General features: G+C 37.8%; 4 protein-coding genes across 7 annotated transcripts; 3 read left to right on the plus strand and 1 right to left on the minus strand.

Annotated features, from left to right (window-relative positions):
- Nucleotides 1-6,782: 6,782 nt before the first annotated feature.
- On the plus strand, nucleotides 6,783-86,131 carry LOC127788694 (DNA-directed RNA polymerase I subunit 1). 2 transcript variants are annotated; one of them, XM_052317266.1, is made up of 21 exons: nucleotides 6,783-6,963; nucleotides 7,475-7,644; nucleotides 27,330-27,489; nucleotides 27,639-27,953; nucleotides 29,019-29,279; nucleotides 29,408-29,587; nucleotides 31,779-31,941; nucleotides 50,495-50,685; nucleotides 54,151-54,414; nucleotides 57,076-57,164; nucleotides 57,250-57,397; nucleotides 57,512-57,724; nucleotides 58,253-58,561; nucleotides 58,665-58,803; nucleotides 72,201-72,406; nucleotides 72,780-72,982; nucleotides 80,978-81,176; nucleotides 81,255-81,514; nucleotides 82,690-82,830; nucleotides 84,451-85,246; nucleotides 85,342-86,131. In XM_052317266.1, exons 1-21 carry the CDS (start codon nucleotides 6,946-6,948, stop codon nucleotides 85,945-85,947), a joined length of 5,031 nt encoding a protein of 1,676 aa, XP_052173226.1. In that variant the 5' UTR covers nucleotides 6,783-6,945; the 3' UTR covers nucleotides 85,948-86,131. The 2 variants fall into 2 exon arrangements, with proteins under 2 accessions (XP_052173226.1, XP_052173227.1); XM_052317267.1 differs by lacking the exons at nucleotides 6,783-6,963; nucleotides 27,330-27,489 and having other exon boundaries at nucleotides 7,518-7,644.
- A 140-nt stretch (nucleotides 86,132-86,271) lies between these two features.
- On the minus strand, nucleotides 86,272-90,631 carry LOC127788695 (target of rapamycin complex subunit LST8). Of its 2 annotated transcripts, none has more exons than XM_052317270.1 (11): nucleotides 90,483-90,631; nucleotides 90,214-90,337; nucleotides 89,931-90,032; nucleotides 89,702-89,814; nucleotides 89,476-89,545; nucleotides 88,763-88,840; nucleotides 88,043-88,159; nucleotides 87,853-87,947; nucleotides 87,638-87,717; nucleotides 87,487-87,546; nucleotides 86,272-86,687 (listed from the first exon to the last, which is right to left on the minus strand). In XM_052317270.1, the coding sequence occupies exons 2-11, from the start codon at nucleotides 90,319-90,321 to the stop codon at nucleotides 86,560-86,562; spliced, it is 951 nt and encodes a 316-aa protein (XP_052173230.1). In that variant the 5' UTR covers nucleotides 90,322-90,337; nucleotides 90,483-90,631; the 3' UTR covers nucleotides 86,272-86,559. The 2 variants fall into 2 exon arrangements, with proteins under 2 accessions (XP_052173230.1, XP_052173229.1); XM_052317269.1 differs by having other exon boundaries at nucleotides 87,853-87,968.
- Nucleotides 90,632-103,212: 12,581 nt separating this feature from the next.
- On the plus strand, nucleotides 103,213-105,754 carry LOC127789024 (zinc finger protein WIP2-like). The gene is made up of 2 exons (XM_052317764.1): nucleotides 103,213-103,912; nucleotides 105,086-105,754. Exons 1-2 carry the CDS (start codon nucleotides 103,286-103,288, stop codon nucleotides 105,524-105,526), a joined length of 1,068 nt encoding a protein of 355 aa, XP_052173724.1. The 5' UTR covers nucleotides 103,213-103,285; the 3' UTR covers nucleotides 105,527-105,754.
- A 31,076-nt stretch (nucleotides 105,755-136,830) lies between these two features.
- Nucleotides 136,831-142,647, plus strand: LOC127789023 (carboxyl-terminal-processing peptidase 3, chloroplastic). Of its 2 annotated transcripts, XM_052317763.1 has the most exons (12): nucleotides 136,831-137,327; nucleotides 137,841-137,922; nucleotides 138,067-138,197; nucleotides 138,407-138,493; nucleotides 139,077-139,155; nucleotides 139,701-139,789; nucleotides 140,278-140,313; nucleotides 140,494-140,613; nucleotides 140,750-140,836; nucleotides 140,953-141,102; nucleotides 141,884-141,991; nucleotides 142,187-142,647. In XM_052317763.1, the coding sequence occupies exons 1-12, from the start codon at nucleotides 136,992-136,994 to the stop codon at nucleotides 142,418-142,420; spliced, it is 1,539 nt and encodes a 512-aa protein (XP_052173723.1). In that variant the 5' UTR covers nucleotides 136,831-136,991; the 3' UTR covers nucleotides 142,421-142,647. The 2 variants fall into 2 exon arrangements, with proteins under 2 accessions (XP_052173723.1, XP_052173722.1); XM_052317762.1 differs by lacking the exon at nucleotides 140,750-140,836 and having other exon boundaries at nucleotides 136,881-137,327.
- The last annotated feature ends 1,532 nt before the right edge of the window (nucleotides 142,648-144,179 follow it).

A 144,179-nucleotide genomic window follows, 5' to 3' on the forward strand; every position in this document is an offset into this window, starting at 1 on the left:
CCATACCACCGGACTGGAGGGTATGGAGCATTCAGAGCAAGGAAAAGCACACATAGTTGGATTAAGGAGATACGCGACAGGACGAGAGGAACAAGTCCCCCATGCAGTGCCCGCTAGTCAGGAGCAACACTAATTTGGACAACCTTCAATTCCAAACGGAAAACTCGTGGAAACTTCAAGAATAGCTCCACCCACGGTCTTACTTTCAGATTATGAACTATTGCTGAAGAATTTTGAGGTGCTGAAGAAACAGAATGACGAACTCAAAATGTCCAATGAGAAGAATATGAAAAGACTATAGGAAGTCACTGCTTTGTTACGTGAACTAATGTCGGACATTCACATTCCCTACATGGGACAAATCGATACAAGGGTAGAACATCGGAGATCCCAAGTCAACCCTTCAAGAGCCCCTCGATAGGGGATAAGAATCAGAACTCCAACGCTGAATAGTCAAGTCTCGGAAGTAACGGACTCGAGAAGAAAAAATAGCATGAGGGCAAGAAAAGCTCCCACGTATAGAGAGACAACAGAAAATACCTACTCGGGAGCGCCTTATAACCCATCTCTCGGCCAAAATGAAGGGAAGCAAGAAACACTCAGCATGTCCAACATTAAACGCCTCATAGAAGAGGTGCTAGAACATAAACAAGTAATGATGATACCAAAGGTAACTCCCTTGAAAGGGTTCCCTCTATCTGAGGAACTCCAAAGGCGACCAGTGCAACCAGGGTTTGAACTACCACAACTCTCGGTATACTCAGGAATGGAGGACCCCGAGAAACACTTACAACATTTTGTCGCACTGGTCGTGTTACATGGATGGAATGAGGTCACTAGGTGCAGGGCTTTCCCATTCTTCCTAGCAGGACAAGTTCAGCAGTGGTTCACTGAATTACTGGCAGGATATATATGATCATTCGAACAGTTGAAGAAAGAATTTCTAGATGCATTCTCCGTCTATCTCCCAAAGAAGAAAAGTGCAATATATCTAATGAGTTTACAGTAGAAGTCGGATGAATCCCTAAAGCAATACATCGAGCGGTTTAGAGTTGCGACGCATGAAGTAAGGGATCTCCCAATCGGATTGGCAGCGTCAGTCCTGCTAAACGAAACTACCTACGCCCCGCTTAGAAGATCCTTAGCCTTCTCCGAGCCAAATTCAGTGACTGAGTTGTTCGACCGAGCAGAACAGTTTGTCACCCAAATGGAAATTTTGGACGCAAGGAAAGGTAATCGAAGAGAAAGGGAAACCTAGCTCAAAGTGCGAAGGACCTTACAAAATCCAGAAGATGGTAGACACCAACAGGTGCACACTACTGACACCACAAAGCGAGCTGATAGGAAAAGCTTGGAACACTGTGCACCACGAGAGGTACCTCCCGGATTTAGCCCCAGGGGAAAGGACGAAGCACGAGACATAGAGTCAAGTTTATCGTCAGAAGCGTTCCTTGAACCGGTTAGAGGCCGGAATTGTCTTTAAATTTTCCATTGTAATAACATCCCCTAATAAATAAAAGAATATATCCCATATATTCCCGTGGAGTAGGCAAAATTATAAGCTGAACCACGTAAAATCTGCAGGAGCCCAGATTATTTGTATGTGTTTTGCAAGTATGGCGGCTCAAGCACAGCTCGCTTCCAATAGGTCAAGTCGCCTAGCAGCAATCTGGTGCCGATGACCACGAGTTGGCCCGGGATTACTAGAGCATCCAACGCCTGTGCCCGCAGACTTACCTGGATCCCTCGCTTGAGTTCGGTGCTATGCTTTTTTGGCTAAACCCGACTCCTTGGTTGATCTAGCGCTTAGGTCTCCCGGCAAACTCGGATGCCTGGTAGGAATCCCACGCTAGGCCGCTGGCCAAACCCAGATCCCCTGAGGTAGACTGGCCTTAGGAATGCGGAAAAAAAGTGAAGTGATCACCTGATAGCTCTAGCATAAGATCGCTCCCGAATGTCAAGTCGCCTAGTGGCAATCTGGTGCCGATGACCACGAGCTGGCCCGGGATCACTAGAGGATCCGATGCCTATGCCCGCAGACCCACCTGGATCCCTTGTTTGAGTTCGGTGCTATGCCTTTTTGGCTAAACCCGACTCCTTAGTTGATCTGGTGCCTAGGTCTCCCGGGAAACTCGGATGCCTGGTAGGAATCCCGCGACGGGCCACTGGCCAAACCCAGATCCCTTGAGGTAGACTGGCCCAAGAAAGGCATGAAAAGACAACAACCCTATGACAACTCTGCCGTGACCTCGCTTATCGGAGTTGAGTCATCCAGTTGCAATTTGGTGCCTATGACCACGAGTCGGCCCGGGATTACCAGAACATCCGATGCCTATGCCCGCAAACTCACTCGGATCCCTCGTTTGAGTTCGGTGCTATGCCTTTTTGGCTAGACCTGACTCCTTGGTTGATCTGGTGCCTAGGTCTCCAAGCAAACTCGAATGTTTGATAGAAATCATGTGCCGGATCACTGGCCAAACCCAGATTCCCTGAAATAGGCTAGCCCCGAAAGACGGACATGGAGAACATAATAGCCAGAGCGCTATAACCCATCATAGGATCACCGGATGCTCCGGAGACCGTGCCCGTAAGCTCGTCGGGATCCATTGACTGAGTCCAGTGCTATAATCTCGAGCTAGACCTGACTCCTTAGTTGATCCGGCGCCTAGACCTCCCGGTAAGCTCGGACACCCGGCAAGAATTCCACAGTGAAGTCTATCTATCAGGGATATGGTTGCCCAGAAATAATTTGGTACTTCAGCCCCTGGTGGAGGTAACATCTTTTTGGGCATTCTGAAACACTTGGTTGAGTCAAGGTGCTAGACCCGACTACTTGGCTAATATTTTACTATTCAAATTTCGTCTAAAGACAAAACAGAAAAGTAGGGGCAATTGTTGTGCCACAGAAAAAAGGGAAAAAAATTTGAGAAATGAAAGAACTTTTTGGCTCGCCGTGAAGTCGCGAGCCGTTAAGGCTAACCGTTGGGTTGCCTCGTGGCAAGCGTTGGCCGCAAGGCCGAGCTGGCTCTCGGTAGCCTTGCCATGAGGTTCGGGCTGCCTTGCGGTAGCATGTGCCGCGAAGTCGGCCGCAAGGCTGCCTCGCGGCAGGCAGCCACGAGCCTTCTCGAGGTAGCTCCATGGTAACCTCCCCCTTTTGGTTTTGACCCATTCGACAATCGCCACGTGTCGACACCCGCCACCCTTGAGAACCGTGCCCTATAAATACCCAGCTACATGACATTAATGAGAACCCCAACTTTGGTAAAATCTGGACACTTTCAATACACTTTCACTATTTTTTGTGAATATTCATCGGGATTCGGGACTTACTTTGGTATCTGAGGGTCTTTACGGGGAAGATTCCCGCGAGCCTTCTAATCCATTTTCTCAGCATTAACAGGGTTGAATCCTTGCGGCAAAAGAAAAGTCTTACGGCGAACCTAGCGGCGAGGGTAAGGTCTTGCGGCGAAGGCCAAGCCTTGTGGCGAATCTTGTGGCGAAACTTGCGGCAAAACTAGTGGCGAGACCTTATGGCAAGAGCTAGCGGCGAGAGCTAGTGGCAAGACCTTGTGGTGAGAGCTAGTGGCAAGACCTAGTGGCGAGACCTTGTGGCGAGACCTTGTGGCAAGAGCTAGTGGCAAGACCTTGTGGCAAGAGCTTGTGGCGAGAGCTAGTGGTAAGATCTAATGGCTAAAGCTAATGGCAAGACCTTGTGGCGAGACTTAGTGACAAAAGCTAGTGGCAAGACCTTGTGGCAAAAACTAGTGGCGAGACCTTGTGGCGAAAGCTAATGGCGAAAGCTTGTGGCGAGAGCTAGTGGCAAGACCTAGTGGCGAAAGCTAGTGGCAAGACCTTGTGGCAAGAGCTAACGGCGAGAGCTAGTGGCAAGACCTTGTGGCGAGAGCTAGTGGCAAGACCTAGTGGCTAAAGCTAGTGGCAAGACCTTGTGGCTAGAGCTAACGGCGATACCTAGTGGCAATACCTTGTGGCGAGAGCTAGCGGCGAAAGGTAGTGGCAAGACCTCATGACGAGAGCTAGTGGTAAGACCTCGTGGCAAGAACTAGCGGCCAATCCTTGCGGCGAGCATCCTGACTGCAATCTCCCTTGAAGCAACATCTCTTACGGTAACCTAACTTCACCTGACGCTGAGCTCGAGTGGACCCCATATCACAAATTTTAATTGTTGTATTTTGGCAACAACATATTTATAATGATTGCATATATAGTAAATTTGAACCTGAGAACACATAATACACATTTGTTGTTGTTAATATAAAAAATAAAAGATAATCAAAAAGGCAAAATAAAGTAAGTGGTTGACAACCTACATCAATGATTTGGGTTTGTCTTGCTTGAATCCATTGCACCTTAAATTCATTTGGATTCATTCAAACATAACGTATGTAGGTTTGAATCCATAACACAAAAGGAATGAGGTTTTCGTAATCAACTACATTTTATTATAAATCTCAACAATTGCAATAGGGGGTTTATGATGAAACTTCATTAGTCATGAAATTACATGCAATATATAAATAATTGAGAGAGTGAATAAACTTTTCAATTGAAACTCATTTGGTAACTAGAATGAATAGATGTTGGCAATTGGTGGTGAGGGGATATGGTGACAACGAAATGAGAAATGGTAGCAATTGATATTGAAATAAGATAAGAATCTAGTCAATGACGGTGAATGGAGAAATATTGGTGGGCAATAACAAATGGACATTGGTGGCGACAAAATAAGGTAATTTCATAGTCTATAAGAAGGGATGAGTCATTGAAATAAAATGAGAAAGATAAAGAAAAATAAGAAAATGTATGGTTTATAATGCATAAAAACTTATTGGGGGTGTTGTTTTGGCGTTTCCAAAACATTTAGGCTGCGTTCTCTTTGTTGTTTTCAAATCATTTTTAGTTTTCAATTTTCTAAAATAATGAAAATGCGTTCTCTTTACTGTTTTTTAAAATGCATTTTTGAAAACAAAAAAAAAAAAATTGTAAAGAAAACTCAAAACAACAAAAAGTTGTTTTGAGTGTTTTCATTCAAAACAAACTCAAAACTCAAAACACATTTATTTATTTATTCATTCATATATTTATTATTATAATAGAAAAAAATATTACAAAATTAATTAACTTTAAAATGTAGATATTTTTTTAATAATTTATAAACATTAAATATTTTTAATTTACTGAATAATCAAATTTATTGAATAAAATATCATTAAAAATTTATTTTCAAAATTTCAAAGAGAACACGTTTTCTAATTTTCTGTTTTGAGAAATAATTTTTCAAAATGACAAAGAGAATGCGTTTTCAATTTTCTAAAAATAGACTACCAAAACAGAAAACTGAAAATAAATTCAAAACTCAAAACTAAAAATTGAAAACCAAAGAGAACGCAACCTTATGTTTTCGAAATGCCAATAAATGTTTATGGGTTATTTTTGTAATTTTATAAAGTTTTTGTGGACATTTTGTAATATAAGAAAAATATCAAAAACACTTTTTCAATTTGAAAATTCATTTTCATCCATTAATAAAGATGATTTTTTTTCCATTTTTATCTCAATTTTTTTTTAATTTTTTTCTATAATTTGTTTCCAAAATTTATTTGAATGCATTATGAAATTTATGTTTATTTTTAGATTGAATAACTATTTTTATATATTTTTATATTAAAAATCATATTTATAAAAAAACCCTTATATTTTTTTCATTTAAGCTTTTCTCTAAGTTTATGTTTATTACTTTTTTTTAAAAAAATGACGTTTCTCAATTTTTGTTTTATATTGTATCTGTTTTTCATTTTCATTTTAGTGTAACCTAAGTTATAATATAGACTTTATATGTTTAAAAAATATATATATATAATAGAGACAAAGTCTAAGTTAAGAGTTTAAATAAATGATTAAAACGATCAAATTTTATGATTTTTTAACCTCAAGATAGTATACGTCATTTTTATAAATATAAGAGTATTTGATACAATTCAAGTAATCCATATAAGTGATATATGAAATTTATCCAAATGCATGCAGTGATTTTTAGTAAAAAAATAATTAAATTATTAATTTTTATAGCAATAAAAAAGAAAATTTGTTAATCGCACTTTTGAAATTTAGGGCGATAACTATCCCATATTTGAGAAAATACAAAGTACTCGCGAAGTTTGATACCATATTGTAATTTCTCTTATATCGATAGTTAGATTTAAATAAATATTAAAAAATAACTAAAATACCTTTATAATTTAAAGATATTTTATCTCCCTGTTTTCCATATATATATATATTTTTTATATTTCTTTATCTCCCACATCTCTCAAAGATCACTAGCAATGACAAAGGTTTTTATTTGATAACAGTACCGACATGATGAAAATCTGTCTAAGTCTATTTTGTCCCTTTTTTTTTATTTTTTTCAAAATTAAACTCAAATGCATTTAAATTTGACTTGGTTTATCTATCTAAAATAATATTCATTATTTATCAAAAATTATTATTTTTTATTTTTTTTATAAGATTAAGGAGGGAGAAAAAAATAGATAAAAAAAAGAGAATGAATGATAAAATATATTTTTATATTTTGTATTAATAAAATATTATTAATTTAAAAAACATAAACTGTAATTATTATAAATTTCTGTTAAAAAATAGCCTTAATCCTTGAGAGGAACCGAAGGATTATTTTTTTTGGACAAAATCCCCAAAAAGCCCCCAAATTAAAGTGGAATTCTCAATTAGAATTTAGAGCCGCTGGGTTTTTCCATTCGTTACGCTGAAAGGCCCTTCGTTTTGGAGAGAAAGAGTTGCCGCCGCCTCTCTTCCCTCTCTCCGTCTGGCCGCTCTCTCTCTCTCTCTCTCTCTCTCTCTCTCTCTCTCTCATTCGCAAGAACACAGAGATTTGTATTTTTGAGTATTCCAACTGGCGAGTGGAATATGGCGCATACAACTGAGGTACAGCTTTGTTCACTCTGTATGCGTGCATGTTTGTGTGTGTTGCTTGAAGGGTTGCTTTTAAAGATTGAGCTTCTTCTCCGTTAGGGCTTCAGTTACTTACACGTTTACTTGCGTATTATGTTCTATGATCTTTGGGTTATTGTATATGTGAATGGTTTAACTTCATCTTCCCATGAAAATTGATTAAATTCGAATAGTTTCATACTAACCCATCTCTTATGGGCTTCCGGAGAATGAACCAACTCTCTGCAAATATTTTTAAGAAAAAAAAGCTATCATTTACTTTTCTTGTGTTCGTGAGTTTGGGAGATTAAGGTGTGGTGTGTTTTTGATGTGTTTTTAAGGATAAATTGTAACATTTTTTGACATTCGTGAATTGCTTTGTTTACAAATTTACTTATGCTACCCTTCAGATGAAAATTGTTCCGGATTTTCTGTTTATGTGTGCTTGAGCTGACCCAATTGGGACTTTTGGTGTAGTTGTCTTAACTCTTTAGGTTTACTGCAGGGTGTATCTGAGACTATCGAGGCAGTTCGGTTCAGCTTCATGTCAGATGAGGAGGTCAGGAAGCAGAGTGTTGTAAAGATTACAAACCCTATTTTGCTTGACAGCATCGAGAGGCCTGTCCCCGGAGGGCTGTATGATCCAGCAATGGGACCACTAGACGACCACACGCCGTAAGACTCTATGTGCATGTAGCATTCCAGTAATTTGTCTTATACATTGTTATTTAACTTTCCAGCAACATCCTTCTTTGTATTTGTATGATAATCTCGCACTACCTATGAAACTTTATAACCGACATATGGTGGAATGAGGGTAAATAATTGTTTTAGTATTTGCGTTAGCTAGCCTGGTGCTTGAATGGCTTCATTCATTATCGTTATCATTATCATCACACAAGCCTTAAAGTAAAAATTGTTGTATATGTGGAAGAGATTGTGTTGACATAGTATAGTTGTCATTGCTATACAATACTCTTGTGTAATCTCTTATGTTGTTATTGGTTGGTTGTATTGCTAGTTTGTATTTGTAGCTGTAGAGGATTAAGTCTATTTAAATGATGATGTATAAGATGTGTAAGAGGTGGTTAGGGCTAGTATATAATCTAGCCTCGGTTGTGTTTGTTATTCAGGTTGAGATCATTCAGTAATACTTCTCAGAAATTCTCTCTTTGTTTTCGGCTTTTATCTTTACATTTAATGGTATTAGAGCCTTGACTAGCATCCATAACTTCTTGCGATACAACCTCATCTTTTTCTTCGTTGTCCTTTGCATCCTTGTTTGATTTTTCTTTTTCTTTAGTTGCTAAGAATCTTAGTTTCGTTCCTACAAAACTAGATTCGAGTAACTATTTGTATTGGAAGGCGCAAGTCCTAGCCACAATTAGGGCTTTTGATCTGTTGTTGTTTATCAATAAGACAGATGTTTCATTGAAATATATCTCTTCTGAAAATGACAAGCCTGTTGTTAATCCAGAATTTTTAAATTGGATCAAATCTGATCAGCTCTTATTAGGATGATTGTTTTCAACGATAGACAAAGAGGTTATTAGTTAGGTAATACATTGTGAGTCAGCAACTAAGGTATGGACTACTCTTGAAAGTCTTTATTCTCTACAAGCAGTTGCTAGATCTTTTCAGTTGAAACAACAACTTAGATCTATTAAGAAACATGATATGTCGGTGAACGATTATATTTTGAAGATCAAAACTATAAGTCATTCTCTAGCAGCAATTGGAGAACCTTTAAATGATAAGGACTTGTTGATGTCCATTTGCATGGATTAGATGAGGATTATGATGCTGTGGTCAGTTTAATTACATATCAAATGGATGATATAAACCTAGAAAATGGCCAATATCTGCTTTTGATGCATGAACAATGGTTAACTATGAAAAATGTAGCTAATCTGCCTTCTGTTCATAATTTTGATAATGCTGCTATGAATGTCAACTTTGCCTCACAAGTAAATAGAGGTAATAATGGTAACACTGGTTGGGGAGGTTTTCTTGGTAGGAATTGTGTCAATTCCTGAGGAAACGGTTCTAGAGGAAGTAGAGGTAGAGGTCGATCTTATGGTAGAAGAGTTTATTGTCAACTATGTGGGAAACCTGGACATCTTGTTGACAGATGCTACCATAGGTTTGACAAAAATTTTCAGAGAAATTCTTTTGGTAGAGGTGGAAGTGATTCTCAATCTTAGGCTTTGATGGCTTCTCATGAGGCTAATGGAGCTTTCTTGACAGACTTAGGGTTTGCACCAGAGACTCATTATGGTTTCTCCACCCAACCTTTGGACAATCAGTCACAACTTTCTTCATCATCCTATCAGCCTGGTGTGTAGACTCTGGCGCTATAAACTTGTTAGGACCTGGGGCATAATTGTAATAAAGGCTCGGGTAGTTAAATAACAAATGGGCAAGGAGTTGTAATTGGAGGGAAGGCACTAGGAGAGCTATGCCTAATAAGTAGGCTGTTGTAGAAGAAGTAATCTGTTTTTGGATTGAATAACAAACTCTCCCGCCTCTTCGTTCTCTCTCTCTTCCTCTTCCTCTCTCTCCCTTTCTCCTTATCTTTCTATTTTAGACGGAAATTCCTTTTGGAATTTCAGCCATTGTCAAACCCTACTACAAGGGCTTGACAAAACCATATGACCTCCAATCTAAATAATCTCTCTCTTCATACTCCCCATGGTGGTAATGATAAAGTGGCAGTAAGCGTAAGGTGCTTCCTCTTGCTAATGTTGGTCTCAGTAAAATGCTTACACAAACTGATCCTACCTTTGTAATTTCTTTACCTCGAGTTCTTCTTGTTCCTAACATGACAAAGAATTTAATTAGTGTATCTCAACTCACTCATGATCATAATGTCATTGCTGAGTTTCATTCTAATTTTTGCTTGATTAAGGACAAGGATTCAGGCAAAGTGCTACTACGAGGAACTCTTGAAAATGGCCTCTATCAGCTGACTCTAGCATTTGTGCATGCTGCATCATCAGCTATTCCTATTTCTTCTAATGTTGTTTCCTCACCAAAATTTCCTAAATCATTTTGTCGCTAGCCTGAACAATTGTAATAGACATATTTTGTCTTCTTCTAATAAACCTAGCATGTAGTTAGCTTGTATTGATAGGGTATGTCAACAATGGCATGTTAGATTGGGACATCCTTCATTTCGTGTGTTACAACATGTTCTAAATAAAATCAACATTCCATGTTCCTCTATTGATCTTTCTTTTTGTGATTCTTGTAAATTGGGAAAGATGCATCAGCTTCCTTTTGCAAATTGTCAAATCACAGCTAAACATCCATTGGAATTAGTATATTCAAATTTGCGGGGGCCTGCTCCTATTCTTTCTGTTGGGGGTTATAGATATTACATTGTGTTTATGGATGCTTTTACTAGATATACATGACTGTATCCAATGAAGCTTAAATTCGAAGCCCTATCCATTTTTCAGATTTTTCATAAGTTTGTTGAATTGGAATATCAGTTCAAACTTAAGGCCCCTCAAACTGACAATGGTGGAGAATTTAAAGCCTTTTTACCCTATTTAGACATTGTGGCATTCAACCTCGTTTTACTTGTTCCTATACACACCAACAAAATGGCGTTGTTGAAAGAAAACATGAACATATAGCTGAAGTGGGTCTAACTCTTTTGGCCCATGCTAATATGCCCTTAAAATTCTAGGTAGAGGCTTTTCAAACAGCTGTCTACACTATAAATTTGTTACCAGCCTCACCACTTAAATTTCTTTCTTCCTTTGAGAAGCTTTATAACAAACAACTAAGTTATATGCAGTTGCAGTTATTTGGTTGTGCTTGTTTTCCCTACCTCATACCCTACAACAAGCACAAGTTCAATTTTCATTCAACAAAATGTGTGTTTCTTGGTTACAACTGTTATATCTAGGGTTGTTGGAACTAATTTCTTGGACAAAAATTCTACCTCACTTACTCTCACACACTCACGGATTTGATCTAAGGAACAGATTTAATAGAATCAACAAAAAATAAAACAGAAAACAGAATTAAACCAAACAAGAAACACAAACCACACATCCACAAGAACATCAAGATTATCCTGGTTCATGTCATGTGAATGGCACTACATCCAGCCTCTAAGATCCTTCTGAGAGCAGTTTTTATTTCCAGAAATCGATCAGTATAGTAGCAGCCCTTCTCTCCCTTTTATTCTTGAGCTCCCCAATTGTTTTCCCCAAGATTACAAAGCTAACAACCCTAGCCTTTCTCTCAGAAACAATCAGCACTCGTTACAAACAGAAAAATGAGAACTCTCTCTATTTGCTACCCCTTCCCCTTTATTTATAATAGTGGGTGGATATCCTAATGAATATTATTAGATATTTACAGTTTAACTCCCAAACTATAACTAATTACAGTTTGGGTTACAACTTCTATCTAAAATCTTCAAAAGGAATTCTAGCGAACTGCCATCATTCACTGCTATTGCCATCATCTTCTTCTTATACCATATACTCGAGACAACCTTTAACAACAACCATATATAAGCTGGATACAAGTGTATGCATCTTTCGGATAGAGTCTATGTGTCAAGACATGTTCTTTTTAATCCTGAGAAGTGTCTTTTTCCACATTTATTTTCTAAATCTCATACTCCTCAGTCAGTGTCTAGCATGGGCTTGCCCACTGCTATTTTGAATTCATTTTCTTCTTCATCCAAATCTGGTCATTCACCTCAAGTAGCACCAACTGATTCTGTAGTCTCTTCTGCCACTAGTTCTAATTCTATTGTTCTTGAGCAGCCTTCACCTTCTTCCTCCTCTATTCCTGTTGCACCAGTTCCTGCATCACTTCTTGCATCTAATCCTACTTCAGCTAAGGCTGCTCTAGCATTATCTACTCATCCCATGCTTACTAGAGCTAAAGCACGACAACTTTCCCTTACTTCTCCTCATGCCTTAGTGAGTTCTCTAGAGCCCAATTCTGTTCAAGAAGCTTTCTTAGACTCCAATTGGATTAAGGGCTAGTTTGGCTGTGCATTTTAGTTTGAAGCTTAAAAGTTATTTAGCTTTTTAGCTGTTTAAAATTTAAAACTGGGTAGCGTTTAAGCTGATAATGTGTTTGAATAAATGTGTTTTAAATTATTAGTTAAAAGTTATGTGTTTGGTTTGTAAAACTTGATAAGCTGTTAGAACTTGATAAAAGACTAAAATGAACATGGTACTGAATAATATAAATAAAATTTATAAATTATAAATTTTTAATAAAAAAAAATTTAAATTGATATCCAATTGCTAAAATACTTACAATTACATGTTGATAAATTATACATAATTTTTAAAAATATATTAATACAATACTTTATTTATAAATTTAGATTTAATTCATAAAAATCTTCAATATATATGTTGAGACATTATATAAAATTCTTTATCTTTAAATTTAATCAATGCATATCAACTATTAATATTTAAATAAAAGTTCATATTTAAATAAATATTAATACTTAAATGTATATTTCTTTTGAACAACTAGAAATTTGATATATATTACAAAATTACAAAATAAATATTAATACTTAAATATATATTACAAAATTACAGCTAGAAGCAGGAGATGGCGATGGGCGGCAATGGAGGCTTGCGGGGTTGGGGGAAGATCGCCGGTGGGCGGTGATGGAGGCTTGCGGTGCTGGCGATGGCGACGGTCTGGTAGCAGGGCGGCGATGGAGGCTTGCGGCGTTGGGCCAAGATCGTAGCTGGGCGGCGATGGCAGCTTGCGGCATTGGGCGGCGATGGCGGCTTGAGGCGATGGCAGCGATAGGTGGTGATGGAGGCTTGTGGTGTTGGTGATGGCGACGATCTGCTAGCAGGGCGGCATTGGCGACTTGAGGCGATGGCAACAATAGGCGGTGATGGAGGCTTGTGGTGTTGGCGATGGTGACGATCTGCTAGTAGGGCGGCATTGGGCGGCGACAACGACCGTTTATGGAGGAGATCTAGCAATGACAGTAATGGAGGAGGCAATGAAGGAGAAGATGAGAGCAACGAGGCAGAGTGTCGGGAAGCCATAAGGATAGCAGGTGTAAATTTTGATATTGTTGGAGGGTGAAATAGTAATTCAATTGGTCAACTCAAAAAGCTCCAAAGAGCTTTTTTGCAAAAGTGGGTGGCTGATAGCTTTTTGAAAGCGCTGTTGGATTAGCATTTAAGCTGCATAGCTTTTAAGCTATTAGTATATCCAAACATATAAGAAAATAAGCTTGATATCTTATAAGCTAAACTAATAGCTTATAAGTGGTAAAATCGCATTGTCAAACTAGCTGTAAAGCCATGGAGGAGGAATATTCAGCTTTAAAAAGGAACAATACTTGGGATCTTGTTCCCTTTTCTTCAAGTATGAATCTTATTGATTGTAAGTGGGTGTTCCGAGTTAAGTATAAATCTGATGGTTCTATCCTAAAATACAAGGCTCGTCTAGTTGCCAAGGGATTTCTTCAAACACCAGGAATAGATTTTGCTGAAACTTTCAGTCTAGTAATCAAAGCTCCTACGATTTGGGTGTTATTTTCTTTAGCTGTCACATTTGGCTGTGATATTCAACAAGTTGATGTGAATAATGCCTTCTTAAATGGAGATCTCGACGAGGTAGTTTTTATGACGCTACCAAAGGGATTCATTGATTATTCTTTTCCTTCTCATGTATGTTGTTTAAAGAAATCTCTCTATGGCTTCAAGCAGGCTTCGAGGGCATGATATACTAAGTAGCGGTCAACCTTACAGGATTTGGATTTTGTGAGGGTAGTTTTTGATGCATCTTTATTCATCAAAAGGACTTCCAAGTTTGTGTTGTTTGTGTTGGTGTATGTTGATGATATTTTGATCACTGGATCAGATTTTGTTGCTTTACATGACTGTATTCATGAGTTAGATACTCAATTTTCTCTAAAAACACTTGGTGTAGTAAACTGTTTTCTAGGGTTTGATGCTTATCGGGATTCTACAGGCCTTTATTTGACTCAATCTAAATACACCCTAGATTTATTGAAAAAGGCCACAATGTAAGACTACAAGCTGTGTGCTACTCCTATGAGTGCAGCCACTTCTTTAATTGATGAAGGAAATCTGTTATCTAATCCTTCTCTTTATTGAACCATTGTAGGTTCTCTTCAATATCTAACATACACCAGACTTGATGTAGCATTTGTTGTGAACAAATTAAGTTAATTTTTGGCCTCTCCTAAGGATTAGCATTGGCTGGCTTGTAAGAGATTATTATGGTATGTTAAAGGAAACATTGGCCTAGGTCTGGTTTTTACTCCATCCTCATCTGATCTGCCACTACATGTGTATACTGATGCTGACCATGCAGCTTGTAAGATCACAAGACGTTCCACTAGTGGTCTATGTGTTTTTCTTGGAAATAATCTACTTGTTTGGAGCTCTAAGAAACAAACAATTGTTGCACGATTTGTTGGTGAGGCTGAATATCGTGCTGTAGCTCAAGGAGTGACATAAATTTTATGGTTGAAATCGCTCTTTTATGAGCTTGGGTTTTCATGTCTCCATACTCCTATTCTTTGGTGTGACAACTTGGCAGCAAAATGTATAGCTGAAAATCCTGTTTTCCACTCAAGAACCAAGCACATAGAAATTGATGTGCACTTTGTAAGAGAGAAGGTTGAAGGTTGTGATGTTGAGATTAGATATATTCCTTCCTTACATCAAGTTGCTGATATATTCACAAAAGGACTGCCTAAAGATAGGTTCTTATTCTTATGTGATAAACTTGGTCTTAAAGTTCCTCCCACTCATCAACAGTCAGTAGCTACAAATACTATCTCGGGGAAGTCCAAATTGAAGGGGCATGTGGAAGAGATCGTGTTGACATAATATAGTTGTTCTTGCCATACAATACTCTTGTGTAATCTCTTATATTGTTATTGGTTGGTTGTACTGCTAGTTTGTATTTGTAGCTGTAGAGGATTAAGTCTATTTAAATGCTAATGTATAAGATGTGTAAGAGGCGGTTAAGGCTAGTATATAATCTAGCCTCGGTTGTGTTTGTTATTGAGGTTGAATTCATCCAGTAATACTTCTCAGAAATTCTCTTTTTGTTTTTGACTTTTCTCTTTCTGTTTCAGTATAGAGGTATGTAGTAGTATGCACAGGATATCACGGCCTAGCAGTGGTTATAATAGGTGGCATGGCTGTGAGCAAAAGCATGGAGAAGTTATCATTAACTAAAAACTTGCCTACTCATATTTCATGCATTGAATTGTTTTGTGAATATGTGTTTCTTGCTGATACTCCCTTCTTCTAGTTAGACAAGTCAAATCATTCTTACTGGCCTTTTTTTTGGTAGACCCAACCCTTCCCCCCCCCCCCCTCCTTTTGATTTTTTAAGAATTAAAAATATAAAAATGTTGCATTGAGCAATACTTTGATCATTTTATTGAAAGACCACCTCAACTAACAAATTTTTATCCTTTAAAGAATAAATTTATAATGAATAATACCCCCAACTAACAAATAACAAATTATTTACTTTGTACAAATACAAATTTAACCATCCTCAGTCTTCAATTGTCAATTACTGTGTCTTCGTTCACTTGTATTTAATAGTTGATACATAGAATTCCATCTAGCTTTAATGTGTAATAATAGTCTTATATGTGAGATACCAACTGACCTTATTACTTTTTTAAAAGATTTTTTTACAGAAAAATGGAGTTACGGCACTTTGGGGCTGTTCAATTGTGGAAAACTGCTTAGTTTTCTGAAAAATTTACTTCACAGAAAATGGAAAATTAGAAAACTTGTTCAACTACAAAAGTTTTCTGAATAAAAAATGGAGATTTGGAAAATGCGGTTCTCCAAAATTGATGTGAACTTGGAAAACTCTTAAAATAAGCTTTCTAAATTTCCCATACTAATTTGGAGATTTGTGGAATGCAATGTCATGAACCTAGGGTTCATGATAGGTTAAGAGGTAATTGGGGAGGAATTGAGAGAGTTTGATCTGAACAAATGGGAGGAAAATTAAGGAAGAATAGAACAAAGAGGGAGATTAGGAAGAATCGAGAGAAAGAGAGGGAAATTAAGAAAGAGATTAGAGGGAATTTGGAGGGAGATTGAGAGGATTCAAGAGAGGGAAATGAAAGTATTCGATTATCAATTCAAACATGATTACCCTCCTACAACAGTGGCTTATTTATAGCCTCAACCCATGCACCCATGTGTTGTACAATTGTAATCCTAACAACTATTATATCCCTAGTATAATATTGCCCTTTTATTGCTACTAGGGACATGACAATTCCCCCCGCCTTGAAACATTTCTTGTCCTCAAGAAATGCTAAACTTCCACAGCTTTCAATATGTTTTTTCCTTCTCTTCCGTAGCTTGGATGGAGAAGTTTTGAAAAAACTCTATATGTATAACAAATTTGCAGTGGTTCTCATGTCCATCTTGACTGGAACACGGCCAAAATTGATCACTCTCCGTTGGTCAAAGAGAGCAGATGAAATTTGCTGGTTGTTGTCCTTACCAACCTTCCCCACCACAGTTTCTTTAATGTGGGCTAGTGCACATCCAAAAGATGGGCTAACTGTGACCCCAACTTCCCTTAATATTTCATCACCCTTTGCAACAATATTTGCAAACGCCTTTTAATGCAACAATGTAGAAATGTCAGGTCTAGGAGTTGTTGTAACATCAATTCCCGTCATCACTTCATCCTTCATTGTTGTAGGCAAAAATCCTAATCGGCCAGCTGTAGCACTAACGCACAAAGTTGCAACAGCTTTGTTCTCCACAGCCAAACTTTTGACAGCAACACGGTGACACCATTTAGGATCAACAAGACTTCCTCCTGCTGGTGCTGTTTGCCCCTTATCGTTAGCTAAGGAATCCTCAGCATTGTCTGAAACCATAGGCAATGGAACAATATCCTTACGAACTCCACCATCAATTCCATTTCTTATAGAATTCTGATTCGGGACACCATCCCATCCTTCAGTCCCTGCACTAGTCACCAGAGGTAATGAATTGGCCTTGGCTTCCTCGGTCACTTCATCAAATGTTGCCCCAGTTTACTCTTTTAGCCTTTCAGTAGTTGCATCTTGAGGTAGTACTTCTACTTTTAACTTCTCAATTATTGTAGCAAAATTCCTCTTCCCTTCTAGAAATTCCTTGTTGCCTCTTGTTATTTTTGCCAACTGATTGACTGCATCAATCATCCCTTATTTTGGACTTCTGCCATTATCACTCGGAACATTCTCATCAAGAACTTCTTTTCCAAAGGAATTAGATTCTTCCTTTGTACATGCTGTCCCAACCACTAGATCGTTATAGCTTCCCCTTAGGTAATACTGTTCATCGCTAAAACTACTCTTGATTTTGCAGTCATCCTTCTTGTCATTGTTGCCTAAATCTGAATACTTCTTCTTCTACCCAAAATCTAAAGTAGGCAGTGACTTGACCTTCCACAAGCTTGACTTCTCCTCAGACAGCTTCATTTTTAGAAAGTCATGAGGAGAATAAGGATTACTCATAGGATTTGACAGCTTCTCTATAATAATTGGATGAGAGTATTCTCTGGAAAGCAAACAAGCAGGTAGTCCAACCTAATTCCGTCCGGCGAACATTATCATGCACTGGTCCCTCATCTAATTCTTGAATTCATTAATAATTTCACGCCTGTGATTGATCTCCTCTCGCAGCAAACTGACAATATTGTCTAGCTTCCTATCCATTGCCGATTCTACAGATCCAACATGGATCTGCCTCTCTATCATCGTTGCTATTACTTGTTGCAATTGAGATCCTCTCGGTTTCACCTTGATGTCATCTGCCATCAGAATTCAAATCATTGATGGGTTCGTTGGCCGAGGAACAACTCTAGATGATTCTACTGAGGATTGAATGGCCGCTATTAACTGCCAAGATTGAGAAGTGATCGTTGCAAACGCCTATAAACTCACTTCCCAAACTTCCTCCATCAAAATCAGTGAAACTGAATTCACTTGAATTCAGCTCACTCCACTTGCAACTCGTTGCTTCCTGAAACTCCTATTGCAACTCGATCAGCCTCCTTCTGATTTGCAACTGATGTTTTCTCTTATCTATAATTGAATGTCGATTAGGACAAAAAGCAGCCGCAACTCACGATTTCCTAACCCAAGCCAATCTCTGGAGATCACTACAGTCGGTTACTACGGATCAACTGTCGCTTAAGATTTGCTTCACTATGGATCAACGATCTTCAATTTTCCTAGCAAAATGAACTGCTAGGCAATAGGTCCGACTCCACCTCCTGGATCTTCAATTCCGTTTCTTCGAATGGAATCCGCCTACAGCTTCGAGCCGACTACTTTGTAGCTATGGAATCGAGAATCAACAGCTTGAGCATTGTTGCAATAATTCCCTATATTTGCTGGAATCTTCATCAGACTCGCCTGGCTTGCTCATCTTTGACTAGAATTTCTGGCCAACTTCTCTGTTATCATCACTTCAAGTCGCCTCTCTGCAGGTCATCCTATGGAATTGCTTCACCGTTCAATTGAAAATCTCTATTGGAAATTAACAGCAGAGAAGTATCCTTCCATTGCCGGAATTCCGCCCGATCGTCGGAATTCACCAATTGGAATTGCTTGAGTTGCTCGCCTCCTTTGATCAATTCTGATTCAACCAACAGAATTTTCTGGAATTGAGAATCAATGGCTGCAGTAATCTATGAATTGGCTACCAAATTTGCCGAAACTGCTTCACCCTTCCACTTCGGGCAAGAATTACTGCAATTTGCGGCCAAACGTCACCTCTTGCTTCGCCTTCCAAGTTCGCTTAGCTTGTTGGAATTCACGGCTAGAATAGTTGGCCTGTTCTGCCAGTCTCTAGGAGTCGCCTCTGTATCCGCTTCACTAATTCATCATTATCACCTTCTAGGATCAGGTTGGATTCGTTGATCGCACTCGCCTAACAACACCGAGGCCTACGAAAATTGTCGAAGCTCTTGAATTCATTCGAATCTCCTGAAAGCATCGCTTAATCGGTTCTGCACCTAGTTGTCTTACTCTGCCTGTCCAAATGTGTTGCTGAGATCATCAGAATTACCTTTGGAACTGCTCATCTTCAATTCCAAACAAAGTTACCAACACTCTTAGCCGAGAGTCACTCCTCTGTGCGTTGGAATTAAATTCTGAGAATCAACTACATCGGACAACATCCCTAGATATCCGTTGAAAATTAATCAACAAAGAAAATTGTCGAGGAATGATGCTTTGATACCAATTGTCATGAACCTAGGTTCATGACAGGTTTAAGAGGTAATTGGGGAGGAATTGAGAGAGTTAGATTTGAAGAAATGGGAGGAAAATTAAGGAAGAACAGAACAGAGAGGGAGATTAGGAAGAACCGAGAGAAAGAGAAGGAAATTAAGAGAGAGATTAGAGGGAATTTGGAGGGAGATTGAGAGGATTCAAGAGAGGCAAATGAAAGTATTCAATTATCAATTCAAACATGATTACCCTCTTATAGCAGTGGCTTATTTATAGCCTCAGCCCATGCACCCATGTGCTGAACAACTGTAATTCTAACAACTATTATATTCTTATTACGAATTTACAATATTACCCCTCTATTGCTCCTAGGGACATGACATGCAGTTCCCACAAATTTTTTTCTAAACCATCTCCATCTCCTTATCTTGCACACGTTGCACTTACACAAAAGAAAACCCCTCTATTTCTCTCTTTTTTTTGAACATATCTTCCCATTTTTCTAGATTAAAAATTAGTTTTATGCACTTCTAACATTTGAACACAATTTTCAAATTCTTTATGGTAAATGAAAATTAGAGATTTTATAAAAAATTGGAGATAGAAACTGGAAAACATTTTCCACAACTAAACAGTCCCTTAACATCCCATATAAAAGATCATTATTAGATTAAAACTACGTGGAATTCTGTCAACCATTAAATGGTGGCTTGCTGGGAGCCTGGATGTTGATTCACCATGCTTTGGTCTTCGTTTGCCACTATTTTATAGTCGATGTGTATAGGGACTATAGTTCATCTAGTTTCAATGTCTAATATGATCTTTAGACATTAAAAATTTGAAACTAGATGGAATTATACATTCCAATTTTTAAATAGTTTTTGGAAGTATAAAACTGCTATAATATTGTTGAATGTTTACACTCCCAACAACTATTTAATAGTTGATGTTTAAAGTTGCTTCTAGTTGTAATGTTAAATAAAAATTTTTAATAGACCATACATCGAGGGATAAATGGCTTGGTATGTTATTGTTGTTGTTGACCATATTTGTTGGCCTTATATCATTTTAAAATTTTTAAAAATGGTAAAACATTAACAGGAATGCCCTATAAAAGATTATTATTAGATTTTAAATCTAGATGAACCTCAAGCTATGAACTATTAAATAGTTCTTGTGAGTTTAGAAATGCTATGAGTGGGAGGGAGGGAATCCTGAAGTGCAGCCTTGTGGAGGCACCCTAAAATGTGTGGGCTGCCCCTGGCCCAAGCATGATCCACACCTTGTGGACTGTTCTTGGCCTATTCCTCCACGGTCCATGACATGAGCTGTGCCAGAAATCCCTGACCCAGCATGGCTCAAGATGCCAGGCTGTGTGGGGAAGCAGAAAATTTGTTTTATTGATGTTATACTTGTTGTGGAATGAGATCTCAGAAATGCTAAAACAGAGTTGCACAAATGAAAATCCAATAGAAGGCTGGTCTGTTTGAGTCCAGGTTAAAGAAAGAGAAACGTAATCCATGATGAGTGTTATTAAAATTTTGTAAATCTAGTCAAAACCTACTTTGACACTTGTTATTGTCAAAAAATGATTTTGACAAGAGAGTTCGCTCGCAATTCAACGAGAATTGCGCGGGAACTGATAGATTAGAAGGAAAGAGAGAGATAGAGAGGAAGAAATAGAGAGAAAGAGAGAGAGAGATCGAGAAGCTGAGAGGGAAAATGGATCAATTGAATTCTCCAGAGATGCTTCTCCTGGTCGTGAGGGTTGGTTTATATTTACCAAGCCTTGGCGCCAATATTTGGATTACATTTGAATTGGACCCATGTGCTATAACTGCCAATCTATTCTATATTACACTGGTACCTTCTACCCTTCTACCTTAATAATCTCCTTATTTACATTATAATCCCGTGACAATTCCCCCTACTAGAAACATTACTTGTCCTCATGTAAGTTACAGAAGTCTTGTTGCTCTAGGAAACTGTTTAGGAGGTACTCCCAGGTGTTGTTTTCGGGGTGGAAATTGGACCAGCTGACTAACACCTCAGTGATAGGTGCTTGATGCTTGTAGACGATTCTCCTATCCACTATAGTCCATCTCTTGTTGTGTTGGTTGTATTGCTGAGGGTAGGATAGAATTGACTGGATTGTTGCCCGGGGAGGGTTTGAGGAGTGACACATGGAACACGGGGTGTATGTGAGACCCCTATGGAAGTTGGAGTCTGTAGGCCACCTGCCCCACCTTGGCTATCACTTCATAAGGCCTGTAATATTTGGGACTCAGCTTAGTAACTGACTTAGGGGATATAGTCTTTAGTTGGGCTTGCCTCAATTTTAGATACACCTTATCTCCCACCGAGAAGACTCGTTCACTCCTCTTCCTGTCTGCATATTGCTTCATTCGATTTTAGGCATTGGCTAGCTCCTTCTTTATGGTTTGCAACATTTGCTGCCTCTTAACCAAGTAATCGTCCATTGTAGCTACCTGATTATGGCTTCCTCTTAGTGGTAAGAGAGGAGGTTTGTATCTATATAGTGCTTCAAACAGTGTCATCTTCAGAGAGGAGTGTGGGGTGGTATTGTACCACCATTGAGCTAGGGAGAGCCATTTGTGCCACTCGGTAGAATGCACTATTAAGTATGTCTCAAGGCATTGATTAGTCCTTTCGGTTTGTCCATCTGTCTCCGGGTGATAGGATGAGGACATGTGTAGCTGTGTCCCTAGGGATTTCATTAGCTCTTTCCAAAGGAGGTTTGTGAAGACTTAGTCCCTATCTGAAACAATCACCTGAGGCAGCCCATGAGTTGCCCACCTGATCTAAGAAAGCCCTTGCCACCTTTTGTGCAATGAAGGGGTGGGATAGGCCCAAGAAGTGGGCATATTTGGTCAGACAATCCACCACCACTAGCACACAGTCCTTAACCTCTGACCTCGGCAAGCCTTTTACAAAATCCATGCTAATGTGGGTCCATGCTTGGTCAGAAATGGGTAGAGGTTGTAACAACTCTGGGGGGTGAATGTTTTCATGCTTACACTTGTTGCAAGTGTCACAACCCTTCACATACTCCGCCACTTCTCTTCTCAACCCTGGCCAGAAGAATAGTGTTGAAGTTTGCCTCGAGTTTTGTCCTAGAAGATAGCAGAACCAGAAGGAGTATAAAAGAGTAGTTTTGGCTGAAGAAATTAGGCAGCTAGGGGTTAAGTGTAATTAGTACATTTTGTTGGGGTTAATATGTAATTTTCCTAAGTTAGTTAGTTGCCTAAGTGTGTCTGCCTCCTCTATAAATAAGAGGGCAAGGCAGCAGTCTAATAACTTCTCTCTCTTGTCAAGTTCTCTATTTCTATTGTGAGTATTCTTTGTTCTAGAGAAAGTGAGGCATGTGTATTGTGTTCTTGAGTTTTCTTGGAGTGAACAAAGGTTGTACTTGAGCAATAGGGTTGAGAGAGGGCTTGGGCTTTGTACTGATCAGTTTTATCCTAATAAAAGGCTGCTCTTGGTGGGTGTTTGAAGGCTGGATGTAGGATTGCCAAAGGCATTCCGAACCAGGATAAATCTGCACCTAATGCTGTTTGGTTTGATCTTTTAAATTCAGTTATTTTCTTTTTTGTTGTTCAGTTTTATGTTCTTACATTTACATTGCATCCGAGAGTGTTTAAGAGGGTTTATGTGAGGGTTTTCTCGCCTAAGGTTGTAATCTAAGAGTCCTAAGGTTAACAAATAGTTGTTTAATCTTGCTGTAAGTATTCTGTATTCCATAATGGCCACCCACGAGGGAGTCATGTAATGCCTCTAAGACCTTTTGTCTGAGAGCCTCATCCTCACCAATTAACATTCTTTCCTTATATCTCAGCAGCCCATTCCTCAAAGGATAGCCTGGTTTGCTGTCTGGGTCTAGGATCATTTGCTCCATTAGCTCCTTGATCCACTCTCCTTTTGTATAGCTGCTGTTACTTCCCGAAACAAATCAGGAGTAATGGCAGTGATAGCAGTTGAGGCCCCTTCTTCCACTCAACCAAATAGAGCATCAGACGCTTTGTTCTCATGTCCTCTCTAGTATTGAATAACATAGTCAAGTCCCATTAACTTTGATGTGCCTTTTCTCTAAAGGTGAGTATGAAGTTTCTATTGTAACAAAAACTTAAGGCTTTCGTGATTTGTCCTTATGATGAACCTCTCTCCTTCAATGTAGTGTCGCCATTTTTCTATTGCTATTAGAACATTCGAAAGCTCTCCTTATCATATACACTAAGACCCAAGTGCTTAGGTGCCAATGTTTGTTTGATAAAAGCCAGAGGCCTTCTTCCTTACATCAAGACTACCCCCACCCCACCATCACTTGCATCGGTTTCTAGTACAAAAGGTTGATTAAAATTGGGTAAGCTTAGTGTAGGTACCTCACTCATGGCAACCTTCAACCTCCCAAAAGCTTCATTGGCCCTCTCATCCCATTGAAACCCCTCCTTCAACAATTCTATCAATGGCCTACTGATAGTGCCATAGTCTTTGACAAATCTGCGATAATAACCTGTGAGACCCAAGAATCCCCGTAGGGCTTTCACATTGACAGGTCTTGGCCATGCCGTCATGGCTGTCACCTTCTGGGGATTTGTGCTAACCCCTACACCTGAAATGATATGGCCGAGATACTCCACTTGGGATTGTGCAAATGCACATTTAGACTTCTTAATATACAACTTATTGAATCAGAGGACTTGTGGAGTGGTCTTTAAGTGTTCTAGATGTTTGGCAAATGTAGGGCTGTATACAAGAATGTCGTCAAAGAATGCCAAAATAAATTGGTGTTGGTAGGGTTCAAATATTTGCTTATAAGGGCTTAAAAAGTTACTGGAGCGTTGGTTAATCCAAAGGGCATTTCCAAGAATTCATAATGCCTTTGGTGGGTTCTGAAGGCAGTTTTGTGGATATCATTGGGGTGCATTTGAATTTGATGATATCCAGATCTGAGATCAAGCTTTGAGAAAACTTTAGCTCCATGCAATTCATCTAACAAGTCTTCGATAATGGGTATAGGGAATTTATTCTCTATGGTTAGGGAATTGAGTTGGCGGTAATCAATACAAAACTGCTAACTACTGTCTTTCTTTTTTTACCAATTGCATAGGAGAGGCATAGGGGCTGGTACTTGGCTGTATAACATAAGTATTTAGCATGTCTTTGATCATGCGTTCAATTTCAACCTTTATTTTGGTGGGTATCTATATGAGTGAATGTTAATTGGCTTAGCATTGGGTTTGAGGTTGATAGTGTGTTCTATTGGTCTTGGGGTTGGTAAAGACTTAGGTTCCTCAAACAAGTCTCCAAATTCATCTAACAGTAAACTAAGAGAATCTAATTGAGTTACCTCCCAAGGAGCTTGTGTGGTTTCCATCGAATTCAGCATGTAATGCCCTTCACCTTTTGCGTCCTCCTTCCCTTCCACGACATGTATAGAAAAGAGCTGGGCTACTTGCATCCACTTGCTCTTAAATAATTTGTGTAGTTGTTTGCCAAAAATCATCTTACATGTTCCTGTCTCCACATTGCTAGTTAGGGTCATCCTCTTTCCCCTTTTCTTAAATGTCACCTCCATCTTGTTAAAGTCAAAACAAATGGGGCTGGCTTCCCTCATCCAATCAACCCCTAGGACCATATCACATCCCCCAAACTTCAATAGGCATAGGTCAGCCTCAAAGTCTTCCCCTTGCATCTGCCAACAGAACCCAACACAAGCAGATTTGCACAAAACCTTCTGGTTGTTAGCTACAGTTACTGACATGTGACAGGGGCTGAGTCCTCGTGAGGCTACACTTCAATCTTCTTGCTATCCCCTTGTCTAGGAAGCTGTGAGTGCTTCCACTATCAATCAGAATCATTAAATGGCTATCTCTTGCCTTTCCCTCCACCTTAATAATTTTATTGGTCACCACCCCCCTTAGAGCATGTAGGGAGATCTCCACCTTCTCCTTTTCCGGAATGTATTCGTGCTCTTCTTCTCCCACTTCTTTTGTCCCCTCTAGCAGCAACAACTACCTTTTACATTGGTGGCCTGGTGTGTATTTCTTTCCACACCTAAAATAGAGACCTGCCAATTGCCTTTGCTCCACCAAGTTTCCTAGAATTGGTTGACAGGGTTCTGGTAGGGCTGCCAACCCTTTGCTGCCTGAACCTGTGGTTCCTCTATTCCTACCCCATCCTTTGCTATTCGGTTGCAAGGGCACCATCTGCCACTTTTTATTTACACCCTTCTGCTTCTTTACTAGTGCCTCCATCGTCAACTCCTAAAGTCTGGCACATTCAACAGCTTGTTTGACAGTCTTAGGTTGAAACATCTTGATTGTGAGACGGACCTCTTCGTTCAAGCCGCTAATGAAGCTTGACACGAAGTACCCCTCTATGAGGATAGGATTCGAGAGTAACATAAGGGCCTTCAACTCTTCGAATCTCTGTTGATATGCTTGCACCAATCCCCCTTGTCTCAACTTGTTGAACTCTTCAACCACATCCAGCATTCCCTTCTCCCCAAACCGCTCACATAATCCTTCCACAAATTCCCCCAGGTGCACTCTTCCTTCACCCCACTCCAGCCTTGATACCTTGCGTCTCCCTCGTCATTTAAATAAGTGGCTGCGAGTGTCACCTTCTGAGTTTCAGCCACATTGTGTAGGTTGAACACCCTCGCACAACGCCTCGTCCACCACCTCGGGTTTTGGTCATCAAAAAGAGGTATCTCCATCTTAGGCATAGGAAAGCCGGTTTGATGCGATTCGGTTTTGTGGCCTTGCCTCCTAACTCCTACATTCTCCTCCATCACCTGCGGTTCAACCTCCAATTTCGCCGATCCTTCTGAATGGGGGTTACTCCCCTGGCCATGTAAAATTGGCTTCGATCTATCTCTCTAGGGAAATTCAGGTGAAATCCATACCTGAGTCTGGCGAGTGAGCATTAGAACAAACTGTTGCATCTGATCTCTGAGGGCCTAACCCTGCACCCTCATTTGCTCTTCCAACCTCGCAGTTTGCGATTTGCTTTCCTCACACCACACATTCACTGTTCCTTTAATTCTCCGATCCACCGAATTCTCCAACGCCTCCAGCCTACTCTATATCTCCCTTATCGTCGTCGATACCTGATGGAATTGCGATTCCATATGCTTCATTTGGGTCCTGTCTGCCATCTCCTACTTGGATTGCCCAAGATGATGCTTTGATACCAAATTGTCGAAATATGATTCTGACAAGAGAGAGTTCGCTTGCAATTCAGTGAGAATTGCGCGGGAACTGATAGATTAGAAGGAAAGAGAGAGATAGAGAGGAAGAAATAGAGAGAAAGGAGAGAGAGATCGAGAAGCTGAGAGGGAAAATGAATCAATTGAATTCTCCAAAGATGCTTCTCCTGGCCATGAGGGTTGATTTATATTTACCAAGCCTTGGCGCCAATATTTGGATTACATTTGAATTGGACCCATGTGCTGTAACTTTTAATCTATTCTATATTACACTGGTACCCTCTACCTTTCTACTTTAGTAATCTCTTTATTTACATTATAGTCCCGTGACAGTTATCATTAGTTGCAGTTGATGTGATTTCTTGTACACAGTATTATTATTTGCTATAAGACCTACTGATCTTTCTGTTGCCTTTGTGCTTGAGGGACTGTCTTAGAAAATAAGTATGCCCAAAATCAAGAATGAGTAGCAGCAAAATAGATGAGTAATACGTATGCATATAGTTGTGGAAAAATGTGAAACTCCACTTAAGGTGTTATGGCCATCTTTGAAATGAATGGGATTAAGTGATTTGATTACGTTAAGAGCTGCAAAGGGACAAGGAGAAGGATGTGTTATAAACAATCTGTTATTAGGATTACATGTTTCATTTTTGGTGTGACTGTTCCACTTCTGCATTTCTTTTTCCTTTTCCATGCCTTAGCTGTGTTGTAAGGAAATTCTATTTTCTAATGTTTTTACCTGTTTCTACCATTAAAATGCTTATCCTTTACTAGTGGAGGCCATGAGACAAATAACTTACTTATTTGTTGAGAGGTTGTTTCTTTGATGTGTGATTGATGTAGTTTTTCTCTAATGTGCAGCTGTAAGTCTTGTGGCCAGCGGCCGTTTTATTGCCCGGGTCATTGCGGCCATATTGACCTCATTACACCAGTCTACAACCCATTGCTATTTGATATGCTTCATAATCTTTTACAAAGAACCTGTTTCTTTTGCCGACACTTTAGAGCACCCAGGGGAGAGGTAGTTTCACCTGTGGAGATTTTCGTTTCATGTGGCAGGCCTGTTTTCTAAGAGTGTTATCCTTTCCTTGCTTCAGAATGATTTTATTTTGTTTGTTTGATGACTGTTCTTGTTTATGCATTTGTTAAACTTTTTTTTACTCATTGAAGGTTGAAAAATGTGCTGCTCAATTGGAGCTCATAGCTGAGGGTGATATTATTGGTGCCAAAAGTTTGGGTTCAGACTCACCAATGGAGCCAGATAATGAGGGGAGTGATGGTAGCCATGTGTCCTGTTCTACTGTTTATTCTGGTCCACGGGCTGACCGCACTGGGCACCGGAGTCAAGCCTGGACCTCTGTTCAATTCACTGAAGCAATGGCTGTCTTGAATAATTTTCTGAAGCAACCAAGGTCTGCCACTTGCAAAAACTGCCATGCCAAAAATCCAAAGATCAGTAAACCTACTTTTGGATGGTTTCATCTGGTACATCAATTGATAACCTTTCGCTCAAGACCTGGCTAATAAGTTAAATTGCTTTAGTGTCTTGTTTTCTAATTATTCCTATTTTTGTGATGGATGCCTGGTGCTTATCCATGAGACTTTGGTCATTTGGTGTTAATGCCTGGATTGTTAAATTTTTGGCAATTTTAATTTAGAATATATGTTTTGTATCCTTATCTGTTCTGGTTGATGCCTTTTTTTTTATAGAAGAAAGGGGCTTTTTAATTCTTTTTTTTTTAAAATTATTTCTATGAGTTGATGACTAGGTTGAGTTCTAACTGGCTTTTCTTACTTAAAACAATATCAGAAAGTCAGTCCGGAAAAATTTCGCTGACTTCTTGGCTTGACATAGTCTAGAATTAATGCATAGCTTGATCACTCCGATATTAATGTTCTGCCAAGTTTTCCTTGGTGCAGGACAGTTTTTTTTTCTTAATTGGGAATACACAATGAACATTAGCCGAAATACTCATGCTATGCTTCTTACTGCAGTTAAACCTGTGGGTCGGTTATTGGAGACAAACATGTTTTTCCTCCTTGGTGAAACTTTACTATAAATAGAGGAAATTTGTTGCAAATGAGGGAGAGCAAGACCAAAGAAAACTTGGTGGGAAACTTTTTGGACATGACATAGGATATAATGGCCTCAATAAGACCATGGATGGAGATGCATGGAGGTCTGGAGTTCATGTAGCTGACCTCAGCTAGCGAATTAAGGCTTGGGATTGGATTGTTGTTGTTGGTCAAATTGTACTGTGTTTTTTTTTTTTTTCCTGTCTTGCACTTCCTCTATTAGCAGCATTTATATGTGTATTTATTCCAACTTCTATTATGAATCTGGGGCCTTCTCTTGGAAATGGTTTTCATTTCACTTTCTTGTTCTTTTCTCTTTATTTTTCCTCTTTATTTGTCCACTTTTACTTCTTATAGTCCTCATAAGTAGCATGTTCATGTTAGCTCACACTGAATTTCCTTACCCATAATGTTCACATCTTTCATGTACTTCTATGTGGATTAATATTCTTCCCCTTAAATGAACACATCTAGGGTGGTTCTGATGCCCATACTAGAGCAAACATCATTAGGGGCCAGAAGTTGGGAGTCCCATACAGTAGTGAAACTGAAGAGAAACCTTTGCCTGAAGTTGTGAATGAGGATGATTTTGACACGGCTGGAAGCGGTGTGTTTATGGATACCTCTGATGGGAAAGGTGCTCCAGCAAAACAAGGAAGAAATAAAAGGGAGCACGGGCCTCGTGAATTCTTCGAACAGAAGAAAATTTTGTCACAGCCTTTTTTACCAACTGAGGTGTGTTAAAGAAAGTGGGTCATTTGAGTTCAACATTTGTTTCTTTCAATGTGGTTCTCAGCTGAGACCCTTTGTTGTATGTGATTGCAACTGTAACTGTTTCCTTTTTTGTATATTGTAATTTACAGGCTAGAGACACTTTAAAGATTCTGTGGGAAAACGAGGCTCACCTCTGCTCTTTTATCAGTGACATTCAGCAAGAGCAATTCTGCACATCAGAAAATAGAATGGGTTACTCTATGTTCTTCTTAGAGACCATTCTTGTGCCCCCAATTAAGTTCCGTCCTGCAGCCAAGGGTGGTGATTCTGTAAGTGTTTGTCATAGAGTAGCATGTGATTATCCTGGCATCTCAGTGAACACAAGGCTATTATTTATCTTGTAACCACGCATGCTACTATTTCAAGATTTTTCTAGAAACTGATTGCAGAAGCTTTTGCCCTCAGTTTTTTGTTTTGGCAATTCCTACATTTTGTTATGTGTTTTTCTTCTGAATAAGCTGTTTCATCCTGTTATTAGAGAACTCCATACTATTTCGTGATACATTTATGTTTTGCAGAATTTAATATTTGTTTCTTATGAATAATTTCTCATCTGCTATAAAATAGAAAGTCATGATATATTTCACTGTTTGGTAGGTCTTCACATTGGCAATTTTAGCTGTACTTCCTCAACTTTGGAGGAAAGGATAAGGAAGGTGCTCTTTTTTTTTTTTGTTTATTGGTTAAATATCTCTAGACCCCTATAGTTAGCAATAAGATGGACCTTCTGCATTTCAAGAAGAGATGCTAACACCTCTTATGTTGTCAACTAAGGTGGACAATACTAGTTGGTTACTGACCCAATTAAAATTTCAAAAGCATCCTTCTATTGTGTTTAATTCCTTTGGTTTTTCACTTCACCATTGCTATAATATCTTAGAGGTCTTCCATAGATCATAATCACAATTTTGGCCTGCTTTCTTCTCTTAAATCGCTTTCTAAACAGGCGTATTTTCTGATGACTTTTCTTCCTGCTTCCCCTTTTATCTTATTTCCTTTCCTCGTAACCAAATGTACATCTTGAGTATCTTAATGTATCAATTTTGCTTGTATGGAGAATATATCTAATACATGCATAGCATAGCTATTTTATGTTCTGACTGTGCTCCTCAGGATGTATGGTAATAGCTACCCAGATCATGTATATATTCATGTAAATAGTGATAAAAACTTGGGTGGATTTGGGCCATGGATGTTAGAAGTGATTATGGGTGAGTTTGTGATGGTGGGCTGGATGTGTTTACAGTTGGCTTTCATAGTGGCAATGATCACAGTTTTGCCTAGGTGATGCATGACAATATATTGTATGCTCATATACATACATCACACACACAAGCATGGAGACAGAGAGGGGTACAGGTTATGTAAGTGGTTATTTGGGACTTCTTGATAATGGGCCTGTTTGGTGTAGCTTAAAAGCTGTAACTTTTAGCTTCTAGCTTCAAAAAAGTTGGGATGTTGTGTTTGTTTTAGCTTATAGAATTCTAACTTATAGCTTCTGCTAGCTTTTAGAAGGGATAGAAGCTGGCTTTTTCAAAGCTGGGGTATCCCAGCTTTTACAACTTTTGCTTAAATGATTACATTTTTATGACAATTTTGCTCTTATTTTTAACAAAGAATTACCCTCTTGTCTACGCAATCATGGGTTTTTCTTCTCCACCACCATCTCCATTTTTAGATCTCTTCCTCCCTCTTGCCATCTTCCTCTCTCTCTATACTTTAATTAATTTTTTTATAACACTTGAAACTTATACATATATACTAATTAATTTTTAAATTATCATTCTATAACTATTAAGGGTATTATGGACAATTATACAAAAATAAGTTATTTTACAGTTTATGGTATCAAACACCACAACTACTTAACTACAACTTCTAAGAAGCTGCAGCAAATAAGTTCACAACTTATTCTAAGTTTTAAAAGCTATAATTTAAGAAGTTAGAAGCTATAATTTCTTTAATTAAGCAGCAACAAACGGAGCCAATGTGTATATAGACAAAAGATACAGGTCTGTCTAAAAGTAGTGGTGGCATCAACATAAAGGCTGTGGTGTGAGCCATATGCTATGGGGGCTTCTTGTTGTTTAAAGTTGCCTTTCCATATTGGCAACATGACTGCTTCACCTAGGTGACACTTCAAAAAGATATATACCCATAATGATGATTTTGTACGACCACTTGAGTGGTGTGGTGGCATCATGGGAGGTGGTGGTGGCAGGCATGGGTGTGTTGGTAAGTGACTTCTTAGGGGGAAGCAAAATTAGTGAGGAAGAGTAGAACATGGAAAATAAATTTTCAGTAACAGCCCAGAAGTGCCTTCAACTTTTAAAAAGAATGCCAAATTGCATCATAGACATTGTTTTGTTTTGTTTTTTCCCTAGTTTAATGCCCATGCTCTTGCAAGTTTGCTTCAAGGAGTAGTGCTAGTAACACAACAGAGTTTTCTGGTTCTCTTAGGTTATGGAGCATCCTCAAACTGTTCTACTTGGCAAAGTGCTGCAGTCAAATATAGCTTTAGGAAATGCTTATGTTAACAACCCTGAGCATTCGAAGATTGTTAGCCGGTGGATGGATCTTCAACAATCTGTAAATGTTTTATTTGATAGCAAAACTGCTACAGGTGAGTTCATTTACTTCTTGCAAGTTACTTCTTTAGTTCTCCAAGTGCTGGGACTTCTTTACTTAAATGGATGATTGTAAGAAGTGTTTGCACAAGCTTTATGGGTTTTCATTTCTCTTACGTTTTGCTTGGTCTGGCTTATGTGTTTCTATAATTCTTATTTTTATTTACTGACAATTATCTTGTCTCCAATCTGGTAAGTGGTCTTCTTGTCAAGAAAGACGTGGGAAAAGGCTTTCAATCTTATTCCCCTTTGAAGGGGTAGATCAAAATATATACAAGACTTCCTACTAAATTAGGAAGTTTCTAAGAAACAAAATAAGAAAGTTTCCATATCTGATTTTGGAAACCTATACAATTTTAGGATATAACAAATAATAGAAAGACACAACAATCTATCTGTCAAGTCACTCGGTTGAGACTTGGATGGTTAACGAACTAGGAGAATCGAGAGATAGAGAGAGAGAAGAGTTTTGGAGGGGAAAGAGAGAAATAATTTTGAGAGGAAAGAGTTCTCATTCCAAGATAACTCCTGTCCTCCAAACAGTTGGCCTTTTATAGGCCCTTTCCTACGGGTTCATAACACACTCGTGGACACGTGTATACAACTCGTTACACAAGGGGCCATGTGGCTACAGTTATTACAAAGAAAATTTCAAAATTACACTCGGTGTCATAACACTATCTTCTTGAAGATACACTCTTGTTTTAGGAAACAAATATCAATTAATGCTGATTTGATCTTGCTCGAGAATAAGGACAAGATCAGCTCCTTCATTGTTGACACTCCCCCTCAAGATTAGAAGTGGATATCATACATCCCAATCTTGCTAATCAACTTGTGGAACACAGCTGCAGGTAGTCCTTTAGTCAGCACATTCGCTAGTTGGTCACTTGAGGAGATATAAGGGGCATAAGTTTGGCCACTGTCCAATTTCTCCTTGTCATGTACCTAGGGTTTAGCTTAGGATTGGAATGACAATCGGAAGGAGCTGATGGAGTAGAATCAAGAACATAATACTGAAGAGGAAGAAATTGACAGAAATGGGGAAAGAATGTAGAGAGAAATGAGGGAGAGCAGTAGAGAGAAATGAGAGGGAGATTGGAGAGAATTGTAGGGAGAGAATTAGAATTCATTCAATTCAATTCAAACATAATCTTCCATCCTCAGCTGTGGCTTATATATAGCCTAACAGCCTCCCACTTGCACCCATGTGCATTGTAACAAACAGCCCAACTGCCTATTAGCTAAAGACAAAGTCCTATAATAGAAAATACAAAAGGAAATTTAAACTCCGACTATTATATTTACCAATATATCCTTGGGTAATCCTTAGGGTCATGACAATTCCCCTCTCCTTGTGAGAGTTCTTGTCCCTAAGAACTTGCAGCAAGTAGCCATTGCTTCATCCAATTCTCGCATTCTCTATTTGATTTATCTATCTTTCTTTCTTTCTCCTTCTAGGCCTCTTCTTCTTTCTCGTTCTTAAGTGTCCAAGATCAAACCCAGTCATAATTTGGCCTAGAACTTCAATAGGAGCAATCTGGTAGAGTTCAAGTTCAATACCAACAACAATTGTTCCTGCACCTCCATGGTGCACCATAGCTGCACATTGAAAGATATCAATAGCATCCTCGAAATGCAGCAATGGAGGATTGTAGATTTGCCTTGGATACTCATACCAAGGCTGTTTGTGAGCATTAGCATTAGGAGCTGTTGCAACTTCGATTCCAACCAACGATTCATCCCTCCATGCAGTAGACAACTTGGATTTGCCAGTGGAAGTAATAAACAGCACAACAACGGAAGTTGTGTTCCCTTCAGCAAAACCTTTGGCTTCTTCTACTATATCCCTTTGCTTTCCTCCAGCTAGTGCTATCTTCACCTTCTCATTGCCTACTTTATCCCAAGTTAAGGACAGTTCATCATGCTTTGGAACCAAAATCCCATCGAAAGAATGCCTCTTCTCAACCTCCAGCTTCTTCCTTATTATCGGTCCAAGTTCATCAGTCTTAGGGTCAGTTTCCGTAGAGCCAATATAAGATTGTTCAGGTCCTTTAATCGGATTTGCCTGATCCCATGCTGTTCCATCAACATCTCTATCTCTCTATATCTTCTTCAGTACTTCCAATGTTAATTCTTGGAGCCTGGCACTATCAACAGCATGCTTGAGAGTCTTGGGCTAAAGCACCGTCACCATTGGCCTCAACTCTTCGTTCAAGCCAATTAAGAAGCTTGGAACAAAATAGGACTTTGTCAAATAGGAGTTATGATTGAGCATCAAGGCCAGCTCTTCAAACCTCAATTGGTACTCTATCACTGACCCTACTTGCTTGATTTTGTTGAACTCCTCCACCACATTAGACCAGCTCCAATCTCCAAGCCTCTTCTTAGTCTGCCCCATTTTAAGAGACTCCTCTTGGTTAGAACTTCCACAATAAGCATCAAAGAATTCCATGGGAAAGCTGTAATGATTCTTCTTAGTTAGTATTATTGCAAGCTCCTGTAATTGCTCATGTAACATATGGCCGAATTCCTTGCTCATATCATGCACCACACTGCTTGTTTCCTTGTTGTTCCCAGCTGAAAATGCAACCTTGTTTTGTTGCCCTTGAGACTCCATTTGTCTCATGCATGAACTACTCCCCACGGTTGACTTCTCACCAACAGAACACTGCAAAGACTAAGGAGTAAAAGTCCTGTACATTGAATCTCTCATCTCTCTTCGATATCTGCTTCACAGCAAGCACCTAGGATAAACGATTGCCTCTCAACACTCCATGACCTTCAATTTCTCAGCAAGATGAGCCACCTACCTTCCAATTGGATTCAGACTCAATACTAAGGTGGCTTATGTCAGCAGTCACTAGAGAGACTGTTGTAAACTCGCCTATGTCAGCCTCAATTCAGCATAACGATCGGACTCCAGACCCTCTTCACTTAATTTACCGGAATTCTGCCTTTGTCACTTTCGTAAATCAGCTGGTGTGGCTTCAACGGATCTAATAAGAGAGTTTGCCCAGCTTGTTGAAAATCGCGGCCAATAATCGTTGGCCTGTTCCACCAGTTTCTACAAGTCGCTTCTAAAGATTAAACAGAAATTCGGATTAGCTAACTTGCTTTGCCTTCCTTGTTCGAACAATACCTCCTAGATTTTCAAGTCGAGAGGCAATTCTCCATCGGAATTGCTGGAACTAAATTGGCATGAGTTCAATTTGTTCCAAGTTCTACAGCAATTGTCGATTGTTGGAGTTGCTTGCAACTGCCCGCGATTGCTACAGATGCACGATTGTCTTGGCCTTGCTTGTTCACTTTCGTCTCCAACCAATAGCTCTGAATTCACCTTCCAAATTCAGGCTGATCACTCCAATTTGTTTCTCGATTTGAATTCCGCTTCACCTCCAAAACTTGATTTAATATGTTCAGCCTCCAGATTCACCTCACTAAATCCACTTAGATTTGGATCTGCTTCAATTCACTCTTCTTGCCCAATCACCTACAATCTTCACAATTCGCTAGGAATCGTCAGTGCCGTTCCTTCTCGCCTTAGTCACCTCTACTTCAATTCCCCACCGAATTTTACTTGCCTGAAGAACTGACAATCACCAGGCCCGTAGGAATTAGATGCGCTGAATTGCCTTGGCTTTAGCAGCTTCGATCAAAATTGCTGCTCGATCAATCGAAGTCCAATTCCACCCTGTACTGATCGCCATCCAATCACCGTCCATAGGCTCCTAGCCCAATTGTGATTGCCTCTGGTTCCAAAATCACCAGAACTCACTGTTAGTTTAATAGCTACACCCATTCCCGAGTCCAAATCGCAACACCCACTATATCGAGACCACTTGAATCGCCTCAAGCCCCGCTGCCTCAATTGCATAACTCCTTGAGAATTGGTCGGATGTTGCTTCGCTACTAGATCACTCACAATCGCGGCCGATATCGTCAGAATTGCTTCGCCTTTCCCCTTCGAACCGACTCACCAGATTTCATCATCGAGAGTCCTAAGTTGGAAATTAACCGCGTCCAGAAGCGGTAGCCCCGACTCGATCGGAATTCGTCTGGCTAGCTCGTCGTCGAAATCCGCCTTATCGCAATCACCAAGGGAAATCGCTCACCTCACAGTAGTCGCCTTCAAGCTTCCTCGATGTGGACCTTAATCACCGAAATTGATTTCATTGGCCTTCAATTGGAATCAAAACTACAACCAAGTATTGATTGTTCTGATACCATTTGTCATGTACCTAGGGTTTAGCCTAGGATTGGAATGACAATTGGAAGGAGCTGATGGAGTAGAATCAAGAACATAATACTGGAGAGGAAGAAATGGATAGAAATGGGGAAAGAATGTAGAGAGAAATGAGGGAGAGTAGTAGAGAGAAATGAGAGCGAGATTGGAGAGAATTGTTGGGAGAGAATTAGAATTCATTCAATTCAATTCAAGCATAATCTTCCATCCTCAGCTATGGCTTATGTATAGCCTAACAGCCTCTCACTTGCACCCATGTGCATTGTAACAAACATCCCAACTGTTTATTAGCTAAAGACAAAGTCTTATAACAGAAAATACAAAAGGAAATTTAAACTCCTACTATTATATTTACTAATATATCCTTGGGTAATCCCTAGAGTCATGGCACTTCTTAATGAAATGTTTATCCACTTCAACATGCTTTGTTCTGTCATGTTGGACTGGATTATGAGCAATGCTTATTGCTGATTTGTTATCACAGTAAAGCCTCATAAGAGTTGTCCACTTAAGCTTAAGATCATTTAACAATGTTTTCAGCCATAGTAACTCACACATCCCTCGGGCCATATATCTAAATTTAGTTTTTGCACTTGACTGAGCCACTACACTTTATTTTTTGCTTCTCCACGTCACCAAATTGCCCCCTAGCAAGGTGCAATAACCTGATGTGGACCTCCTATCCACAATGGATCTTGTATAGTCAACATCCGTGTAAGCTTCAAGTGACGTAGCCTCTCCCTTCTTGAACAGAATACCTTTCCTGGGTGTTTCCTTCAAGTAGTGTAGTATCTTATACATTGCCCCTAGGTGGGCCTCTTTTGGATTGTGCATGAATTGGTTGACCACTCCTACTGCATAGGTAATGTTTGGTTGAGTATGAGCTAGATAAATCAACTTTTCAACCAACCTTTGATAGGATCCCTTATCAACCTCTTTGGAATGTGCCATTTTTATGCTCGAAAAATACTTTAACCTCCCCAAATCTTTAATTTCAAACTCACCGATTAAACATTTTTTTTAGCTTTTTTATGCCTTCCTCATCATTGTCTGTGACTACAATGTCATTCACATATATGTCACAACCCCGCTGCGGCGATAGCTGCGTTTACCACAATTCCGAGGGAATTGCGAAAGAGATAGCAAGGAATTAGAGAGAGAGAGATAGACAAGAGGGACAGAGGAAGAAAGAGAAAGAGAGAGAGAGAGTAGTTGGAAGAGAATATTCTTGATTGTTTTTGCATGCCTTTACACTGCACAGTAGGATTCTATATAGGGGCCTTTGGAGGAATTATTCCCCTGACAGATGGGGCCCTCTTCCTTAACCGTGTAACAACTTGATTCTAACCAACCTACTGGTCCCACTAGCACCTAAGGCTACAGCTGGAAGGAACTTACAATTAGAAGGTCTTAATTAGCAAAAATTTAAAATTACTCTTGGTAAATTGCCAGCGTGACATTGCTCCCCTCTTGAATGCTTCCTTGTCCTCAAGGAAGATTGAGTAGGGTCACCGCGCGGGGAAATTTCTGAAGTAGTTCAGGGAGATATTCCCATGTATTGCCCTCTGTAGTGTTCCCTTGCCATTTGACCAAGACTTGGACTAAGGGCACCCCTCTTTGCTAGATCACTCGTCTCCTGAGTATAGCCTTTGGCTCTACAGCTTGTTCACTTTTCTTAGGTAAAGATGGCAGTGTGGAACTTGCTGCCTGCCCCCCAATTGACTTCTTCAGTAGTGAAACATGAAATACAGGGTGGATGTCGGTGTCAGACGTTAATTGCAATCGGTACGCCACTTTGCCCACCTTGCTAGTTATAGGGAAAGGCCCGAAGTACCTGGGGCTACGCTTAGTAGCCTTCCCTTGTGTCAGTGATCTCAGGTGTGGTTGTTTCAATCTTAGATACACCTCCTCCCCGACCTCAAACTCCCTTTCCGTCCTCTTCTTGTCCGCGTATTGCTTCATGCGGTGCTGGGCAGAGGCCGGCTCTTGTTTCATTTGCCGAGTCGCTTCTCTCTTTTTCTGTAAATACTCTTCTACTGTGGCTGCGTCTGATCCTCCTCCTATTGCTGGTAGCACGGGTGGTTTGTATTCGAACAAAGCTTCGAAAGGGGTTACTCTAATAGCTGAATGTCGGGTGGTGTTATACCACCACTGTGCCAAGGACAACCACCTATGCCATTCCTTGGGTCACAATAAGCATATACACCTTAGATAGGTCTCGAGACATTGATTCACCCTCTCGGTATGGTCGTCTGTTTGGGGGTGGTATGCCGTGGACAACCTTAGGTCCATTCCCAGTGATTTCATCAACTCCTGCCAAAATAGGTTGGTGAAAATGCTATCCCTATCGGAGATTATATTCTGGGGAACCCCGTGCAGCTGAATCACACGATTTAGGAAAACTCTTGCAACCTCCTGAGCTGTATAAGGATGGGATAATCCGATGAAGTGGGCGAATTTAGTAAACCGATCCACCACTACCAAAACACTGTCCTTACCCTTTGATCTAGGTAAGCCGTCCATGAAATCCATTGACACACTTGACCAGGGTTGCTTTGGAATGGGGAGGGGTTGTAGCAGTCTGGGGTAGGGTACCCGCTCTGTTTTGCTCCTTTTGCAAACATCCCAACCCCTCACAAACTCCTCGACCTCCGCCTTCATTCTTGGTGAGTAGAATATCCCTTTAACCCTTACATATGTATTCTGCTTGCCGGAATGGCCTCCTAAGGGTGACTCATGCAAGGCTTGCATGATCTTTCTTTTTAGCTCGGCCCTGTCCTCGATCACTATTCGTCCCTGATACCTCAGCATTCCTTCCTTCAGAGTATACCCCTCCACCTCTTCTTGCCTCAAAGTTAGTTTTTCTAGCAAGGCCGTAATTCTTTGGTCTTCCCCATAGCTGCTGATCACTTCCTCGTACCACTGTGGAGTCACTACTGTGATTGCTGCAATGCTTCCCTCTTCATGGCACCGGGAGAGGGCATCCGTAGCTATGTTTTCTTTTCCTTTTCTATATTGTATCATGTAATCTAATCCCATGAGCTTGGCCATTCCCTTGCGCTGCAGCTGCGTCTGAAGTCTTTGCTGCAAAAGGTATTTTAGGCATTCGTGGTCCGTTTTGATGATGAATCGCTCCCCTTCCAAATAATATCTCCATCTATCCACTGCCATTAGGACTGTCAAAAATTCCTTCTGATAGATGCTTAACCCAAAATGTCTAGGGCCTAGCACTTGGCTTAGGAAGGCAATTGGCCTTCCTTCCTGTGCAATCACTGCCCCAATGCCAGTGCCACATGCATCAGTTTCCAAGGTAAAAGGCTTCTCAAAATCTGGCAGCTTCAACTCAGGCACCTTGCTCATGGCCTCCTTCACCTCGTTGAATGCCTTTTCTGCCTTGGAGCCCCAATTAAACTCTTTCTTTTTCAGCAACTCAGTTAGTGGTCGATTGATGACTCCACAGTTCTTAACAAACCGCCGATAATAGCCTGTTAACCCAAGAAATTCCCGTAGAGCCCTCATAGTTGTGGGCCTTGGCCAGGACACTATAGCCTCGATCTTCCTAGGATCAGTGCTCACCTTTCCCTTAGAGATTATGTGCCCCAAATACTCCACCTGCCCCTGACCAAACTCACATTTGGATTTCTTGATGAATAATTGGTGGGATCGGAGGATGTCTAGGGTGGTTTGCAAGTGCAACAAGTGTTGTTCGAAGGTGGAGCTATAGATAAGGATATCATCAAAGAAAACTAAGATGAACTTCTGCAAGTAGGGCTCAAAGATGCGGTTCATGAGTGATTGAAAGGTGGCTGGGGCGTTGGTAAGCCCAAACGGCATTACCAGAAATTCGAAGTGGCCATGGTGGGTCTTGAATAGGAGTATCCTCGGGTTTCATCCTAATTTGATGATAACCCGAGTGTAAATCAAGTTTGGAAAAGAACCTGTCAGTGTGGAGTTCGTCTAAAAGATCTTCCACCAAGGGTATGGGAAATTTATCCTTGATTGTGATGGAATTCAAGTGGATTGTCTACAAAAAATCGCCATGTTCCGTCCTTCTTTTTCACTAACAAAACAGGGGAAGTAAAGGGGCTTTGGCTTGGTTTAATAATGGATTTTTGGAGCATATCCCTAACCATCCTCTCAATCTCATTCTTTTGGATAGGTGGGTATCGGTAGGCTCTAATGTTAACTGGTTTTGTATTTGGCTTGAGGTTAATCGAATGGTTAAACAGTCGGTTAGGGGTAGGGATCTTGGTTCTACAGAGAGGTCCTCATATTTCACCAATAATTCATCAAGTAAAGCCAAATGTGTTACCTGATCAGGAGGCTCCTCCCGGTTGTTGACTGTTAGGTAATACTACCCCAGCTCTCCTTATTCCTCGAGTGTGTCTTCTATGGTCACTATTGAAAAGAGTTATGCCCATTGAACCCACTTCCCCTTCATGACTCTCCTCAGACCTTTCCCAGACATTAGCTTGCACACCCCAGCTTCTTTTCCGCCCATGATGGTCATTCTTTTGCCCTCCTTCTCGAAGGATACTTCCATGCGGTTAAAATCAAAACTAATAGGGCTTACTCCTTTCATCCAATCCACCCCCAAGACCATATCGCAGCCTCCCAACTGTAGCAACCTTAAATCGGTTACAAATTTCTCCCCTTGCATTTCCCGCGAGAACCCATTGCAGGCCGAAGTACTCAACACCTTCTGGCCATTGGCCACTGTCACGCTTAAGGGTGGCGTCCTGATCAACTGACAATTTAGCTTCCTTGCAGTGTTCTCATCAATAAAACTATGGGTACTCCCACTATCGATCAGAATCATCAGGGTACTCTCCTTGGCCTGCCCTCCTACCTTAATAATTTTGTTATTGGCCACCCCTTTCAGGGCATGAATGGATATTTCTTCGTTGTCTTCCATGCCCCCGTTACCCCCATCTATCTCTTCCTCCACCTTTTGGTCACCTCCTTCTAACAACAGAATCTGCCTCTTGCAAGACTGCCCAGGGTGGTACTTGTCTCCACACCGGAAGCATAGTCCTGCTAATCTTCTTTGCTCCCTCAATTGATCTCCTGAGGGTGCTGTGCTTTGACCCACAACTCCTCTTACCCCGCTGGTACCCTTGCCTGCTTCCCGATTAAAATACCTCCCTACCCTATTTTGGGTCCTTGCCACCATTCCCCTTGTCTGCTGCCTTTGCCTCTTTAACAAGGCTTCTACTGCTAGCTCCTGTAATCGAGCATCTTCCGATGCTTGAGCTACAGTTTGGGGTCTAAGCACTTTTACCATTGGCCTTAATTCGTCATTGAGGCCACTCAAGTAACTTGATACGAAAGAGGCTTCGGTGAGATAAGGGTTGTATTGGATTAGGTAAGACCTTAGCTCCTTGAAGCATTTATGATACATCTCCATACTTCCTGATTGTTTAAGCTTGTTGAACTTTTCCACAATGTCAGCCATACTTCTTTCTCCAAACCTTCCACATAGAGCCTTTGTGAACTGCCCCCACGTCAGGTTTCTCTTTAGCTGTATTACTCCTTGATACCAAGCATCGACCTCCTCATTGAAGTCGGCTGTTGCCAGCGACCTCTTGGTGATTTGTCAGAAGGATTAACTGAATTGTTAGTGCTGTCAGTAGCAGTATTAGGGTTTGCCTTGGATGCTGAGGCTTGCATGGGAGCAAACTCTAGCCTTTTTCTCCTTGAGTAAACCTGCACTGGTCGAGGAGTCTCTGGTGAAAGCTCATCTGATGTCATACCTAGTGAATCCTTAGAATAGTTGATGGGGTTGAGGAGGATGATAGATTAGGATTAGGAAGAATAGGAGACTGATCCTTATTAGTCAAAGATAGATTCTGTTCCTGTGAATTAGGATGGCTAAAATAAGGGTCATTCTCTGCAAAAGTTACATCAGCTGACGCAAAGCATTTTTTGGAAGAAGGGTGATAGCATTGGTAGCTTTTTTGAGTAGGGGAATATCTAATGAATATGCACTTTAGAGCACGAGGGTCTAATTTTCCTCTATTAGTAGTGGGGACATGAACAAAGGATTCACACCCAAATATTTTGGGTTTCCAATAGCTAGACACATGAACGTCAAGGAAGTGTTTGGTTAATAGTTGAATTGGACTATGGGACTCAAGAGATTGTGAGGGCAGTCTATTAATAAGAAAGGTAGCTGTTAGAGCTGTTTCTCCCCAATAATATTTAGGAATATTATGGTAGAATAGAAGAGCTCTGATAACAGCAAGTAGGTGGCTATTCTTCCTCTCGGTCACTCCATTCTGTTGAGGAGTGTAAGGACATGAAGACTCATAAATGACGCCCTTCTGTTGAAAGAAAACTGATAGGGATTGGTTGTAGAAATTCTTGGCATTATCAGGCCTAAATCTTTTAATTTCTACCCAAACTAATTCTTAATCATGTTGTAGAATATAGAAAAAACATTGCCTACCTCATACTTTGTTTTCAACAGATATAGCCATATGACCCTTGTGCAATCATCCACAAAAATAACAAACCATCGTGCCCTAGTAACAGTTGATGGGCTCAAACATTATTGTGGATTAAAGAGAAATGAAGTTTAGTTCTTTTATTAGATGGAGGAAAATACACTCTTTGTAAAAGATAAACCCTAGGGTATAGAAGATTAGAGATTGAGGCTAGAGAGAGAGAAATAAGTGCTGAAGTTTTATTCTCAGAATGATTTAATAGCTTAACCGAATACATTACATAGGCTTTATATATATACGGTTGTATATATATATAGCTTTATAACCGAAAGGAAGAGCTATCGCCTCAAACATAAACTAACACAACAACAATATAAAACAGAATGAAAACAGAAACAAACATAACGAAATGCTATCAGAATGTCACATTCTCTTCAATACTCCCCTTCAAACCATGCTCCTTTAGCGGCTCTTTAAGATAAACATTTCTGTGAAATGTTGTCATTGCTGTACACCATTGTTTACCAGTGCTAACGGGGGACCAAGCAAGCCTGAGTTTGTTGCATAACACCTAAAATTTGTCTCTAGGTAAACTCTTGGTTAGAATATCAGCTACCTATTTAGATGTAGGAATATAGCAAATTTCTACTTCACCACTTTCAACCTTTTCCCTAACAAAATGCACATCAACACCAACATGCTTCGTTCTTGAGTGGAAAACAGGATTTTCAGCCATGCTTTTGGCTACTAAATTGTCACACCAAAGAACTGGAGTAGAAATAATCGGATAATCCAATTCCACAAACAAAGATTTAAGCCATAGAAGTTCCATTACACCCAGAGCAACAGATCTATACTCAACTTCCCCTACAGATCGTGCAACAACCGATTGCTTTTTAGAGCCCCAAACAATAAGGTTTTGACCAAGATACACACAAAACTCACTAGTACTCCTTCTAGTGACTTTACACCTATCATGATCAGCATTAGTAAAAACTGTTAGACCCAAATTCCCAGGTGTGGATGAGAAAAACAAACCAAGACCATCTGTCCCCTTTATATACCGAAGCAATCTCTTGCAAGCCAACCAGTGTTGACTCTTAGGTTTGGAAGAAAACTGACTCAATTTATTAACATCAAATGCAATGTTTGGTCGTGTATATGTCAAGTATTGTAGTGAGCTTATAATATTTCGATAGAGAGCTGGATTAAGAAGATCTTCGCCTTCATCAGTTAAGGAAAGTCCAGCATTCATAGGTATGTCACATGGCTTACAATCTTCCATACCAGTCTTCTTCAATAAATCCACAACATATTTAGTTTGAGTAAGATAAAGACCACCTGTGTTTCTATAGGTTTCAAACCCTAAGAAATAGTTGACAGTTTCTAGAGTTTTCAAGGCAAATTGACAATCAAGATCATGAATGCAAGCCTGAAGAGTAGCAGAACTAGAGCCAGCAAGAAGTATATCATCAACATATACGAGCACAAACAACACATAGTTAGCTGTTCGTTTTATGAACAACGAAGCATCTACAACTGACCGAACAAAACCCCAACTAATTAAGGCTTCTTTTAGCTTATTATACCAAGCTTGAGGAGCTTGTTTCAACCCATACAAAGATTTTATCAACCGACAAACATGAGTAGGCTTTGAAGCATTCACAAACCCTTCCGGTTGTGCCATATACACTGTTTCTGCTAAATCACCATTTAAAAATGCATTGTTCACATCCATTTGCTGAATTTCCCAGCCAAAAGACACAGCTAGAGAAAACAAAACCTGAATTGTAGGTGTCTTAACCACTGAACTGAATGTTTCAACATAGTCGATACTTGGATTTTGTAGGAAACCTTTGGCAACTAGCCTAGCTTTATACTTTGAAACAGACCCATCAAGTTTAAACTTAACTCAGAAAATCTATTTGCTTCCAACCAGATTCATATCAGCAGTATAAGGAACCAACTCCCAAGTGTGATTCTTTTGTAGTACGTTATATTCTTCTTTCATGGCTTTAACCCATCGTGAGTCTAAAAGAGCCTCACTAACAGATGTTGGCTTAAGTGAGCTCACTAATGCATGAGGAGAGTTGTGAACAAGTTGTCTAGACTTAAACCGAGTAAGCATAGGGTGAATTGATGGGGCTGGAGGAGCTTTAGTTTTAGAAACCTTTGAGATAGGTGGAACAAAAGGTGTAGGAGGTGCAGAAGACAAAGAAGATGGTGTGGTGGCAGCAGGCAAATTGTCTAATGTGTGCAGAACTGGATGCGGAGAAGAAGCAACTACGGGGCACTGATCAGAAAAAGAAGAAGAAACAATAGGAGGAGAAACAATAGGATGAAGAAACTTTGTAGTAGGACTGTGAAACTTAAAATTTGGAGACAACTCAGCAGTATTAGGAGATGAAGAAAACATAGTCAAATAAGGAAAGTCTTGTTCATTAAACTGAACATGACGAGTAGTGTAGATGCGCCCTGATGGATGTAGACATTTGTAACCAGCTTGAATGGAACTATATCCAATAAAGATACACTTGGTGGAGTGAAACTCAAACTTATGTTTGTTATAAGGTCGAAGCAATGGAAAACATGCTCAGCCAAACGACTTGAGCAGATGATAGTTAGGAGGTTTTTGATACAATAATTCAAAAGGAACCTGAGATTGAATAGAGGTGGAAGGTAGAAGATTGATCACATGAACTGCAGTAAAAAAAAGCTTCTACCCAAAACTTTAGAGGCATTTTAGCATGGGCTAGTAGAGTCAATCCCATTTCAGCTATATGCCTATGCTTTCTTTTAGCAATCCCATTTTGTTGATGAGTGTGAGGGCATGTAAACCTAGGCTGAATGCCATTGTTATGAAGATAGGGTAGACAAGCACGATATTTCCCCCCATTATCTGTTTGCAAGGCTTGAGGTTTGGTTTGAAATTGATTTTCTGCCAGTTTATGAAAGGTACTAAACATTGACAAAACATCGGATTTGAGTTTTAAAGGATATAACCAAGTGTATCTAGTATAAGCATATACAAAAATGATGTAATATCGAAAACCTTCCATAGACAACATAGGTGATGGTCCCCAGAGATCAGAATAAACAAGCTGTAAGGGACGAACAACAGTAATTTCGTGAGAAGCAAAAGGAACTTGATGCAACTTACCTATTTTGCAAGAATCACAAAAAAACAAACCGGAAGATGAACAAGAAATTCCAATTTTATTCAATACTTTTGTAATACATTCAAAGAAGGATGACCTAATCTATTGTGCCAATCTTGGCAACTACTAGCGTTTTGAGCTACACAAACATCTTTTGACAGTTCATGAACAAATGAATCATGTCTTTTATATGTTCTGAAAGTATTACATGAATTAGACGAAGTAACAGCTGAAGGAATTGAAAATGGCTCTAGGGAGTGGGCTGGAGTGCTGGTTGCAGCGAAACAAGATGCTGGAACTAGTTGATATAGCCCATCCTTAAGTCGTCCCCGTAGAAGAACTGCCCCGGATCCTTTGTCCTTAATAAAACAGACATTAGAATGAAATTCAACCACCAGATTATGATCTCTAGTGAGTTGAGAAATACTAAGAAGATTTTTATGTATACTAGGAAGATGAAGAACATTAGGAATGCAAAGAAATGAAGTTGGAGTAGTATTTAATATGCCCGAACCAACATGAGTAATTGGTAACTGCTTACCATTGCCTATAGTGACTTTTTCTCCACCATGATAAGGTGAGTGAATAGACAAATTATTCAGGCTTGAAGTAATATGATTTGTGGCTCCTGAGTCCAGAAACCCGGATGGATTAGAAGGAGAGGATTGAGGAGAAATAAATTGAGAGGATTGAGAAGGAATAAACTAATTCGGAGAGCCATGAAGCTGTGAGCCTGTCACTGAACCACTATCATTAGTGTAGGCTCCATTAGAACCATTAAAGGTTGCCATGTAAGCACCTGAATCAAACTGATTTCCAGCATTAAAGTTTCTAGTAGGTCTACCAGCAATAAAATTTCCAGTAGATTGATTATTCACTCGAGTAAAATTACGGTCAAACCGGTAATAGCACTTGTCCACATAATGCCCTGGTTTAACCTACCTCGACCTCTACTTCCTCTAAATCCTGAACCTCCTCTGCGCTGTGTATATTCGCCTCGACTAAAACCGAAATTTCCGTTACTTTGGTGTGATGCCACAATAACATTCATATTGGATGACATTGACTCAAATTGCAGAGACGGTTGAGGCACATTCTTAGCAGCTAATCTTTGTTCATGCATAAGCAACAAATATTGAACATTTTCCAAATCTATATCGTCCATCTGATATGTTATTAAACTCACCACAATATCGTAATCTTAATCTAGACCGTTTAGAATAGCAAAAAGCAACTCATTATCACTTAAAGTCTCTCCTATAGCTGCTAAAGAATGACTTATAGTCTTAATTTTCAAGACATAGTCATTAATTGACAAACTCTCCTTTTTAACAGACCTCAGCTGCTGTTTTAATTGAAAGGACTTGGTAATAGTTTGTCTAGCATATAATTTTTCAAGATAAAACCATACCTCGACAGATGATTCGCATTGAATCACTTGCGCCAACACTTCTTCAATAATTGTAGAGGAGCCATTCGAGAAGCAGCTGATCAGATCTAAGCGAGCTCACATATTCTGGATTCATCTCAGAGTTCGCCGCTGAATCATCACTTGTGGAGTCAGTTATGTATTTTGAAGGAGGAGAAGCTTTATTCAGGAACAACACGAGATCGAAGGCTCGGACTGTGGCTAAGATCTAAGCCTTCCAAAAAATATAGTTCTTTGAATCAAGTTTAAGAGGAATGAAACTGAAGGCTTTAGATACTGTTGTGAAATCGAATTGAGACATGGACGAAACATTTGATGTAGATCGAACAGGAGGAGAGGTAGAGAAAGAATGATCCTCGTGAATAGACGCAATTAGCAGACTATTGGCTCTGATACCATGTAAAAGATAAACCCTAGGGTATAGAAGATTAGAGATCGAGGCTAGAGAGAGAAAGAAATAAGTGTTGAAGTTTTATTCTCAGAATGAATTAGCAGCTTAACCAAATACATTACATAGGCTGTATATATATATATATATATATAGCTTTATAACCGAAAGGAAGAGCTATCGCCTCAAACGTAAACTAACACAACATCAATATAAAACAGAATCAAACATAACGAAATGCTATCAGAATGTCACATTTCTTCAACACTCTCTTGTGTTTTGCAAACTCACATACAACACAATGAAAATTTCTAATGTCCAGACCCTTAGATAAATCTGGAAACATTACCCTAAGAATTAGAAAAGAAGGGTGACCAAGTCGATAATTGTGCAGCCACAACTAGTCTTTGTTGGACTGAGCCAGGCATGACACAAGAGGATTTTTCTCCTTTCTTGTCTTGCTCACCTGGTTCCTCAAGGTAGTAAAGTCCATCCCTAGCTCTAGCGAGCCCAATTATCCTCTTTGTGCCTTGTTCCTGTATCTCACAGAGAGTTGAATGAAAAATAGCATTGTAATTAGTGTGCAAGATTAGTTTTTGGATAGAGATGATGAGGTTGGTAAACAATTTAGGAACATGAAGAACATTTTTTAGGGTGACATGTTCATTAAGAAGGACATCTCCTTGGCCAACAACAGTGGTCAAAGAGCCATCTGCCATTGTAATCTTTCTGGAGCTAGAACAGGGACTATAAGTGATGAAAAAATGGGGAAAATGGGTTATGTCATCCGTAGCTCCAGAGTTTAGGATTCAAGAATTTTGGTGAACAATTTCTAAAGCATCTAGAGAAAAAGAAGGGAAAGAAATACATGTGAGAGCAAGAGAGCAAGTACCTTTCTCAGTCTTCTTGTCGAGGGATCCCAAAAAATTCCTCAATTTTTCAATCTTAGCCCTATTGAGCTCCAGGGCATCTCCTTGTTTTGTATCCTTTTGTTCAGGTGGTTGGTGGTTGCTAGCCATGTACACCTGTCCTTGCCCTCGTAGCTCTAGAGTTTAGGATTCAAGAATTTTGGTGAACAATTTCTAAAGCATCTAGAGAAAAAGAAGGGAAAGAAATACATGTGAGAGCAAGAGAGCAAGTACCTTTCTCAGCCTTCTTGTCGAGGGATCCCAAAAAATTCCTCAATTTTTCAATCTTAGCCCTGTTGAGCTCCAGGGCATATCCTTGTTTTGTATCCTTTTGTTCAGGTGGTTGGTGGTTGCTAGCCATGTACACCTGTCCTTGCCCTTGGCTCCTCGATGGTCCTCTTTTGAGTGGCTTTTCATGGAGCTTCCAACATTTCTCTATGGTGTGCCTAGGTTTGTTACAGTAGATACACCATAAAGAGTCTCTGTCCACAACTTTCTTCTCCTCTCTAGGCCCTTTGCTCTGATTATGAGCTTTCAAAGACACCAGGGTAGAGCATTCCACCGGGGAAGTTTCCAACATAACTCTCATTCTTCCTTCTTTTGCACGAACTATGAAAATAACTTCTTTCAAGGAAGGAAAATCTTCCTTACCTAGGATTTGTACCCTTATCGCATCAAATTCTATGTTGAGGCCAGCTAGGAAGTTGTACATCCTCTCATTTTCCAAAAACCTTTTTATGTAATGCAGCATCCTCACTGCGCTTCATCTTCAAGCATTGGTAATGGTCCAATTCCTTCCATAGGGTCTGTAACATGTTTGCATACTTTATAATGGACCTTGTACCTTGTTTGGTGGCTTCCACTTTAGTCCTTATCTCGTAGATTTGTGCTGCATCACGAACCTTGGAGTAGGTAAACTTTATTGCCTCCCAAATATCATTGGTTGTTGTCAGGAACATTACTGTATCGCTGATATGTGGAACTATGGAGTTCCATAGCCAGAACATCACTAGGGAATCCTCCTCATCCCATGCTGCAAACGCAGGATCTCCCTCCTCAGGACTAGTTCCCAATAGATGGCTTAGCTTCCCTTTTTCCCTTTAGGAACGTGCGGATCAGTTAGGACCACTTCAAGTAGTTCTTACCGTTCAATCAGTAAGCTGCTTGAAGGTCATGTAATTATTCCCCTGAGCCCCCACTATTGGTTCCAGCAAATGAAATTTCCATTGTATTGCCAAAATCAGTCGAGTTCGGTGTAGGGTTTTGGGTATTAGACATATTGTCCTATGAAGAAGATTGATGAAGGCCACAATAGTCCCAAAAAAAGGTGACTATAATCTTATGGCTCTGATATCATGTCAAGAAGGACGGAAAAGGCTTTCAATCTTATTCCTCTTTGAAGGGGTAGATCAAAATATATACAAGACTTCCTACTAAATTAGGAAGTTTCTAAGAAACAAAATAAGAAAGTTTCCAAATCTGATTTTGGAAACCTATACAATTTTAGGATACAACGAATAATAGAAAGATACATCAATCTATCTTCTAGAAGATACACTCTTGTTTTAGGAAACGAATATCGATCAATATGCTGATATGATCTTGCCCAAGAATAAGGACAAGATTAGCTCCTTCATCGTTGACAATTCTTGTGCATTTTTGTATGGCAACATGATAACTTGTGTTCAACGATAAATCTATGAGTTTAAAATGAATAATAACATATCTTGTATAGACAATGACATGGCAAGATTATACTAAGTTTAAAATAAAGTGAAAATCAAGAGTAAAGACATTGTAATCTTAAGTTGTGCTTTTGCTAGTGATTATGTGCAATATTTGTTGTCTTCAGCCACTGGCAGTAAGTTCTTTTTCTCATACACGATTAGGAGGCTCTAATATCATTTTGCTGGAAGTGTTGACCTAGTTAATTGAATTAGATACTAACAAGTTTCTTTCTATGCTTAAATGTAGGTCAAGGTCCACGAGAGCTTGCTTCCGGAATATGTCAATTGCTGGAGAAGAAGGAGGGAATCTTTCGCCAGAAGATGATGGGAAAGAGGGTTAATTTTGCATGCCGTTCTGTTATATCTCCAGATCCATATTTGGCAGTTAATGAAATTGGGATTCCTCCATATTTTGCATTAAGATTGACTTATCCAGAGGTGAGGATACAATTCATGTTGCATAACAACATATATGAGCTATCTTGCTTAAGTGATGAAATTGTAGGTATCAGGATCTATCCTTCAAATTGGTTCTATTAAATGTGAAATATTTCAATCTCCATTAAAAAGGTAAGATGGTTTTGTTGTCCTATCTGAAGACTTGTATCTTCCTATTAAAGACCATCCCTTAGGGTCTGTTCTTTTTGTGTTTCAATTTTTAATTTTGTGTTTTAAATTCATTTTCAATTTTCTGTTTTGGTAGTTTGTTTTCAGAAAACTGAAAATGCATTCTGTTTGGCATTTTGAGAATAATTTTTAAATGACATTTTATTTAATGAATTTGATTATTTAGTTGACAAATTATACATATATACCTTCTTATCGCTGCAGTATATATATATATATATATATAGTATATATACTCAGCAATCAGCCACAACTGTCGCCACTTGCAGTCGTCGTCAACCACCTCTTGTCGGAGATTCCCACGATCAGAGCTTATCATTAGAAACGCCAAGCCAAGGGAGTTAACATACCAAAAAACCAGCGAGATCCAACGGTTGAATCACCATAGATTTGATTTTTAATTTTCGACCATAATTGAAAAACGCATTGGTAGTCGCTACCAGCCACCATGGCCGGTGGTTTCCAATGATCAGAGACAACCACCCGACACCCTTATCCCCATCGACTAACATATCCAAAAACCAACAAGATCCAACGGTCGAATCTCCATAGATCTAAGCTTAAACTTTCGGCCAGACTTTAATCACGTGTACATACGTATATATCATAGATTTGTGCTGAAAATATTTACTGATCAGTCTAAAATACTTACCTCCTTATAGATTAGGGTCACTTTCACGGTAAAAATACGATTGGATTCAAGATCAGACAGTTGGATTTTACAAAATCAGTGATTTACAGAGGTGTTCTTGAGAGAGAGAGAGAGTTTGCCGCCATGGACTGTGTGTGAATGGGACGCTGGGTTGGAGAGGTTGTTGCCAACGTTGTTTTCTGTGTTTTCAATTTTTTGACTTGCTTTGACTGAAAACACTATAAATAACTTTTTGTTATTTTGAGTTTTCTTTATAATTTTTTTCCTTGTTTTCGAAAATATATTTTTGAAAATATAAAAGTAAACCCGTTTTCACCATTTTGGAAAACTGAAAACGGGATGAAAACAACAAAGAGAACATGCCCCATTATAATTAGTGTTTCTTTGCTGTTTATGATTCTAACATTTTGAATAGTAGCAAGGAGTTTATGCTTGGAAGCTTGTGCTTTATTACCACTGTACAATATAATAATCCCCATTATAATTAGATGTCTAATGTAAATATAAAGATAGTGATGTGTATTTCACTTTTCGCATAAGAGAACTAATTTAATGTTTTGGTCCTTTGTTGATAACATCAATTTCACAAAGAAACAATTTCAAGAAGGTATCATGTTATTGTCAAAAATCATTCTCTGACATCACAGCTTCTTCAAACTTATCTTCTTTTGTTAAAGTGCACACATAGCTGCTTCCTCACACTGGTGAAGAAATCTCCTAGCTCCTTGCATACTACAGGAGGAACTCCTGCAATTCCTCAAGCCCTTCGGGGCTCTCTCTCAAATTCCAGTGAACATGCAACAGTTGATCTTCAACCAATCCCTGCACATCTCACTTACCTTTACATCTGATAAGCTGCAGATAAGGAAACGTCTCCTTGTCAACCTTTTTGAAACAGCATCTCATTTTTCTTTTGCAGTACATAACACCTCTACCCTTGCAGCTGACCCTTCTATGGAAACTGCATCTCCTATAGGCAACCCATTTCATCCACCATTGAATTCAGACGAGAAACATAGCCTTCAGCCAACTACCTGTTTTCTGCTGGCTATACCCTTGTTTACCCATTACGCAGCTATATATATATATATATGTATGTATGTACGCTGTCAAACATCACACTAAAACTCTCAATTCCATATTGTATCAGAGCAAGTTAATTGCTTCAAACTCCAACTCATCCATGTTAGACTTAGGTCTGCAACCGACCTTTGATACTCAAATGCTCCAGCAACAAATTTTCAGGAGGAAGCCGGGAATCCCTTGATGATGCCATGTCCATCTTGAAACCAACACGTGCCAGCATACTTACATCCTTGTTGTTAAGCTCACATATGCTTCCCCTAGGTTCACCAGGTTGCTGCCAATAGGAGGTTGCTTAACATTCTCTATAAAACAGCAGCTAATGGCACTTCAACCTCACAGGTAGCTACCATCTGCATACTCAATATACAGTTGAATACATATAAAACTTTGTTCCAAAGTTGCAGTAGAAACAACCAAATTTTTTTTCTCTTAGTTTGGAACATGTGTCCATCACTTAGTGAAACATAAACGCATTCCTTGTTTGAATAAGCTAATTTAGGAGCCATTATTTTAACCAAAACATGGATGTATCCTTATTGGTCCCTCTTGTTTTCAACTTTCTAATTTCTGGAAGTTTAAAGAATACAAGTGTATGTGAATAGAGCTCTCTTGAAAATGTATTAGGGCTCCTTCATACTGCTTTTCAAATACTTATGATCTGGAAAAAAATTCTCATGCTGTGCAAAAATGCAAATTTATTTATTTGTTTCTGTGTTCTTGTTGTGTCAAGTCTTGGTTAGTTCAAACAGCTGGTTTGACTTATTCATGCTGTTTGTTTGATTTATCATGCGTGAATCTGTGTTGCTTAGCCATTGATTACGTATTCTTGTAATAAGTATCGAGAGCAACCATAATCTCACAGTCAGCTAATAAAACTGAAGCTGATTTTTATGTTAACCCTCCTACCTCTTACCTGTTTTTGTTCAAGTAATCTTGATAAACTTTTGACTATATCCCAAAAGAGTATCCTAAATGTCATTCAACTCTTCTACTAGCTTCTTTTAGTTTAGATAATAACAAACTTAACTTTAGTAAATTGTTCATATAACAATTACAAGGTCATTATAATTTTTGTCTTTAGAATGCTATTTGTTTTGTTCCGTTCTAGATGATAATTATTATTTTTTCCCCTCCTGTATTTTGACATTTGATCACTTAGTTCTTTTTTTTTTTTTTTTAACACTTATACTGTTTATGCAACATTAAATGTAAAATGATTTAAAGCCAATTACACACAGGATCCCACTTTTTACTCATAAAAGGAAAACAAGTGCAAGAACACAATTTTTGTTTGTTTTAAGTAAATGAAATGCAAGGGAAAACTTAACATTATATGGTTTATTTTTGGCCAACCTTGTCAATTAGTTAGGACGATATGTAATTTATTCTCCACATCTGCAAGGTTTAGATATTAGGATTTTGAGTTTGAGGTTTCTTCTGAGTTTGCAGCTTTGGTAGTTCAGCTTTTATTTAATATCTTTACTGCGAATATCATTGCTATGTTTGTGCATTGCTGACTTCAGTATTTACTTTTCTAGAAAGTGACACCTTGGAATGTTGTCAATTTAAGAGGTGCCATTATCAATGGCTCCGAAATACATCCTGGGGCTACCCATTATGTCGATAAATTGTCTACTGTGAAACTGCCATCAAGCAAGAAAGCGCGTATTACAATTTCAAGAAGATTACCTTCTTCCAGAGGGGTGGTTACGCAGTATGGGAAAGGTGGAGACTATGAATTTGAAGGTAAAATTGTATATCGACATTTGCGAGATGGAGATATTGTGCTCGTCAATCGGCAGGTACTTCAGATTGCCTTATGAAAAAAGGGAAATGTTACTTCATATTGTATCTTTATTTTGGTCTGAGTTGTAACTGTATTGGGTGATTTCATATGCATGTCATTTGTTTACTGGGTATCGAAGGTAATGCGTCATAGTTCTTTGCCTACTTAATGGAATGGATTGCTTCTGCTGCATGTTAACACACATTTCCCATTAGATTAATGAGAAGCTCTATCATGATGATGGGTGTCTTGAGTAATGTTGGAACGACCACATCTTAATCATGGTTGCTTTTCCATGAGATTACTATTCATGTTCCTTGTCAAGTTAATGGAGAAATGGTATCCTGTCAATGGATGCCTTGAGAAGCGCTGGGCCAGCCAGTAGTCTTACCATGTTTAAGCAACCACAAATGATAGAGGTTACTATTAGTTTTCCGTGTACAATGTTTTGATGGAACAAGGGGATAGGTCTGACTGAGGACCAATTGGTAGCAAGAGAGGGAACCACGTGTTCCTTGAATACTTCCCAGTCTCTGTTTCTTTCAGAACTTCTTTTTGTATACTTTACCAACAGCAGCTCTGAATGAGGAATGATTGAACTTCTGCTTCTGCAATTGTTTACTTATGTTTTCTCATATGATTCTTTTGTCTCCCCACTGGAACAAGTTTCCTCTGTTTGCTACCAACTGATCCTTTCTTCTCCTTTAAAAAAAAAAATTCCTTTTGTAGCCAATCATTTATTGAGAAAAATTTATAAGCTTAATACAGAAGCAGAAAAAAAAAAAAGAATAGTAACTTGACATTAAATGGAAAATGCCATTCTGCATGCTGTTTGTCTCCCAATGAGCATGGAGTCCATTTATTTGCCCCTAGTAAGAGTTAACTGGGAGTGGCAGATACTTTTGGTTAATGCTTCCCTGAAATCAAAGGAAGAGGAATTAGGAATGGGTCTTTATAGACTTTGTGGTCAAGCTAATAGGTCTGAAATTTTTAATTCAGCTCGTCCACCTTCCTGCATGCTAATGTGATAGAGCATCGATACACCACACATATCAGCCTAGGAGTAAGAAAGGAGGCAAGAGGGCAATTGAGGAAAAGGATACAGGGGTAGAATTGTTAGAGGAGGTTAGGAATAACAACCTCACATGGCTGTAACTGTTGGGGGATTCTATATAAAAGGGAGAGGAAAGAAGAGAGAGGGTGTGTAAGAAACTTGAAGAAGGTTCTAGGAGAGGAGGCCCTCTCAAATTGGCCCTTGTTTTCATTTTTCTGTTCTTCTTCCTTTTCTTCGTTAGTTTTCTGGAATTGAGCACTGTAAATCAGATTGTTATCTACTGATTGGGATAGGAAATTGGAGTTTGAGTGGGTTTTCTATCATAATGTAATAAAAGTGGAACCTGTGAGGAAGGGCTTTTCTGTTCCCAAGCTCCAAACTACATTCTATATGTTTGTTTTTATCATAGTTGTCTCAACTTTTAATCTTTTCCCTTTTATTTTATCAATTTGATTTCATCTTTGGTTACATAGTATTGGCTTTATCCTCTTGCAGATTAGGTCTAGAGATAATTATTATACCATTTCTAGAAATTTTAGCTGGCTGAGCATTCTAATGGAATATCTTATTTCTACCTATTCCTTTACTACTTTTGCCTCTCAATCTTGCCTAGAACCCAATTATCTAGTAGAATACTTGATGGTAGTTTACACGGACTCTTATTTGTTGTATTCATAATATTTGTCAATGATGTGGGATATATGTCTAAGTCTTACACCTAAATTGGGCATTTGGATCCACTGATTTCATCGTTGTTGGAAGCTCACATATAATAGTAAGGAAAATCTCCTGGCCTCACATGTATAAGGGATATAAATCTCCTTTTCCTGCTGACATTTCGTGTAATCTCAATAATAATATCTTATGATGGTATTATTCAGCATGCATAATATGTAAATATTCAAAATGTGCGAGCATTCTTGTACCCACACTTTGGGATGAATGTCCTATTACGAGAATAATGGTCCAAAGGGGTTTCTTACCTAAATTTGAACCTCTACTTGGTAATTTGTACTCAAGCCTATGTAATCTGGCTTGTTACTGTTGTATTATATACATAGAATTTCTTCCTTCACCCTATAGCTGGAAGGAAGAAATCACTAATTTCTTCCTTCACCCTATAGCTGGAAGGAAGAAATCACTTTCTCTATATTGCTCTATGGAAATGTTTGGTGGTGCAGAGAGCTGCTTTTTTTTTTTTTGTTCTCAGAAGTGTATAAATAAAATGCATTAGAAGTATTAGATATGAATGGGATATATGTATTCTTGGTTGGTCCTTGTTTGGTGCTTTTTCTGCTTACCCATGCGTTTCTCTCTTTTCTGCGATGATATGTGTGTCTTCTTTTTCTTTTTCTTTCTTTTGTACATGGTGGGATTAAGGCTTAGTATGTTGTTTTTGGTCCCTTTTTTGTGGGGTGGGGATGAATATTATGTTATATTCCACACCTCCTGTTTCAATTGTTGATGAATTACCAAAAGAATTATGATGAAACTGTTAGATTGCTTTCTATTGCTTTTGCTTTTAATCTTGCTAATTTGAGCCTAATGTAATATTTAATTTGGTTGATAGGGTGATGTTTATAGAGCTTTCATTCTTGACTTGTTTAAAGTTTTGTGTGGCAGCCTACGCTTCACAAGCCAAGTATTATGGCACATGTAGTTCGCGTGTTGCATGGGGAGAAAACCCTTCGTATGCATTATGCAAATTGCAGGTTGGTTCTGTTTTATTAGGTTTCTTATCCATACAAATTGCACTTAGTTGCTAAAGAGCTTTTCTTTTGATGTTTATGTTTGTAGTTCATATAATGCTGACTTTGATGGTGATGAAATGAACGTTCATCTACCTCAAGATGAAATTTCCCGCGCCGAAGCTTATAATATTGTGAATGCTAATCATCAGTACATTGTTCCAACTAGGGGTGATACTGTCAGAGGCTTGATCCAGGTGACAATCGTTCAATTAGTTCTCACTTCTGGATTTATTTTATTTGATAATGAATTTTTGCTGTTTTACCAAGGCTTTTTTATTGATAACCGCATTTCTTATTTAATTTTTCAGGATCATATTGTAAGTGGTGTGCTTCTTACGATGAAGGACACATTTCTAACATATGATCAATTCAATCAGCTTCTCTATGGTTCTGGTGTGTTTGCTGCTGGCTCATCTTTTGCCAAAACTTCCAAGAAAGTCTCTATGGTAGATTTTGAAGCTCTGATGCAGCCTGTTTTGCCTTCCATATGGAAACCAGAGCCACTTTGGACTGGGAAACAGGTAATGGGTTGAAGGCAGCTCACTTGTTCTGTATTGTATGCCACAAAGTGGACACAAGCTGAAGAGAAAAATGGTGTCTCTTGCTTTTGGAAAATATCCGTGCATACATTTCTTAGACCTTTACAAGTAATGCAGATGCTTATTTACTAACACCATTTAAGAACATCTAAACTATATTTGGAATGTGATTAAGACAGGGGAACTGCATGTGTCTGCTCAATATGGTATCAGAAATTCAATGCTTCAACTCTCTTTTACATTTATCTGCCCTGATTTAATATATGGATATTTTTTTAAAATTTTTTTTCACTCCATCATTGGTCATGGGTTAAAGGATTGGTAAGTGTTATGATGTTGTGCCATTGTACCTTTTCTCAATCCTTATCCTGCCATCAATCTGATCCTGGAGTATATATTGTGATCCTCCCTACATCCATTTCTTTTCTTAGTCTATAAAAAAATGTGTCTTTAATGTCAAAGTTAGATAGTTTGTAGCTTTATTCCTTCCCTTTTCTTTTTTTTTTGTAGGTCATTAGTACACTGCTAAGTTATTTGACTAGAGAGTACACACCGTTCACTGTTGAGAAACATGGAAAGATTCCATCGTCTTATTTTGGAAGCCAATCTGATCAATGTCAAACTAGCAAAGATGGCAAAAGTGAAGAACATGGAGAGCATATGCTGTTCATTTGGAAGAATGAGCTTGTGCATGGTGTGATTGACAAGGCTCAGTTTGGCAAGTATGGCTTGGTTCATACTGTGCAGGAGCTCTATGGATCTAAAACTGCAGGCATTTTGCTTTCTGCTCTCAGTCGCTTATTTACGGTGTTTTTGCAGGTTAGCTTACATTTTTCTCTGTTTTCATCTGTTTGCATTATTGCATTGAGACATGCCTTTCTATTTCCACCTCTCTGCTGCTTTTTTAACATATATGTTTCAGATTCATGGCTTCACATGTGGGGTGGATGACCTTATGATCCTGCCCCGTTATGATATCAAAAGGAAGAAGGAACTTCAGGATGAAGATGTTGGTGAAGAAGTTCATTGTGATTTCTTTATGTTCAACCCTGGTACAATTGGTATGCTTTTATTCATTTATTCATTTATTCATTTTGCTGATCCAATAGGTGTGCATTTATGCAATATTGCATGTACAAAATTATGTTCTTCTACATTCTACATGAAGATATTCACATGGTGGGCAAAATATTTAACAAAGATGATTTGTAAACCATTGCATCTTTAGAGATAAGGGTCTAAAGTGTTGGAATTCTTTGCTATAAAGTTTGTTGGATAATCAATCCCACAATCTATGAGGTTGATTATCAATCACAATTATCTCACAATCTATGAGATTGATTATAATCAATCTTATCCCACAATCTATGGGATTGATTATAATTAATTTTAATTGTTGGGATTGATTGATTGATGTAAATTAATAATTGATGTAATTAGGATTCATTCTTTTTTCCTTAGTTATAGGGATTTGATTGATTGATTTCTCTTATATATATTGTAATCAAGTGGAAGAGAAATGATATACCAAGTCTTCTCACAATTGTTCATGGTATCATAGACACCCTAGACGCCTCTTGTTCTTCTCAGAGCCGTCCTAGGTTAGTTTTTATCTATTGTTTTTTTCGGCAACATTCTACACTGCTTACTCCGACAGTATTCATCAGATGCCTGTCAGACCCTCGATCTGACCAAAGGTCTTTTCGTAATTAGGAGAAGACCGAATAGGCGGGAAAGTATGAAACGAAGAAATAAGGGAGGGGAAAGAGGGAATCGTAGAGGAAGAGAGGAATAAAGAGAGACAGAATTTGAGAGAGAAAATGAGGGAAAAGATCAGTGTAGTATTCTCACATGATCCCCATTCTCGTTGTAGTCTTCTTATTTATAAGGGAGGCGGCTAGTATATTTTCTAGAATAGCCAAAAGGCCAGCCAAGTGGCCATGTGCACTTAGCTGTAATTCTCTACATCCGCTAATCCATACACCCGAGTAACTACCTCAACTAACTGAATGACTAATTACAATATTACCCCCTTGGCTGTGACAACTCCCCCCTCCTTGAATTATTTCTTGTCCCCAAGAAATTAAAGGAGACTAGTGGCCCGGGGAAATCGTTGGAGAAGATTAGGGAGATACTCTCAAGTTGTGTGGTCGGGATGTAGGTGCGTCCATTGCACTAGAACTTGTGTGAGTGGCATAGAATGCTGGTAGGTCACCCTCCCCTCCAAGGTAGCTTTAGGCTCTGCTTCAACGATGGAATCTTCCTGGAGTTCTGACAGCTCTTGGCTGACTCCTACTACTGTGCCAGTAGCCTTCTTCAAGAGAGAGACATGGAACATTGGGTGTAACCCCACTCCATCAGGAAGCAGTAGCCGGTATGCCACTGGCCCCACCTTCTCGATAATCTTGAAGGGTCCATAGTACTTAGGGTTGATTTTAGATATAGGACCCTTAGCAAAAAGATGCTGTTGAAACCGTTTCACCTTCAGAAGAACTTCCTCACCGACCTCAAAAATGCGGTCTGTGCGGGGCTTGTCCGCCAACTGTTTCATACAATGCCGAGCTGAAGTAAGCTCCTGTTTAATAACCTGTAAGGCCTCTTGTCTGGCTTGTAAGTACTGGTCTGCTGTAGTTTCTGCAGGATTGTAGTGCATGATAGCCGGAATTATGGGAGGGGAATATCCGAATAGAGCTTCAAGGGGAGTTCTCTTATGGGCAGTGTGGTAATCGGTGTTGTACCACCATTGGACCAGTGCGATCCATCTATTCCAGCTCTGTGGTCAGGTAAAACATAGGCATCTTAGGTATGTTTCTTGGCACTAATTAACCCTTTTCGTTTGGCCGTCAGTTTCCGGCTGGTAAGCTGATGACAACCATAACCCAATCCCCTGGCCATGAAGTAGAGTTTTCCATAATTAACTGGTTAAGATCTTGTCCCTATCTGAGATGATGGCCCTTGGCACCTCATGTAGCTTGAATACATGATCAATTAGTTTTCGGGCTACCTCTGTAGCCGTAAAGGGATGTGCCAATGCAATGAAATGGCCAAATTTGGTTACCCGATCGACCACCACCAATATAGTGTGAAAGCTTTCAGACTTGGGCAGCCCTTCAATAAAGTCCATGGTTATCTGCTCCCACACTTGGGAGGGTATCCCTAAGGGTTGGAGGAGCCCAGGGTAAGGCACCTGCTCATGTTTGCATAGTTGGCAGGTGGTACATCTTAGGACATGCCGAGTCACATCCTTCTTGAGTCTCGGCCAGTAGAAGAGTTGCTTCACCCGGTGGTATGTAACATTTAGCCCTGAGTGACCCCCTATAGGAGAGTCATGTAGAGACTGTAGAATTTTCTTCTTCAATTGCTCATCCTCCCTAATAACCACCCTACCGTTGTATCTGAGCAATCCTCCCTTCAATGTATACCCCGAGTCATCTTAAGGTTGTACTTATAGTCGAGCTAGTAATTCTTGGATCCAATTAGTCTTCTCGTAGCTGGCAAATATGTCATGCACCCAGTCTGGTATCAAGGCTGAAATGGCATGTGCACTGCCCTCCATTTCCCTTCTGGACAAGGCGTCTGCCACCAAATTTTCTCGCCCCTTTCTATATTGGATTACATAGTCCAATCCCATGAGTTTTGAAATCCCTTTCCTTTGTAGTTGATTGTGAGCCCTTTGTTGGGACAAGAATTTAAGGCTCTTATGGTCGGTTCGGATGGTGAAAGCTCGACCTTCTAACTAATATCTCCATTTCTCCACTGCCATGAGGACAGCTAGTAGCTCTTTGTCATAGATACTTAGCCTTACATGTCTTGGAGCTAGAGCTTGACTCAAATAAGCTATCGATCGGCCTGCCTTCTTGGATTAGTACTACCCCTACCCTTGAGTCGTAGGCATCCGTCTCCAATATAAATTCTTTGGAGAAGTCCGGTAGTGCTAATATGGGTGCCTTGGTCATGGCCTCCTTAAGAGACGCAAATGGATTGTCAGCCTCGACTCCCCATTGGAAGTTGTTCTTTTTCAGCAAGCTGGTGAGGGGTTTACTGATCATGCCATACCCTTGTATGAACCTCTGGTAGTAGCTGGTGAGTCCTAGGAATCCCCTCAATTCTTTGAGGGTCTTGGGTTTGGGCCATTGTGACATAGCTCCAATTTTCTAGGGGTCAGTACTTACCCCTTACCCTGAGATGATGTGGCCAAAGTACTCCACTCTTGCTTCCGCAAAAGTACACTTGGACCTTTTCACATAGAGTTGATGGTGTTTGAGGATTTCAAAAGCCTTCCTTAGGTTGTTTAGGTGCTGGTTAAGGTTGGAACTATATACTAAAATGTCATCAAAGAAAACCAGCACAAATTTCCAGAGGTAGGGAGCGGAGATATGGTTCATAAGGTCTTGAAAGGTTGCAGGGGCATTTGTGAGGCCAAAGGGCATGACCAAGAACTCATAATGTCCTTGGTGGGTATGAAATGCTTTTTTGTGATAGTCTTTCGGGTTCATTCGGATTTGGTGGTATCCCGAAGTGAGGTCCAGTTTGGAAAAAACAGAGGCTCCCGATAATTCGTCAAGGAGATCCTCTATTATGGGAATGGGGAATTTATTTTTGACGGTGATGGAGTTAAGCTGCCAATAATCCACGCAGAACGTCCATGACCTATCTTTTTTCTTTACTAATAAGACCGAGGATGCAAATGGGCTCTGGCTTGTTTGTATCAAGGATTTGGATAGCATTTCTTTGATTAGTTTTTCTATTTCGGCTTTTTGTATAGGGGAGTATCGGTAGGCTCGGAGGTTTATGGGTTCATTGTTTGGTTTAAGGTGTATGGAATGGTCAAGGAATCTGGGAGGAGGAAGTGTGGTTGGTGTGGCAAATAAATCCTCTAACTCCATTAACAATGTGTGAATTGGGCCGTTAGAGTGTACCTGATTGATTGTTGATGGTAAGGACTTAGCCACGTTCTGTTTCCCGCTTCTCGGCCTTCCTGGTGCAATTTCCTAATCTTCCCCAACTTCCATTTCTCGGGCATATAGGGAGTGTAACTGCCCTATGGTTGTTCCCCCCTACTCTAATAATCTTTTTAGTCTTTTTCCGGTCATTGCTGTGCACTCCCTTGTTCCTTGGCATCCCACTAGAGTTATCTTCTGTCCTCCCCTGTTAAAGGTGACCTCCAAGGTATTGAAATCAAAGACCAAGGGACTTACCGTTCGCATCCAATCCACCCCTAGGACCACATGACATCCACCTAATCTTAGGATTCATAGATCAGCAGAGAACTCATGCCCATTCATCATCCATCTGAACCCCATACATTTTGATTGACTCACCATGCTGCTTCCGTTGGCTATCAAGACTGAGAGTGGAGCAGTCTCTTGTAAGGGGCATTGTAATGCAGTGGTTGTTTCCTTATCGAGGAAACTATGAGTGTTACCATTGTCAATGAGGACTACCAATGCCCTCTTTCCCACTAGACCCTTCACCTTAAGCACCTTGCCCGAAGCCTGGCCTTGCAACGCGTGCATAGACAATTCACCCCCTTCTTCATTCTCGATAGGTTCCCCTTGTTCCTCCTCCTCAACTTCCTCCCCTTCTCCTTCTCCCTACCCTTCCATTGTCAGCAACATCCTTTTACATTAGTGGCCCGCTCCATACTTCTCTCCATCTAAAGCAGAGTCCCAATTGTCTCTTTTGCTCTATAGGTAGAGCCTTGGCTGGTAATGGGCCCGATGGATTTCTTCTTGATGTCCCATTCCTTGGCCAGGATTGGTTGTTACTTCTATTCATCCCAGTGTAAGAGGTCTCCTCCCTCCTTTAGTTGATAGTCGATGTCTCTTGGCAAAGGTTTCTAATGACTATTCGTGGAGTCTGGCCTATTCCACGGCTTACCCTACTGACATTGGGTAAAGCATCTTGACCGTAGGTCGGATCAAGTCATCCAGCCCACTGATGAAGCTAGATACAAAATAACTTTCGTCCAAGGATGAGTGAGCTAGTGATAATAGGCATCGTAGCTCTTCGAAACGTACTTGATACTCTTCCACCGTTCCCCTCTGGTTTAGCTTATTGAATTCTTCAATAACATCCGTCCTAGTCTTCTCCCCAAACCGGTTGCAGAGTCCATTAACGAACTCTGGCCAACTCCATTCCGCCCTTTCCTGGCTCCAATTTTGGAACCAGACGTCCGCTACATCATCCAGGTAAGTGGTTGCAATGTTCACCTTCTCTCCCTTAGCCACCTGATATTGGTAAAAAACTCTTTCACATCGCCTGATCCACCACTGAGGCCTGTCCCTTTCAAACGGAGGGATGTCCATCCTTGGTCCTTGTATCGTGAAGTGATTTCCTCCCCCTCCACGGTTTGAATTGTGTTGATTAGCCTCCATTCCTTCTTCGGTCTCCCCTTGACCGTTATACCTCCGTCTCTCCCTGGGCGTCATCAAGATTGGCGCCGATGACACTCTGGGAGGAAAATCCGTGGGTAGACTGGCGTGCGGTTGTTGAGCAAAGAGGCTTAAGGCTGCACTTAATTGCTGGTTGAGCTGCTGGCTGAGCCCCGCAATCTCCTCTCGTAGCCCATTCACTGCTCGATCCATTGTCCGATCCAAATTGGTAGCATATTCCGATCGACTTCGATTAATCTCCTCATGCATGTTTCTGATGCCCAACTCCAACAGATCCAGACTGTCCTCCACCTGCTCTCGATACTATCACATTCCACCTTCCATAGCATCCAATCTAGATTCCGTCTATTTCGCCCTGGTTCCGTCAACCATCCTTAGCGCTCAGGTTGTTGTCTCTAATACCAATTATCAGACCCTCGATCTGACCAGAGGTCTTTCCGTAATTAGGAGAAGACCGAATAGGCGAGAAAGTATGAAATGAAGAAATAAGGGAGGGAAAAGAGGGAATCGTAGAGGAAGGGAGGAATAAAGAGAGACAGAATTTGAGAGAGAAAAGGAGGGAAAAGATCAGTGTAGTATTCTCACATGATCTCCATCCTCGTTGTAGTCTTCTTATTTATAAGGGGGGCGGTTAGTACATCTTCTAGAACAGCCAAATGGCCATGTGCACTTAGCTGTAATTCTCTACATCCGCTAATCCATACACTCGAGTAACTACCTCAACTAACTGAATGACTAATTACAATATTACCCCCTTGGTTGTGAGCTAACACTAATCAATCGGGGTGTGAGATACAATGACTTAACTAACTGACCGGCTAACCAAATTTAACTAACTAATTGAAATGGTCAACCACCATTCTAGAAACATACCTTCTAGAATTATACTTATTCTAACCGGAAAAATGCAAAGAGGAAGTATACAAATGCTAGCATACACAAACTATCTTCTAATCTAATACAAATGAAATGACATGTTCAATAGATTGAACTGATAGGTGGCAATGAAGGCCTAAGGGGAAAACCGAGAGGGAGACAGAGACGAGAATCGTAGAGGCGGCGTCAGGGTTATGGAGACGTGCAATGAAGGCACATTATAGGGTTTAGATGCAAGGATAGGCTTTTTTACTATGTAAAAAATACTACTTCCTCAATTGATAATGATACATGGATAGGCCTCTTTATAGAAGAGGTATGTACAGAAAATAGGAAACTAGAGCATCTATACAAAAAGGAAACAAAGCTATACACTAGGAAATCAAAGATATTTACACTCTTAGGAAAGTTTCCTAAGATGGGTTGAGGCAAGTTTCCTAAACTGAATATAGAAGCTTCCAATCTTGATGGACACAGTCACACACCACACAATTTTCATGAGCTAACACTAATCAATCGGCTTCCATCCAAAGTTTTAGACTTCTCCACTCCGCATCAAGTATTCTTACAACACTTCCCTCAAAGTCTTCTGATTTCCTCTCTTCCTCTAAAGATATTTGGGTGTACTGTGTTTGTTCATATCCATCAACATCGAACCAAACTTGACTCTCGATCCTCCAAATGTATCTTTGTAGGGTACTCTCCCAATTAAAAGGGTTATAAATGCTTTTGTCCTGACAACCAAATGTTTTATCACACCATGGATGTCACATTTTTTGAAACAAAATCCTATTACCCCAAAACTGATATTCAGGGGGAGAGTTATAGTCAGAGTCAACAAGAATATCAGTTTTTCTTGAATAGCATAGATTGCACACCACCTAAAATTGCACCTTCTCCAAATGTTCGAATTGAACCTGAACCAAAACTAATTGATTCTTTCAGTCCCAAAATAAGAGTCTATCACAAAAAAAGGGGAAAACCGAAGGAATCATAGACTAGCAGATTCACCATTACTATTGGCATCTGAACTTGAGGTAAAAATCCTTACATTTGGCTTACATACTATGGAGGAAAATTCTGCAGGTACTAGTTTAAGTGATTATGATAATTCTGATGAGAACCTACCCATTGCACTTAGGAAAGGGGTGAAAGAATGCAAAAGTAGGTCATTGTACCCTATTGGCAACTATGTGAGTTTTGAGGGTCTATCTTCATCTTACCAAGCATTCACCAGCAAAATCAATTCTATCTCCATTCCTAATTCAATCCAAGAAGCCATGGCTATCCCAGAATGGAAGAAGTCAGTTAATGAGGAAGTTAATGCTCTGGTGAAGAATGGTACTTGGGAAATTTTTGATTTGTTTCATGGAAAGAACTTGATTGGGTGCAAGTGGGTCTTCACGGTAAAAACAAAGGCAGATGGTAGTATTGAGAGATACAAGGCTCGGTTGATAGCTAAGGGGTTTACTCAAATCTATGGCATAGATTATGAGGAGACATTTGCTTCAGTTGCAAAATTCAACACTATTCAGATACTTCTATCTCTTGCAACAAATCTGGATTGGCCCCTCCATCAACTAGATGTCAAGAATGTGTTCTTCAATGGCAATCTAGAAGAGGTCTATATGGACATTCCACAGGGATTACAAAACTCATCAAACATCAATAATGTGCGTCGACTAAAGAAGTCACTTTATGATCTAAAACAATCACCCCGAGCTTGGTTTGAGAGATTTATCAAAGTTGTGAAGAGTAATGGGTATATATAGGGATAGTCTGATCACACAATGTTTGTAAGACATTCTTCAGATGGATTGATTTCCGTATTGATTGTCTATGTTGATGATATATTCTAACATGGGATTATGTTGTGGACTTTCCAAGAGTCGAAGATTTTCTAGCTAGAGAGTTTGAGATCAAGGATCTAGGGAGACTCACATATTTCTTGGGAATGGAAGTGGCTAGGTCTAAGAAGGGCATTACAATTTCTCAAGTATGTATTGGATCTTCTTAAAGAAACATGCATGCTTGGGTGTAAACCTAGATAGACACCTATGGACTACACTGCCAAACTTGGTTCAAATAAAGACAATGCTTCTATAGAGAAGGGAATATATCAAAGACTTGTAGGGAAGTTGATCTATCTCTCACATACTAGGCCTGACATAGCATTCTCAATAAGTGTTGTTAGCCAGTTCATGAACAACCCTACCGAAGAACACATGACAGCGGTGTACAGAATCTTAAAATACTTGAAAATGACTCCAGGAAAGGGACTGTTATTCAAAAAGAACTCAAGTAGGAAAGTGAAATTGTATTCTGATGTAGATTGGGTAGGCTCAATCTCAGGTGGACGATCCACTTCTGGTTCTTGTACCTATGTTTGGGAAAATCTGACAACATGTAGAAGTAAACAGCAAGCTGTGGTAGCTAGAAATAGTACAAAAGCGGAATTCCAAGCCATGGCTCATGGTATTTGTGAAGGAATTTGGGTGAAAAAAGTACTAGCCATTGTCAAGTACATATATATATATATATAGGAATTTTATTGATTTCCTTCTCCTGTATATATTGTAATAAAGTGGAAGTGAAATGATATACCAAGTTTTCTCGCAATTGTTCAAGGAGCATAACACGACATGCCACTGTCAGGACCCTCTACGGTAGTTAGAAGCATAACAAGAAGCTGTTAGCAATAGAAAATATAATTAGAAGGGGTTGTAACGGCTAACAAGATAACAATAAGAGCCAAGGGTGTTAGGCGAGTGAGATGGTTGTAACTGTAAATTGCTTATGAGGATGTCAGGGGCTTTCCCTCTCAATAAGAGCATCAATGAATTTTGTGAACAATTCTAGTCAATCTCTCCCAATTTCTCTTTGTTTTCCCTCTCCCTCCTATTTCTCACTCTCTCGTTCTTTCTTCCCTATCTCAAAACCAACCCTAATTCTCCTCACCAAGGAGAATCTCCCTCTTGTCAAGTCAAGACCCTGACAATTTGGTGTTAGAGCTTGAGACTTGGATCGACAGCTCTTTTGTTCAGGCAATGGTGGACGGCACAAGATTGAAGCAAATGGAGCTTCTAATTTAGCAAGTTAGCGCGACAATAGTGAACGTCCAAGGAAAGGTGGCAGCCATCGACGAGGCGGTTGAACGAAGGATCGAAGAAGCCATGGATTGCAAGCTGGAGCAAGCAGTGGAGAACATGCAGGATCAAGTTCCGGCCAAATTTGGGTGGTGCAAGATTAGGTATTTGACCAATTCCAAGAAGTGAAAGATCAACTCTAGAGCTTTATGCTCATGTTTGTGGGCCAAAACTCGATGAAATTATCGGCTGAATTCCCTCCAAGAGAGTGTTTGGAACTAGTTTTGTCTGCTAGGAATGGGACTAAGATCCGCAAAAATAGCGGAATTGGAGGCAGAAACGCCGACAATGTAAGAAATCAGAAACGACCGAGTGGGATGGAATGGGATAGGCACGCCAACCAGAACCACTGAAACAACAGGCTTGGAGGTGGAGGGGCTAGTTGCAGAGGAAGCCAACAACAGGCGAAGGGGACAACGATGAATCGGGCCATCGGTCTCATATGCTTCCCACTTTCCTATGCCCAAATTGGATGGGCCCATGTTCGAAGGGCAGAACCCGCGTTGGTGGGTTCGGAGGTGTGAAAATTTATTCACCCTTTATCAAACACCGGAAGAGTAGAAAATAACATTGGCCACAACATACTTGAACGATGTTACTGACTCTTGGTTCCAGGATTGGTACGAATCGCAAGAGGAAAACAATTGGTTGTGATTTGTGGAGGATTTTTGTACAAGATTCGGGGATTAAAACTTGGCAGATGTGGTAGAGGAATTTAACAAGTTGAAGCAAGTTGGATTAGTACAGCAATACCAAGAAAGGTTCGAAGAACTCAAGTCGGTAATGTGCATGTTAAATCCAAGATCAAGCGAAGCTTACTTCGTTTTGAGTTTGATAAGTGGGCTAAGTGACGAATTAAGGCCAGCAGTGAAGATGCAATGGCCCAAAACAGTCAAAGAGGCTGCAGAAGGAGCTAGGTGCTAGAACTATTGGTAGATGCCCTAATGAGGAAGCAAAGATCCTCCTTTTCGAGTAACTTGGTGGTTTTTAACCCCGGGGGGGGGGGGGGGGGGGTGTAAGGAGACAGTGAAGGTGGGTCCAGTGGGGAAAAATAAGATGGTGCCAATGGTTGGGGAAAATCAATCGTTTAGAGGCAGATCAGGAACTATGGGGTGGCGAAGGCAGGCTGGCTATGCTTCAAATGCGGAGAAAGATATGCACCAGGCCACCAATGCAAGAAACAATTGTTGATGTTGGAAGTGGAAGAAGAAATATTAACAGCTGAGGAAGTGGAAGAGGAGGAAGAAATGGTAGATGCTGAAGAAGGGGACGGGGAGATCTTCCTACATGCGTTAAGGGGTTGGGTGGACAGAAAAACAATTAAAGTAGAAGGCAAGGTGAGGAATCATAGGTTGATGATTTTGATCAATAGCGGAAACACTCATAGCTTCCTAGATGAGAAGACAACAAAGAGGTTGGCATGCACAGCTATGAATGTGCAGCCGTTGATGGTCACAGTAGTGAATGGGGAAAAGACGGTGAGCAAATTGGCCTGCATAAATTTCCGTTGGGAATTACAGGGTGAATCATTTTTGACAGACTTGAGGCTCTTAAAGTTGGGAGGATGCGATGTGGTATTAGGAGTTGATTGGATATGGACCATTAGTCCCATCAGCTTTGATTTTAATAAGCTGGAGGTGACTATCACAAAGGATGGAAGGGCAATGACCTTGAGTGAGAGTTTGGACAGTGGGACATGCAAACTCATCACTGGGAAAAAGTTGGGAAAGTTGTTGAAAAAAAGGATCCGCCAGGTGGCGCATCTGTTTTCAGTACATGCCACGGAGGAGGAGGAGATGCCAATGCAAGAGGGCCAGCTTTCGGTGACAGTCAGTAGCCCGGGCCAACCTCTATGATAGGTACATGAATCTGACTCTTTGCATAATTTGTTAGAAGAATTTAAGGATCTCTTTGTAGAACTCTCAACCCTATCTCCTAAACGAGCATTTGACCATGCTATTCCCCTCAAACCTAACTCAGAACCTGTTAATGTCCGTTCTTATAGATATCCACCCAAACAAAAGACTGAAATTGAAAATCTTGTCAAGGCCATGTTACAACAATCGATTATTCAGCCTAGCCACAGTCCATTTGCTTCTCCCGTCGTTCTCGTTAAAAAGAAAGACAGGTCATGGTGCTTTTGTATCAATTACCATTAATTGAATTCAATAACTGTTAAAAGACCAATTCCCTATACCAATAATAGAAGACCTCCTAGATGAAGTCAACATGCAGCCGTCTTTTCCAAATTAGACTTACGGGCTAGTTATCACCAAATCCGTATGAAACCCGAAGACATTCACAAAACTGCATTTCGGACACACCATGGGCATTATGAGTTCAATGTTATGCCTTTTGGTTTAACAAATGCCCTGGCCACTTTCCAATCCTTAAGAAACAGATTTTTTTGCCTTATCTCTGCAAGTTTATTCTGGTTTTTTTCCGATGATATACTGATTTACAGCCCGACATTCGACCTACATCTCAGCCATCTTCGTACTGCATTTGAGATCCTTAAGTTTAATCAACTTTATGTAAAGAAGTCGAAATGTGCTTTTGCCCAGCCGCAGGTGGAATATTTGGGTCACATTATTTCTGCCCAAGGGGTAAGCATGGATCCTAATGAGGTGGCAGCCATGCAGAATTGGCCTAAACCTACATTGGTTGCAGCGGTGTGAGGGTTTTCACTGTGTCAGTTAAGGTGCTTAATTAGGCCATCTGCAACTCATAAAAAATAATGTTACAATCAATGTTATGTACTGTTATAGGTGAAGTAAAAGCATGTTGTAAATTATTGATGGTTAGTGGTATGAATAAAGGTGATTGATAAATTATGTTAATTTGGAGATAAGGGTGAAAAAGGGAGCATGAGATAACATGTCAAAATAGGTCCTTAATTAGGCCATCTGAACTCAAGACCAGTTGATACCTCAATATGCAAATCATTTGATCACTACTAGGAGGAAGGAAGCATAAAAATGATTATGCTGACATAAAAGGAAGGATGGTTTGGAGTTTGATTGGTCTCATGGATTGGACTGGAGAAGGTTCCATATGGTCTATCCAATATTTTTGGAATGTAGTCGTGAACTCAGTTCATGTTTATTATATAAACAGAAAGCTGAAAATTCTTTGGTGGTTTGACTGGTCATGCCTTTTTCCGCTAATTAATAATTGTAATTGCCTCTACTCACGGATCTTGGGAAGTATGGTTTCCAAGTTTCAGACCAGCTAGTGCATTAAGGTTGATCTATGTATAGGGAGTTCATATGTAGTTTAATGACAGATTAACATTGACAAAAAGGGCAGACCAGTTATTAAAAAGTAAGAATTGTAAAAGGGCATTTAAACAGGCCGTGGAAATTAAGAATTTCTAGACTCTCCTTTGCCTTGGAAAACTTCTATCTATGGAAATTTGAGACTTTGTAGATACCCCTTTCTTTTGCCAAACTTCTATCTAAGAAATGCACTCTCTTTTGCCGAAGAAATTTATTGTTGTATCTTGCCAACAACAACAACAATAATTACTATTATAATGGTAAATTACATTGCACACCCTTGATTTTTGTTAAGAAGACAAAGATAATCCTCATATTTGAAAAATGACAGATTTCTCTCGATTGTATAACTCTTAACTACATCTTTCCACTGCCATTACTTTAGTAACTTCACGGATGTTAAAAGTTTTAGTACGACAAAAATACCCCTACATCTTCTCTTCCATTTTTCTCTTCTCCTCGTATGGCAAACTATCCGACTATCTAGCTTAATTAATCACAAGAAAATTAGTTGCTTTTTCACAAGCACCATGGTTGGACCTGTGAACCAGGCAAACCAAGCTGATTAAACTAGTCAAGATTTTTTTTTTAATTTTTATTTTTACCTGTTATTTTTATTTTATTTTCAAATATTTAAAAATATAATAATAATTTGAAATATTTGAAAGTAGTTGATGTATAAGTGTTTGTTTGTTCTTGGTAGTAATTATATATGCTTGTTTATATGAACTTTGGTTGTGTGAATATTTATTTGGTTCTGTAGGCCCGATGAAACTGCAACTGGAGATTGAGAAAGCTATACACAAAAGTGGAGAATCTGCCATAACATCCATGGATTTGAAGATGAAGAATAAGCTCCATGATAAGACTTCTAATATCAACAAAGATTTGTTGCTTAAAGGATTACTAAAACCGTTTCCAAAGAATTGCATTTCACTTATGACTATTAGTGGTGCTAAAGGTAGTACGGTAAGTTGATTGAAGTTACTTTGATGTCTGTTTGCTGTACTTGGTTGGATGATTTTATGTGTTTTACTTCCAACTACAAGTTCTCCAGCATTTGTCATTGAATAATTTTCTGTAGCAGGAATGATCCATATCAGTTTGATGTTGCTTTTAACATAAAATGAAAGTAGAATACTACTATGGAGTTATCGATTTTTTTTTCCATTCTATGTAGTACTTTCCGCCCATGTCAAGATGTGCAAAAAGTCTAATTACGAATATCTAAGGAGAAGTTTAAACCTGAAGTTATTAACTTTCAGATTTTTTGGTTTTAGGAACCTTCATCCTTGGTCACATACTGTTACAATTGTTACTGATAGCATTATATGTCAAACAGGTCAATTTCCAACAAATATCTTCATGTCTGGGCCAACAAGAGTTAGAAGGAAAACGAGTACCTCGAATGGTTTCAGGAAAAACCCTACCCTGCTTCCCTCCATGGGATTTTTCATCTCGAGCTGGAGGTTTTATTTCTGATCGCTTTCTTACGGGTCTGCGCCCTCAGGAGTACTACTTCCATTGCATGGCTGGTCGTGAAGGGTATGTAGAACTTCTGTTGCCAATCTTGTTTCAAGTACATCTATCTTGACATGCCATGTTAAAGTTCTATCTCCATTTGCACAGACAACTAAAAGTTGGCATGACATGTTATGCTTCTGTGCCAATTCGCATAGATGATGCTATGCTATCCAAGATTGTGAAAGATAGCCTTTTTTTGCCGTATACTTATTTCCACTAGGTAGTATGAGGTACATATATGGGATATGGGTGTAACGCCCATACCCATATAATACCCATATTAGATACTTCATTTCTCTCTAAAGACCCACCATTAGGTGATTATATGCCAGTTGCAACCAATCGTCCAGAAATATCTGTATTGTAAGTATTATTGTCTATATTTCAAGTACCCTCCTAATGAATATGACAATATCTTATGTCAGAATATCACACTATATTCATTATATTTCATTGTCCATAACATGCCCTCCTGTTCCCATTATGGCTTTTGAATACATAAAATTAAATGGGGAACAGCTTCTTCTGTCTGTCTCTCCTCTTCCTTCTTGTTTGCTTTCTATAGTCTACTTCCCTTTTCGTTGTTTCTATATATTTTTATGTCTCCTATATCTTCTGTCTATGTTCTCTTCTATTTATTTTACTAACTATGAAGCAAACGAGTTTTACCATCAAGCGTCTGAAGGGTCTCCTGAATGGGAGAGTCTATTTTGAATTTTGAGTCATGTTTCTGTTTCATTTTTCTGCAAATGGGGACTTTGGATTGCATGTGGTTAACCTGACCAATTTCATTTGTCTTACCGAAAGGAAGGCGCATGATTACATGTTCTCAGGATTTGGCATATTATCCTGTCAAAATAAATAAATTCATCAGCATCATCGTTATCATCAACACACTTTATCCTAATCAAGTTAGGGTCAGTGGCACAACATTCATAATGTCAGTTGATTTCTAAAAGTCACATTGATTATACAAATCCATGCAAAAGAACAATGTGACAATTTTACATTGGAGGCCCTTCCTAATGCAACCCCCTATAGGGGGAAGCAATTACTTTTGATTGATATGACAAGGAAAATATGGTAGAAGAGGATTATTTTTAATTAATTATTTAAACCTTCATAATCCAATAACTTAAACTAACTGATTGTTCTGCTCATTTGCACAAGTGAGATTAAGTTTCAACTAGTATGTGAAATCGTCAATAATATCTACTTCTATGGTTATTTACTGTAGTAATGGCAGCGATGAGGATATGATTTGAAAAGATGGATGACTCTGAATCTGAGATATGATTTTCATGACCAAATTAGTAGATATGTTTATAATGATGTAGCTAGTTTTAATAGATGATACTGTTAACTCAGATAAGTAGACCTTCTTTGAGTTTTACAAGTAAACCTTTCTTGCTACCTTAGGGCACATTTGGTATGGCTTTCGGTTTTTAGTTTTCTTTTTGCTGAATTAGTTTTTTTAGTTTTGCTTTTCATATTTTGACAATAGAAAAATAGCATTTGATTACGTGTTTTTGTTATAAAAGTTTTGGAAACTTGCCAAAATTTTTAAAATAGAGGAAGGAATTTTCACGTTTTCTTTTCATTTTCATTTCTTCTCCCTCTTGTGTGTGACGACCCTAGGGGTATTAGAGAGGCAAAGCTGTAATTGAGTTACAATTGTTGTTAGGAGATATGTTGTAATTCTGTTAGCAGTACATGGGAGCTGTTATTCCAGAATATGCTTTCAAATTAGTTGTTAGTTTATGCCTATAAAAGGCTACTTGTTGGAGGATGGAGGTTATGTTGATGAATGAATGAATTTGAATTCCATTTCTCTCTCTTAATTCTCCTAACTCTCCCTCAATTTGCCTCTCTTCTCCCTCAATTCTCTCTATTTCTGTTATTTCTCTCCCTCCCTTTTTGCTCTTTCTTTCCCGCGTTCTTACCAAATTCCTTTCTAAATCCTAGCCAAACCCTTGGGTTGTAACATTTGGTATTAGAGTCTACAATTCTTAGCTGTGATTCTGACAAAAGTAGTTAGTTGATCATTGTAAAATTGGCCACTAGAAGCAAATTGTGATTGTTTCTGATCTGATTCAGAAGATATCAAAGATCCATAGCAACTGAGAGAGAGAAAAGCAGTCTCGGCTTGGAATTGAAGGTTAGCAGAGCCAATCATTTCTTGGCTGTGAATTCTGGCTTCCTTCAACGATTGAAGCAAATTAGGAAGTCAACGACGGGAAACACTTTCTTGCAAGACTGTTGGAACATAAGCAAGTTGTTGATCACAGGCATGTCTAGCGAACCAGGCAATCTAAGCGATAATTCATTGGCCAACACTTCTTGGCGCAATTCTGAGCAGAGTCAGGTGAGGTTCAAGAAGCAAAGCTAGATGCAATTCTCTCAATTATGACTAGACAGGGGTGCAAAGCTAGGCCAGACAGTTGATCGAGCAAAGATGTTGAGTAATGAATCACTTATCTCACTCCACAATCTCACACTCTCGCACCAAGAACAAAATTAATAACAAGAAAATGATAAAACAAAAAGTACGAGAGGCCAAGAACTTATCCTGGTTCAGATCATCAATGACTTGATGATCCTACATCCAGACTGAAGAAGCCGACATAATCCACTAACTCAAGAACACAATCGGTACACACATTCATAGCTCTATTCATACAAGCTGTTTACTCTCTGAGATTACAAAGACTGATTCTAGACTTTTCTCTCTCTATACACGATAAAGCGAAGATGTAAAATAACATAAGCCAACCCTCTATTTATAGAGGTTAGGGGCGGCTTTTACAAGGAATATAACAAAAATAGAAAAATCTAATAGAACTAACCGTTACATGGTAGTTACCTGTTACAACTGTTACAGATTTATAAAACATAAAAACAATTACAAACTTTCTGTTTCTTCAATGCCTATTAGCACCACTTGATGACTTAACAAAATGCAAACTCTAACAAAAGATTTAGGCAGAGATTAAGGGATCGAAGAGAAGCAGATTGGAGCGATCGGAGCCTACAACGATTGCGATTGGATCCCGAGGACTTGTCGATCAAGGCAAACTTAAGGAGTGCGATGGTCCTCCAGCCAGTGGTCGATGATTGGGTAAGAAGTGGACGCAAGCTTGGGGCGGATTGAAGCAGAGTTGATCTAACTAATCGAGGTCCTTCGCCGATTCAGTTAATCGGAATTGAATCGGATTTGAAAGACGAAGCTGAGCATAGCCAACTTTGTCTCAAGATTGAAGACGACACAAGCCAAAAGAGTTCTAACAGGATACCGAGTTGAATTCGAAGGCAAATCAGAGGGTGCAGTGGAAGTTGATATTAAGCAATTGCTGAACAACCGACAATGCAATCCAGGAAGAGGACTTGGATCAGAGGCGCTGAAATTCATATCTAGGTTGTTGCAGGTGACTAAGGTGATTCAGTGGAGCTCATTCCGGCAATCATCAGTTCTAGAATTGGATTGAAGGCTTGTTGATTTGTGGCCATGGCAGAGGGAATGAGGATGGAATGATTGGAAACCAGGACGAACAATCTGGTAAGTGGTGTCAAGCAGCTCCAAGTGGAAGCAAGTTGCTATCAAGCAGAATGTACCGCAACAAGAAAAGCAATCACGGAAGAATGCGCTGCGACAGTAAAAGGAATCAAGGACCTTACGAGACAGCTAGATGACCTTAAGAGATAGTTGGATGATTCTATTTTCACATAAATTTCAGGTCAGTATTCAAGCTGAATGTTTTTCTAAGGAATATTCTGCTTCCTTAATTTAGATTGGATATGAGAATTGCAATAAAAAGCATAGGCTACAGCCTAAATGTTATACTAAGAGTGGACAACAAATTGGAGGTATTCTTAAGGCTGTTGTGTCCCTAAGATTAGGATGGGATGATGCAGTGGAGGAAAACTTGGGACGAGGAGATGGGGGAACTCACTCCACACCCCTAGGCCCATTGATGGACATTCTTGCATTTGAGAGGGATAGGCCTAGATGGTGGATTAGGAAGTGCGAGCAAGTGTTCTATCAATATCGGGTGGCAGAAAGAGAGAAGGTTAATATGGCTACAACCTATTTAGATGATGTAGCTGATGCTTGGTTCCAAAATTGGTGCAGAGGGAGGGTGGAATGGAGTTGGCCAGAGTTTGTAAGTGACTTGTGTACCCGGTTTGGAGAAAGGACCAAAACTGAGGTTATCAAAGGAGCTTCTAAGGCTGCTAATCAAGTAGTGTAGGAAGCTGATGAAGTAGCAGTGGAAGAGGAAGATAGTATTCATGCAGTTGATGAGAAGTATGAGGTTGATGAGGTCCTGATAATGGGAATGGTAGCTGCAAGAAAGGAGGAAAAATGGATCAGGCAATTGAAAATGACAAGAAAAGAATGGTAATTACTGAAGAAGATATTGAGGTTCCACTGGTGGGGAAACCTGCTGAAAGTGAGCTTTTGGTATACACCAGCAATTAGAAAGTAAAAGTCTCTCCACTTGAGGAGGTCTCTACTAAAGATGAGAAAGGAGAAGGGGTTGTGAAGCGGGGAGAGGATACGACTACACCAACCTTGGAGTTCAAAGATTGTAAGTCGGTTTTTTGTGAAGGCATGGACCCTAAAAAATCAGACATGGTGAGGGAATTGGTGCTTTAATCAAAGTGGATGACCAACGGAGTACAGTTCAAGGTTGGTTAGAGATTGATAGAGGATGCCCGCATTTGGAAGAAATTGATCACATTGAAACCTTCCAGCAATATATTATTGATCGAGAGCATAGGAAAATACAGAAGGAAAAAGGGAAACGAGATGAAAGGAAGATGGTGGAAGAAATTTTTGTTGAGGGGAATGAGACTCCTGTTGTTTTGTTTGTTCCTATTTTAGTTGGAGAGCTGCAATGTCAAATCAAATTTTGGCCTGCAAAGACGTTTGAATTTTTTTCTATGATTGGAAATGATATGGTTGCAGGAATGACATATCAATTGGAACCATTTTCAATGGCAATAGAGAAGATGGGGACGGCTGGGTGTTGTAGCAAGTCATAGTAATATTATTGTTTAGGAAAAAGAAAAGAGAAAGCAAAAGAAAAGAGAAATACGAGATAAGAACAAGAAAAGGCAAAGAAGAAATCAATTGGTGAACATGGGCATTGGATGAAGAAACAACGGCTCGGTTATAATAAGTTTCTTGGGGACAAGAAACCTTTCAAGGAAGGGGAAGTGTCACAACCCTTGGGGTATTAGAGAGGCAAAGCTGTAATTGAGTTACAATTGTTATTAGGAGATATTTTGTAATTTTGTTAGCAGTACATGGGAGCTGTTATTCCAGAATATGCTTTCAAATTAGTTGTTAGTTGATGCCTATAAAAGGCTACTTGTAGAAGGATGGAGGTTATGTTGATGAATGAATGAATTTGAATTTCATTTCTCTCTCTTAATTCTCCTAACTCTCCCTCGGTTTGCCTCTCTTCTCCCTCAATTCTGTTTCTGTTCTTTCTCTCCCTCCCTTTCTGCTTTTTCTTTCCCGCGTTTTTACTAAATTCCTTTCTTTCTAAACCCTAGCCATACCCTAGGGTTGTAACACTGTGCTCCTCACTGCTGGCAACTCGATGTCACAGGAAAGTTTCCAGTGATATCCTCACTCACTGGTGAGTTGCTGGTGACTGAAAGAAGGCCAGAGGAGTCATGACAACCTCCGTATCCTCCAGTCGCTAGTAAAGTTAGGGACAAGATAGAATATTAAAAATAAAATACAAAACTGAAACTGAACACAAAGTTGTCAAACAACAGGCTAAGTTTATTTTCTGCTACTCTGCCTATTCCATAAAGTATTCAACTGGGTTTAGCAACGGTTAAGATTTTTTTTTTTTTTTAAATATTTAAGAAAAGCAAAAATTGAAAATGAAACCTGGAAAATACTTGGTCCTTAGTGATATATTGAGTTTTATGTATTAAGTAAGCTTTCTTGCTAGCTCAAATGGTATTTTGACTTTTATTGCAACTCTTGGTTATTTAATTGTCAACCACTTCTAAGTGGAATGCCATATTTCAGTATCTTCCTGTTCCTGTCGAAACCTTCTTGAACGTGGGGTTTCACTCACAGTGGACAAACCATTTTCATTAGTCTAAGAAGCCTCATAGTGGCCTTTGATAATGTTAATGAGCCTTCTGTGAGGGAAGGATAGTGGAGATAGATTATTTCTTTCTTTCCTGAATCAGTTAGGTTTGATGGTAAGGACTGTGGATCTTATCTTATGCAGCACCACATTTCTTAAAAGATGGATTTTTTTATCTATTGGAAAGAAAAAGATATTCTCTCTCTCTCTCTCTCTCTCTCATACCAGTTTACAGAAGTTTCTAATAGCTTAGTGTGACTTGGGTGAAACACACTTAGATCAACTTGTCTTTCTAATGTAGAAATTTTCCTATCCATTCGTAGAAAAGATCGTTACTGCGGCTTACATTCTGAATGTTCCGGTTCTATTGAGTTGCTTTCAGATAACTTGCACATCACCTGGCTTAATAGACAACCTCGGGCACTAGCAACAACTGATGATCTGTACTCAAGATAGCAGCATTTCTCTTGTTATGCTATCCTGGTTCTGTATTATAGATTGTCTTAAATATTACATACATGACTGAAATCCTAATTATTTTAAATAATTTCATCTGCAAAACTGAAGTTGGAGGCCCCGTGTCCTCAAAATATCTGGTTTTGACTAAGTGAATAGGTCTCCAGAAAACATTAGCTTTAGATTAATAGAAAAGGATATTGGTTCTCATGAAGCCCCTTGCACAAATTAAAGACACTGCTGTCTTTCCAGTGTAGATAACATGATCACAAGAGAGGACCCTTAACCCTTCTCCCATGAAGGCACAGGCCTTTACCTCTGGAATATGTTCAAGAACTTCCAGTGGTGGTTGGGAGTAGGAAATATTGTGAACATTTGATTTTTATGGCAGTGCTCAGAAACTACCAGGAATTATGTTACTCTTTGTTTTTTCTTTTATTTATTTTTGTTTTTTTCCCTTTGACGGGGAGCCTTGGTAACCATGGTAGGGTTGCTTCTTTGTGCCTAGCAGGTCATGGGTTTGAGTTGTGGAAACAGACTTTTTTCAAGGCAAAGGTAAGGTTGTGTACAAAAAAGACTCCGCTGTCTTTCGCAAAGTGGAAACCTTCATGCATTAGAGCCAATTGCCAAAAGGCAGCAAATCCATACAACAAAAATGTAAAAGGAGAAAAGCTAAAAAAACGGCTATTCACTACAGTACATCAAGAAATGAATTTAAGAAGAAAAGGGAAAAGGAACAGACCCAACACAGCAAAACCAACCTGCGAAGTATAGAACTCTTAAGGGTGTGTAGAGAATGCTCAACACCCTCAAAGGCTGCATTATACTCTTCTGGAAGATATGTTACATCACAAAAAAAAAAAAAGGAACAATGTGCTACAATGCAGAGATGATATATTCAAATGTATTCACCTAGATTACCTGTCTAATATCACTGATTGATCTTTGAAATTGAGAATACATGGGTGGTCGCAGATCATGCCGCAGGTCACATAGATAAATTAGATGAGATGATAGACAAAAATAAAAACCTAAATAGGGACCTTTGTAATTGACTCTGGGTTCTAAATAGGAATATGAGTGATGGTGTAATGATATTCATGATATCTGATGCCAAAGGTTTATTAATGTAGATGAGTAGTTAATGTTCATTTTTGACCTTCCAGTCTTCAAGATCTCATATGGTATGTTCATAATCCGTCCCAATCAAAAAGCCAAAGGTCCTTTAATTAGTAACTACATTTTCTGTTCTTAGACTTCAGCTGCTTTATACTTTCATTATTAAACCCCAAATTTTTTTGGTGCCTTTGGTTCAGTACAATTATTTATGAATGGAATATGTTCAGTTTTCTTCTCTAAATAGAGACCAACTCATATTTTTCTTTCTTTTTTTGTTAATTCTCCTTATATTAGACCTTTTTCTAAATGTTAATTTCCTCTTGTACAGATTAGTTGATACTGCAGTCAAAACATCTCGAAGTGGGTACCTGCAGAGGTGCCTGGTAAAAAACCTAGAGTGCTTGAAAGTTTGTTATGATTATACAGTCCGAGATGCAGATGGATCGATTATCCAATTTACCTACGGAGAAGATGGTGTTGATGTACACCAAACGAGCTTTATTGCACAATTTAAAGCCCTGGCACTGGTGAGAATTGTTTTCTTGCTTTACTTAATCTGCATGCTGAGAACAAGTAATCATTTCTGTCTTCATACTTATTTCCAGAACCAAGAAACAGTGAGCCAAAAGTTTCAGCATGAGCTTGAATTCAATGATTACATTAAGGAGTTGCCAGAAGGTATTGCCAAAAAAGCGCAAAATTATATACATGACCTCAAGAGGAAAAAGGTATCATTGGAACTGAAGAAACCAGAGGACTTAATGAAGCTAGTCAGGCAAAAATATATATCTAGTCTTGCACATGCAGGGGAACCAGTTGGTGTTATTGCTGCACAATCCGTTGGTGAACCATCAACTCAGATGACGTAAGATTTTTTGCCCCTTTTTTTGTCAAAAAGATTCATTGAAGTTTCCATTTCATATATTGGGCCTTTTGCCCCCATTTTTGTCAAAAAGATTCATTGAAGTTTCAATTTCTTTGTTTTGATTTTGGAAATTTGTGAAACCAATGGGAGTTTGTAGAACTCTGGCTTTTACTTAATGGTTTTCTGCCCCTATCTCAGACAGGGTCACATGATAACTTTAGTTAATGAAGTGAAACCAAAACTTGTTATATCTTCTTTAAGTATGCCCGTAATTAGGGGTTGTTGAATGTCCTTCCCGAGTAGCAAGTTGACTCTAGTATACTATTCACTGAAGCCAGGCTGTTGGAGGATCAGGTAGAGGGAGACTGAAGCAATCCAAATGATGTAGAGAGAATTCGGGCAGTGCAACAGTACAAATGAGTCTCACAACACAAAACTATCTATTCATAAGGTTTCTTAGATTAAGTCAGTTCCATTAAGGTGGCGTGTTCTTGAGGTTGGTACCACTATTACCCGCAAAATATTTCCCTTGGACCAGTCAAAACAATGATAGCTTGCTGTAATACTTTACATACACATTGCAAGTGAAGGAGAACGTGAGGTATATTTTCACCAAAAGAAATTAAAGAAGGCAATTAGCGAAGCAAAGTCAAAAACTTGTGAGATTTTTTATAAACAACTTGACATAAATGATGAGGAAAGATGTGTATATATCAACTAGCTAAGGCAAGAGACAGAAAAATGTGGGGAAAGTAATTGTTATTTTGGGGCATCTTAGTAAATGTTAAGTACTAAATTTAGGAATAGGAGTATCATACACACATTCGAGTTTTAAATTCTACTATCAGGTTTCTGCTGCAGATCTATTTTCTTTTTTTTTTTTTCCTATGCTGTGTTAAATCTGCACCATCTAAGTCCCCCTTCCTGCCATTGCTGCACGGAAAAAAATCTAGAGTTATGTGGTTGAAAGTTAAACCCTGGATAAACCTAATAAATTCCTCAATTGTGTCTCTTATTTTGCATGATATTTGACTGATATTTTTCCATTTTTGGCTCATGTTCTTTTATTTTCCATTTTGCCTCAAATTCCTCAGGATTTTGGTGTCTCCATGGTTTTTCCATTTCTCATAACTGAATTTGAACTCTATTTTTTTTTTTAACCTTTTGTTTTCCAGGCTAAACACCTTCCATCATGCTGGGCGGGGAGAAATGAATGTGACACTAGGCATTCCCCGGTTACAGGAAATTTTGATGACTGCTTCAAATGATATTAAGACCCCTATAATGACATGCCCACTGGTGGCAGGAAAGCTGAAGTGAGTTGCTTGCACCCTTGCTTTTATTGTATATACACCCTTGTTAAACTAGTTTCAGAAACAGGACTAGTTCCTGGTTGATAACAATTTGGATGTTGCCTACAAGATGCATATGTTGCTGTTTGTGTTTATTAGTTGCCAGAAAATACTGATGCCCCACTGAATTACAAAATTGGTACACACATTTCATAACTTGATGATGATGCACTTTCTCCTCAGAACAGTTAATTTGGTGATCCTTTTTTTGAAATATGTGAGCGCAGATGTGTTATTAAAAAACAAAAATAGATATACAACAATTCTCAGGAAACACTTGACCCACCCACCAATGACCCAGAACAAGAGAAATCCATACAATCCATCAGCACACCTCCCCCACCCCCCCCCCACCCCCACCCCCCCCCCCCCCCCCCCCCCCCCCCCCCCCAAAAAAAAAAAAAAAAAAAATCCGCCATTAGGGAGACCATGCCAACCCAAAAACTGACTTCATAACCAAACCAACCTAGAAGAGAGAGAGGAACTTATCAGCCAACAGCAGAAGCAGACATGATGACCTGGTCCACAGAGTAGGGGAAAGATGGCTCCACAGCCCTAGTGATCTCAGTTCTGTTTCCTTTTCATATTTATTATATTAAATGTTCTTTAGTAGAAAAAAATCAAATGCGAAACACTAAAATTTACAGATAACATATTTTGGCCTTGTTAAATTGTAAAAATTTTGGTTGTCGTGCTCCAAGAGTTGTGTTTTTATATTATTAATTTGAGGAAATAATAGGTAGGATTTTTCTATTTCATTCCACTTCCTGGAGTAAGTTGCATTCCATGTAGCATAATGTTGTATGCACTCAATAATATTAACTTAATACTGAAGAAAGGTGAAATGAAACTGAAATAATATTGACTTCACATTCTGGACTTCGTTTGCTGCATGTCGTGAAATTGCCTCTAAACATATAGTGATGTATTTGAATTTGAAACTTTTATACTAGTTGTAAGTGAAATTATGTGGAAACTAAGGAAAGAGGTGCCAAGAGGAATCTTTATTTTTTATTTTTTTTCTAGGTGTCAGGGGAACCCTTAATGGAGATGTACCTGTTGTAGCTCTCCTTTTTGTCATTTTCTAACAATCATCTTCTTGAGGATCCTCGTTTTGTCACTTGTGATTTGGTTCCTGGCTTCTTGTAGCTCTCCATTTCTTTCTTCTTCTTTTTTTTTCCTTGCCTCTGTTACTGGATATCCTCGTGGCTCAAGCTGCATTCACAAAACAAAGGCTCACATTTGGGTCCTGTGATATTGCCTACCAAAATGAAAATAAATAAGTCAAAGTGAGCTCAGAAATCAATATTAAGTCTTAAAAAAACAAGTTATAGGTTGGGATTTGCTTTGTCACTAACCTCTCTTGTGCTTCAATCACACATTTACGACTTGTATGTGCTGCATATATTTCCTAGTCATGGCTTTGTAGATAGTTTGCAATCACAATGTACTTGCATCACTCTAGCCTCCGACGCCCCCCTTCTCTTCCCCTCCCCAACTCCCCTTCCATCTTTCTTTCTATTATGCATGTGTGTTACACTTGCATTGACACGTGAAACTGATTAATGTACTCATTATTTACAGGAAGGATGCTGAAGGCCTTGTGAGAAAAGTGAAGAAGGTCACTGTTGCATACTTAATAGAGAGCATGGAAGTTGGTGTTTTTCCGGAAAACATTGATGATGATGACCAGATATCCAATGATAATGACCAGATATCTTGGATCTACAAACTTAAGATGAAGCTTGTTGAATGTCAACAATTTTCATTTGAAGACTATGAGGAAACTCTGGGAGTTGTGTTTTTGAGGGAATTGGAAGACGCAATACAAAATCATTTATTTCTGCTCTCGAGAATTAGTGGAATAAAAAACTTCATTCCAGAATCACGGCCAATGGCGTCCCATGATACTGATGAGGATGCTGCTAGCAGCCGTAAACAAGGGGAAGAAAATGATGATGAGGATGATATCAATGAAGATGAAAGGGCTGATGATCTTGGTCTGGATACGGAAAAAAGAAAACAACAAGCAACGGATGAGATGGATTATGAGGATGGCTCTGAAGATGAACCCCATGAAGAAGAACCATTAGCTGGATCCGCATCAGAAAATGATGATGAAGTTATAGAGGATGGCGAAGTTGGGGAGGATAATAGTGCAGATGAAGCATCCAAAATGACACATAAGCATGCAGTTCTGTCTGAGCCTGAGCCTGAGCCTGAGCCTAAATCAAATGATAAGAAAAGCAAATCAAAATTGAAAGGAAAGAAGAGGGTCAAAACCAAGGACCATGATAGGGCAGTCTTTGTTCATGCTAATGGATTGGAATTTGAGGTCCATTTCAGGTTTACAACTGAGCCTCATATTTTGCTGGGCCAGGTATGCTGTCCTTGTCTTTTGATCCCGTCTTTTCTATTCCTCTTCTGTATGCATATTTCGCTAACCTCAAGCCCACTTCTTGTGATATTCTGTAGATTGCTCAGAAGACAGCCAACAAGGTCCATCTCAAGAACTCTGGGAAGATCGATATGTGTCAAGCGATCAAGTCTGGCAAAAACGATCAAGTTCTTTGGAAAGAAGATGGCAAAGCCAGTAACCATTCAGTGAAGAAAGATGGCGAGGATGACCCGGGTCCTTGGGCTCTGAAGACGGCTGGTGTGGATTTCCGCACACTCTGGGAAATGCAAGACGACCTTGATGTTACTCGCATATATTCCAACAACATTCATGCCATTCTCAGTACGTATGGAGTAGAAGCTGCCCGGGAAACCATCATACGCGAGGTGACGCACGTTTTCCAGAGCTACGGTGTGGAGATCGACTATCGACACCTGAGTCTCATCGCCGACTATATGACACACTCGGGTGGATACCGTCCAATGAGCAGACATGGCGGCATAGCAGACTCAATATCACCTTTCCTTAAAATGTCTTTTGAAACTGCTTCCAAGTTCATTGTTGAAGCAGCCTCTCATAGAATGACGGATAACTTGGAGACCCCATCATCAAGGATTTGTCTTGGCTTGCCAGTGAAGATGGGAACTGGCTCTTTTGACTTGATGCAGAAACTAGAGCTCTGAAGTAAATTGTGTCAAAAACCAACTTTTTTCTTTTCGTCCAGTCATTGGGTTTTGATATTTTTACAGCCAGGGAATGTTTTCTGATCATGATGAGTGTAAAATCTATATCATTTTTTGGGTCTTTCATTGCCTCTTGTTACATCTTTCATTCTCATATATTGATAAGGGAGTTTATTAGTTCAAACCATCTTAATCACGATCATACGCCTGCCAGATATTCTTGTTTTCAATTTGTTTTTTTCACTTCTTGAATGACTTCATATCACTTCAGAAAACAAGCAAAAAAGGTGCAACGGTTTCCATCAGAAATTGCAATTCACAGGATGCGTAGAACAGCCAATTGGAAGCAGACTTCTATATTGCATTCTGGGTTTCAGAAACAACACAAACAAGGTACTAACAAATGTTAAATCTTAAACTGCCATCATTTCTAAAACCCGAAAAACATGTACAAATTTGAACATGAAAACAGAACGGAGAAAAACAGCATCAGATAAACCAAACTTTTGTCGTTGGTTGCATCAGCAAACAAGCGATGAACAAGCAGCAGAACCCCAAAATGGCACCCGATCGATCCAGGAAAGCCATGGGTATAGATGCCCAATTCCATAATCAGTTGGGAGAATGTTCAGCTCCGTCATGAAGAGCACAGCAAATGGTTGCCTTGTGATGGCCTTGATACACTTTAATATCTTCCCCACTGGACATGGACCAAAGTCTTGCTGTTGTATCAGAAGAAGCTGTAGAAAAGGGACATGTAAACACACTAGGCGTGAAGAAGTCGACACACCTCTTACACTGCATTAAAGTGAGCTTGAAACTGAAACAAAAGTTGGTGTTTGCCAAGCCCATAAAGGATCGATGCTCATTAAAGACAGAGAGATCATGTGGAATACTGGAGTCTTTGAACTATGATTTGAGTAGGCAGTGGATACCTAGAAATCCCATGGGGCTCAGAGACAGAGAAATCCATAGGAATTACTCGGCAGAAGTTTTGTAAAAGATAAAGAACAATATAATGTTGTACCTGTAGAAGTACTTTATCTTGCAAAATTAATATTTATGAAAATATGGTGCTTATACAAATCGCAGAGACGTCACGGGGTGCAGTAGTAGTAACAGGGGAAGGTGAAGGGGGGAAATGAACAAAATTTAAGGAACAAAATATCAGTACAATAGTAACATCAGTTGGTTCAATATCACTGAATTGCATAGGCAGGAGGTGCAAGGCTACATGTAGCTAACATTAGCGAGTCCAAGTTTGTTTTGGCATCCGAAATTATAGACCAAGTAGATGAACAAAAGTTAGGAAGGAGCATGTATCCCTTAAATGGTTAAATATAGCCAAAAGGATACACTTGATAAGTGAATTTGGAAAGAAATTGCAGTAATTTAGTCAATTTTTAAGAAGCTTTCTTTCAGTTCAACTGTAATAAACTCTAGGTTAATTGGATGCTTTCTTCGCAACGTCATGAGGAATGAGATGCTGGTTAGGGACACTATTTTGACAAGGATTTTCTGCAAGTTGTAATTAAGTACCTGTGATGAGATAAGCACCATCCACTGAGAAAACACAGTCCCACACCCAGCGTTGGTGCCCTGGAAAGATACACCAATAAGATCAATATTACACCTAACTGCCAGTTGTAAGGAAACAAAATGAGTATTTTGACGAGGCTCCGGCACGCACCTACTAGAGTTTTATCCAAGGAAAAATCACCTACGTTCCATATCTTGACTGTGTGGTCTGAAGATGCAGTAGCAAGATACCTAGAAACATAGTTTTTAAGGAGCTTTGGAATTCTATAACCAGTCATTTGTAAGAAAAAAGTGAAACACTAATCTGCAGAAAATGAAGAGAAACAATCTCTGTTGAAAAGAAAACGTTAGTAGAACAATGCTAACCGGCTGGGCTCAGAAAATTCGGGAGACAGGAGACATTTCAGGATGTAGCCATCATGTGCATGTAGCTTATGAAGCGGCTCAAAGTTGGTCATAGTCTGCAGTTCAATAAACATTTTCTTTTCTTTTTTTTTTAATATAAACAATTGAGTTGGCAGCAAAATTAATCGAAGAATATCATTTTGGTCATTACCTGTGTTCCTTGTAATAAACGCCAAACATAACACGTTCCACGGTTGTTGGCAGCAACAACTAAGCTCCCATCCCACATCACTGTTAATGACCTTACAGCTGTATCCACCTCTGGCACCTATGTGCATTTGATAGACAATAATAAAGATTTTCCTATATTGACACATGCACAGATGCAGGTACAAACATACTAAACATATAGATAAAGAAGGTAGGAACATAACCATATAGATAAAGAGGTCTTTGTTTAACATTCATATATTTACTTAAATATGAAGATAAGAAGCATGATATACAATTAAGATGGATTGGTCATGTGAGAAGAAGACTAATAAAGGCTCCTTTGAGGAGAGTGGATGGAATGAAATGTCTTTACTAAAAGAGAGAGGAAGACTAAGAAAAACTTGATGAGAGACTAAGGTTTGATATGAGTTACACTAGCCTTAGAGAAAAGAAGGCTATAGAAGGAAATGATTGGCAAGCTAGAATTCATGTAGCCAATCCCACAGTGAGATTAAGGCTTGAATGTTGTTTATAATTACTTAAATACTTCAACCTATTCAGTTCATAAGTATCAACATATTAAAGTTTTGTTTTCTGAGTTCATCGAAACACATAAGCCTCCATGTGAAAATTAACTGAAGCCACACTTGAGCATGCCATGCTAACTATATCCACAAGAACTTTTTTCAAATATAAAATATAACTATATGAGACATACCAGCTCACAGCTGCAAGAGTTTGCAGTCAAATCCCATACGCGAATATTACCATTCTGATCCCCTGATATCAGCTCAGTCTGGAAAACCACAAGTGAAGCAAGGAAAGCTCATTTGTCACAGAAACAAACTCAGCATATTATGAAAATGAATCATGTATGGGGAAAGTAAAACAATTAGAAAAGCACTTCAATTGTTTTAGGAAGTCACAACAGATAATTGACCCAAGGAATTATATTGAGATAGGCACTGAGTACAGGTCATAATGCAATAACAAAAATGGAAAAAGCAAAAAAAAAAAAAAAAAATCATTTTCATAAGGCTGATCATGATGATCATATGTAACTAATTAAAAAAATACATGATTCAGGACAGTAAAGTCAATAATCTTTCATGTATGGCCAAGTTTCAGTCACCAAATGAATAGTCCCTGAGAGAAACTTTTAAACCCACGCCATCATCCTATTTACTTGACATTTTCTGGGGCTCATACTAATGCCATCATAGAGTGCCAGTTTTTAAAGGTTTGCAGAAAGCCCTAAACCTACAAATACTCAAGTAACTGAAAACCCCACCAAAGGAAAGAAATGGAATATGTAACCTACTGTCCAATCTGCAATGGCACTGCAGTTGATTTCCTTCAACTTTTAGGATCAAACAAATTCTTCTGAATATTGGGACAATATAAAAAGGGTAGAAGCAATTAGTATATAACCTGATTTGGATGTAAAACAACAGTGTTGACAGCTGCTCGACTTTCATATTCCCTCATACAACCTGGAGCTCTGTTCTCGCAGAAAATGAGAAAGTTCTAAGTTTTCTTTTTGGTTGGCGGGATGGATTATAAGAAAATTCTAAGCTTCTGCCAATATAAAAGCAAACCCGACTAAATATAAGGGAAAATATGAGCTGATATTTGCATTATGATGTTCTTAGGCTACCTCAAGTCCCAGATCCTTACTGTGCCATCTTCAGAACCAGAATACATCCACTTTCCATCACATTGAAACCCCACCGCCATTACATTATTAGTATGTGCATCATAGCTTATCACCTGCCAAAATCATTTTAATCGGCCAACAGACACCCTAGTAGTAATAAAGAAAAGTTGCAGAAGCACACATGTTACATATAGGCACAAACAAAATCTAGAAAGTGATAGGAATATACCGGCTGATTACTGTTTGAATTAATGTCAAACAATCGAATGTGGGGATTTCCAGCTGCAGCCAGGAACCTTTTGTCTGGCGTTATTTCGAGACGATTAACTTGCTGATACAGATCAAATGTGAATTCACACATATTCCAAATTTCCAAAATTAGCGCACAAAACCTTGAGTACTTGTAATCTTAGAAGAAAGAGAAAAACTTCATTAACAATTCCACTTCCAGGTTTCAAACTGATTCCAGAAACGAACAACAAAAGTAAAAATCAAAGGATTGAAGGGCTTACAGATTCTGGGTACTGAATAGTACGGTAGCATCGGCCGCTTTTGGCTTCCCAGAATCGAATAGTGTGATCATAGCTAGCCGTTGCGAGGATCACCGATGGTTGGGTCATCTTCAATATCAATCAACTGGACATTGAACACATAATTTATTCAAAAACCGTAACAAATACAGACCCGCAAACAAACTAAAGAGTACAGTGAATAGACTGTTCTAGAGACTCATCGGTATGTTGATTGAAGACTATAAAAGGAAAATCCAACATTTATTTACCTCGGAAAACATCAACAGGAATTGGGTTTTCTGATTAGGGGTTCGAGGCTGTTGTAAAGACGGTAGCTTTGGGTTTTGCTTGGAAACCGTCGGGGGAATGAAAGAAGAGAGAGAAACAGAAGAACCGAGAAGCGAAAATGGGAGAATTAAGAGTTAATTACTTAATACCCCTTAACTATGATTTATTTTCATTTATCATATCCTAGTTTCGAAATATTAAAAGTTGGATAAATTACACTTCGCACCCGTCGCAAATTTACTGTTATCACTAACACGTGGCAACAAGTTATTAATAAAAGATTTTTTTTTATTGATATGGTGTTTCAAAGCACAAAATAAGTTTTTCTTTGATGTGTCAGTCACAAATTTTTGAATAATGATAAGAGTCATGTTTCATGATATGTGATGTCTCCTTATCAAAAAAGCTAAAGAAATCATGTATCATTGTTTCTTGTTGTCTATCACTTCTTTCAATAAGAATGTGACACATGACTGATGACACCGTCATCAATTATGACTCTTAACATTACTTTAAATTTTTAAATAGAAAAATTAATAATGTTTATGTTAAATCTTTTGATTTTATTGAATATTTTGAATAATTAGAATCTTACTAGCATATCCAACGTCAGTTTTTGTCATTACCATAGTTGCCAAACCCAACATAAATTCGATACCACCACTTATTTTTGTTATAGAATTACTATTAATATCGCAAAGTCTATAACTCGAAAACTACTAAACTAAATAATGACAAATCATTGTCAATATCACTATAAATTGCTATCATTAGTTTTCAAGATAACATGTCACTTTAGAAACCATTATCCAACCTGTAATTATAAACCACTATTGCCTTGTCAAAACTATTATCCATCTTAACAATTGACATTTGTGTTTCTAGTTATCTTTTGAACATTATAAATTGTCATACTTTATTGTCACCCTTCCTTTTACCATTTCAATATTCGCTAAAATATGGTCGAAAGCCATAACTTATCTTTGAAGTTGAATAGAAACGAGCTAGCATTTTTCTTGTCAATATTTATTAAAAATCATTGGCTTTTTTTCCTTCAACCAGTATTAGAGCTTCCTTAACCATGGCCAAAAACAACATGGGCCTCATGTTTAGCCATAACAACAACTAGTATAATTCCTTATATCATGCACTTGAAGTTAAATTGATAGTTATGAGGTACTTGAAGTTGTAGGTATGGGTAGCCAAAGAAAAAATAAAAAATAGAAAGTCTTTTTCTAGAAACCCTGGGGTTGAATGCATCATTGACAAATTGTCGATCATCTTCATTTCTTGTTCATTAGGATTTTCTAGGGTAGGATACAGTGTCATCATGGCTTCTCCTTTGCTCGACTAGATCTAGTCTCATTTCCCTATCTTTTTTTGTTTCTCGTTTTTTTTTTCTATAAATAATAATCTTATAGAACAAAAGATCTCATGGCAATAGCGACTAAGAACACAACAGGGGAATACCCTGAGCAAAGAACAGAGCAACAACACCAACTAACCGAAGGAAAAAAGAAGGACGGGACACACCGCTACAAACATATGCGGCAAGATAAAAGCCACAAAAGACAAACACTTTGAAAACAAAAGTACCATAGACATATCATTCTTTCTCGTTGCCTCCTCATATTTTGCATTTAAGTTTACTATCCTTTATTTTTCTCCCTTGTTTGCCTCAACTGACTTCTCATAGTCTCAATTCCTCATTCTTCTTTGTCTCTAAGCTTTTTTTCCTTCACATCCATTAATACCACTTGACCTAATTAATAACCCTATTTAAGCATTTATATGTTGTGTTTAATTAATCCATTAACCTTAAACCTTGATTTATCGTTAGAAAAATGGTTTTTTTTTTTTTAAACACGAAAATTGAGGAAGCTCTGAAACACACTGAACTGTCACATTCTCTCTATAAATCGTGGTCCCCACCTCGGGCTAAATAGGTGGATGAGTAAGATTAGGTCAGAACCCAAGCCCTAGCCCTTAAATAAACGTAGATACTAGACTTGAACTCACAACTTTACATTCCTGAACGTATGCAGAGAACTGTCTATGCTACCTACGCAAGGGTTCAAAAAAAGGTTAGGGTAGAAAAAAAAGGATTAACAGAATGAAGAAAGAAAAATGACAACAGGGAAGAAGGGAAGTGGTTGAAATAAAAGAAATGGATAAGTTTGTTTTTTCCAAAATAGAAATTGATATTTAAAAAAATTAAATATTAGTTTCTGTATTTGTCTATAAAATTAAAAAAAACTAAAAAAAGAAAAAATAAATTAATCTCTACAATATAGGATTTTAAGTTTTAAACTAACTAGAAAATCAAATAATTCCTTATCTATACCTAACTCTTATACCTAACTATAATATTCTCTCTCACCCTTAACAAAATATTATCATCTTATACCTAACTCTTCTCCGCCTTGACAAAATATTATTATCTTATACCTAACTCTTCTCCTTCTATGGTGGCTTGAGATAAAAGGGATTTTTCTTTTCTTTTTTTATTTAGAACGAACGAGGGGATGGCTAGACCCATATATATGACCAAAGGCCAACAAGAAAATAAGCAAGAAGGGATCGAAGCTAACCATAGGAGAGACAACCTCAAAAGCATGAAACCAAATGTTTAGGGGATAACAATTGTGAGAAAAAAGCGAAAGGCTTATAGATATAAAAGATTTAGCTATCATAGATAATTTTTTTTTCTTGATCAACAAAGTATAAAATTGTTATCCTTATGTTATTATGAATATTTTGTTTAAGTCACCTAGAATATGTTCCAATATTTTTCTACCACATCTTCATTAAATCTTACAATATTGAATTTTAACAAAACATGGTAAGAATTAAATGCTAAAGTGTTCATTATCTAAACTTTAAACCAAAGTATATACTTTTTTTCTTTTAATTTTTTTAGTGAAGGCACTAAATCATATTGGTATGGAGAAAATATGTGATCTTTTCCACATTCACACTTGTTATGCGACATATGTCACTACACTTAGGAAAACACCAAAGTCTTTTCAATTAAGGATCTTGATAATTATCAACCTAAGTGAATAAAGGTCCTGATTCATATTCCTAGAAAACATTTTAGTTGATGTTATTAATTGTCCATGTCATGAACTAAAGAACATGTAGAAGCCATGCATATGAATTAATGGTGTTAACATAGGTTTTTATTTTTATATTTGAATAATGTTATGAGTTATGACTGACAATACTATTACAAGTTTTGTGTCGCATCTTCATTGAAAAAGGCTAAAGAGATTATGTAACGCCCTATTTTTCCAGAACGTGCATTATCTCGAGATTTCGGGAATATATATATATATATATTCAACATCATACACACAATATAAGCCTCTTGATATACATACTCTCATCATAATCATTTCCCGACAATCCCGATTGTACCTTCTCGGCATATCAAAATTTAAAAAATTAATAGATTAAGACAGGTATTATCAATCAAATCAGCGGAAGCAAGATCGAAACTTCAATGATATATAACCGACAATTCCTTTTACAGTAACCAAATCGATGTTTTACATGAAAATATCAAAATATTACATAATCTCTGAATATCATAATCATAGACAAAGACCTACGAAAACTAAACATAACAGCTACATCTCGACGACATCCTTTCCCTTGGCGCCACTGCTTTCACCTAGAACGTTTGAATATTACAGGGACATAGTCTAAATTAGATGCTGAATCATCTAAGTGAGAGTTCAAAAACATTTTCATGCAGATATGCAAAATCATATATAAAACCGACAAATCCTGACATGCCCCAGCCTAAGAGAATCCCACATAACACTTAGCCCTAACCGGGAAAAATGCAATCTCTCTAAAGGCGACACAATCACGTCAACCTATTAGCAATCACAATCCTGCTTAAGAGGGACAACCTTGACATATGAACCCGAGAATCACCCCATTGTCATTGTTAGGCATTACGCTCCTACTCAAAAGCATTCTAAAACCTAACACAACCCTAGCCCTAAGAGTATCACATCAGCACTATCCCCGAAATCAACGACACCTCAGTATTAATGCTATTGCTCAAAGGAACCTAGGGTGGTGTCCACTCTCAACCCCGCCACTTGAGCCAACAACCGGGATGGTGTCCACTCTCAGCCCCACCACTTGAGTACGGTAAAGTGAAATCTGTCTCAGCCCCGTCCCAAGTGGGTCACATAGCATTAATCCTTGACACGCATCCCGAGTGTTGTCACTCGAGGGCCGCGTCACAGGATTACAACCCACGCCCCACATGGACAACACACAACATGCCAATGCCGAAAATCATAACATGTATAACATAAAATCAACATCTCAATGTATGCAATTTACCGTACGAAATTTAATGTGGATTGAACAACTCACAGTATGAACAAGTTTTTCCGGTAGAACCACTCACAATAAACCAAACCATAGGGATGAACACTCACCTTTAGACGCAACTCAAATTTTCTCGAAAAGCATGATAGGTCCCGACTTGCGTGCCTACCTCGAACTTCGCACGATTCACTTCATCTTAAGCCACAAGACACCATATTTATCATACTTATCCATCAATTATCAAGATATAATTTTCTTCTTAATTTTCTCATATTTTCTTTCTTTTTTTTCCACTAATAATTCAAAATAATTATCTACACAACTATTTTGTCATATATAATAAAATAATTTTCTGAAAATAATAAAAAAAATTCCAAAAATACCTGAGCCCTCACGCGCGGGCGAGTGGCATGTGCGTGTGAAGCCGCGCGTGTACTGCACACGCTCTTTCTTCTCCGATGAGCTGGTCGCCGGCCGACGACCGGAATCCGACCTCGATGACACCTCCTGGAAGCCCTCTTCCAGTCGATCACGATGGCACCAACCCCCAGCCGAAACCACACCGAAAAACCCCCCAATCGAGCTGTTTCAAGCGCGGCACGGCGATCTGCCTCGCTTTTCCAATCAGCCCTCGAAACACCCTCAAAACACCTCGAAAACTCACGAAACTTACCAGAAATGCTCATCTCGCCTCAAGGATCAAAAGCCCCTTATTGACTTCCTTCGATTCTGTAACGCCCCGCTTTCCCGGGCACGTTATGACTTGGGACAATTCCGGGACAATAATTTTTTTTTTCTTTCAAACATTAAAGCTAAACCACATCATACCTCAAATTCATCTCAAAATTTCCATACATTTTATCTTGAAAGAGAATCATCAAATTGCGGAAGCAAAGATCAAAACCCGATATCTTAACATTAATCATAAATAAATTCTTACATCTTCAACATTCCTCAAAACGTTCAAAATCTAAAGTAGCAGAACTTAAATACAGGAGCTACGTTACATACATTTCATTTTTCATACACTCTGCTAAGTGCTATTTCATGCCTCATTTATCCTCGTATCTGCTACAATCTCCATCTGGAATGTTTGAATATTTCAAGGGCAAAATCCAAATTAGATGATGAATCATCTAAGTAAGGGTACATAATGTCATGTCATGTGTGCATGCAATGTCTTTCCTCGTAGGTGTCAACTATACCCCTCATGCTACATACCATTTTTGCGGCCACCTCTTTCGAAGCTGGGGCGTATGGGTGCACCCTTGGTAAAACAGCGGTGCCAGTTCGTACTCCCTACGACCACAAATGCACATGATCAATGATATCAACGTGTATTTATGTATTTCATAGTCATGTCATGTATGCAGTCTATGTGATGGATACATATCAAGGCATGTCAATATGATGAAAATATTCCCGAGGATCGGGTTTCTTAAAAATAAATCACTTACAACCAAACATTTTTCGTAAAACTAACTTTAATTGGGGAGTACCACTTACCTTCTCAAGCTTATCGGGCTACCTCGATATTCGTGCCTTGCCTCGTGTATCACCTCGATTTGCGTGCCAACCTCAAAAATTTCACAAGTCTCTTCAACTTTAACCTTAAAGCATCCTAATCACCATAATTGTTTAAATAAATATTAAAACCTATTTTTTCATAATTTTTTGCATTTTCTTTAATTTTCTCTTTATTTCTTCCTATTTTTCCTCAATAAATCCAAACTAAATATTTCTAAAATATTTTCTCAAATATTTCACTACGATAATAATATTTCTAAATTTCTAAAATTTTCTAGAAAATTTTACTTACCTTAACCTAGCTTCCTCGACTTCCTCGATATGCGTGTCATATCCTCGAAACGCGTGACCAAACCATTTTCTCGCCCAAAATCTTCGGAATATTAGTAAATATTAAAATCCTAATTTTTGAGACTTTTCGGAGATTTTTCGACATTTATTCTTTATTTTCTTCCCATTTTTTTCTTTTCTTTTTCTTTTCTTTTCTTTTCTTCTTTTTTTTTCTTCTTCTTCTTCTTCTTCTTCCCTTTCGCCTACAACTTCCGCGACAACTGCCGCCCACCGCCCGCTGCACCAGCCAGCCTTGTCGCCGCCTTATCCACTGCTGGCGTCTCCCACAGGCCTCCAGCCTCGCTGGAGGCTGCTCGCGCAGCACCCGCAGTCGCCCCTACCTCGCACCCGGCTTGGTAAGCTCGCGGCCATGGCTGCCATGGCTGCAGGTTTGCTGCTTCCAACTGCCTCTCGGCCGTTGTCGGCTACCTCCGACGCCACTGGCCGCTTCCCGTCCTGCCGTTGCTGCCGCACCGGCCTCCTCAACGCGTCGACCTCCTCTGCTCTGCTCGAGCTCGCGGCCATGGCCGTTTGGAACTTGCAGCTACATCGAGCACCAGCAAGCCATCTCTCGCCCTCTCTGATCTCTCTCCTTTGGCCCATCTCTCTCTCGCACTCTCAAGTTGCTCTCGGCCATTCCTCACGCTGTAACTCTCGGCCATAGCTCTCATTTTCTCTCACTGCAACTCTCTGTTGCTTGCCCTACTCAAATCCCTCAAACTCTCCTCTATTTATAACTAAGGAAGCTTGGCCACCACTCCAGCCAACTTTGGCGTATGAAACACTCAAATTGTTGCCATTCCTTTCTGCAACTTAGCCACCAAGCACATCAGAAAAATCTCCACAATTTTCCCTCAAATCTCGCTGACATTCTCTCCCAATTGCAGCAAACTCTCGGCCAAGAAAATGGCCTCACATGCACATGCGCACAGCCATTTATATTTATATATACTATATATATAATATATTATATATTACATTTAATATATATATATATATATTATGCATTAACCCCAAATTTTATCTTAAATTCATTAGAATAATTATCTAATTACAATAATATCCTCAAACACTGAATTAATTGACATTACGATACCGAAAACACAAAATTAATAACTTGAAGCCTAGTTAAAAAGGACGATTTCGCCCTAGTATCCTTACCAGGTTATCGTTTCATCTCGAAACCACTGAAGGGTTGATCCTTACGCAAAATCGGAGCTCCCCTAGGGTTCCATTGATTTTTCGGGAGTTCCTTACGACAATTCGATTTTACAGTCTAAATAATAGTTGTATTTTAACTATACCGAAAACCATTCCCGATTCGATTTCTTTTGACACCAAAAATCCTATCTCGAAACGCTTATCGAGACCGTGTTATTTTCTTTAGACAATTTCACTCTGAGGCATTCCCTACAGTTGATTCGGTACTGATAACTACTATTAAGCCAATTTTTCAGTATTCTAAACTTACCGAAATTACGTGGCAACGTCATATGAACATAGGGTATTACAGATTCGCCCTCAAACTCGAGCGATTTGCTACTCCAAATTCAGCCAAGAACCCTCACTATTTATAAGCCAAAACTGACCCCCCACGTGGCCAATCTCCGGCCATATTTTCTCTCACACGCCTCCTAGACCACCCTTGGCCATGCCCTGACGAAGCTAGGCTTCCAAATCTCCGAATTTTTCGGCCAAATCCGTGGCCAGATCTGCCATGCATGTGCAGATTTTTTGAAAATTGTATTTTGGCCCCTTTGAAACTTTCTTTTGCATTTTGGCCTTTATCCTCAAGCCCCTGATTTTCCCAGCACCATCACTAAGACCCACAAGATTAGTTCTTCTCATTTCTCCCTTGAAACTTCTGAAAAATTACCATTTTGACCTCTCTCGGACAAATTTAGAAAATTGCACTTAGGCCCGACTGATCGTTTTGACCCTAAATCCACTTGATTCAACCCGAAATCACTTAAGGGCTGTTTTATACATAAAATATTAGTCCTTGACATATTCCGTTAACTTTTCGGATGTCTCGTACGTCGATTCGATTTTCTCAACCCGATCGATAGCTATACCGAAAGTTGTTTCCGATCCAATTTCTTTCATCACCAAAAATCATAACTTATATTTCTTGGTGATGCTATACCATTTTTCTTAATTATCTAGGGTCCGAGGTACTCCCTTCGGTCGATTCGGTGATCTATTTTACTATCAAACCCACTTTTCGGTATTTTAAAGTCATCTAAATTACGTGGTGACCTCACATAGATATAGGATATTACAGATTATATGCTATATAACAGTGCCATCAGTCATATAGTGCCTCTTCATTGGAGGAGGCTAAGGAAATCACATGCCATTGTCTCTCCTGCCTAACACCTCATTCAATTAAGGATGCGACACAAAACTGATGACTCCTATTATTACTCTTAGATTTTGGTTGAATAAGTTGATAAAAAAATGTTAATCAAAGTTTTATTAATTTACTTATGTTCTACTTAATTAACATAATGTGTTATTTATTTATTTTTTAGTTGATGATAAACAACATACAAGACTAGTTTCGAAAGATGAGGGACTTAGGTAACTAGGCTTAGAAGAGTATAATAAGATAATCTAATGATAGCTTGATTAAAGAGCTATGAATACCAGGGCACACACAAAACCCAAGTAAGACACAATAAGAACAAAAATAAGCTAAGGTAAAAGAAGAAGAAACCATCATAACTGTAACATCCCGCATCGAATGATAGGAAGGATCAGATCAACTTATCCTGATGCGCCTACACGAATTTCTCAGAGGTCACCCATTCTTGAGCTACCCTAGTTCAAGCACGTTCAACCCGATAGTTTCTTATCCATATTTAGTTCAAAAGTTATTCACCTGGTATTATTTTCTTTATGAATATTTTTGATATATATTTATTTCTCTAAAGTCTATTTTTAGACTTGACCTTGAGCTCTCGAGATATTAGTACAATAACTCATGACTAAAACCCAACCATACAAAAGTAAAGTAGTTTACAAAGCCAAGCAAAAACAAAACAAATAGTCTCTTGCACACACAAAAGAAGCCTTAAAGAACTAACATTATGAAGGGATAAATGATGATAACCTCATGAACAGAAGAAACCCAAAGCTTGCAGCTACCTCACAAGGTACCAAGGATAAGCCACCAATCAAAAACCCACTATATGTTGAGAACAATATTAGAGATAAAATTTTATCCATCTCAGAAGCTCTTATCACTAACACTAAATTTCGTCTCTACTTAGATAATAATTCAAGTATAAGTCTCTTATAATTGGTTTTTAATTCCTTCGTGATTTTACATTAGAGACGAAATTTTATCCATCTCTAAATATTTTTGAACTTAAAGATTGATTATATTTTCCTTTTCTATCGTCATTCGGTATTTAGAGACATATTTTATTCCACATCTAAAGATAGAGATGGACTTTAGAGATGAAAAAAATTCATCTCTAAATGTGTTTTTGGCGCTAGAGACTTTTTTTTGCCTCTATAGGTTGAAATGGCCTTAAAGGCCTGAATTCTTGGATAAATTCAAAAAATATCCGAATATCACAAATTCAAAACCTATTAATAAGTAATATCTGCAATTTCAACAATCACACCAATAATCCATAAAGGAAGAATTAACAAATTTCTCTAAATATAAAAAGTTCTGAATATTTAAAAGCATTATTCAAAGTTCTCAAAATATACATGGAAACAAATAACTAACAAATCCCATAGAAATGTCATAACATCAAAGCTCACCATACCCATGAGTGTCGACTGCTAGGTCACGATGAGTATAAATGGGTGGATCAGTTGGAGCAACAGACTAAGGTGAAACCTCTAAAAGGGTGGGAGTTGATGAAGGATAAGTTGGGGGCATCATATGGGCAATCCCCAAGTGCTAGAAAAGGGTGTATATTATTTCTTGTTGCTCGTACACCTCAATGGTCAAGCTAGCTAGATTGTTTGGCACATAATATCAAGCTCAAATTGAGACACAACTGCACTAAATGAAGTAACCATGTAATCAAGATAGGTTGTCCCTAGCCAAAATATGTGTCCCTTCATATTCCTTCTTACAATCACGTCTATATAAAAGTTGTTGTTAAAGGTAGCTGACAATTGACCATGAAAACTCCTATATGCAGATATGCATGATGAGTCTCTTTCTTTTCGTACATAAAAGGGGCATATGAAAGTAATGGCATAAGAGATTGTGAAGATCTAGAGACTAGAGAATTAGTCAATTGGTAGTAGATTGATTGGGTAGGAGAAAGGTTAAACCTTAAGTTTGAGAGGATTAGCTCGTAATTTTTTAATTTTTAATCTTAATATTTGATAAGTCCCGGTTCATTGGACTTATCAAATAAGGTCCAAGAGGTAGGGGTAGGATGGTAAATTGGCTGGCTAGCATAACAACCAGCAATGTGCATAAGAGATAGAGTGGAAAAATTGTTAGGTTGTTGTTACACAACAAGTGTGCATAACAGAATGTGGTTGAGGAGGAGAGATGGATATATGTAAAGGGTGAAGATATTAGGAGGGGGAGAAGATTTTGGTATTGGTTTCTTGAGAGAGTTAAAGATCTCTCGAATGCCGAGTTTTCTTCTTGTAATTGGATTAAGTTAGTGAATTGAATAGAAATTTCAGTGTTTTTTTTTTTTTTTCTGGTTCCTATCAATATTTTGGTAAAAAAAAATTTACACAAGCTTGACAAAATAAGTCTTTTTAAAATTTTTTTACTGTAATGTCAAAAATTGATAATAAAAAAAAAAAAAAAAAAAAAGCACACAAGTTGCTCAAACACAAGCATGCACAAGCAAACATGTATGTGTGACAACTAGCTCTGAGAATTGAGACACAATGGAGAACAAACCATTCCTCACCAGCCAAACTGCTGAAACCAACATAACCCTATAGAAACAACACATAAGTAATAAGAACAAACAATCCCAACCCAAAGGGCAATTTGGCAAGATTACTACAAGCACAATAGCCTACGACCTCTATTAGCAACAAAAGAAATACTTGAACACCACCTAAATCAAACAACAAAAGCTTGGGAAACCAAGAAAACTGAGCCCTACAAGAGAAAATAATGCTATTGAGGTCCCTCATAACCACACGCTTATGATGAGCATCGCTTGGATTTTTTGGGCTCACTAAGGTAGATTCCATCTAGGCATATGGATTTCACCATTGCAACTTCCGGTTGGAGATGTCCTACGAATGTCACATTTTGATCATAGCATAGAGTTGAACTAGCAATGGTTGCCCAAATTTGAAATGGTGACGCTTCATATATATATATAGCCTTATTTCACTAGAAGTACTGCATAGCTCAAGGCGTGGTAGTAGACTGTGCTTCAACAATTGAGCCAGTGCTTCAGCAATTAAGCTTAGGGACTCACAATCACAAGAACCATATGCTCTCCCTTGTGTGTGTGAGCATCACCTCGCTTCTCTTCTTCTTATCTACCAATGGAAGCCCATTCATCTTTAATCCAATATAAGAATTGGCGATGATCATTCTTTGCTGTCTAGATTTATAGTAATTGTTACATTACCCTTCTTGTTCAGAAGGGGATTCCCTTTGTAAGTTCTTGCTTTTCCAGTTTCTGATCGAACCACCACATTCTGTTCATAACTTATGGAGAATGTCCTTTTTGTGAGAGCAACCTTTGTAGGCAAACATTTATGAGCCCTTTTGTCATGGCTGTTATGAGTTTCCTCCTTGAGTCTTGATTCATGCTCCACAGATTGGATTTTTTTTTGGATAAAAAAGATCGAATTTTTCCCGAGCATAAAGTTTAGAGCTTCCAAATTTGAATCAAAGCACTATTTGTATCTCTTGAAATCTAAAGAGGACCCTTAAAATGAATGTAAGATGGATTTTCGCATCTGAATTTGCTTCTGAAAGATGTTGAGAAGATCAGAAAAAATTGAGTCTCTACTCCTAGAGAAAGAGAGAAGCATTAATTATATAATCCACATTTCATATAATTATTTCATTGACAAATAAATTATTGATATGAAAATTAACATATACTTAATCAAAGAAAATATACGAAAATTATATATGAGTAATTTAGCATAACATGATCAAAACTATGCTCATGGCCAAGCAATACATTTGATGACTCAATTTTACATCAAAACTACGCTCTTCCTCCCTGATTAATGAATTTGATTTTAATGCAAAAGATATTTTGTTTTACATAAGTAGATTAACAAATTAAACACAGCAAATTAAAATAGGGGAATTACCTTTCACATTATTTTCTCTTTTAGTTTTGGCAAGGTACATTAGATTTTGGTACAAAGCTCATCATAGAATGAAGTGTGTGAAAACAAAATAGAAATTAAATTGGAGGTGCAACACTGAAATAATATTAAATTAATTAACTTTCACTGGCACCTTTATCTTTTCCTTCACTTGCCTTTTCTTCTTTTAATTAATTTGTTGAGGGCAATCACTTCCCCACATCACTGTCCATTACCACTCCTCCTGTCCATCCATCTTCTCTCTCTCTCTCTCTCTCTCTCTCTCCCCATGGCTGATCCCTACTCAAATTTCTACTCTCACTGGTTCAGATTCAACCCTCTTCACCAGTACTTCTCTTCTTCAAACCCACCTCAACATCATCATCACCGCCACCATGGCTTTTCCAGCAGCAACAGTTCCACTGAACAGTACTGGCAACAAACCCCACCCCTCTCCCCTCCTCTCAGAGAAGCTTTGCCCCTTCTAAGCTTGAGCCCAACAAGACATGATGATGATGATGACGAAGAGCCAGCTGCTCAACCCTCCTGCTGCAGCACCATGGATGTGGACAAGAACAAATCCACAGAAGAAAGCCAATGCCAAGGCCACAGTAGTGATAATCTTTTCTTCAGTACTTCTACTGATAATGATGATGAAACTGCAGTTACTGTAGCACTGCACATAGGGCTTCCAAACCCTAGTGCTGCTGATCTGGCCTCGGTGCTCTCTTCTTCTTCCTCTTCCACTTATGCTGATCATAAAAGTGGAGATCATGATGATGTTTCCGGGTACCCCTTCAATAGGCTCAACAAGGGCCAGTATTGGATCCCTACCCCTTCCCAGATTCTCCTTGGTCCTACTCAGTTCTGCTGTCCTGTTTGCTACAAGACCTTCAACAGATACAACAACATGCAGGCAAGTCTCTAATCATCTCCTTATCTTGATCCATTCACCTTCGACGTCTCATGATTTGGAACTCTTTTTTTTTTTTTTTTTTTTTTTTATCTCAAGAAACCATCAAAGAGCGCAGAAAGCTTAATCCTTTTTACCATTTCCTTTTTAAAGATATGTTCTCAACTCGATCTCTTTTTCAGCTCAACATATAGTTAATCTTCCCAGACTGATCTCAATCTTCTGATCGAATTTTAAGGAAATTTGGGTTCTCTCTCTCTCTCTCTCTCTCTCTCTCTCTCTCTCTCTCTAGTTTCCAATTAATATTCCAAATTGATTTTTTGCATGGTTAATGGGTTGTGAAAATATCCATCTGATCCGAGCCTGAGATCGGTCCTTCATTGATGTGATTGAACACAGAAACAATGTTCCATATGCTTTTTCTAGACCTAAAAGTAACTGAGAATTTTGCAGTGTTTCAACTTGGCTCAGTTGATCTCCATAAAGGAACAGAATTTCCTCTTTCTAAAACTTCAGTCTGAAACACAGACATGAAGAGTCCATACATAATATTATTTTCCCACATATATATATATGTATATATAACTTCTTCCAGCAGACATCTTTGTCACTCAACTTCTACTTTGTTTTACAAGAACATTTCCGTATAGTTATAGACCACCTCTTTGTCTTCCTAAACTACAACCTATATTAACCCATTAGACCATATCTGACGAATGAAATAAATATTCAATGTTTCCCCCAACCGGAAGAACAATTAATTACACAAATAGTTGACTCTAACAACAGAAATACAGAAATCATGTAAGAAATTGAACAGTCCACAATTAGCCTTTCCTTAATTTCCTTGAGAATAACTTTCTGAGAGAAACTGCACAACTTTAATTCCTCCTTTTTTTTTGTAGTTTGGCTTAATTTTCATATGACAGGCATATGAAGTTGCAAACTTTATGGAAATGATTGGGTTAATTTTCTAAATTTTTTGGATAAATGGTTGCTTGTATATTAAGGGTACTAAATTGGATTACATTTATCTCTAAGTTTAGTTATCTTTGTTTAGGATATCTTGAGCTCAAACTCTTGATTATACGAGTTTATCACTTGTAGGAGCAGTACGAGTTTCATTATTTTGAATCTGATATTTTTCTAACAAATTAAATGTACATGCTCGTGCAGATGCATATGTGGGGGCACGGATCGCAGTATAGGAAAGGGCCAGAATCTTTAAAAGGGACTCAACCAACAGGCATGCTGAGGCTTCCATGCTATTGCTGTGCACCAGGTTGCAGGAACAACATAGATCACCCAAGGTCCAAGCCACTCAAAGATTTCAGAACCCTTCAAACCCACTACAAGAGGAAGCATGGAACCAAGCCCTTCATGTGCAGGAAATGTGGGAAGGCCTTTGCTGTGAGGGGAGATTGGAGGACCCATGAGAAGAACTGTGGCAAGCTTTGGTACTGCATTTGTGGCTCTGATTTCAAGCACAAGAGGTCCCTCAAAGACCACATTAAGGCCTTTGGCTACGGCCATGCAGCTTTCGGCATCGAAGAGGATCGGGATGATGATCATGAACCAGCATCAGAACTTGAGCAAGATGATGAATCCATGGGGTAGTGAATTAATTAACTAATTCCCTCATATGGGAATGATTTTTATATAACTATGAACATACAGGTAAGAGGCCACTTTTGATCCCAATGTAGAATCCAAAATTGAAACACATTATTCATCTCAGGCCTTCTTCACCTAAATCCTATTCTCTTTGCTTTCGTCAGCTTATCATGATTATTTCCTTAATTATCTTTGTTTATCATAAACTTTTTGATGAAATAATTGAAAAGAAAAAAGACAACTTTTTGTACATGGGAAGATTTATTTATATATATTTTTAAATTTTTTACCCCAATTACTAACTCCAAACACAGCATTAAAGTTTCCATTTTCAATGAGAGACCTTGTTCCAATCCATTGTTGGCCACCTCGGAACCAGAGGGGAGACAATGTGGGCAATAGAAATTGGTGACAAAGCCCCATAAATTGAGGCAAAGTTTGGCCAAGGTGACCTAGAATTTAGATATACAGAACACCTGAGGAATGCCTACTGAGAGATCATCTTTTATTTCAAATGCTTTATAGAGGAAAAGTATTTCCATTATGAATTTAAGAGTGTACCTCTAGTTATGATTTTTTGAAGTTCATGAGTATGGTAGGTTTTCAAATAGAGGGTTTTATATTATTTCTGAAAATATAAACAAAAAAAGCCCATTCTCAAGGGGGAGGAGGAGTTCCAACGCTTTTCATTTGCTAATCAGACTTGTACAGTTTTTTCTTCTCCTTTTTCGATGCTTTCTCCTGTTAGGATTGATCATACACCTATCGAACTTTATGCTAATTATATTCACAATTAAGTAACAAGTCGTAGATAAATAAGAAGAAGCAAATAGTCGTAGAGTGCATGTTTTTAAGCTAGGTGCATAAACATGGGGAAATCTTTTCTCCTGACAAATTATATAGATTCTTTTGTGTAGACAATATGATTTATAATTAATGAAAATGTGTACTTAAATCGTCTCTATGTAACAATATTTTTGTAATATATATCTTTAATTTTTCTAACTTATTATGTCTACGATACTTAAATATGTGGATCTAATTAAAAAATTCTCATCTTCTCGATTATCTCTTTTTACCTTCTTTTTTCAAGAAAAACTTAAAATTATGCATTTAACTATTTTTTTCCCTTTTAAGGAAACAACTTTGATTTAACTGAGGGAGAAAAGGCTGAATTAATGATTTCATGTGACGACAAGGAGACATATTAAAGCAAAATCTTGATTACTTTTGAGGAAATATATGATAGTACATATTCATGGATAATCCAACTGTCATTTGTGGTTAATGATTAATTTATCTTTTCATGATTAATAAAATGTTAAAATTTATTAAAAAAATTTAAATTTTATAATTTGGGATATTTAATTTTTTTCATAATTTTATTTTTTATCAGTAACACCTATTGACCTAATTTTTTTCAAAAAATGATCTCGATGCTCTAATTAATCTTAAAGAATTATACACAATTTTATTATTATAAATTAATTAAAAATAAAAATTCCAAACTTACCCCTGGAGGAAAGTCGTGTCAATTGATGATTTGAGACAAAAAGATTAAAAAAAAAAAGTGAAAAAATGAAACCACCAACCCAAAAAGAAATTAAGAAAATTTCATCAATTTTTAAAATTAAAAGTACAAACATAGTGTTTAAAAATTCAATCAAATATTTTATTTTCTAAGAAAAACAAGAAAATTCATAGAATGGTGTGTTTGAGAATTTAATCAAAAATTGTATTTATTGAGGGGAAAAACATGAATATTCGATCAAAATTTAATTCTTTGGAGATTGCTTAGCTTCTACAATTAAAAGATAAATTAAAAACTAATTTGAATTGGATTTTACTTAGGCTATGGACTTATTAGCCTTTTGATCTTTTTTAGAGATAAATTGAGATTTTGCTTAAATTTAGGGATTAATTAAGGTTAATAATTATATTTTTTTGCTAATTTTTCTTATTACTTATTGATGATGGGTATTGTTATAAAGTTTAGAATGACCCAACCCTAAGAGTTGGGCCTTTCCTAAGATCATGATGACTCTTTTTTTGGGCCCACTTGACAAGTCTCATCTCTATTGACCATGTAATCTTATCTAGACCACTCCTTCAATACGAATCACCTATATAAAAGTACAATATCCAATGAGTGAATTACGTTATTTATCACATTTTTATTATATCACTATTGCATCATTCTCTAGTATGATGACTGACTTGAGTGTCAAAAAACTTATCGAGAAATAGATCTTACATGTTCTCCTTTTTTTTTTTTTTCTTCTCACAGAAGTACTTGACACATGCTTGGGTCTAGAGATTACTAGGACAATCTCAAATTTGAAGACTATATACACAAGGAGGATACAAACAAATCATAAATGGGGTAGTGATTGGCTCTTCAACCCTTATCACTTCGCAAATCATGAATTGATACCATTTTTCTCCACTTTAGGGTAAGTTTAGTATTTTTATTTTTAATTATTTATAATAATAGAATTGTGTATAATTCTTTAAGATTAATTGGAGTATTGTGATCATTTTCTATTTTTAACATGTAAATATAGTTTTTTGGTCGGAAACAATGTCAAATGGAGTTATCGATCAAAAATAAAATTATAAGAGGTTAAGCGCCCAAATTATAAACTTTTAGGAGATTTAGTAGATTTTAGCTAATAATAAAATTTTATTTTTATGTCTAAACATTTTTTGTTAATTGCATTTATGCTGATATATAATTTCATCTATTTTAACACTAACAAATGAAAACTATTTAGGTAGAGAAAAAAAAAGTGCATCTAAAGCACCTTGGCAGATAAAAGGACCATAAATATTTCCTCTTATCTTAGAAGAAGTAGATTATTTTAGCAAAAAAAAAAAAGGATTAGAGATGTGATGATGAAGGGAAAGATCATCAAGTATGCTCGAGTTTGAATTCTCTTGCAAGGGTATAGAGTTTTGTTTATCAATATAATCTCCGACAATCAACTTAGTATTCAAAAATGAGTGAAATAAATAACATTCAACTCAAATATGTTTTTTTTATTGAGCTTTTATCTCTTATATAAGCTAAACTTATAATAATCAAGCGAGATTCTCGACAAGATCTCTAATTGATATCTTCAATCTTCAGGAGAGATTTTTTAATAGTGAGTTTTTTTGTCGAAATATCTAATAAAATATTCGTCACTTTCTATTCAGCAAAATATATATCCGACTTTAATAATTAACAAGACATATAACAAATCACATCAAACTCTTTTAAAAAGAGTCTCGAGGGTAAATTGTAAAAAAATCATAATTCAGGAGGCACATCAGGATGCAAATTAAATCAAAATTATGGGACGATTCCTGGCTTGAACATGATAGGGTGGGAGTAAATCCCAATAATAATTCAAATTAAATGTTGTCGATGAGATGGTCTTTCCATGCTGCAAATACATCAGCTTTTTGGGGGGTGCTTATGATCCCTTTTGCTTTGGTCAGTGGAGAGATGTGCTCTCTTTAGTTTGATGGATGGAACACATACCATTTGAGATTCACTGTTTCTCGGAAAATTCATAGCAAATGATTAGCTTTCCCGGGAAACAAACAGGGAGTGAAGGAGAATAATTTGCATAACAATATAATATAATTGGATTAGATTAGAAAGATGGGAAGGTACGAGCAATGTTTAATGATGGTACTAATGATATGACATGTTGATAAAGTTTGGATATACTAATGATAATGAATTAACCAAAATGTTATTTAATATAATATTTTGTGGTATTTGTGAAAAATGTAGGAAAGAGCAAGAGGATGGATGAAAATAACAATATAAATATATAACATATTAATATATGAGTGTTGTAAAAAAGTATAATAATTGAATGTATAAATAATATTTTTGATGAACTAATAGATCTTCTTGGCAAGTTTGCATGGATGGATACGAGGGGGTGGAAATCGACGCAGTGTCACTAGGGTTGCAAATGAACCCAATCGTTTGCTAGCTACTCAACATTTGTCTCAATAAAACTTTGTTCAAGTCTGTTCATTAAAGTAAATGAGTATAGATTAAGTTTATTTTTGAATTTCAATTTGTAATTAAGTTAAGTCTGATCTCAATAAAAATCGAGTCATTAAATTTTGTGAACAGATTCGATTAGAGGATTGTGGGCATATTCAATTAGAAGTTTACGAATAAATTCGTGAATAGGTTTATTATAGATATATTAGTAAATTTATTTATAATTTTATAAAATATATTAATTTCATCTCTAATCTAAAAGTTTATCTCTAAGATAGACATAAAGACGAAATAATTTCTCTCTACACAAGATTGGGGTTTATTCCTCTATCTCTTCTTTCCTTCTCCATTTTTCTTGAATCTCACCTCAGTTTTTTTTCTCGAATCTCAACAATATCCCTCGCATTCGTTGTTGTCGTCATTATTTGTCTCCCTCAACTTCGTCTTCGCTACCTCTAGACTCTGCCATCCTTCTTCGTTACCTCTACCATTTGCAATCACCTTCATCGCATTCGTTACTGTTGTTGCAATTGCTACCTTCGCCATTTGACACTGTCACTATTGCCCCATTATCTCGTTATTGTTCCCTTTTCTTGGCCATTGGAACCTCATCAGGATCTCAAGCTCAAGCTTAGCTCCCCATAAGCTAAATGAGCTACTTGCAAGCTAAGCTCGAGCTTAATATTTTATTTTATTTTTTACAAAATTGACTTTGAGTTCAATAAAACTCAGCACGATTGCACCCTTAAATGTCCATAGAAATTTGGTTACAATGGTGGTTGGGCTAATTCAAATATAATTAAACTAATAGTTGTCCTTTAGAATATGACCAATGAAAGTATGACATGAGGATTCCTTGGAGATTTAAAGGTTGAAATGTCAAAAAATTGTCATAAAAATAACTTGATTGTAGTAGCCAACATTAATAACAACTTCTTTTTGATTATTTATTGGCTCTCCATAACACTAATGTAATGCACATAGTCAAGTCCTACATCATCGCTCATTTTAGTATTATAAATCTAAATCTAAGGGTGTTCATTCGATCCTTATTGAACTAAAAACAAATTTTTTTAAAAAGTCGAACCAAAGACCAAACTAATTGGGGTTAGGATCGAAGTCATTCAATCTGGTCCAATTTAATCTCATTTTTTTCTTGTTTTCACTCGATCTCAAACCACAATTTAAACACTTCTAAAGAAGTCATTTTAAAGATAAAATAAATTTATAATAAAATTAAAAGACCCAAAAAAAAAACACAAAAAATATATTAACAAGGAATGTAAGAAGTACCTAACATGGACTCCACGCTCTGATCATCAATGCAACTGTAGAATGAAATGACATCTCAGTAACACTTAATTTGACCAGTCATTGATGATTGATTCATCCATTCACTCTCTCTCTCTCTCTCTCTCTCTCTCACTCTATGAGTGGACTCTATCTTTGGATTGATATAGAGCCTGCAATTCCTCCCTTTGGTGATCACAGTATGCTGCTGGTCTTTGAGACCAATAATGGCAATGGGGGAATGCATTAATATATTATATTTTATTAAAAATATCACAATTAAATATTTAAGTAATATTTTATTTAATATATATGTTGTCACTTGAATATAAAATTAAATTTATTGATTGAAAATATCGTTGTTGTCTTCGTCATAATCTAACCGGTTAGATTTTGTAAGAAAGAGAATGATCAGAAGATGTAAGAAAGTTTTTGTGTAAATATTCTGATATTTAAGTCAAATATTAAAAACTCGAATATTGTAGTGAAATCAGTATCAGATGTTATTTTAAGGCTTCATACTCATTCAGTGAGACATTTTGAGGAATTGTTTCGAAGGCTCCAGGGACTTCATACGAAGCAATCTCTAATAGTCTAGGATTAGGAGGGCTATTGACATGAAGATCCTCTTCGTCGTCTCTATTACTTGTGACTTGAGATCGTGTAAAAACCATTTTAATATCCTTAGGCTTTTTGAATATTTTTCACAAATGGCACCAATTTTTGTGTTCGAGCAACAACAATATATATTTTAAAATATTATTTATATATATATATATTTGATAAGAGTTGAGTCTTAACGACAAAGATCTAGTGAAGAAAACTGGTGAGGCTGCCATAAGATTGACTTTAACTACTAGTCATTGTTAGTTCATGTCCATGATGAGGCTCCGAGCCAATTTATAAACTCGAGCTTGAGCTCACCTCTTTTTGACAAGGCTAGCCTAGACTCGAGCTAGACAAGAGGTTGAGCATTTGTCTATGATCGACAACAACAGTAAGAAGTGGTGGTGAGTAGCAAGCAATGAGTGGCGGTAAGTGACGACAAGTGAAGACAAAGGGTGTGCAGTGACGACAAGCAAAAATCAATAGCACACAACAGGCAACGACAAAGCAGCAGAAGGCGATAACTAGCAGTGATTCAACCTCAAATGGAGGCTTGCAGCAGTGTCTGGGATGAGAGTTAGTTAGTCGAAGAAGAGAGAAAGCACTACCAGATGAGAGAAAGAGAAGGCAAGCCAATGGACAATAGCTATTAGTCGGAGAAGAAGAGGAGACGCAAGCCATAGAAAAATAGGAGACGAAGATGCAAGCGAGAAAGAGAGAGAGAGAGAAAGGAACATGTAAAGGCGAATGCTAGGGTTTTCTAATTAACGGAGAGAAGAACAAACAAAGATTGGATTACCTTTGATTAAAAGCCTTTTCTTATTTTCTACCATTTTTCAGTCCTTTAGAACACAAGTCTTGAGAGAAAACAAACCTATTTTGTAATATTTAATAACAACCTTTGTTATATTTAATAGAATTTTTTAAACATAAATAATTTATTAGTGATATTTTTAATTATTATTAATCTCATATTATTTTTATTTTTATTTTTATTATTTAACTCTGAACATTGAGACATGGGGCAATGACCCAAACAAGATCTACCTCGATCCAACCCAACTCTTCACTCATCCAAACTAACTCATGCAGTAATAACTCTTCACGTATGTTATATAGAAGTAGAAATTCTAAAAGATGAATACATTATTTATTTCATATTATATATTATTTTGCTCTATTTTTAACATTGAGATTGACTTAATCATCAAGAAAATATATATGAAAACATCGAGCTCCGACTATACAATTCGAACAAATTTGAAAGGAAATAGCTCAAACCCAAAAATAACTACCAAACACAGCCAACCTTAGACAAATTAAATGTGGATCTACTTCAAGTATCATCTGTGTTGTAATTAATTAAACTACTAAAACATGGGTATCTGTGGATGAGACTTAACCGCATGCATGGCAGAGTTACAGGAAGAATGCTCACATGCATCCATGCAGATTGACAAGACTATCTTTCTTTTTGTTCTGTTTGTCCGTTTTCTTGCCTGCCAAACAGTTGAGCTCAGCTTTTTCTTCTACTTAAAATCCCAAGAACCTTTTCCTTTTCCTTTTCCTTTTCCTCCCCCCACCCCCACCTACATATATTACTCAATGCATGTTTTATGTAAATTAATATAAATATATAATATATTAATACACAAATATTATTAAAAGTGTCACTAAATGAATGTCTAAATAATATTTTCGTATATGGCGCTTAGATCTATGAAGCGCATTTAATATACTTTATTTTTAACACTAAATATTTTTATTAATTGATAATAATGTATCATATTTAAGATTGATTTAAAAGTTTATGGGGCCCTAAGTGATAAGTGGCCAGCGGTAGGTGGTAGCGACACAGCCGACCATATCTTACTCTCACTCTTTCTCACTCTCTTGTCGTCCAACGCGAGCATTGAGCAACATCATTACCGCCTAATCGACGACAACACGTCTGCCATCTCTTACTCTTGGTCTTTTTTCTTCAACCGGGGACCACGTCTCTTGTTCTTGTTGGTGTTCATTGTCTCTTTTCGTCGACGTTCGTTGTTTCCTTTCTCCATCATCTCTCTCATTCTCCGACATTTTTTTTGACGTCTTTTGTCCTTCTTCTTGTGTACCATATTCTTAGGACCCTTTCTTTTTTGGGATTCTAAGCATAGGCCTTATAGTAACCTATATCTTAAGTTAATCTTGATCGTATTTTGAAATATTTTACTAACTAATAAAAATATTTAAATATTAAAAATAAAATACATTAAATACATCTTAACAAATACTCTTAAAACACTTGTCGGCAAAACCCATGTATACACAAAAGAACATATTTATCCTCTCTTTTGTATTCAGATTATTATGATACAAAGGAGACAACTTTATCTCCCTTAGCTCGAATCACAAGCTTGTCTATACATCCATGTTTTATTAAGAGCTTTATTAAAAGCAACCCTTATTTTATCATCCCAAGACATAGGTATATTATAACAGAGATTTCATTTTCTTTTTCAATAAAATGAACTTTATGAGGCAATGAAGACCAATAAAATCAAAACTTTGTTTTGGTTTGTATACATGTTATATATATTCTATGTAACATCATTCCGAGGTTGATTCTCGACCAAATCCATATTTTTGTTTTTATATTTTTATTTTTTTTTTTTATAATCATTCGACCTTCTCATTATTTTAATTACACTTCTAAATCTAATTTTTTAGTCAATTTAATATTTATACTTTTGAGTTTTTTTTTTTTTTGTATGACAACTAATTTTTTTGTTATTTTAATTATAGTTGTGGACCTACATTTTCGAATCGATTTAATCCATATACTTTCATATGTAAAATAAAATGAAATAAGATGACAAAGTACACTTCACACTCTGTTCAAGTTAAAGAATTAAATTAATTAAAAAATGTAAGTATAGAAGTATAATCAAAACAATGAAAAATTTGAATTATCACATAAAAAAAATCAAAATACATAAAATTAAACTAAGTCAAAAATATATATATATGAATTTAATTAAAATAACGAAAAATTTAAATAACTATAAAAAAAATAAAAATATAAATTTGACCGTCGATTCTCTTTTTTTAACTCTTTTCAATAATAAATCGATTTATTCATAAAATTTTAGATATTTATCTAAAAAATAAGGGTAATAAATGTGATAGGACACACCATTTGAAAGAAAGTATGGGCTATTCCCATGAAAGGAGACACAAAGTAGGTGCATGGTCCCTTGGTGCTTGCTAGTTAAGAATGTGCATACTTCCATGTCCCCCATGTATATTTAAATTAAAGAAAGATAAATCTTTAATCATTTTCTTTCTGATCAATAATGTGTAACCTTCCATCAATGAATAGTTATTCCAATAACTTGAATAATAACTAGTAATTCATCTATATCATAAAAATAAAAAAAATATTAAAAAAATAAGAAATAAGTTTTTTTATAAATATAATTTTTAATATAAAAATTATTGAAAAATAATTATTTAATTAAATATAAACATAAATTACATAATTTATTCAAATAAAAAAAATAAACTCAAGTTGTTTCTGTCTCTAAAGTGATTGTCGAGATAACAAATACATAAATTATTATGTTTTTAATGTGATCATAAAATATAAATATATTTTTAATATTTTCTAATATTACGAAATCGATTCAATATATTTTTGAAATTACAAAAATAACTTAATTTTTTTATATATATATTTCTTAACATTTTGGAGTATGAAACGTTTTAGAAATATCAAAACTACATTGTTTCGATGTTTACATACATGACACCCCTCACAAAGCATATTGCTTCTCTTTTTTTCTTTTTCTTTTTGTTCTCACACTTTTAGTAGCTTAAGCCAACAAAATTGGCAAAAGTTTAGTCTAGCCAACAAAACTAAAACAGAAATAAATCTTAATATATTATGTTATTTACATGTAAAAATTCTTGTGTTATAAATTATGGTTTTTTTTTTTTCCAATTTTCCTTTTGGTCACAAAGTCTTTATTATATATTCAAGCATATAATATATAGTCTTCTTTTCTTTTCTTTTTTCTAAGTAAAATATTGAGAAGAGATAGCCTACCCAATGCTCCAATAGACTGCATATAATAGGATATGATTACAGAAAATACATACCATAACAAATAGGGACAAACCCTAAACAATATAAACCCAAGAAAAAAATAGTCACATAAGACAAAAGAACATTTGTTCATCAAAACAACTATCACTATATATATATATATATATATATATATATGACCCAGCATCATCAGTGAAGACATTAGTCTTAAAATATTAGTTTTTTTTCTCTCATTATGATAATTGGTCCGGGGACAAAGATTTACTTAAGAGACCCCAATGAGTAAAGTAAAAGGGAAAAGGCAAAATCAAAAGAAGAAGAAGACATAAGAAAAATCTTGACTCATAATCAAAGTTTGAAAAGAAGAGAAAGTGAAATAACAAGAGAAGAGAAGACACATAAATTCTTCTTTTGGACTATACCTAGAGAGAGCTCTTCCCCCCACCACCCCAGCCTGCCTTGTGCTTCCATTGATCCCGGCCCACTGCTTCTGCTACAGTTGCCTTGCTTTGGTATTTGCAGATTCTCCGATTACTGTGCTTTGGGTATCTTTGTTTATAGGAATGTCTCTGAATAGCGGCTTCGTAGTGAAGAAATTAAGCATAAGGGCATATCTTTTAATTCTAAGGGCACCCTATCCAGTTATATACATTTATGCATATAGAATCTAGTTGCCCAATCACTGGAGACTAGCTTCCTAGATAAACCACCATATCAGTTAAAGCTAAGTAAAAACCCAAATCAACAGACCTCACAAGAACTGTTCTGAAGGGAATATGTATGGTGATTCAAAGAACTTTTTGCAATTCAATTGGGAAAACACTGATTATACACACACACACATATATATATATATATGTATACGTGTAAATGTATTTATATGCATTACCGACTCATTGCAATAAGGATGCTTACACAGATACTACAGGTCATTTTGTCCTATATATATGCTGCATGGTTTGAAGATACTCTACAAAACTGATCATTTCCAGCTTGATATATAGAACAAAACAAGTCTGATGGGGCAGTTCAATTACTGTGGATAGCTTTATGTGCAAAGGATACAAAGAGAACCCAATCATAAGCAAGTTAGTGGTACAGTAATGAGAGTTTTTTTTTTTAATAAAAATAAGTCCATTTTTTATTCTTTTTGAAACAGTTAGATTATATTCGTTAAGTTAAAATTTGAGGAAATTATTGATTTGATATACTAGCACTAGCACTCTTTGTTTTTCTTTTTCTTCCCAAGTTTCCAAATTCTAAAAAGATAAATTATGTCAAGTCTTATGTAATTGGTGAACCCAGTCAATGCAAGAGGCTCGGTCTATTGTACGCAGTCTTATTTTTAATAAGCAAAGAGGCTATTTGTTTACTTGAACCTATAACCTTCACTTGACAATAGAGCAATCTTACCGCTGTGCCAAAACCAACTTTCTCAAGTCTTGAATAATTAATCAAGATTATTTATACTTTCATCCTAGATCCAAATTCTTCTAAACAAATTGAGACTACTTGGCTAACCATGACAATGACAGGTCAATCAATTTGTCGTCTACAATTAAGAATCTAAACAGTTGCTTTTCTGCTTGTTATTCCAATGTTCCATGGGGACAAAAATGCAGAACCATACTGTTCTTGAGTACCTTACATTTTCACCTTTACTCCATAATAACAGTGTACAAGTTACCATGCAAGACATGCACATAATCACACATGATTATTAGACAAAACATATATATGTATAATATAAGCACTGATTGGCAGTAAATCAAACCTTTTCTTAACTCTACTTTAAACTTTTCCTAGTTAAAGGGATTGAAGGAGGCACTATAATCTGCCTTGTCTAAGCATTGATTGGGGAATCAAATGATATGTATCACTCTTTGGAGGCCAGAAGGAAATGCCCATTAAATGTAGGACCCCTTTTGAATATGATAGGTCCCGGGATCATTAAATCTCTCTTTGTAAAAGAACAAATGGGAGAAAATAAATGGGGGACCTTTTTCTTTCGAAAAGAGCACTGTCACCAGCTTCCTAGAAGGATCCGTTTCTCTGGCATTATTTATAAGCTTAATCAAAAGTTAACAAAGAAAGTGAAAAGAGAATCAAGCAACCCTTTTATTATCATAGAATGGCAAAGCTACGAATGATCATATCTAATGACGAACAGCACTACTGTATATGATAAACATGATAAAGATTTTAGGTTTGAGGTAGAATATATATGAACCAGTTTCGGAAATGAAAGGAGACAATTTTTAAACTTATTTATCATATACATGAAGCAGTTCTGTTTGATATTATTATTTTGCATCCTAAGCCTAGAATATAGAACTTGTAAGCTGCGAGATGGAGACGTTAAGAACCTAATAATGGGAATGAGCTTGAGAAGTAAAAAGCAGGCATTGCAACCCATGAAGCCATGAGCACAAAAGGAAGCAAAAGGAACTTGAAATTTTATTTATTTTTTCTTCTTGTTCTTAGCACTTAGCACTAATATTATTGCTTACATTCTAAACTTACACGAAGAACAACAACTCAGGCTTTAATGCCATTGGCTGATGTCAACTATATGAATTGTACCTTTCTATTTTTTTTAGCTAGAATAGATATTAAGGCCAAAACCTGCAAAAGAAAAAACCGGACAGACAAAGCTGGCTAGACACACACAAAGGTCAAATCCAAAACAGGAAAAAGCAGAGACATCGCCTCAAAAGAGCAAAGATCAACATAACAAAGAAAAGGAGCAGCAATAACCTGGGAACATACGAGAATGGCAGGTGAGAGCACCGAGCCATCATATGGCAAGAGGGCTAAATTAATTAGCTTTTGCCTCCTGAAGTAGGGTGGGGAAATGACCCAAGAGGGCCACAGCTGGCTCGTAGGCAGTGCCAATCTTGCCAAAACTAGAAAGCCCAAGATGCTTGCAACAGGAAGAAGCAAAAAAAGCTAAGTCCAGCCAGCAAGAAAACAGTTACCCACAAGAGTACCTAAACTAACACATATAACACTACAGCTACATAACCACAAATCACAAAGCAAGGAACAAAACTACCAGAGAACCAAGGCAAAGCAATTGCCATGGGGATCTTCCTTCCTCTTCGTCGTTTTCATCAACAGTCACTCAAACGAAAGCCACAAAAAACCAAATGGAGCCATTCCATCTTCCCGTGCAATGAAAAGGGGCAAAGCCTTTAGATCTATCTTTCTAATGATCTCTATTCATGAATCATGACCGTATGTTTTGTAAGACCATTATATCTTTTGCCATATTTTAGAATTCAAAAATAAAATATTCGACGATCTTTATGTTGGTTGTTACCCTTTTCCTTTATATAGAGTTGGGACCAGCACCCAATTCTCGTAGAAATTTACTTGAATTCTAACCCTAAAACCTCTAAAAAGAAAAAAAAAAAAAAATTAACCTGCAATATGAAGAAGTTAGGTAAATGGAAGTCCCTCTGGATACCAAAGATGAGGGTGGCCAATCAATATCTTTTGTCTAGTTCCTAATTTTGTAAGTGGCAGGAAGGAGCCCTATATATGTGTGTGTATATGCTCTTTTCTCTTCCTTTGATATCTGGCACTTAGGCAGCTGTTGCCAACTCCGGACATATAGAACAAGGACAAGAGGCTCAAACTGACATATGGTAGTGGCTCTGCATTATATGATCACGTTCAAGTAATAAAGCACAAACAGATACGTAGTATCTGTACCCACAATAGTAGCCTACTGTAGGTTATGTTGTGCTCTCTCTATGTTAGCATACGGGAAGTAGAAGTAGAAGTATGGTGGCACACAGGTCAATTCATCAGAAACAAAAATACAGTGGCTTCATTCAGTGTTAAGCAAGCAGATTGAGTGATCTGTGCCATTCATTGAGCCAACAAATTTAAGGGTTGCCACAAACAACACATTTTTCTCCCCAAACATTGGGTCGTATGCCTATGCAGCTGTCTCATTTATTTATAACTTATTTGCTTCTGTTCTATTATACAACCATATAAAGTTTTGAGATTGATTTTATATATCAGGTTAGACACATACATATATTTTGTTCAAATTCATTCAAGAGAGTTTTTTTTTTTTTTTTTTGGGGGGGGGGGGGGGTTGATTTAATGAAATATTCTGATGTGAAACTTAATAATGCTCTATATCATCAATTATTTTTTATAATTTCCTTTAGCAATCAATTAAAATATAATTCTTATAGTTTCATCTAAATCTTCCCCCAACAGAAGAGTAATTTCTTTATGACATCTCCAACAGAAGAAAATGATGCCCATACTCTCTTACCTAACAAGCAACAGAAGCACTGCCCATAAGATGCTTCACAGAAATTTTCTGCTAGAATGATCATGCTATGTTAGCACCACCATAACTGGGCAGAGAAATGGGATAGAAGTTCTTTGTGAAGATTACATTTCGAGTGTCTAGTGGGATAGAAGTTCTTTGTGAACATTACATTTCGAGTGTCTAACCATGTGATGTGTACGCAGTATCCCTAAATAGAAATGACCGACTTTATTCATATTGAATTTTTTGGAGCACTGTCCAGACAATGAATTAATTTACTTGCCAAGAGAAAGAACTTCCCATTCAGTTTCCACCCTCTTCCATTCTGCAAACTGAAAAGAAAAAATGCCAAGCAGATCTAACATACCACTTGAGATGTTTTCCTCACACGTGGTCAGGTAGGTAAACTCCCTTGTGTTGGTAGTTCCTTACTTGGATGTCGTGTGGGTAGCACACCAGTCTGCTTGCATCACTCGACTAGGATTCGACCCTGGCCAGATAGGAACCAGAGTCGCTTGCGAGTCAGGAAGAAACGTAGTCACTCCCTTCTTACCCATTTCATAAAAAATGGGAATCTTTGATTAATGTTCCTTTTACAGCACTGGCTTAGCTTAATATTTCAAGACTCCATTCTTGGGATTACCACCCTTACGTGATCCCCGTCGCTCGTGCTCTTGATTTCGACAAAAGAGATAAATCGCAGACGAGCCTTTGACCCTTACATAGGCTGAGTATCGAACTCGTGACCTACTGGTACTAACCCAACATATCACTTGCTCACCACTTAACTTATGTCCTGGGGGCATTCAGGACTCCATTCTTGGTTATAGCCTGCCAAGTCTTGCAATCAATTTCATTCATTGTCTCTGTTAGAATAATTAGTATTATTGTATATATGGTAATCATTGTATGTATGTTTTATTTGTAATTAAATTAAGTCCATAGGTTAAGCCTGTAAGTGTTTAAAGCCCATTATACCTATTATAAATAATAAGTTAAGAGAAGCTAATTTCTTAAGTTTTTTTCTCATAATTATTTTCTCACATGGTATTAGAGCCACCGGTGAGAAAAATCCTAACCATTGTTGTGTATCTTTTTCTAATGACCTTCAAACCCTAACCGCAGTGTTCGAAAATTCAGCCTGAGTGGCCACCTAGGTGTTAGGCGGCCACTGGCCACGGCGAATAAGGGCTGGTCGGCACCCTAGGCGCCGGGTCCAATTAATCGAGCCACAGCGCCACCTAGACGGCTGAGGCGGCGCCTAACCGCCTAGGTCGCGCCCAACCTGGGCCGATCTTTCACCCCTTCCCTTTCTCTATTTCCCCTTTCCCTTCCTCTCTCTGGTCATTCATCGCGGGTCGTCTCTCTCTCTCGCCGCCGATCTCGTCTCTTAGTCGTTCGCCGCCGCCGCCGTTGATCTCGTCTCTTGGCCGGTATGTATCCATCTTCCTCCGCCTCTGATCTCGTCTTCCTCCGCTATGCATGCTGCAGCTGCTCGCTGCTTGTTGCCTGCAAGCTTGCGTTGCTGCCTGCGTTGGCAACAAGCTTGTTGTTATCTATAATACATTAATACCAATTCATTAGATAGTTCATTAGGAAAAAAAAACAACTATTTTTCCTAGTCGCCGCCTGGGCACTAGGCCCCAGCCTGGCGCCCGACTAGCGCCTAGCGCGTTTTTGAACACTGCCTAGCCGTCACTATCACCGTCACCATCGCTGCCCATACTAGAACCCCACTATCCGGCCACTACTTGTCAACACCGCCACCACCCTAAGGTTTGCCGCCACTAGATCGGACACCGTCGAAGACTCGCCGCCACCTCCATGTGCCGGCACGTGACAATGTGTCCGTCGGTCGATTCTCTCAGGCTTCTCCAGATCTGATCTCCGACGACCTCTAAAACTATTTTCGGTGTCAAAGTCCTCGCCATGTCTGATCTCAATGACACAGTTTCTGTCAGGGCTACTCCCACTCCAACATCTATTGCCCCTGCTACCTCTCAATCCTTTACTGTCTCCAATCTTGAGACGGCCAATATTACCACTATCAAGTTAATAGAATCTGTCAATTATCTCTCATGGGCAGCCTCTATCAAAATGTGGTTCAAGGGGCAAGGCCAAGCAGATCATCTTACCACAAAGGCTGAAAGTGTGCCAAAAGCTAATCGGGCTAGATGGGAACAAGTTGATGCCCAGTTGTCATAGGAGTCTATTGACCCGTCCATCATGCAGCTCTTTCACCCCTTTGAAACTTGTGTTAATGTGTGGAAGGAAGCTGAAGAGTATTATACAAACGACATCCAACATTTGTACACTGTGGTCTTTAATATCAAGAATCTCAAACAGGAGTCATCTATGGAATCTTATCTGGGGCAAGTTCGGGCTCTCATGCAAGAATTTGATGCTCTTCTTCCTCTTACTACAACCCGCACCAAACAGATTGCTTAACAAGAGAAGTTTTTTATGGTTGTTGCTATCTTCGGCCTGAAACTAGAGTTTGACGCCATTAGGCATAAAATCTTAACTAGCTCCGCTAATCCTACCATGAAGGACTCTTTTAAAAGGTTGTTGAATATGGCAGGTGTGCATAGTATGTCATTTTCTTCTCATGTTGTTCCTCCAGTCGAATCTTTAGCTCTTGTGTTTCAAGCTTCCACCATAGGAGGAACTAGAAGACACAATAATAGTCACCCACGTCCACAGTATACCTTTTGTAAGAAACTGAGTCATCTTGAGGACAAATGCTGGAAGAAACATGGTCAGTCAGCTGCTCCACCTGCATCATCTACCAGTGCAGCTCATGTATTTCAGAGCGATCCTAGGTCCTGCTCAATCTCCACCAGGTTCACAATTGGTACCTATGTTTGCAACTGAGTATGATGCATTCCTAAAGTTCTAGGCCACCCAGTTGTCTCATCCTAGTAATCCCGTTGCTTGTGTTGCTCAAGGGTCATCTGTTAATCCTTGGATTATAGATTCTAGCGCCACTAACCATATGTGTGGTAATGAACTTCTTTTCTCCTTACTTACCTATTCTAATACCTAGCCTACTGTTACCCTGGCTGATGGTACCAAAACTGCAGTTAAAGGGATCAACCAAATCACACCCACCTCGTCTTTCTCATTAAATTCTGTTTTATATGTTCCTGATAGTACTTTTAATTTGATTTCAATTAGCCAACTCACCAAAACCCTTAACTGTTCTATTATCTTTACTTCTACCTCTGTTTGTGTTCAGGACCAGGGTACAGCGCGGACGATTGGCGTCGGGCGTGAGTCACAGGGTCACTATCATCTTGTTGTGCCTAGTTCGCCGATAGCATGCACCAATGCCACTTCCCCATATCTTCTCCACTATAGTCTCGGTCATCCTACCCTCTCCAAACTGAAGAAATTAGTTCCTAGTTTGTCGTCATTATCCATGTTTAATTGTGACTCATGTCAGCGTGGTAAACACGCTCGTAATTATTTTTTCTCACCGGGTCAATAATAGGGCTAAGGCTCCCTTTTCCCTTGTGCACTCTGATGCATGGGGGCCCAGTTGCGCTAATTTTACTCTTGGTTTTTCATATTTCGTTACTTTTATTGATGACTTTTCTCGTTGCACTTGGTTGTTTCTTATGAAGAGTCAGTCCGAGTTGTTTTCTCTCTTTCAAACATTTACTACTGAAATAAAAACACAGTTTGGAGTTTCTATACGTGTCTTATATAGTGATAATGCCCTTGAGTATTTTTCTTCTCAATTTACTACATTTATGACTGCTAATGGCATCCTGTATCAATCCTCTTGTCCTTACACGCCTCAACAAAATGGTGTTGTTGGGCGTAAGAATCACCATCTTATTGAGACTATACGAACTCTCATTTTACATGCCAATCTTCCCACCAAATTTTGGGGCAATGTTGTTCTAACTACATGTTATCTAATCATCTTCAGTGTTACAGGACCAAATTCCTCATTCCCTTTTGCTCCCTACACAGCCGCTTTATTTTGTTCCTCTTCGTATTTTTGGATGTATATGTTTTGTGCATTCTCTTTCACCTGGACAGGATAAGCTTGCTGCCAAATCTCTCAAGTGTATCTTCCTCAGCTATTCCCGATTGCAGAAAGGCTATAAGCATTACTCTCCTGAGCAAAACCGTTATTTTCTATCTACTGATGTCACACTCTTTGAACAATAGTCTTTCTTTCCGGTTGCTCAAATTAATTCACAGAGTCTTCACCAGGTTTTTCCTATTCCTTTTTCTTTTCTTCCACTATCCTCATCAAGTCCGTCTGTCTCCTCTGTGTCGCCTACCCTACCATTTTCCAGTTCACCTTCCCCGGCTCCTCCACTTCTTACATATCACCATCGTCCTCATCCCGCTATCGGCGCCAGCATTCCTCCAGCCAAGAACTCTCTTGACTCACTCTCTTCGTCCGTGGTCCATCTTGCCCCAAATCCTAAGCCCAACAATCTCCCTATTGCTCTTCACAAAGGTACACGGTCTACTCATAATCCCCATCATATTTATAATTTTTTATGCTATGACTGTTTGTCTCCTTCTTATAGTGCCTTTATTTCAAGTCTTTCCTCTATTTCTATTCCTAAAACCACATGTGAAGCTTTGTCCCATCCTAGTTGGTGCCAGGCTATGTTAGATGAGATTAACGCCTTACATTCGAACGATACTTGAGATTTGGTGTCTTTACCACTAGGAAAGACTCATGTTGGTTGCCGATGGGTATTCACTTCCAAAGTGGGTCATGATGGACAAGTGAAACAACTTAAGACCTGTTTGGTTTCCAAAGGCTTTACACAGATCTATGGGCTGGATTATAGTGATACCTTCTCTCATGTTGCGAAAATGGCCTCTGTTCGACTCTTTCTCTCTCTGGCTGTCACGTGTCATTGGTCATTCTATCAGCTTGATATTAAAAATGTCTTTCTTCATGGTGAATTACAGAAAGAGGTATATATGGAGCAACCACCTAGTTTTGTTGCTCAGGGGGAGTCAAATGTAATCTGCAAACTCAAGAAGTCTCTCTATGATCTGAAACAATCTCTACGGGCATGGTTTGGCAGGTTCATCACTATGGTTCAAGCCTTTAGTCTCACTCAAAGTGAAGTTGATCACTCAGTTTTCTATCACTATTCTTCTTCCTTATGTATCTATTTTGTTGTTTATGTAGATGACATTATTATTACAGGGAGTGATTAGGTTAGAATACAAAAGCTAAATGAACATCTACATCAACATTTTCATACCAAAGACCTAGGCCGACTTTGGTATTTCTTGGGTATTGAAGTTGCTCAATCAAGAGATGGTATCTCAATTTCTCAAAGGAATTATGCCCTTAATATCTTAAAAGAAACTATGCCCTTAATATCTTAAAAGAAACTAGTATGGTGAACTGCAAACCAGTTGACACCCCAATGGATCCGAATGTCTGACTCTTGCCAGGACAGGGGGAGTTTTATTCAGATCTTGGAAGGTATAGAAGACTAGTAGGCAAGTTGAACTATCTCACAGTCACTCATCTCGACATTGCTTTTGTTGTGAGTGTAGTTAGTCAGTTCCTCAGTTCTCCATGTGATTCTCACTGGGATGCTATTATCCAGATTCTGAGATATATCAAAAGAACGCTAGCTAAAGGGCTACTCTATGAGGATAAGGGACACACAGATATTTGTTGTTATGCAGATGCAGATTGGGTAGGATCTCCTTTTGATCGTCGGTCAACCTCTTGGTATTGTGTCTTGTGGGAGGAAATCTGATTTTTTGGAAAAGTAAAAAACATAATGTAGTAGCTAGATCTAGTCCAAAGGCAAAGTATCGGGCTATGGCTAATGCAACTTGTGAACTCATCTAGCTTAAACAACTCTTGCAGGAACTCAAGTTTTGTGAAGTGTCCCCTATGAAGCTTGTTTGTGATAATTAGGTTGCCTTACACATTGTTTCCAATCTAGTGTTCCATGAGTGGACTAAGCATATTGAAATCGACTGTCACTTTATTAGAGAAAAGCTGGTTGAAAGTGTTATTATTACAAAGTTTGTTAACTCCAATAATCAACTTGCAGATATCTTCACCAAGTCTCTAAAGGGTCCTCAAGTAGAATATATTTGTAACAAGCTTAGTACATATGATATCTATGCTCCAACTTGAGGGAGAGTATTAGAATTATTAGTATTATTGAATATATTGTAATTATTGTATGTGTGTTTTATTTGTAATTAGGTTAAGCCCATAGGTTAAACCCGTAAATGTTTAAGGCCCGTTATGCCTATTAATAACAAGTTAAGGGAGGCTAATCTCTTAGTTTTTTCTCTCATAATTATTTTTTCACAGTCTCTTTTGATATAGCAAAATGAATGAGCACCAGATGGATATAAATATACAAAAATGAATAACCAGATAGATATCTAGGACTTGGGTATATCCGTACATGCAATTTCACTCTTTATCAATGGGTATCTTTCCAATTGATGAATCTTGGATGACATTTTCTTCACATATTAATATAGGATTATGTGGCTCAAATCATAAGATTGGCAAATTCAATTCAAACAGGAAAAATAAAAAAGAACAAGGTAACACAAGGTTGTTCACTTGTCTCATATGATGCATGTCATTAATCCACTCAATCGACAATTTACCCTTGTTCCTCGGTGGTCAAAACAATGTGTATCAAATCCCTACTAGAGGCCCAAGCAATTGCACCTGGTCTCCAATTCATTGTAAATGAACAAGACCATCTGCTTGCGCATCTGCCTGCCACTGCATTGTCACTTATCACCTCTCGTTCAACTTTATAGCGCACAAGTGGAGTATAATTGGTAAAAGAATTTCACCAGTTCACAGGAAATAACAACCACCAATGGAAATTGAAGAAAATGTATAACTTCAATTCATAACTTTTGAAATGGAGAACACACCAGGCACTAACTGTCTTCTTTTACATTGAGGATATAGGTCTCAATCTACTTTCATTGAAATCCTTAGAGTCAGCACTTTGTAGGGGTGGTTATAACAAAATATCAAGCCTTTATTTAGTTATGTGGAGTCAGCTACATGAACTGTAGCCAACCAAACATTTCTATCTATGACCTTATCTTCTATAAGGCTATAACTCATATCATACATAGTGCCACACCAATTTTTCCTTCGTCTCCCTCTACTCTGCCTCTTTTGCTAGATATATGCTTGTTCCATTCCATCCACTTTTCTAATAGAAGCTTCTATTTTCTGCTCATATAACCAAATCATCTTAATCATGTTTTACATATCTTCTCTTCAATAAAAGCCAGTTCGACCTTATTACAAATAATCTCATTTCTAATTTTATCTTTTTTTGTATACCTAGATATCCATCTTACTATTCTCATTTTTGTTATGCTCGTATTTTGCACATGTTGGAGCTTTAATGCACAACATTCTATGGCATACAACAAGGTCCCATAAATATACGCCTTATAGAGTATATAAAATCTTACTATTTATATGGGTGGTGGCAATTAGCTTTTATATTCTAACATTCAGCAATTCCTTGATTTGGTTGGTTACACTGATTATCAGTAACTTCTCTCCCAATCCTTTTACAGCTCATGCCAGGCCATCATATATAATGGAAAAGAGTACTCAGTAATAATAGGAAAGACCAGGTAGTCCTTTATAGATATACCAAAGACAAATTGTACATGATGGCAGCATGGTCCTTACTCCTTAGCAGTGGTTGCAGCACTCATGCACTCTTTTGCTTTCACTGATTGTTGTCCCTCTCTCCTCTGATTTAACTTTGAGAAAAAGCAATCAAAATATAACCTTTTTCCCAGTAAAGCAAAATCTCCAAGCAGATAACTTTATTGGTAGACGTAGAAAATGGAGAGTTGCATGGGCAGCAGCCAACCACACAATATTGGAGAATTTCTTCCCTGCATTTTTTTCCAGTTGTCAATGTCAGCCTTTTTCTTCAAATCAATTGGATTGACAAGCTTCTGTATCGTACTTGGCATGCAAGAAGGTTTAATTTGTCTGTGTGAACACAAGAAAGAGAGGAAATCTTAACTAAACACACACAAGTTTGCTTTTCACATTTGTCTCTTAAATCTTGCATGATATGTTCCCAAAGTAAAATAAAAAGAAAGAAAGAAATAACCTGAAAATTATAGGGGTTGCTTAGTTGTGGAAAATTTTTTCCAGTTTTCCATCTCCAATTTTCTGTAAAAATAACTAACCTGAATTTGTAGGGGTTGCATAATTGTGGAAATTTTTTTCCAGTTTTCCATCTCCAATTTTCTATAAAAGCTTTAGTTTTCATTTTCTATAGAAAATTTTAGAAGACACCTTCAAATGTTAGAAGTACAAAAAACTAATTTTCAATCTAGAATATTGGAATATATGTTCAAAAAAGACAAAGACAATTTTTTTTTCTTGTTTAACTTATGTTATAGAAGGAGCTAACTTGGGGAAAGCTGCATTTTCTAGATGTACAAATTAGTAAAGAGAATTTGGGAAACCCATTTTAGAAAATTTTCAACTTCAGTTCAATTTTGGATAACCATATTTTCCAAATCTCCACTTTCCATTTAGGAAATCATTGTATTTAAACAAGTTTTCTAAACAGGAAAATTGTTTCGGAACCATATCCAAATAGGCCAAGCCTTGGCTGGTAGCAAGGGAAAATCTATGCACAAATATGAGCCTAGCAAAAATGGGGAGCTTCGTGCAAACAAGAGACCAAGGAAAGTTTTAAACAATGTCACCTAAATTACAATCTTAAACATGATACCATTCCTCAACGAGCAACGATCGTGTTATTATTAGATAAACACTAGACAAAAATTGGACATTTATAGAAGCAAGGTTGACCGTGGAGCTTTTACATACTACATTTTTAAGTTAGTATCGAAGCCCTTCTCATATAGTGGGGTAAACTTTTTATCCCATCTCTAGAATTTCTACACCTTAGAAACCTTACTGTACCATGGGCCAAAACAGCATATTGCAGATTCAACAACATATCAAACCTTAATCCCACTACTATATGAGGGTTGGCTACATGAATCATAGCTCACTAATCATTTTTGTCTATGACCTTATCTTTTGTAAAACCCTTATAATTCATATCATGCAAACTCAAACTAAAACCTACCAATATAAACAACAATATACTCAGCCTTTATCCCATTATGTGGGGTCAGCTACATGAATTCTATACTTTCATGTATTTTCTATCTTTTGTCATATCTTCATTTAGGCCCATACACTTCATATCAAATTTTAATGTTTCTCTCAAAGTCTTCTTGAGTCTGCCTCTACCTCTTTTTTTGATTAATTGTTCCATTTCATCAACTCTACTCACAGGAGCGTCTCTTGGTCTTCTTCTCATATGACCAAACCATCTTAGTCTAGTCTCTCTCATCTTCTCCTCGATTGGCACTACTCCTACCTTATTACGAATAACCTCATTTCTAATTTTATCTTTTCTTGTATGGCCGCACATCCATCTTAGCATCCTCATCTCTGCTACGCTCATCTTTTGCTCATGCTGGTATTTAACTGCCCAACATTCTGAGTCATACAACAAAACTGATCTTATAACTGTCCTATAAAATTTTTCTTTCAATTTTAACGAGATTTTACCATCACATAACACCCTCGATGCATTTCTCCATTTTATCCAACTCGCCTTAATTCTATGCGTTACATCCTCGTGAATTTCTCCATATTTTTGAATCACTAATCCCAAATATTGAAAATGGTCTTTTCTTCGTATGATTTGGTCTTCCAATTTTATTATAACATCCTCCACTCTTGCATTCTTACTAAATTTACATTTCATATATTCTGTTTTCTTTCTACTTAATTTAAATCCCTTAGATTCTAAGTTATTTCTCCACAACTCAAGCTTAGTGTTCACTCCCTCTTTTGTTTCATCCACCAACACTATATCATCTGCAAATAACATACACCATGGTACCTCTGTCTGAATGTGTTTAATGAGTTCATCCATTACTAAAGCAAATAAGTATAGACTTAGTGCAGAACTTTGATGCAGTCCCATTGTAATTTTAAACGGTTCAGTATCCCATGTTCTGACCCTTGTCTTTACACCGTGATATATATCCTTAAGGGCTTGTATATAGGCTATTCTGACTCATTTCTTCTTTAAAACCCTCCATAATACTTCTCTAGGGACCCGATCATAGGTATTTTCTAGATCTATAAACACCATATACAGGTCCTTCTGATGATCCCGATACCTTTCCATTGGGCGCCTCAATAGGTATATAACTTCCATTGTTGATCTACCAGGCATGAAACCAAATTGATTTTTCAAGACGTCTGTTTCTTTTCTGAGCCTTTGCTCTATTACTCTCTCCTAGAGTTTCATGGTATAGCTCATTAACTTAATTCCTCTATAATTTTCACAGTTTTGAACATCTCATTTGTTCTTGTATATAGGAACCAAAGTACTCTTCCTCCACTCATCTGGCATCTTTTTTGATCTAAGGATCGCGTTAAATAATTTCGTTAGCCAGGAGATGCCCTCTTCTCCTATGCATTTCCATGCTTCTATTGGTATATTATCCGGTCCCACCGCCTTATGATTTTTCATCTTTTTTAATACTTGTCTTATTTCTTTTGAACTTATGCATCGATAAAATGTATAGCTCACGTTCCCTTCGGAGTTACTAAGATGTCCCAACCTAACTCTTGTGTCCCCACCATCATTGAATAATTTTATGAAATACTCATTCCATCTCTCCTTAATCGCTCCCTCATTCACTAATAAATTTTGGTTTTCATCTTTATGCATTTCACTTGGTTTAGATCCCTTGTTTTTCTTTCTCTTGCTTTAGCTAATTTATATATATCCATTTCTCCATCTTTTGTATCAAGTCATTTATATAGATTCTCATATGTTTTTTACCTTGCTTCACTAACAGCTTTTTTGTTGCCTTTTTCGCTTTATAATTTTTTAAATTTTCTTCATTGTTGCACTGATATACAGTCTTATAGCAAGTTTTCTTATTTCTAATTTTCAATTGTACCTCTTCATTCTACTACCAAGACTCCTTAAGGTTTGGGACTCTACCATTTGTCTCTCCAAATACTACCTTTGTCATGTTTCTCATGACAGTAGCCATTTTCCTCCACACTTCGTTTGTCTGTCCTTCTCCATTCCATTCCCTTCTACCCCTTAATTTTTCTTTGAAGATTAATTATTTCTCCCTTTTTGAAATCATAGCAACTTTTGATTATCCTGTTTCACGAAGCCACTATACATCAACTTCACCCCGAAACTTAAAGAGGTTTCAGCATAAAGCAAAAGAATGCTGAGTTTTAGGCTTGTAGCATTGATTGACTTATTCAACAAGTCCAGAGAAAGTGACGAATTCATTTGTTTTACACTAAGGTTCTGTTTCTTGAGATGTCAAAACATTTAATATTCATAGCATAGTTTAATTAAAAACCTTGTTTATCAACACAAGATTATTTTCTTTTTATTGTCCCGTACACACTTTTAGAAATTTTTGTTAGCCTCTTTGGCTACATGCTAAGGGGATTTTCACACAACTGGATGAAGCCTAATTGAAGCTCATCTGGCATTATGTCATGAGATGGTGTTTCTCACCAGGTGCTTCATGAAGTTTTCTATGGGAGATGTAAAAGAACTTTAGAAGCATCTGTGGTTATAGATGATAACTTCCAATTGAAAATTCAGATTTGACAAAACAATCAATCTGTAAGTGACACTAGAGTTTCATGTATTATAGCTTCTTTATGCACTCGTTATGATCAAAAGGGTTTGACTTTTGAACCATAGCTAAATTTCTTTTGAAGAGATCACTTATTGAAACTGTTAGGATTATATCACACACCACAAACAGAAATCCAGAAAAATAAAACATAGAAATTGAACGTGATTCAGTCTTCAACAAACTTATGTCTATGATCCCACAACAATGGGATAAATCCACTCAATCAATGAATTATAAACACTCTCAATCCTTACAACTCTAGATAACTAGTCACGCACACTTAGATAAATCTCATAATCGAGCTGCGGCATACTCACTTTGTATCTACCACTAACTCTACTGGAGCCCCTATTTATAGGCAGATACTACAATGGGATTGATTCTCCTACCTTTATCCCTATCTCTATTCAAACTCATGTCACTAAGAGATTTCACCTCTATTACACTAGGTTTACCAAATGAGCTCACTCCTATCTTTATCTGGTTTGAATTTGAGAAGTTATCTAATAGAAACATTACTTGATCAACTAAGATGTCTAGGTGACCCTTCCACATTCAAAAATCCTAAGGAGTGAGGTGCGCAGTGTTGAGCAGGTTATTTTCAGTGTTGAAGGGCTTAATATGGTTTTTCTTCGTAGGGCATTGTTCATTATTAAATGTATAACTTTAGTTTACTTCTTTGTTGGAGGCAGCCTGCACGTTCTTGTTCTGATATTTATATTTATGCTACAGATGTAGACTACCCCCCTAGTTGGAATTCAAGGTTCACTGAGATGATTTGTCAAGTATGAGATCTAGTGCATCGCGCCACGGGCTACCATAGTTACTAGAGGAGCCTCCGCAACTCCCAAAAGCCATTTGAGAGTCACAGCAGTTAGGAGGGTAGGAGAGGAAAGAAAATAAAAATGAAGGCTCCATTTGTTTGTTTTGACAGAATACATTTTACATTGGAAAATAACTTTCATATAGAAAAGGAAAAAGATTTCCAAAAATTATTCCCATTGTTGTTCTCTTCTTTTTCTATTCTCTTCACTGGAACAATCTGGCCATCCGGTAAGCACCCTTCGCAGATTTCAGAGTTTCTCCTTTTCCCCAACCAGCATCTCTATCAAAATTCAATTCACCAACACAAAGATGACTCAATCCTAAATCCCCATGAAGAACAGAAAATATAGGAAGCATTCAAACAATACAAATTCATCGGAACTGAACCATGACAATATGAAAGCAGAAGACTATAATATGAAACAGGGAACAAGATGCGAGATATTCGGTTACCAGAGTAGAAATTTTTAACCGTGGCTGCCAGCCTGACATAGGTGAAGTTTATCCACGACTATTTGGGCACAATCAGGCCGCTGCAATCGATTTCTTCATCCTCGCTCTGCTTCCACCTCCATTTCCTCCTCACACTCTTCAACGGAAGATTGCCCGTGGGATTCCGTTATATGCCATCAATCAAACCCCTGCATTGCACCACCCATTCCCAGAAGCATCCTCCGAGTCGGCGACTTCTCAATCGCCGTTATCCGCAAGACGCAACTGCTCATGTCGGAGTTGAACAATCCAGAAAAAGTGGCCTTCAGCACGTCTTTGGACAGCGACAAACCATCGTCTTTCGACTCTTTCGCTTTTCACGTTGGGTCATGCTATTCTTATCTCGTGGACTACATCATACACTACACAATACATTATAAATAATAAAAATTATCATTTTTCAACTCTTTCATTTTCACATTAGGTCATGCTATTGTTACCTCATGAACTACACAATATATTATAAATGATAAAAATACCCATTGTGCCTCACTATTTCGCCTTATCGCCTCGTGACACATCACCGTCTCGTGGTGCCTTACCACCTTGGGTAATGGGTATTTTAGTCATGTGTCTTACTATTTTACGTCGCATCACCATCTCACTTCATCACTTTAGGTAAGGGATATTTTGGAGATTTTAATATCATGGTATAGCCCATGAGGTAACAATAGCATTTTCATGTTATGTTTCCATCAAGGTAGAGTTGTCAAATAGGTCAAGCGGCCAGCCCAGCCAACACTGTAGCAAATAGGTCGAGCGGGATTGATCCCAAGAAGCAAATGGGTCGAACGGGGCTGATCCCAAGAATGCAAGGCATGCAGGTCAGTGCTTTGTGGCCCCCAACCAAGCTCGCAAAGAAAAATCATGTCATCTTTGTTGTTCCCATGGAGGCTACATCAAATTGATGCACCAAAATGCCCCGACTCGTCTTGCCCTATATATCAAGGGCCATAAAGCCGTGCCAAACCTCTGTTTTCCATTACCCGACCCGACTCACCTCTCTCACGAGCCAAAGGAAAGGCAGGCCGGGCCAGGCCAACCCGCCCATTTGCCAACTCTACATCAAAGGCACCCCAGGCAATTGAAGAAACATTCTCCCTCTCCCTCGATTCAATAATTAAATAAATTGTATCCTTTTAAATATTGAACTAAATATATTTTTAAATTAAAAAATCAAATCAATAAAAAAATTAACAAAATTGAAAAAAATACAAAAAAATCAAAATAAAAAAATACAAAAACGACATTGTTCTTAACATTTCATTCAGTTCAGTTATTTCAATTTTTTTAATATAAAATCAAATTAAATTAAAATATATAAATTATTAAATTAAAAAATCGAATTGGGCCGACCTACAACTTGAATCGAATTCAAATGGCAATTACAACTAGTTTAATTCAATTATTTTGATTTAACTAAAATATTACTTACCCCTATTTCTAATAACAAATGGTTGTTATTACGAATAAATTGTCCATATTCTCGTTCCATGTCCTCTATCTCCTCACCACTTCTTCACCCATAGAATGGCCATCATTGTCAAAAAACTTGTTTTTTTTTTTCGTTCTTCTTGTTGGGTTGTTTATTTATTTTTATTTTTTTTAAATTAGAGAATAGATGAGAGAGAGAAAAAATAAAGAAAATGAAGAGTGAAATTGTTATTTTGTATATTTATTTAACAATATATGAAGTTATTTCTATTTTTAAAATTTAAGGAATATCCTTATAATTATGTTAAATTTAAAGTGTGATTATTATAAATTCCTCATATATATTAATAATCTTTATACCTGTGAGGCAGTTCTATAATATTCTTCACATTTAAAGCCCATAAATAAATAAAATATAAAATAATCAAAAATCTTAATTTTCATCAATTTCATTAACTTATATTTTATTATCCGATAACAGTTAAATTCGATAATCCTAAAGAAAATCTCAAGAATTCCAACAAATATTTGAAATAATTTCAAATGTCTCGCCTTCTTCAATCTATATAAAATAAGTACTCCTACAAATAAAATCATAAAACTATAAACTCATTATTACTTTTTCTAAATGTTATTATTGACTTGAGCATTGAAGGTTAAAGCAAAAAAACCCAACCAGCCCTACATTTTTTTGCTTGTGCAAACCTTTAGGGGTGTCCATCAAGTAATCGATCACAAATACCATCATCAATAGGGATAGAAGTAGGAGACAAATCCCATAAAAGTTGATGCCTATAAATAGGCCCCTAAGGTGGTGTTCTTTTTGTGTTTCAGTTTTGTGTTTTGAGTTTTGAATTCATTTTGATTTTTGTATTTTGAGTGTCTGTTTTGAAATTTTTGAAAATGCGTTCTTTTTGTCATTCTGAAAAATTATTTCTCAAAACAGAAAACTAGAAAACGTGTTTACTTTAAAATGTTTAAAAACGATTTTTTTTGTTATTATGATATTTTATTTAATAAATCTGATTCAAATACTTTAAACTATAAAATAAAATTCAAATAAAAAAAATCAACAACCTTAGAAATATCATTTAAAAAAATTAATACAAACAAAATATATCACATATTTAGTTTAATAAATAACTAAAATAAATTAAATTAAATAACATAAAAAAAATCAAATCAGCTGCAACCCATCTTCTTCATCTAGGGTTTTTTGGGGAGGGGGGCCGCCGGTTGAAGTGGCGATGGCGATGGGGGCGCTGGTCGCGGTGGCGGAAGGGGGTGGGGTTGAAGGTCAATGACGATGGTTGCGGAAGGGAAGGGGGCCGCTGGTCGCGGTGGCGATGGCAGTAGGGGGCGGTGGTGATGGGGGCGCTGGTCGCGGTGGCTGTGGGGTTGAAGGTCGATGACGGTGGTTACGGTACTGGTCGCGGTGGCGTTGAGGGGCGCTGGTCGCGGTGGCGGTGGAGTTGAAGGCCGACGGCGATGGCGGTGGTGATGGTGGTGGCCAGAATAGGAGAAAAGAATAGATAGAAGATGGGGAGAGAAAGAGAGAGGGGGGAAATGGGGAGAGAAAGAGAGAGGGAGGGGAAATGGGTCTGTGCGTGTGCCCAGGGGGAGGGGGAGCCTATTTTCCGCGTTTTGCATTTGGTTTGTGTTTTCAGTGTATTTTCACTAAAAACGCCCAAAACAACAAAATGTTGTTTTGAGTTTTCTTAACAAAATTTTTAGTTGTTTTTGAAAAAGTGTTTTGAAAAATAACAAAGAGAACGCATTTTCTATGTTTTCAAAAACTGAAAACAAAAAATGGCCCAAAAACGGAAAAGAGAATAGGCCCTAAGTTTTTGAGAAATAAGGAGACTCAATCTCATTGAACTTATTACTTATAAATAGGCCTACAACATAGGTTTTGAGAGACCACTCTATAGTAATACAAAAGATAATGTAATAACATAAGTTTTTAGTAAATATGATCAATTAGATTGTATTGTAATTAATAATCATTATTGTATAATCAACTAAAGCTTTGTTTTAGTTACATAAAAGGGTTCAGCTAATGTCAAAGGACATCATCATGGTAAAACGAATCTCTTATAATTCGTATCTCATTCATAAAACTAAGTTTTGTGAGAATAAATTGACTTTCTTATTGCTCATTCTACATGTAAATATTGTTTGTAAACTAATGTCGAGACATCTTATTCTCTCACTCCATCTATTAAGCTAAGTTTTGATACTTAAGATTTATCTCGATTTTATAAAATATTAACAAAATATATAGACTTCTTTTAATATTTATTAACACAACACATCACTCAGTAATTAAATATTATTTTATCAATATTATTTTGAGAACATAACATAATAAAAATTATAAGTCAATTTTATATTTTTATATAATTATTTAATTTTTTTATTATTTCAATTACAAACCTTCAACCTCACCAAAAGAACAATTTTTTTACACAATTGAAATGCATGATGGGTCCACGCCACGTGTAGCAACACCGGAGGGCTTCTCCTTCTCGCAGAAGATTCTTCCGCACACGCAACAATTCCACAGCCGCAGAAGCTGAAGCCTGAAGATTCAATTCAAGACCACCACAGAATCACTGGAATCTTAACGCTCATCTTCTTGGCCCCTTCTTCAAGCTTCCCAAACACCCACCCATCAATGGAGACTCTGCTCCCAAACCTTGGGCTCAGGCCAACCCACCTCTCCCCCAAGCCCACTTCACTGCCCCTTCGTTTTCGTCGTTTTCCGGGTTCCATTCATCACCCGCCCAGAAAATGCAGAGAATTTTCCCTTCAAAGTTCGCTCAGAACGAGGGCCGATGCACAATCTAGCTGTGAAGAGTTGGGTGGAGAGAATGCAAGCTTGATAAGGTCAATTGCAAGAGGATGTCTCAGTTTTGGGGCGGCTGCACTGGCAGCGATGTCCATTTGCTGTGAATCCCCGGCTCTTGCCGAGTCTTTGACTGTTGCATTTCCTGTTTCTCGTGCCCGTGAGGTGATTGGACTCGATCCTGTTTGTTTACTCTATTTGCTTGCTCTTTAGTTTGGAAAGAGCCTGAAGGGTTGATGATTAAGGGCTCTTGGTTGGTCTGCCATTACATCACTATTTCTGATAACTAGTCACACACTCTGAAGACTGTTTACTTAGCTGTGAAACACATTCTAAACTCAAAGACAGATAAGTCGGGTAAAGTGTCACCTTGATGTGGTAGAAGTCATCAATTCGAGCCTGATTCGCCATAGGGATGTCTCCAAGCGAATAGTACACAACCAGAATAATCTAGTTACATCATTTTACAGATTAACAACTGAACTAGGGGTTACCTATTTATAGAGGACAATTTTTAATTGGATTAGATCTCTAATACCTATCCATATCCCATACAGTCAAATTAAGTTTTATTTGAGAAACTCCATCTCAATCGGACTTGAATTTAAGGAATTAGGAATGTTCTAACATTTTGATAAGGTAATGGGTTTTGCTTATGAGGGAGAGTTTGATTGGTAGGTGAATACGGTTCAGAGAACTCTTGTGGAAGCTTGGGGATTGATCAGAGAGACCTTCGTCGATCCCACTTTTAACCATCAAGGTAACAAGTCAAAGTTGCAGTGAATTGTTCAATTCTCATTTTAGTTACCAAGAAAGTAACTGAAAATTAAAGAGATTGACAAGCATGTCAACTCATGAAAATGACTTCTACCCCTAAAAAGTTTAGTGCTGCTAATTTTTGCAGACTGGGATATGAAGCTGCAGCAAACTATGGTGGAAATGTTTCCACTCAAATCAGAAGATGCAGCATACAACAAGATCCGTGGAATGCTTTCCACTCTTGGAGATCCATTTACTCGGATTATTAGTCCAAAGGTCTTGTATTTATTTCCCACTGTTGTTCATGGAAAAATGGAAGCTATTTTAACATGTTGATGCATCACTTCTAGATTACTTCCTTCTATTGTTTTCTTATACCGGGTAAATGTGCTTGGCCACGGAAATCTGGGAAAATTATTCGGGCTGCATAAGTTTTTCACTTAAGAGAGTTATTTTGATCTCACAATGGTTTTTTCTATTTCCAGGAATACCAGAGTTTTAGGATTGGTAGTGATGGAAACTTGCAAGGAGTAGGCCTCTTTATAAATGTGGAACCCAAAACAGGGCATTTGGTAAGTGCCGTCTCTAAATGCATCTTTGTTGCATCGTGCTATGGATTACAATAAGCTTGCAGCAGTGCTGAAGATACTTGGTGCATGTTTGTGATGGTAAAATTTGAAGCCAGTTGATGAGGCTTAATAAATATCTGTTCTGATTTGAGCAGGAAACATATTTACTTTATTCTCACTTACAAAGTTTGGAACCTCAAATTTTCAATAGCACTCTATATTGCAGTAGCTTGTGAAGGATATATATATATATATAAATAACAGTTATGGATAGTTAGCCAAGTAATCAAAAGGTATATCATTAATTAGGACATATCCTAGGTTTCCTGCTGCTGATAATTAGCAAGGAAACTTCTTTTCTTTTCTTTTTTTTTTTTGGATCGGTAAAAGAAAAACTTTTGGCTTTTTTGCATTGAATGTTTAGAAAGGATTTTTGCAATACAACATCAGTGCCTATGTACTGTAAGTCTTTTATGATATTGTTGCTGTTTCTAGCTGGTGTCTGTCTTTCTTGATAATTTGATCTCGCGTTGTGAGAGACGCTACAGGCTGCAGAATAGACTCACAGACACTTTTAATTTTGCAGTTTGTTATGTCTTGCATAGAGGGTAGTCCTGCTGCTCGTGCTGGTATACATCAAGGGGATGAGCTACTTGAGATCAATGGTATATATGCAAGGATATCTTAACCTCACAACTTGAATCTGAAATACAGTTTCTCTTTTTTTATTTTTATTTTTCCTGCAAGTGCAACTTTGTTACCTTAAGTTCCCCCAATCTTTTGTTGGAAATCACTGACTGGTGCCTAGTAAACTTTTCCCACTGGAACTTCTTTGGGGTTTTATTGAGTTCAGTAAAAGGTTTTAGAAATGGTATATATTTGGAGCAGGATTTGATTTCTTATTATGTTCAAAACTTCATTCTTTTTCCTCATGCTTCTTTGTTTTTCAATTAACATTTCAATCCACATCCACAAGTCATGGCCTGCAGCCTCATCTTACAGTTTTGCCTTTGCATTTGGCAATGTCTTCTTATTCCTTAATTACATCCTCTAAAGTTTCTTAAGATCCTGATTTCATTATGATTTTGCCCAAGCACACAGTACACTCCTATTGGTGTTATTTCCGGTACAGGCTCACTCTGGTATGATTCCATCTACCTAGGATGCGTGCGATTCCATCTAACTACTTGACATGTTTTTGGGATTTCAGGAGAGAGGGTCAATGGTCTTGCTAGCGAAGCAGCAGCACAAAAGTTAAGAGGGCGTGTTGGAACAAGTGTCACCGTAAAACTTCACAGTGTAACCAACAAACTTTGTGCTTGTTTTTCCCTTCTTCAAAACGGATACATCATCAGCCAAAACTGATCAACGAAGAATATAAGTGTATTATTGATAAATTCAGTATCCATAGCTCAATCTTGGTTCGTACATTCCACTCCTAGGGGGCATATATATTCCTAGCACAAACATTAAAGCAACTAAAGCAGCTTCCCATTGGACAGGCATTTGAAAGTAACTTCTACTCATCCAAAAGTTGTTACATCAATACTTATATTAAGGGAATTATTATGTGTTTCTGGCACATGCAATGTTATTAACCTCTTTTAGCATAATTTTTTGAACCAAAATGAAAAACAATGTGCCAAGTTCATTTTTACAGTCTTATTATCAAGCTCCTGCAGTAGGCAATTTTAATCTGACATAAAGAAATCCTGATAAAGAAGAAAAATTGGAGTTTCTTAGTACATGTAGAATCCTGTCCAATCTCACTTATTCATGTTTTTCAGGGTAATGACTCAAGCAGCAATTCTGGTTTTCGAGAGGTATGAAACTAATGCTATGGATTGCCTTGGTAGAATTGTTGGTTTCACATATGCCATCCAGCTTAAGAAAGTGGTCTGCTGCACCATAAAAAATGAGCTCGACCTAGGCCCTTGTGATTTTTTAACTTCTTTACATTTATCTAATGAACTGATGCAGAATTATACCCTTTCTGCTTGCAGGTCAATCTAGCTCGTGAAGTGATTAAGCTTTCACCGATATCCAGTGCAATCATCCCTCACAGAACTCCAGATGGCCGCCTATCAAAGACAGGATACGTAAAGCTGTCAGCCTTCTCCCAGGTAGTTTTCAGTCATCGTTTTTCCAGCTTTTACAGCATATAATGAGTGTAACTAGATTGCCAGAGGCTGGTGCTCCTCTTCAGATACAGTTTTATGCATGAATGATAGATAAAACCTCCTAAGTCTACTACTACAGAATGCTGCTGCTGACATGGAAAATGCAATTCATGACATGGAGAACCAGGATGTACACTCATACATACTGGACCTGCGGAATAATCCGGTAACCTCATATAATTCTTTACAAATCATTGGAGAAGTTTGTAAAATTCATTTGTCTCCCACCCATTTTTGCTTATTTCAAGAGTTTCTTCTTTGTACTTGCAAAATGTTTTATAGGGAGGCTTGGTTAAAGCAGGACTTGATGTTGCCCAAATCTGGCTTGATGGTAATGAGACTCTTGTGAACACGATCGATAGGGATGGCGATATGGTACCTATCAACATGGTCAATGGCCATGCCATTACACATGATCCGCTTGTTGTGATCGTAAGTGTTCAACCCTTAATTTGAATTTATTCTATTTTCTAGAGATAAAATTAGAAATAAGGTTATCCGTAGTAAGGTTAGAGTCGTTCTAATTGAAGATAAGATGCATGAGCCACGATTAAAATAGTTTGGTCATGTGAAAGGAAAATTAATAATAACTTTTATGAGAAGAGTTGGCGAAATGGAATAAGTCTTTTGTAAAATAGTAGAGGAAGACCAAAAAAAACCTAATGGGAGATTCTTAGGTATGGTACAAGTTATAAGAGCCTTACAAAAGATAATATTATACGTAGAAATGATTGGAGAGCTATATTTGCTCGTATCGATAGATAAGTTCTATCAACATGGTCAATGGCCATGCCATATACGCGATCCACTTGTTTTAAGTTTTAAATAATCACAAGTCTTAATCTCACTAAATGAGGTTGGCTATATAATTAATAATTTATAGACTGTCAATCATATCCTCTATAAGACCATTATATCTATATATGCTTTGTTTTTAAGGGTTTGTCTTCGTTTTTGTTACACACTTTTTCCTTTCCATCAGCTCATCCTACAAGTGCATCTGTGGACATTTATGTTCAAACCATCTTAATTGCTACTCCCATATCTTATCTTCAATAGATACCGCTTCAACCCTATTACATGTAATCTCGTTTCTTATTTTGTCGAGTCACTAAAAGTTCTATAACATTTAAATTCTTCTTAGGACTTCTCACCCCAAAAATTATAATGACCATGAAGTTTGGCTATCATGTTGTTTTCTCTTTCGAAACAGGTGAATGAAGGAAGCGCAAGCGCAAGCGAGATTCTGGCGGGAGCCCTACACGACAATGGCCGAGCTGTTCTTGTTGGGCACAAAACCTTTGGCAAAGGCAAAATTCAGGTTTGCTAATTTTTCGTTTCCTGATTCCATCTCCCAGTACAGATGCTGCAGCTCTATGCATTTTGAGTCCCTATTTCATATACGAATCACTCAAACTCGCATCGCTGCTGTAAATTCTGCAACAAAACAAATAGCATGTCCTAGCTTCATAATCGTTTCTCTTTGTGTTTTTTCTTTTCATTGTTTCAACTGCAGAGTGTTACAGAGCTGCACGATGGGTCGGCTCTCTTTGTGACAGTCGCGAAGTATTTGTCACCAGCGCGTCATGACATCGATCAGGTCGGCATAGTGCCTGATGTACAATGCACAACAGAAATGCTGAATGCACCCAGTGACAAGAGCCCTGCCTTGCCCCTTGAGGCAGACTCCTGTATTATGGTAGCTGAGCATGAGCTTGACATTCAAGAATCTAAAGGTGCTGCATCTTGACACACATACACACGCACACGCACACGCACATATATATAGGAAAGATGAGCCATTGGAATGCACATAAAAAGCAAATAGATGGAGAAGGAAAATAGGATTCTCCATTTCCCATTTCTACATGTAAATGCACAGGGACACATCTTATACAAATGTTTGTGGAACAAATTTATGCTTGTTTGGTTGATAGCATCATCAATAACAACAACCACTAGCCTTAATTTTCGTTATTGGGTCGGCTATGTAAAATTTAAATTTTCATCCATTTCAATCGATGATCATATCTTATTAAGAGACCTCTTCAAATTTTAATTTGATTGAGGTAATTTTATCCCACCTGATAATCCTTATGGTTTTGACTAGGGAAATTATGATAGGTTTGAGAGACCTAATTTCACTATGATTAGGGAAAAAAAATAACTGTACACAAACATCGAGCGCATATCCCGAGTAAGAAATAAAAATATAAAAAAATTAATAATACAAAATAAAGAATAGATGAACTCTGAGGACAGAAACTCTTAGGGAGCGTTTGGAAGGGGAAAAATTTTAAGATTCTTGAAAATGTTAGGTTGAGAATCTATATTCTCATGTTTGATACAACTTTTTTATAAAAAGAATTCTAGAAAATAGGATTCCTAGAAATAATTTTTAACCAATTTTCCCACAAAAAAATTTTCATGGGGGTTTGGGAATCCAAGTTTCCCATGGACTTACGAATGTTTTTAACAAAAAAAAAAAGACAAAAACACCCCTTATTCTTTTATAACCCCATACAAACATATTATATATATTTATATTATTTATTATAAAATATTATATATATATTAAAGTAGATATTCATACAAATATATATTATGTATATATATTATATACATATACACATGCATATACATACATAATGTGTAAAAAAATGACATTTGTTTGACTTTTTAAAAATGTTATGGGTCTTAATATTTTATATAGTAGAAGGAATTTATTATTTTTAAATAAAAAATACTAAATAAGAGTAATTTTGAAAAAAAAACATGAATTCTCAAAAATGTTACATTTAAATCAAACATAGAAATGTAAGATTCTCAGAAAAAAAATACTCAACATTTTTTAAAATATTTAAACCTAACCAAACATAGAATTGCATAAATTCTGGGAATCAAATATTTCCAAGAGCATTCCCGAAAATCATGAACCCCAAAAATTTAAAAACTTCTCCCATACCAAACGACCCCTTAAGAAATTATAAACTATTTAAGACAACTCAGATGAATAAGTTAATTACTAGTAGCATTATGTTAATTGACTATAGATTATCTAAATTTTGGGTATTTGATTCCTTCGGAACTTTTATTATTGTCAAATATATTTTTAAAAAAATTCAAAAATTAATTTGATAAAAAATAAAAATTCAAAAAATATATGATCAGTTCACTTGAAGTCATTGCTAAGAGAAGGATGTCATCATTAATTTTGGGAAAAAAATGAAAAATAATAATTAAATAAATTTTAAAATTCAAAACTCAAAGTGGAATAACCAAAGGAAATATTGACAGCTAATGGGATGGCTAGCACTGACAATATTGGCCAAACAGTGCACTGTTTCTGCAGGCTAAGTTGTCACTTGCCAGGTATGATGATTAGAGTGCCATTTTGTTCACTCCCGTTAGTTTTTTTTTTTTTTTTTTAAGTCACCCTATTAATTTAAGCGGCAAAAAAGTTATTTTAGGATTCACTCTTCTAACAAAAAACACTCATCACATTTTTC

The sequence above is a fragment of the Diospyros lotus genome, chromosome 13 (genome assembly GCF_014633365.1).
Source record: "Diospyros lotus cultivar Yz01 chromosome 13, ASM1463336v1, whole genome shotgun sequence".
NCBI lineage: Eukaryota > Viridiplantae > Streptophyta > Magnoliopsida > Ericales > Ebenaceae > Diospyros > Diospyros lotus.

Bases quoted from the DNA above. Each gene is read 5' to 3' on its own strand.
- LOC127788694 (XM_052317266.1), top strand. The intron at 29,588-31,778 runs GTAAGTGTTTGT...TGGTTCTCTTAG, and splicing joins CAGCCAAGGGTGGTGATTCT to GTTATGGAGCATCCTCAAAC. The intron at 85,247-85,341 runs GTATGCTGTCCT...GATATTCTGTAG, and splicing joins CTCATATTTTGCTGGGCCAG to ATTGCTCAGAAGACAGCCAA.
- LOC127788695 (XM_052317269.1), bottom strand. From the start codon at position 90,321: ATGACCCAACCATCGGTGATCCTCGCAACGGCTAGCTATGATCACACT. The intron at 88,160-88,762 runs GTATGTCTCATA...AAATGCACATAG, and splicing joins ACTCTTGCAGCTGTGAGCTG to GTGCCAGAGGTGGATACAGC. The intron at 87,547-87,637 runs GTGCGTGCCGGA...GTATCTTTCCAG, and splicing joins CTTGGATAAAACTCTAGTAG to GGCACCAACGCTGGGTGTGG.
- LOC127789024 (XM_052317764.1), top strand. From the start codon at position 103,286: ATGGCTGATCCCTACTCAAATTTCTACTCTCACTGGTTCAGATTCAAC. The intron at 103,913-105,085 runs GCAAGTCTCTAA...ATGCTCGTGCAG, and splicing joins ACAGATACAACAACATGCAG to ATGCATATGTGGGGGCACGG.
- LOC127789023 (XM_052317763.1), top strand. From the start codon at position 136,992: ATGGAGACTCTGCTCCCAAACCTTGGGCTCAGGCCAACCCACCTCTCC. The intron at 140,837-140,952 runs GTAACCTCATAT...AATGTTTTATAG, and splicing joins TGGACCTGCGGAATAATCCG to GGAGGCTTGGTTAAAGCAGG. The intron at 141,103-141,883 runs GTAAGTGTTCAA...CTTTCGAAACAG, and splicing joins ATGATCCGCTTGTTGTGATC to GTGAATGAAGGAAGCGCAAG.